We start from the raw sequence: 144179 nt of genomic DNA, 5'->3' as shown, positions 1-144179 counted from the left end.
GATGCGTCGTTTCGAGCTAAACGAACCTTATAGAATAATCTATATGGTGATGATTGATTGGTTTTTAGAATGATGAAAATACATGTATGCTATTCTTATTGAGTATGATGATTGATGCAAATACGTGTATGTTTTGTATATGATGATGATTGATTGTATTGAATGATGTAATGTATATATGAACATGCTTAGTAATGATGATGATGAAATGAGTATAGATGATGCTACTCATAGAGTGGAGGTGATGAAAGTATGTTATGTATATGTTTGCATGCATTCATAAGCATTGAAGAGGACTGAATCCTAGATGATGAGAGGATTCAGTGAATGGCAGAATTCCCATTGTGTGGAATTTGTGCTGGCAGGGCCGTATCTGGATGATGATAGATCGGTCGGTGGGTGATTCCTATTGATGATGATTGGTACCACATGCATAGAGTCAGTTGCATTCATTTGCATGGATTGATAACATGACTATATGTATACTCTTATATTGTTGTGATGACATGTGTATGTATGTTGATGGACGATCTTGATATAGATGAGTTGGGTGAATAATATAACTGTTAATGTACTGTTATTTATAATGCAATAATATTTTTTAATTGCGAATGAGACTCACCCTTACACTATATTTTTCAAATTGAGGATAGCGGCTTCGACTCGGTGAGGATTAGCTCATGAGTCAATGTGTCGGTTAGCGTCGGGTCATGCTCTAATAGGTGTAACACTGGGGAACGCTGTTTTTTTTTTAGTTTATGACATTAACTCTAGTTTATTGATCTTATTTGAGGATTAAGGCATGGATGAATGTAATGCTAGTTTGATAACATATTCCGCTGTGTAAACATGAGATAGTTGATTTATGAGTTATGTTAGTATGTTTCTTCTGTGAATGCATGACTTGTGACCGATGTGGTTTATTTTCATTTATTAATTGTGACGCCCTTGTGCATGTTACTCTGATTTAATTTGATTAATTGCCGCGGGTTTTAGAAGGGTGTTACAATAGTGGTATCAGAGCATAGTCGGTCGTTGTGACCAGAGTCTTAGCGTCAGTCTTTCTGTGTATGCGACTAATACGAGTTATTTGTCGATACTTTTGTTTCTGACTGGATTGTTTGTGATTAAGCAGAGCAATGGCTGGAAGAGGTGGAAGAAATGATGATGCTATTGCTGAAGCTCTGGGCATGATTGCTGGTGTGCTTGGAGGGGGAGCTGTAGGAGCAGGGATTGATGTTGATAGGCAGTTGGGGAATTTTTAGAGGAACAATCCTCCATTGTTCAAGGGCACGCATGATCCTGAGGGTGCTCAGAAATGGCTCAAAGAGATCAAGAGGATTTTCAGAGTCATTGATTGTGTTGAGAACCTCAAGGTGAGGTATGGCACTCACATGTTATCTGAAGAGGCTGATGACTGGTGGTTAGCAACCAGAGCTGAACTAGATGCTGATGGTGTAGAAGTTACTTGGGCTATATTCAAGAGGGAATTTCTGAGGAGGTATTTTCCTGAGGATGTCAGGGGCAGAAAAGAGATTGAATTTCTGGAGCTGGTCCAAGGTAACATGACGGTACCAGAGTATGCTGCAAAGTTTGTGGAGCTGGCAAAGTATTATGTACACTACAACAATGATGAAGCCAGTGAGTTCTCAAAATGTGTCAAGTTTGAGAATGGTCTTCGTGATGAGATCAAGCAGGGTATTAGGTACCAGAGGATTCGGAGGTTTGTTAACTTAGTGGATTGTAGCAGGATTTTTGAGGAGGATAATATCAAGCTGAAGTCATCTCACTCTCGCGAGTTAGTTGACAGAAAAGGGAAGAAGCCTATGGATAGAGGTAAACCATATGGTAGAGGTAAGTCTGCTGATTGGAAGAAACCCAGTGGGGGAGATTCTAGTGCTCGTATCAGATGTTACAATTGTGGCGAGGTGGGACATCGTCGGAACGAGTGTAAGAATGATCAGAAGAAATGTTACAAGTGTGACCAGGTGGGTCATATTGCTGCTGATTGTAAGAGGAAGAGTGTGACTTGTTACAACTGTGGGGAAGAGGGTCACATTAGTCCGAATTGTACCAAGCCAGAGAAGAACCAATCGGGAGGAAAGGTTTTTGCTTTGACCTGGTCAGAGACTACTCCAGAAGACAGACTGATTAAAGGTACGTGTTTCATTCATGGCACACCTTTAGTTGCAATTATTGATACTGGAGCAACTCATTCTTTTATTTCTTTGGATTGTGCTATGAGGTTGAATCTTGAGATATCTGATATAAATGGAAGTATGGTTATTGACACTCCTGCGTCGGGATCAGTAACTACTTCGTCTGCATGCTTGAATTGTCCGGTTGACATTTTTGGCAGAGAATTCGGGATGGACTTAGTGTGCCTTCCGTTGAAACAACTCGATGTAATCATGGGAATGAACTGGTTGGAGTTCAACCGTGTTCATATCAACTGTTTTGCAAAGACGGTAATTTTTCCCGAAGAGGTTAGTACTGATAATCTGGAAATGACAGCTAGACAGGTGAATGAGGCTATCGAGGATGGTGCAACAGTGTTTATGTTGTTCGCATTGATGAATGTGAAAGAAAAAGTGGCGAGTAGCGAATTACCTGTGGTGTGTGAATTTCCAGAAGTTTTTCCAGAAGATGTGAATGAATTACCACCGGAAAGAGAAGTGGAGTTTTCTATTGATTTAATTCCGGGAACTAGTCCAGTGTCGATGGCACCGTATCGTATGTCGCCGTCTGAGTTGGCCGAACTAAAGAAGCAGTTAGAAGAATTGCTGGAGAAGAAATTCATTCGTCCTAGTGTTTCTCCGTGGGGTGCGCCTGTGTTACTAGTGAAGAAGAAAGAGGGTTCGATGAGGCTGTGTGTAGATTACAGACAATTGAACAAGGTTACTATCAAGAATCGGTATCCTTTGCCGAGGATTGATGATTTGATGGATCAGTTGGTTGGAGCGCGTGTGTTTAGCAAAATTGATCTGAGGTCTGGGTATCATCAGATACGTGTGAAAGATGACGATATTCAGAAGACTGCTTTTAGAACAAGGTATGGACATTATGAGTATTCTGTAATGCCGTTTGGAGTTACTAATGCACCTGGTGTTTTTATGGAGTATATGAACAGGATCTTTCATCCTTATCACGATAAGTTCGTGGTAGTGTTTATAGATGACATCCTAATATACTCTAAGGATGAGGAAGAACATGCTGAACATCTCAGAACGGTATTGGAACTGTTAAAAGAGAAGCAACTTTTTGCCAAACTGTCGAAGTGTGAATTCTGGTTAGGGGAAGTCAGTTTTCTTGGGCATGTGATTTCTAAGAATGGTATTGCTGTTGATCCTACAAAGATAGAAGCTGTATCTCAGTGGGAAGCTCCGAAGTCAGTGTCAGAGATTCGTAGCTTTCTTGGTCTTGCAGGTTACTACAGAAAGTTTATTGAAGGATTTTCAAAGTTAGCTTTGCCGTTAACTAAACTAACCAGGAAGGGACAAGCTTTTATTTGGGATGCAAAGTGTGAAGAAGGATTCCAAGAGCTGAAGAGGAGGTTGACTAGTGCTCCTATCTTGATTTTGCCGAATCCGACAGAATCATTTGTAGTTTATTGTGATGCATCACTGATGGGTTTAGGTGGCGTATTGATGCAAAATCAACAAGTAGTCGCTTATGCGTCGAGACAACTCAAGGTACATGAAAGGAATTATCCGACTCATGATTTGGAGTTGGCAGCTGTAGTTTTTGTTTTGAAGTTGTGGCGGCACTATTTGTATGGTTCGAGATTTGAAGTATTCAGTGATCATAAGAGCCTAAAGTATCTCTTTGATCAGAAAGAGTTCAATATGAGGCAGAGAAGGTGGTTAGAATTTCTGAAAGATTATGATTTTGGTTTGAATTACCATCCGGGTAAGGCAAACGTTGTTGCTGATGCATTGAGTAGGAAGACCTTGCATATGTCTATGCTAATGGTGAAGGAATTGGATTTGATTGAACAATTCAGAGACTTGAGTTTGGTGTGTGAAGGTACTCCTACTAGTGTCAAATTGGGTATGCTGAAGCTGACTAGCGGTATTCTTGAAGAGATCAGAGAGGGTCAGAAAGCTGATGTTGAATTGATCGATAAGTTGACTTTGATTAATTAAGGCAAGAGTGGTGAATTCAGAATTGACGAGAATGGTATACTGAGGTTTGGTGACCGAGTTTGTGTTCCTGATGTTGCTGAACTACAAAAACGTATTTTGGAAGAAGGACACCGTAGTGGGTTGAGTATTCATCCTGGTGCTACCAAGATGTATCATGATTTGAAAAAGTTGTTTTGGTGGCCTGGAATGAAGAAAGAAATTGCTGAGTTTGTGTACTCTTGTTTGACGTGCCAGAAGTCAAAAATTGAGCATCAGAAGCCATCTGGGTTTATGCAACCGATGTTTATTCCTGAGTGGAAGTGGGATAGCGTATCGATGGATTTTGTTTCGGGTTTGCCGAGAACTGTCAGAAATTGTGAAGCTATCTAGGTCGTGGTGGACAGGTTGAAGAAGTCTGCACATTTTATACCAGTGAGAATGGATTATCCGATGGAGAAGCTAGCTCAGTTGTATATTGAGAGGATAGTTAGTCTACATGGTATTCCTTCAAGTATCGTGTCAGACAGAGATCCGAGGTTTACGTCTAAGTTCTAGGAAGGTTTGCAGAAAGCTTTGGGTACTAAGCTGAGACTAAGTTCTGCTTATCATCCGCAGACTGATGGACAGACTGAGAGGACGATTCAGTCGTTAGAGGATTTGTTGCGTGCTTGCGTGTTAGAAAAAGGAGGTACTTGGGATAGTTATATGCCTTTGATTGAGTTTACCTACAACAACAGTTATCATTCGAGTATCGGTATGGCTCCGTTTGAGGCTTTGTATGGTAGGAGGTGTAGGACGCTGTTGTGTTGGTACGAATCTGGTGAGAGTGCTGTGATTGGTCCGGAAATTGTACAAGAGACCACAGAGAAGATTAAGATGATTCAAGAGAAGATGAAAGCTTCTCAGAGTCGTCAGAAGAGTTATCATGACAAGAGGAGGAAAACACTTAAGTTTCAAGAGGGAGACCATGTGTTTATGAGAGTTACTCCTATGACAGGTATTGGTCGGGCATTGAAGTCAAAGAAGTTGACTCCATGTTTTATTGGACCATTCCAAATTTCTGAAAGAGTGGGAGAAGTGGCATATCGTGTCGCTTTACTGCCGATGCTTGCAAACTTGCATGATGTGTTTCATGTGTCTCAGTTGAGGAAATACATTTCGGATCCGTCCCATGTGATCCAAGTAGACGATGTACAGGTAAAAGACAACTTAACGGTTGAGGCATTGCCTGTGAGGATTGAGGATCGAAGGCTGAAGCAATTGCGTGGTAAGGAAATAGCTTTAGTCAGAGTAGCTTGGGGAGGACCGGCTGAGGGAAATGTTACCTGGGAGCTAGAGAGTCAGATGAAGGATTCTTATCCGGAGCTCTTTACCTGAGGTATGTTTTCGAGGACGAAAACTCTTTTAGTGGGGGAGGGTTGTAACACCCGTATAATTTTAATTTTAATTTAATTTGAATATTAGATTAATAATTATTATTATTATGGATTTTATGAAAATAATGGAAAAATTATGGTTGATGGCATTTGGGCCATGTGTGAGATTAGTAAGAAGAGGGGGTGTGGTGTAGTAAAGCCCTTACTAATTTAATATTATTTTTCATAAAATAATTAGAATTGGGAAAGAAAGAACAGAACGTGAAAAGAGAAAAGTTGGAACACGAAGAACGTAGAAGAGGAACAAAGAGGAAGAGACCAAAGAGCAAGAATTTGGCTAAGGTAAGGGGGGACTCTTCCAATTACCATCTCTTATTGTGATTATAGACGATTGGTGCATGATAGTTGTGTTGTTGATTCAATTTGATTTGTATGTCAGAGTTAGGTTTTTGAGTCCTAAGAATTGGTTTAGATCTTGGAGTTTTGATGTATGAATTGATGTAGGATGATAGATTAATCCGTATGAATGAATTCTATGAATAATAGAGTGAAAATTGGACTGTTTTAGCCTCAAAATCGTGGACTGGTATGAATTGGATGAGTTTGGAATGTATGGAATGTTGTTTCTGCAGGTTGGGGTTCCTAAAATCGCCGGTTCGCGCCGCGTGCATAGGGTTGGCGCCGCGAACAGGTGGGCAGAATGCCAGGAAGTTGTGATACGCTCAAGTCGCGCCACGTACCTGTGTTCGCGCCGCGAAGGCATAACTTTTTCTCGTTTCGTGCCGCGTGCAGATGTTTGCGCCGCGGACAGCTTGGAAGAGAGCCAAGGAATTCTTGGAACGCTCAGTTCGCGCCGCGAACTGATGATGGCGCCGCGTGCTGTTGGTGTTTGAGATATTTTTTTAAAAGTTCAAAGATGCATAACTTTTTAACTGTTGGTCCGTTTGATGCACCGTTTCGAGCTAAACGAACCTTATAGAATAATCTATATGGTGATGATTGATTGGTTTTTAGAATGATGAAAATACATGTATGCTATTCTTATTGAGTATGATGATTGATGCAAATACGTGTATGTTTTGTATATGATGATGATTGATTGATTGTATTGAATGATGTAATGTATATATGAACATGCTTAGTAATGATGATGATGATGATGAAATGAGTATAGATGATGCTACTCATAGAGTGGAGGTGATGAAAGTATGTTATGTATATGTTTGCATGCATTCATAAGCATTGAAAAGGACTGAATCCTAGATGATGAGAGGATTCAGTGAATGGCAGAATTCCCATTGTGTGGAATTTGTGCTGGCAGGGCCGTATCTGGATGATGATAGATCGGTCGATGGGTGATTCCCATTGATGATGATTGGTACCACATGCATAGAGTCAGTTGCATTCATTTGCATGGATTGATAACATGACTATATGTATACTCTTATATTATTGTGATGACATGTGTATGTATGTTGATGGACGATCTTGATATAGATGAGTTGGGTGAATAATATAACTGTTAATGTACTGTTATTTATAATGCAATAATATTTGTTAATTGCGAATGAGACTCACCCTTACACTATACTTTTCAGATTGAGGATAGCGGCTTCGACTCGGTGAGGATTAGCTCATGAGTCAATGTGTCGGTTAGCGTCGGGTCATGCTCTGATAGGTGTAACACTAGGGAACGCTGTTTTTTTTTAGTTTATGACATTAACTCTAGTTTATTGATCTTATTTGAGGATTAAAGCATGGATGAATGTAATGCTAGTTTGATAACATATTCCGCTGTGTAAACATGAGATAGTTGATTTATGAGTTATGTTAGTATGTTTCTTCAGTGAATGCATGACTTGTGACCGATGTGGTTTATTTTCATTTATTAATTATGACGCCCTTGTGCATGTTACTCTGATTTAATTTGATTAATCGCCGCAGGGTTTAGAAGGGTGTTACATCTACTATTGGTTCTTCCATCAGAATAGCACTAAAACCCAAGTACTCGGCTATTTGAGTGATCATGCCATCCTACCGAGATTTCACCTGTGCTTGCGTAACCGACTTGTTTCAAATGATTAGCGGCAAAGGCTGTTGCGTTCACCGGCTCACTATGGACCATTCAGTACAAGAAAAAGAGTTCGTGCTTTGCTGCGACTCTGGTGCTATCTCCTCGTCCGAACAAGGTATATGCAAGGCCCTTCTGAGCATACCTGAAACAAGGGTTATGAATGCCAGAAGCTTTGCCCGAACTTGGGCTATAACCTGGTTTACCTGTGATGGCCAACCAAAAATCTGCAGCTGTAAAGGTGGGAGGGGGAGCTCCCGGACCAGATGTCGGAAGTTTCATAATTTCCCCAATTTCTTCCACAGACAAGGTGTAGTCTGTATCAAATAACCGGAAGGATAAATCACCAGAAAATACCGTCTCAGTGCCATCCCACCTGCGCCTTTTATCAAACTCAACAGTGCTCAAAAACTCAAGTGTTATTCGTTCATAAGTAGGTGATTCAATTTGCATAAATTCTAACATTCCTAAATTATTGAACATGCGATGAATTTCTTCCTTTAAGCCTAACTTGTCTAAGGTTTCATCACACATGTATCTAGTAGGGAGAAGTTTTCGCTTTACCATGACTGCATACCTTTTGTTGTGCTCTGGTTTTTCGAACAGAATTCCATGAGCATTAGGCATTCGTCGTGCTCGTTGTCGTGGCCTGGAAGATTCAGCCGGTGCTTTGCCTTTGTCCACCCTTTTTGGTCCCATGTTGAGTACCTAGCAAAAAAAAAAATTGATGAAAATAAAACGGAACAAAAACGAAATTCGTTACCGTCAATGTGTAGGGAATAGGAAGTAGAGCACTTTTTGTGAAAGGAGAGTGGTTTTTTGATGGATGGATAGTGGTGGGGGAGAAGGTTTTGTGGGGTGGAGGCTATGGGGTTTTAGGTTTTTGGAGAGGGAGAGAGGTTAGAGATGAAGAGAAATGCAGAAAAGTGGTGTTTTAGTGGTGGGTGGGGTTTATAATGCATGTGGAGTCCACTCTACTAAAGAGAGAAATTTGAAAAAAATTATGCGCATGCATCTACACGGTCCGTGTAGATCAACACGGGTGACCGTGTGCCTGCTCTGCCTGCGTAAATCTTCCATTCCCTTCGCACAAATCAACACGGGCCGTGTTGATCAATACGGGCGGCTGTGTTGATGTTCTGATTTGCTTTCAACATTTTTTTTTCAAAGTCCTGTCTGGCCATCAACACGGGCCGTGTTAATTTACACGGGTGCCCGTGTTGTTCTCCTGTTTTCATTCTTAGAACTTCCCGTTTCTGCTGTGATGATGATACCGCCTCTATAAATCCTCCTTCGCTGCCTGAAAAAAAACTTAACAAAACAAAGAAACGGAAATTAAATACAATACATGGGTTGCCTCCCACAAAGCGCTTCGTTTAACATCGCCTGGCTCGATGGTCCTCTTTCTCAATTGGTGAGGTGAACCTGATCGATCAACCCCGGTTCTTGGCCTGTATAGTAGGGTTTCAGTCTTTGTCCATTAACTTTGAAAATGTCCCCATTGGTCGGATTGATAATGTCTATCCCCCCGTGCGGAAAGACCTTATGCACAACAAATGGACCTGACAAACTTGACTTTAATTTTCCAGGAAACAGCTTCAACCTGGAATTGAACAATAGCACTTGTTGACCTTCCCAAAAGTCTTTTTTTTGTATCCTTTGATCATGCCATCTTCAAGTTTGTTCTTTGTATACCTTGGCATTCTCGTAAGCTTGGTTACAGAATTCTTCTAACTCGTGAAGTTGAAGTATTCGAGATTCGCCAGCCTTAATCAGATCATAGTTTAGAAATTTGGTTGGCCAAAAGGCTTTGTGTTCGAGCTCAAGAGGCAGATGGCAAGCTTTACCATAGACTAACTGGTAGGGGGACATGCCAATTGGAGTTTTGAACGCAGTTCGGTATGCCCACATTGCATCATCCAATTTAACTGACCAATCTTTTCTTGAAGCATTCACTGTCTTCTCCAGAATCTGTTTTATCTGTCTATTCAACACTTCAACCTGTCCACTCGTTTGAGGATGGTATGGAGTGGCAATCTTGTGCTTCACATTGTATTTCTTCAACAGATTCTCCATTAACTTGTTCAAGAAGTGGGTGCCTTCATCGCTGATGAGTGCTATGGGTACCCCAAATCTTGAGAAAATGTTGTTCTTAAGAAAATTTACTACTACCCTAGCATCATTTGTAGGTAGTGCTACTGCTTCCACCCACTTTGAGACGTAGTCAACAGCTACAAGGATGTAGTTCTTCCCAAATGATGGTGGGAATGGTCCCATGAAATCAATGCCCCACACATCAAACAATTCAACCTCAAGTATACCCTTCTGAGGCATCTGATTTCTTTTGGAGATATTGCCCGTTCTTTGACACATGTCGCATTCTTTCACCATTCCTTGAGCATCCTTGAACAAAGTAGGCCAATATAATCCCGATTATAAGACTTTCGCAGCAGTTCTATCACCACTGAAATGTCCTCCATAATCAGAGTCATAACATGCTTTTAGTACATCCCTTTGTTCTTCCTCTGGTACACATCTTCTAACCAATCCATCTACTCCCTTTTTGTACAAGAATGGATCATCCCACAAGTAAAACCTGCAATCATGTAAAAACTTTTTCTTTCGGTTATAATCAAAATCGTCAGGGATGATACCACCTACCAGATAGTTCGCATAGTCGGCGAACCAAGGTACACCAATAACAGCGAGGATTTGTTCATCGGCGAACTCATCCTCTATTGGGCGTGTTTCTTCAGTTTCCTCGATCGATGACATCCGAGAAAGGTGGTCTGCTACAGTGTTTTCACACCCTTTCTTGTCACAAATTTCAACATCGAACTCCTGGAGAAGTAGGATCCATCTCAGAAGTCTTGTCTTAGAGTCCTGTTTAGCAAAAAGATACTTCAAAGCAGCATGGTTAGTATAAACAATGACTCTAGAACCCAACAAATATTGCCTGAATTTGTCAAATGCATAGACAACGGCTAACAACTCCTTCTCTGTCGTTGCATAGTTTATCTGTGCAGGGTTCAAAACGTGACTAGCGTAGTAAATAACGTGCAATAATTTTTCTTTACGCTTTCCTAGAACTGCCCCGATTGCGATATCACTCGCATCACACATGATCTCAAAGGGTAGAGACCAATATGGGGCCATAACAATCGGTGCCGACACTAATTTTTTCTTTATGGTTTCAAATGCTACGGCACATTCATTATCAAAGACAAAAGTCTTATCCTTAACCAGGAGAGTAGTTAAAGGTTTCGCTATCTTAGAAAAGTCTCTTATGAACCTGCTGTAGAAACCCGCATGTCCTAAGAAACTTCGAATACCTTTTTCGTTCATCGGTGGAGGTAGCTTTGCTATGACTTCAATCTTTGCTTGGTCCACTTCAATTCCTTTGTGAGAAATTTTGTGGCCCAGCACTATACCTTCACGCACCATGAAGTGACATTTCTCAAAATTGAGGATCAAGTTGTTATGCTGGCATCTTTCTAACACAAGAGCAAGGTTAGTTAAACAATTATCAAAAGACTTACCAAAAACCGAGAAATCATCCATGAACACCTCCATATGCTTTTCAAGCATGTCATCAAAGATAGCTTGCATACATCTTTGAAAAGGAGCTGGTGCATTACATAGTCCGAATGGCATCCTTCTGTAGGCAAAAATACCAAACGGGCAGGTAAAAGCTGTCTTCTCTTTATCTTCTGGTGCAACTGCTATCTGATTATACCCCGAATACCTATCGAGGAAACAATAGTAATCATGACCAGCTAACATCTCCAGCATTTGATCAATGAAAGGTAGTGGAAAATGATCCTTCCTTGTTGCCAGATTCAATCGCATGTAATCTAGGCAAACTCTCCATCCGGTAACCGTCCTTGTAGGGATTAACTCGTTTTTTTCATTCTTTATCACCGTAGTTCCCCCCTTCTTTGGTACAACATGAAAAGGACTCACCCAAGCACTATCTGATATAGGATAGGTCATCCCTGCATCTAATAGTTTTACCACTTCCTTTTTGACCACTTCTTTCATCGCAGGATTCAACCGCCTTTGAGGTTGTACTACTGGTTTTTGATCATCTTCCATGAGAATTTTGTGCATGCAAAGTGTAGGACTAATCCCTTTCAAATCTTCAATTGACCACCCCATGGCACTTTTATGCTTTTTCAAAACTTCAACCAACTTGTTTTCTTGGACAATTTCGAGGTGAGAACTTATGATTGTCGGACATCTACTTTCGGTGTCTAGAAAGACATATTTGAGATTATCCGGTAGTTGTTTCAATTCAGCCCCCCTCTTTGGTTCATCTTTATTTCCCTCCACTAATGGTTGCCTTAGCTCTTCCCATCGATTTTGGCGAGAATTTTTGACAAATGATGTTATTTCCATCATGGCTAAAACTTCACTATCTTTTTCATCAACTCTCTCCTCTTCTCCAAAGATTTATAAACTCAAAACTCTTTCCAAAGGTAACTTTTGTGTTGTCAAGGAGTTTTCTTCATCACAAATTTGATCAATTACCTCAATGTGTTGACTTGTGGCAATGACATCTTTGTACTTCATAGTGTTTCGCACATCAATCTTTAGCTCTTCCTCATAAACTTTCAAAGTCATCGTACCTTCTTCTATATCGATCAAGCATCTTCCCGTCTCTAAAATGGTCTTCCTAAAATGATTGGTATCTCTTCATCTTCAGGCATTTCTAGAATGACAAAATCTACCGGGAATACGAACTTGTCAATCTTTACCAGCACATCTTCTACCACCCCATAAGGTCTTTTCACCGATTAGTCAGCAAATTGAAGTGTCATTCTTGTATCTTGCACTTTACCTATTCCCAATCTTTTGTAGATGGATAATGGCATAAGACTCACACTTGCTCCCAAATCGATGAGAGCTTTCTTGAAAGACCTGTCTCCGATGGTACATGGAATAGTCACTGAACCTCGATCTTTCTTTTTAACCGGGATCTTCATACCCTGCAAAATAGCACTACAAGTTTCAGTTAGAATAATCGAATCATTCTCGATGGTTCGCTTCTTTGAAATGATGTCTTTCATGAACTTCGCATAGGTAGGCATTTGCTCAAGTGCCTCCAAGAAAGGAATGTTAAGCTCAAGTTTCTTGAACATCTCCAAAAACTTCTCAAAGTTTTTCTCATGTTGTCCCTTCTTCTTATTTCTTATGGGGAAAGGGAGTTTAACTGCCAGTTTTGGTGTAATTACTTTTTCTTTTACTACCCTTTCGTCACCAGTAACCTCTTGACTTGCAACATCATTTTCTTTGATCTCTAGATCAACTTCAATTAATAAATCTTCTTCTTCAGAATTCTTCTCATGTGTTTCTTTCGACTTATTGCTCCTTGTTGTCACAGCACTCACATGATTATTGTCTCTGGGATTAGTAACCGTAGCACTTGGTAGAGCGCCCTGTGGTTGAGTGTTGGTTATTTGTTGCGCAATCTGACTCATTTGAATTTCTAGATTTTTTATTGAAGCTCTTGTGTTCCTCAGATTGCTCCTTGTTTCTTCTTGGAATTGAGAGTTTTGAGCTGCCATTCTTTCAATAGCGATCTCCCAATCTGCTTTCTTCGGTACCTGTTGTTGGAATTGTTGTTGACCTTGCGTTTGGAACTGTTGTGGATGGTGTTGAAATTGTTGATGGTATGATGGTTGTTGTGGAGGTCTGTATTGTTGTGGTTGAGCTTGAGATTGATATTGGTTGAGTCCCTGCTTTTGAATATTTCCTTGTTGGTCTTTCCATGCAAAATTAGGATGATTTTTCCATCCTGGATTATATGTGTTGGCGTATGGATTATTCTGCCTCAACATATGAATTTGTTCCACCTGTTCCTGTGTTGCTACACAGTGCATAGCAAAATGTGGCCCACCACATATTTCACACACAACTGAGGTGACTGGTTCAACCTGTGCTACTTTCTGTTCACCAATATTCATCTTCTTTAATCTTCTTTCTACTTCAGCCGCAATCTGTTCTTCCATTTTAACCACCTGATCTGCAAGCTTTAAATCAATTTTTCCTTCTGATTGGCTCATTGCGCGATCATATAACTCAATATGCTCGTTAGCGGCAATTGCTTTTATGATCCTCTTAATACCGGTGGCTGTTGAAAAATTAGTTGAGCCACCGGCAGCAGTGTCTATAAGTTGTTTTGTCTTGACTCGTAGACCATTAATAAAAGTATGCATTTGCTTGGTTGGATCCATGTTATGAGTAGGACATGCAACCAAACACCTCTTAAACCTTTTGTATGCATCACCAAGCGATTCCCCTTCTTTCTGTTTGAAATTGACAATGTCATATCTTTTTCGAATGAAAACTGAAGCAGGGAAATACTCATTAAGGAAAGCAGTTTCCATCTGTTGCCATGTCGTGATACTTCCAGCTGGAAATGAGTAAAACCACTCTTCCGCATCCTCGGATAAAGTGAATGGGAACATCACAAGTCTCTTGGCTTCTTCAGAATGGCCTTCTATCTTCAATGATGTTGTTGTGGTTAGGAATCTCTGTAGATGCTTATTCGCATCTTCATTGATTCTTCCAGCAAAGGGCTTGCTTTCTGACTGGAGGATAGTGGAAGGATGTAATTGGAAGTGTTCCACGTTAACCGGTTGATTTACTATTGTCATTCGGCCAAGTGGTGCATTAGCCCTTCCATAATCACCTAAAAGTCTCTCCGCGGGAGGCGGATCAGCAGCCATAGTTTCAGGTTTTGAATCAGAATGCTCGGATGGGATGGATAGTATTTCTTCTTTTTCCGATTCTGAAACTATGGTTGAGTCTTCTTTTGATGCCAGTCTTTTTTGCTTAACTTCTCGAAGTCTTGCTCGCAATGATCTTTCTGGTTCTGCGTCAAAAAGAAATTCTGCTGAGGCCTTACCTCGCATACAAAATTAGACAATAATTAGTTGAGAGTAAGAATAAAACAAAATAAAAATTGCAGAAAAATAAAATTTTAGTTGCAGAGCAACAAAATTTCAATTGAATTATTATTTAACTTATATTTGGCAGTCCCCGGCAACGGCGCCAAAAACTTGATCGGAAAAATAGCAAGTGTACTATTTTTACGAAGTAGTAATAAAAGGGTAAAAACCAAGTATCGATCTCGAGGACTGCGTTGGAATATAAGTTTTATAATTATTCAATTAAATAAAAAAGACAACTGGGGTTTTTGATTGAGTTATAATTTCTAAACGTAGAATAAAAATAGCAGAAGGTAAATTTAAGTTTTTTCACTAATATGAGTACATGCCAAGGCAAGGTGTGTGATTTGCTCTGTAACAACCCTGAATCCTTATTTGAGATCTCTTCAACAAGTTCATGATATTCAATTACTAAATCTTTAGAGTGTTTGCCCTTAAATCCTTAATGGGCAAACCTTTGGTTTTTCATCTATAAATCCTAAGTCCTTAGAGAAATTAGATAAAACCAAGCTTTTTCTATCAAGAGTTCTTAGTGACCATAGGGTATCCCTAGTACTAGGTGATATCTACTATGGTTCAATTGAATACAAACCTTAACAATTGCGATCCGGCAAACTGTTAATCATATAACAATCTTTATTGGTCCGATAAAGAAAGCATTAAAAACGGTATAAAATTGAATTGAATAACATAAACATGAAAGCGATCAAATTAAAGTATCAAAGTCATTACAAACCAAATCAGGGACACCCCCCTAGCATTGGGGGGTTTAGCTACTCATATTTTTTGAAAGAAATTCGAAAGTATCAAAGTTAAACATTACAGATAATTGAGGAATTTGTGATCTTCAATTGCTCTTGCTCATGAATGATCTCCGTTCTTCAATAATCTCATACGTTGCTCTTCCTCAGATTCAATTTCTTCCTTGTGTAAAAGATGCCCTATTCCCCTCTCACAACTCTGCTTAAGTAGTTTCAGACTTAGTCTCAGCACAAAGTCCAAATTGCCCTTAATGACCGGACACTTAGCAAAATATCACAAAATAACATGTTTCTGCGTAACCATCTACACGGGCCGTGTAGATGCACACGGGCACCCGTGTAGGTCTTCTGACTTCACTCTTCTAGCTCTTACGCTCCAGACACATCAACACGGACCGTGTTGATTTACACGACCGACCGTGTAGATTCACTGACTTAGCTCTTTTTCCTTTCCTCCTTAGCATTCAACACGGGCCGTGTTGATTTACACGGGTTCCCGTGTTGACCTTCTGATTCTACACAAACTACCATATTTTGGTCTTCCAGCAGCTCCAAGTCGGACTATAATTTCTTTTGCTCCACGACATCGATCTGAAACATTAACAATACCACAAGCAAGCATAAAGAGGAACTTTTGACAACATTACTAACAAAATGCAATGAAACACTATGACTTAATGATTAAAGTAAACTTAACTTAAAAGCATGAAAAACAACCACTATGTTACCAAATTGATGAATTTTCGCCGGATGAAAGATCAAAACTTGCATAGAAATGGTGACAGATCACCTATAAATATGGAAGTTTTGATCAGAAGCAGCTAACCAACTCTTGCAAAAATACTGAAACGCTGTCAAATTCAAAGCTCACGAACTTCATCTTCAACCTCACAAACTCTTGTAATATTTTAGTGAGTGTTAAGCTTAGAACTTAAGAGAAATATCACTGTTGTGATTATAGCTTTATAAGACGCAATTCAAACTCTTGTAATCTTTATTTTACATTGATTGTAAAAGGTTCCTAGAGTGATCAGTTAGATCAGTAGACTCTAGAAGACTTAGAGGTTATCTAAGTGGTGATTTCCTAGAGTGATCAAGTTGTGATCAGAATACTCTAGAAGACTTAGAGGTTATCTAAGTGGAAAACCATTGTAATCAGATTGATTAGTGGATTAAATCCTCAGTTGAGGTAAATCACTCTAAGGGGGTGGACTGGAGTAGTTTCGTTAACAACGAACCAGAATAAAAATAATTGTGTTCATTGTTTTTATCTTAAGAGTTTTTAAAGTCACACTTATTCAAACCCCCCTTTCTAAGTGTTTTTCTATCCTTCACTTCTGTCTTCTGACTTTGAAGAGCTTTGAGCATGATACCATCAGAACTTTAGAGCTTGTACTTCTGACTTCAATTCTTCTGATGCTTCCCAGTTCATGTTCTGATTCTGCATGACCATCTTCTGATGTCTTGCTAGAGCATGTTCTAATGAAGCCATCCAGAACCTTCTGAGTCAGTGCTTCTGAATGTTGATTTGTGCATACTCTTTATATATTTCCTGAAACGGAAAATGTAAAGGATTAGAGTACCACATTGTCTTATACAAAATTCATACATAATGTTATCATCAAAACTAAGAATATTGATCAGAACATTTCTAAATTTTGGAAGCTTAATGAACTTCGTGACTTTTATGTAGTATAGTACACAAAAAAATTCAAAAGGACCAAATTTTGAAATTTTAACGAACTTCGTGACTTTTATGTAGTATAACACATGAAAATATTAAAAAGGACCAAATTTTGCAAGTTTAACGAACTTCGTGACTTTTATGTAGTATATCACACAGAGATATTCAAAAGGACAAAATTTTGCAAGTTTAACGAACTTCGTGACTTTTATGAAGTATAGCCCACGAAAATATTCAAAAGGACTAAATTTTGCAAGTTTAACGAACTTCGTGACTTTTATGTAGTATAGTATGCGAAAATCTTCAAAAGTACTAAATTTTGAAAGTTTAACGAAGTTCCTGACTTTTATGTAGTATAGCTCATGGAAATATTCAAAAGTACTAAATTTTGGAAGCTTGACGAACTTCGTGACTTTTATGTAGTATAGTACACGAAAATCTTTAAAAGGACCAAATTTCGAAAGTTTAACGAACTTTGTGACTTTTATGTAGTGTAGCACAAGAAAATATTCAAAAGGACCAAATTTTGCAAGTTTAACGAACTTCGTTACTACTACCTCCGTTCCTTTTTATAAGAGAAAATTCACTTTTTAGATTCATTGAATAATCAATGTATCTAGTCTATAAAGAGACCAAATACATTAATTATTCAATGAACCTAAAAAATGACTTGTCTCTTAGAAAAAGGAACAGAGGTAGTATTATGTAATATAGCAAATGAAAATCTTCCAAAATATCAATGTATGCAAGTTTAACAAATACCATGACTTTTATTTAGTATAGCACACGAAAATCTACCAAAATAACAAATTTTGCAAGTTTAACGAACTCCGTGACTTTTACGTAGTATAGCACGCAAAAAACTTCCAATGTATGCAAGTTTAACGAACTTTATGAACGTTTTGTAGTATAGCACACGAAAACCTTCCAAAATACCAAATTTTGCAAGTTTAATGAACTTCGTGACTTTTAAATAGTATAGCACACGAAGATATTCAAAAGGACCAAATTTTACAAGTTTAACGAACTTCGTGACTTTTATGTTGTATAGCCCACGAAAATATTCAGAAGGACTAAATTTTGTAAGTTTAACAAACTTCGTGAATTTTATGTAGTTTAGTATACGAAAATCTTCAAAAGTACCAAATTTTGAAAGTTTAACGAACTTCGTGACTTATATGTAGAATAGCACACAAAAATATTCAAAAGGTCCAAATATTTTCAAGTTTAACGAACTTCATGACTTTTATGTAGTATAGCACACAAAAATATTCAAAAGGACCAAATTTTGCAAGTTTAACGAACTTCGTGACTTTTAGGTAGTATAGCCCATGAAAATATTCAGAAGGACTAAATTTTGTAAGTTTAACAAACTTCGTGACTTTTATGTAGTATAGTACACGAAAATCTTTAAAAGGACCAAATTTTGAAAGTTTAACGAACTTCGTGACTTTTTTGTAGAATAGCACACGAAAATATTCAAAAGGACAAAATTATGAAAGTTTAACGAACTTCGTGACTTTTATGTAGTAAAGCCCACTAAAATCTTCACACTGACCAAATTTTGCAAGTTTAACGAACTTCGTGACTTTTATGTAGTATAGTACGTAAAAATCTTCAAAAGGACCAAAATTTGAATATTTAAGGAACTTCGTGGCTTTTATGTACTATAACCCACGAAAAGATTTAAAAAGACCAAATTTTCTAAATTTATATAACTTTGTAATTTTTATGTAGTATAAGACAAAAAAAACTTCCAATGTATGTAAGTTTAACGAGCTTATGTATGTTTTCTAGTATATAGCACACGAAAATCTTCCAAAATATCAAAGTTTGCAAGTTTAACGAATTTCGTGACTTTTATGTAGTAAAGGCCACTAAAATCTTCAAAAGGACCAAATTTTGCAAGTTTAACGAACTTCGTGACTTTTATGTAGTATAGTACGCGAAAATCTTCAAAAGGACCAAATTTTGAAAGTTTAACGAAGTTCGTGACTTTTTTGTAGTATAGCCCAAGAAAATATTCAAAACGAGTAAATCTTGCAAGTTTAACGAACTTCGTGACTTTTATGTAGTATAGGAATCAAAAATCTGTAAATGGACCAAATTTTGTAAGTTTAACGAACTTCGTGACTTTCATGTAGTATAGTACACGAAAATCTTCATAGATACCAAAGTTTGCAAGTTTAATGAACTTCGTGACTTTTATGTATAATAGCACACGAAAATTTTCGTAAATACTAAACTTCGCCAGTTTAACGAACTCCTTGCATTTTTATGTAGTATGGTACGCGAAAATCTTTAAAAAAATTGTAAGTTTAACGAACTTCGTTACTATTATGTAGTATAGCAAACGAAAATCTTCCAAAATACCAATGTATGCAAGTTTAACGAATATCATGACTTTTATGTATTATAGCAGACGAAAATCTTCCAAAATACCAAATTTTGCAAGTTTAACGAATTTTGTGACTTTTACGTAGTATAGCACGCGAAAAACTTCTAATGTATGCAAGTTTAACGAACTTTGTGAACATTTTGTAGTATAGCACACGAAAATCTTCCAAAATATCAAAATTTGCAAGTTTAACGAACTTCGTGCCTTTTATGTAGTATAGCACACGAAGATATTTAGAAGGACCAAATTTTGCAAGTTTAACGAACTTCGTGACTTTTATGTATAGCCCACAAAAATATTCAAAAGGACTAAATTTTGCAAGTTTGACGAACTTCGTGACTTTTATGTATAGCCCACAAAAATATTCAAAAGGACCAAATTTTGCAAGTTTAACGAACTTCGTGACTTTAATGTAGTATAGCACACAAAAATCTTCTTAAATACCAAAGTTTGCAAGTTTAATGAACTTCGTGACATGCAGTATAGCACATGAAATCTTCTTAAATACGAAACTTTTCCAATTTAACGAACTCCTTGACTTTTTATGTAGCATAGCACGCGAAAATCTTTAAAAATACCAAATTTTACAAGTTTAACAAACTTCGTTGCTATTATATTAAATAGCAAACGAAAATCTTCCAAAATATCAATTTATGCAAGTTTAACGAATATCATGACTTTTATGTATTATAGGAGACGAAAATCTTCCAAAATTCCATATATGGCAAGTTTAACGAACTTCGTGACTTTTACGTAGTATAGCACACGAAGATATTCAAGAGGACCAAATTTTGCAAGTTTAACGAACTTCGTGACTTTTATGTTGTATAGCCCACGAAAATATTCAAAAGGACTAGATTTTCCAAGTTTAACGAACTTCGTGACTTTTATGTAGTATAGTACGCGAAAATCTTCAAAAGGACCAAATTTTGAAAGTTTAACAAACTTCGTGACTTTTATGTAATATAGCCCACAAAAATATTCAAAAGGATCAAATTTTGCAAGTTTAACGAACTTCATGACCTTTATGTAGTAAAGTCCACTAAAATCTTCAAAAGGACCAAATTTTGCAAGTTTAATGAACTTCGTAGTATAGTACGCGAAAATCTTCAAAAGGACCAAATTTTGAAAGTTTAACGAACTTCATGACTTTTATGTACTATAGCCCATGAAAATATTCAAAAAGACCAAATTTCCTAAATTTAAATAACTTTGTGACTTTTACGTAGTATAAGACACGAAAGCTTCCAATGTATGCAAGTTTAACGAACTTTATGTATGTTTTCTAGTATAGCACACGAAAATTCTCCAAAATACCAAAGTTTGCATGTTTAACGAACTTCGTGACTTTTTTGCAGTAAAGCCCACTAAAATCTTCAAAAGGACCAAATTTTGCAAGTTTAACGAACTTCGTGACTTTTATGTAGTATAGCCCACGAAAATATTCAAAAGGACTAAATTTTGCAAGTTTAACGAACTTCGTTCCTTTTATGTAGTATAGCAGATGATAATCTTCAAAAGGTCTAAATTTTGCAAGTTTAACGAACTTCGTAACTTTCATGTAGTATAGCACACGAAAATCTATTTAAATACCAAAGTTTGAAAGTTTAACAAACTTCGTGACTTTTATGAAGTATAGCACGCGAAAATCTTCATAAATACTAAACTTTGCCAATTTCACGAACTTGATGACTTTTTATGTAGTACATCACACAAAAATCTTTTAAAAAAAAAATCAAATTTTGCAAGTTTAATGAACTTCGTTACTATTATGTAGTATAGCAATCGAAAATCTTCCAAAACACCAATGTATGCAAGTTTAACGAAAATCATGACTTTTATGTAATATAGCACACGAAAATCTACCAAAATACCAATTTTTTCAAGTTTAACGAACTCCGTGACTTTTATATAGTATAGCACGCAAAAAACTTCCAATGTATGCAAGTTTAACGAACTTTATGAATGTTTTGTAGTATAGCACACGAAAACCTTCCAAAATACCAAATTTTGCAAGTTTAATGAACTTCGTGACTTTTAAATAGTATAGCACACGAAGATATTCAAAAGGACAAAATTTTACAAGTTTAACGAACTTCGTGACATTTATGTTGTATAGCCCACGAAAATATTCAGAAGGACTAAATTTTGTAAGTTTAACAAACTTTGTGAATTTTATGTAGTATAGTATACGAAAATCTTCAAAAGGACCAAATTTTGAAAGTTTAACGAACTTCGTGACTTTTATGTAGAGTAGCGCACAAAAATATTCAAAAGGTCCAAATATTTTCAAGTTTAACGAACTTCGTGACTTTTATGTAGTATAGCACACAAAAATATTCAAAAGGACCAAATTTTGCAAGCTTAACGAACTTCGTGACTTTTAGGTAGTATAGCCCATGAAAATATTCAGAAGGACTAAATTTTGTAAGTTTAACAAACTTCGTGACTTTTATGTAGTATAGTACACGAAAATCTTTAAAAGGACCAAATTTTGAAAGTTTAACGAACTTTGTGACTTTTTTGTAGAATAGCACACGAAAATATTTAAAAGGACAAAATTATGAAAGTTTAACGAACTTCGTGACTTTTATGTAGTAAAGCCCACTAAAATCTTCACACTGACCTAATTTTGCAAGTTTAACGAACTTCGTGACTTTTATGTAGTATAGTACGTAAAAATCTTCAAAAGGACCAAAATTTGAATATTTAAGGAACTTCGTGGCTTTTATGTACTATAGCCCACGAAAAGATTTAAAAAGACCAAATTTTCTAAATTTATATAACTTTGTAATTTTTATGTAGTATAAGACACAAAAAACTTCCAATGTATGTAAGTTTAACGAGCTTATGTATGTTTTCTAGTATATAACACACGAAAATCTTCCAAAATATCAAAGTTTGCAAGTTTAACGAATTTCGTGACTTTTATGTAGTAAAGGCCACTAAAATCTTCAAAAGGACCAAATTTTGCAAGTTTAACGAACTTCGTGACTTTTATGTAGTATAGTACGCGAAAATCTTCAAAAGGACCAAATTTTGAAAGTTTAACGAATTTCGTGACTTTTTTGTAGTATAGCCCAAGAAAATATTCAAAACGAGTAAATTTTGCAAGTTTAACGAACTTCGTGACTTTTATGTAGTATAGGAATCAAAAATCTTTAAATGGACCAAATTTTGTAAGTTTAACGAACTTCGTGACTTTCATGTAGTATAGTACACGGAAATCTTCATAGATACCAAAGTTTGCAAGTTTAATGAACTTCGTGACTTTTATGTATAATAGCACACGAAAATTTTCGTAAATACTAAACTTCGCCAGTTTAAAGAACTCCTTGCATTTTTATGTAGTATGGTACGCGAAAATCTTTAAAAAAAATTGTAAGTTTAACGAACTTCGTTACTATTATGTAGTATAGCAAACGAAAATCTTCCAAAATACCAATGTATGCAAGTTTAACGAATATCATGACTTTTATGTATTATAGCAGACGAAAATCTTCCAAAATACCAAATTTTGCAAGTTTAACGAATTTCGTGACTTTTACGTAGTATAGCACGCGAAAAACTTCTAATGTATGCAAGTTTAACGAACTTTGTGAACATTTTGTAGTATAGCACACGAAAATCTTCCAAAATATCAAAATTTGCAAGTTTAACGAAACTTCGTGCCTTTTATGTAGTATAGCACACGAAGATATTTAGAAGGACCAAATTTTGCAAGTTTAACGAACTTCGTGACTTTTATGTATAGCCCACAAAAATATTCAAAAGGACTAAATTTTGCAAGTTTGACGAACTTCGTGACTTTTATGTATAGCCCACAAAAATATTCAAAAGGACCAAATTTTGCAAGTTTAACGAACTTCGTGACTTTAATGTAGTATAGCACACAAAAATCTTCTTAAGTACCAAAGTTTGCAAGTTTAATGAACTTCGTGACATGCAGTATAGCACATGAAATCTTCTTAAATACGAAACTTTTCCAATTTAACGAACTCCTTGACTTTTTATGTAGCATAGCACGCGAACATCTTTAAAAAAACCAAATTTTACAAGTTTAACAAACTTCGTTACTATTATGTTGTATAGCAAACGAAAATCTTCCAAAATATTAATTTATGCAAGTTTAACGAATATCATGACTTTTATGTATTATAGGAGACGAAAATCTTCCAAAATTCCATATATGGCAAGTTTAACGAACTTCGTGACTTTTACGTAGTATAGCACACGAAGATATTCAAAAGGACCAAATTTTGCAAGTTTAACGAACTTCGTGACTTTTATGTAGTATAGCCCACGAAAATATTCAAAAGGACTAGATTTTCCAAGTTTAACGAACTTCGTGACTTTTATGTAGTATAGTACGCCAAAATCTTCAAAAGGACCAAATTTTGAAAGTTTAACAAACTTCGTGACTTTTATGTAATATAGCCCACAAAAATATTCAAAAGGATCAAATTTTGCAAGTTTAACGAACTTCATGACCTTTATGTAGTAAAGTCCACTAAAATCTTCAAAAGGACCAAATTTTGCAAGTTTAACGAACTTCGTAGTATAGTACGCAAAAATCTTCAAAAGGACCAAATTTTGAAAGTTTAACGAACTTCATGACTTTTATGTACTATAGCCCATGAAAATATTCAAAAAGACCAAATTTTCTAAATTTAAATAACTTTGTGACTTTTACGTAGTATAAGACACGAAAAACTTCCAATGTATGCAAGTTTAACGAACTTTATGTATGTTTTCTAGTATAGCACACGAAAATCCTCCAAAATACCAAAGTTTGCATGTTTAACGAACTTCGTGACTTTTTTGCAGTAAAGCCCACTAAAATCTTCAAAAGGACCAAATTTTTCAAGTTTAACGAACTTCGTGACTTGTATGTAGTATAGCCCACGAAAATATTCAAAAGGACTAAATTTTGCAAGTTTAACGAACTTCGTTCCTTTCATGTAGTATAGCAGATGAGAATCTTCAAAAGGTCTAAATTTTGCAAGTTTAACGAACTTCGTAACTTTCATGTAGTATAGCACACGAAAATCTATCTAAATACCAAAGTTTGAAAGTTTAACGAACTTCGTGACTTTTAAGAAGTATAGCACGCGAAAATCTTCATAAATACTAAACTTTGCCAATTTCACGAACTTGATGACTTTTTATGTAGTACATCACACAAAAATCTTTTAAAAAAAATCAAATTTTGCAAGTTTAACGAACTTCGTTACTATTATGTAGTATAGCAATCGAAAATCTTCCAAAACACCAATGTATGCAAGTTTAACGAAAATCATGACTTTTATGTAATATAGCACACGAAAATCTACCAAAATACCAATTTTTTCAAGTTTAACGAACTTCGTGACTTTTAAGTAATATAGCACGCGAAAAACTTCCAATGAATGCAAGTTTAACGAACTTTATGAATGTTTTGTAGTATAGCACACGAAAATCTTCCAAAATACCAAATTTTGCAATTTTAACGAACTTCGTGACTTTTATGTAGTATAGCCCACGAAAATATTCAAAAGGACCAAATTTTGTAAGTTTAACGAACTTCGTGACTTTTATGTGAAGGATAGAAAAACACTTAGAAAGGGGGGGTTTGAATAAGTGTAGTATCAAAACTTGTAAAATAAAAACAACTTGCACAATTATTTTTATCCTGGTTGGTTGTTAACTAAACTACTCCAATCCACCCTTATCAGGTGATTTACCTCAACTGAGGATTTAATCCACTAATCACACGAGATTACAATGGTTTTCCACTTAGACACTGCTAAGTCTTTTAGAGTCTTCTGATCACAACCTGATCACTCTAGGAACAATCTGCTTAGATACCCTCTAAGACTTTTCTAGAGTATTTTGATCTAACTGATCACTCTAGTCCTTTACAACTTAATGTAAACAAATTCTAAGAGTATTACAATGCTTCTTAAAAGCGATAATCACAACTGTGATATTTCTCTTACAGTTTAAAGCTTACTCTCACTATATTATTACAACAGCAATAAGTGAGGTTGAAGATGAAGTTTGAGAGCTTTCAAAATGAACAGCGTTTTAGCAAAGTTTTTGTTAAGAGTTGTATGCAGTTTCCTTAACCTTTGCTTCTCTTCAGAACTTCATTTTATAGGCGCATGAGAAGATGACCGTTGGGAGCATTTAATGCTTTGCGTATTCCGTACAGCATTGCATTTAATGTTTCACACTTTTGTCAACTACCTCGAGCCTTGCTTTTGCTGTGACTACTGACGTTGCCGTTAATAGCTTCTAACGTTCCTTTTGTCAGTCAGCGTAGCCTGCCATCTTGTACTTGATTCTGATTGATCTTTTGTAGATACAACGTTTGAATATCATCAGAGTACAAACAGCTTGGTGCATAAGCATCTTCTGATCTTCTGACCTTGAAGTGCTTCTGAGCGTGATACCATTACTTCAGTGCTTCTGCTTCTGAACTCCAGTCCTTCTGATGCTTCCATAGACCATGTTCTGATTCTGCTTGACCATCTTCTGATGTCTTGCTAGACCATGTTCTGATGTTGCATGTTGAACCTTCAGAGTCAAAGCTTCTGAGCGCTGATTTGTGCATACTCTTTATATATTTCCTGAAAAGGAAATTGCATAGGATTAGAGTACCACATTATCTTAAGCAAAATTCATATACATTGTTATCATCAAAACTAAGATAATTTGATCAGAACAATTCTTGTTCTAACAATCTCCCTCTTTTTGATGATGACAAAAACATATATAAATGATATGAATTTGCAATCAGAATAACAGATGGCAAAAGACAATTACACATTTATAGCAACAGCATATAAACATAATGTGTGAATGTGTCTCCCCCTGAGATTAACAATCTCCCCCTGAGATAAATAATCTCCCCCTGAAATAAATACTGGAAGAAATTTTGCATAAAGAACTTCCCTGAGTATCTTCTATTTCAGTTGAGACGATCACATATGCTTAGATCTTCAGAATATTCACAGCTTCTGCTTCTTGCTTCCAGAGGACAGCTTCAGAGCTTGAATTTCTTCTTGAATCATTTCATGCTAGATTGTATCAGAACATTGTTGAATGTACCAGAGCATCATCAGAGCATCTTCTACATTCTGAAATGTTACAAAACAAACTATACAACAAAAGTTAGAGCATGAATGAATCAGAGCATAACACATATATATATATCAGAGCATAAAATATGTATCAGAACTTACAGAATGCATCAGATCATATATATATAGTAAAGCTTAAACAAATATATCAAAGCATATAAGGACAGAGAACAAATTAGTGCATATTCCATCATTAGAATATCATAACATCCTTCCTTCTTGCTTCTGATTCTGAAGCTTCATAGCACTCAGCTTGCTTCAGTTTCCATGAGCTTATTCCCTTTTATAGAATTGCGTTTCCCCATGGTTTTGCTTCTAGTGTTGAGCTTTGAAAGATGTCTTCAATCCTACAAAACACTTAAACAACACAGAACTTACAAGTTCTTGTTAGAAATGTGGGGACTTTCACCCAGTAACTGATAAAATAAATCAGATCATTTATCACATTTTCTCCCCCTTTTTGTCATAACATCAAAAAGAATATAAAAGATTCAGATGTAGAAAACGACAAACAGAAGAACTTTTCATTGATCAAACAAACAGAGTTACAAAAAGAGGTATGCAGATAAAATATGCTGCAAGTAAAGAAAACTACAAGGACTCAAGGACTACAACCCTAGCTTAGACATAATCTTAGCTAACATATCATGAATCCCATTGTTGTTCTCAATTTGCCTAGCCATGAAAGCTTGAGACTCTGCATGCCTGTTCAGACAAGAAGCTCTACGGGAAGAGAATACATGAATACAAGGAGGAACTGAAAACAGTTCACAGGAAGAGAGCTAATGTCTCAAACGGGGTTTTCCCTTAACATAGAAGTCAAGTACATGATGCTTAACTTCATCCAATATCTCAAGAAAGTCTTCTTCCTTTGGATAAATGTTGATAACAGCATCACAGAAGAGATCTGACTTGAGACTTCTTGGAATCTTGAGTCTCTTGTGAGATCCGTCTTGAAATCAATGTCGGCGATCCCCGAGATTTTTTTCTCAACCTGGAACCAATCAACCCTTCCAACCGTTCTATTCAAATAGATCGACCACCCTTGAGCCTTCGTCTTCGCATCTGGTTTGAAACCATAAGCACCCAAGTCATCAGCGTCCATAGGAGATTTACACAAAACTTCCATTTCTGATGGAGGAATGGAGCAAGTTTTCAGTGGAGTAACCTCTTGTCTGTTGAATGCTTGTTGAGAGGAACTTAAAGACGGATTCATGGTGAGTGCTAGGTTGAAGATGAATAAACTAGGGTTTATGCGAAATGCAGATAATGAGAGAGAGAGCAAACAAAGATGACAATGAATGCAAAGAGAGAGAGAGAGAAATAAAAAGAGGGAAATGAAACGTTTGAAGAATATAAAATGAAAAAGAAATAAACTGAAATGATTAATGGCATTTAATGTTACGTGATATGAGGAGAGAGACTTATGACAAATGAAGTGATTAGCACAGTTACCTAGGACGGCATCACCTCAACTGCACGCATGCTTGTCCAAAAATAGTGAACACGTGTTTACCATCTGGAAAGCCAGTTACAGCTGTTTTACTTTTAAAGAGACTCTGAATCAACTTAGACAATGAAACGTTAGTAATAACAGGATCATTACTTCTAATTGATTAAAATCAGAACTTCTTGTAAAAGACTAATCCAATCATATTTCAGAATATAACCATACGTAAGATCTTCTCATCTTCTCATTCTGGACATAAATCCATACTAATATTTTTCAGAATGAATTTAAATCTATCTTCAGCCAGGGGTTTTGTAAAGATATCAGCCCATTGATGGTCTGTATCCACAGAGTTTAAAGATAGAACACCCTTCTGAACATAGTCCCTTATGAAATGATGTTTGATCTCAATATGTTTAGCTTTTGAATGTAATATAGGATTTTTAGATAAACATATAGCAGAAGTATTATCACAGAAGATAGGAATGTTACTCTCATATATCTGATAATCTTCTAGCTGACTCTTCATCCAGAGCATTTGTGTGCTACAACCAGCAGCAGCAACATATTCTGCTTCTGTTGTTGAGAGAGCAATGGTAGCTTGCTTCTTGCTGTACCAGGAGATCAGATGACTTCCAAGAAATTGACAACTTCCAGAAGTACTCTTTCTTTCAATTCTATCCCCAACATAGTCAGCATCACAGAATCCTACTAAGTTGTATTCTTTAGATTTTCTGTAGACTAAACCAACATTAGTAGTACCTTTCAGATACCTCAGAATTCTCTTAACAGCAGTTAAGTGAGATTCTCTATGGTCTGATTGGAATCTAGCACACAAACAAACACTGAATAATATGTCAGGTCTAGAAGCAGTCAAATATAACAGAGATCCAATCATACCTCTGTATAACTTCTGATCTACCTTCTTACTTACCTCATCCTTACCTAGAATGCACGTTGGATGCATGGGAGTTTTTGCTTCTTTGCAGTCAGAAAGATTAAACTTCTTCAGAAGTTCTTTCACATACTTGGTTTGATGAACATATGTTCCTTCTGATGTTTGCTTGATTTGTATCCCAAGGAAGTACTTGAGTTCTCCCATCATGCTCATCTCAAACTCAGCCTGCATAGACTCAGCAAACTCCTTTCCAAGTGTAGCATTAGATGTTCCAAAGATAATATCATCTACATATATTTGACATATTAAAATATCCTTTTTAAAGGTTTTACAAAAGAGAGTAGTGTCCACTTTTCCTCTAGTGAAACCATTTTCCAAAAGGAAAGAACTTAAACGTTCATACCAAGCTCTAGGAGCTTGTTTCAATCCGTACAATGATTTCTTTAATTTAAAAACATGATTTGGAGACATGGAGTCTTCAAAACCAGGAGGTTGGTGGACATAGACTTCTTCATCTATATAACCATTTAAGAAGGCACTCTTAACATCCATCTGATAAAGAGTGATGTTATGTTGAGTGGCAAAAGAAATTAACAGACGAATAGATTCTAACCTGGCCACTGATGCAAAGGTTTCTGTATAGTCAATCCCTTCTTGCTGACTGTAACCCTGAGCAACCAGTCTGGCTTTGTTTCTTACCACTTCTCCTTTCTCACTCAGCTTGTTTCTGAAGACCCATTTTGTACCAATGATATTGAATCCTTTTGGTCTAGAAACAAGATCCCATACATCATTCCTTGTAAACTGATTAAGTTCTTCTTGCATAACAATTATCCAGTCTAGATCTTCTAGAGCTTGATCAACAGAAGTTGGCTCGATCAAAGACACAAGACCTAATTGACATTCTGCATTGTTCTTAAGGAATGCTCTTCTTCTGATAGGATCATTCTTCTTTCCAAGAATGACATCTTCTGAATGAGCAGAAGTGAGTCTGGAAGATCTTCTGACAGTTGGTTCTTCAGAAATGCTTAGATTCTCCAAAGAAGCTGCAACTTGATCTTCAGATTCTTTACTTCTGAGAAGTTCTGCTTCTGATGCTTTGCTTCTTGGTTCTACTGCTTCTGATATATCAATATCAAAATCTGCAAAATTCTCAAACTGCTTTGGCTTTTCAAGACCAAGCTTATCATCGAACCTGATATTGATTGATTCTTCTACAACCAATGTTTCAGTATTGTATACTCTGTAGCCTTTTGAGCGTTCAGAATATCCAAGAAGGAAACACTTTTGTGCTTTAGAATCAAACTTACCAAGATGATCTTTAGTATTCAGAATAAAACATACACATCCAAAAGGATGGAAATATGAAATGTCGGGCTTTCTGTTCTTCCACAATTCATAAGGAGTCTTATTTAGAATAGGTCTGATAGAGATTCTATTCTGAATGTAACATGCAGTGTTTATTGCCTCTGCCCAGAAATGCTTAGCCATATTGGTTTCATTGATCATGGTTCTGGCCATTTCTTGTAGAGTCCTATTCTTTCGCTCTACAACTCCATTTTGCAGTGGAGTTCTAGGACAAGAGAAATCATGGGCAATGCCATTTTCTTTGAAGAACTCCTCAAAGAATTTGTTCTCAAATTCACCACCATGATCACTTCTAACCTTTATGATTTTGCACTCTTTCTCAGATTGGATCTGAGTGCAGAAATCAAAGAACACTGAATGAGACTCATCCTTGTGTTTTAAGAACTTTACCCATGTCCAGCGGCTATAATCATCAACGATGACTAATCCATATTTCTTCCCTCTGACAGATGCTGTTTTGACTGGGCCAAACAGATCAATGTGCAAGAGTTCTAACGGCCTTGAGGTAGACACAACATTCTTAGACTTGAATGCAGGTTTGGAGAACTTGCCCTTCTGACATGCTTCACAAAGAGCATCTGATTTATATTTCAGATTAGGGAGTCCTCTGACAAGATTTAGTTTGTTAATCTGAGAAATCTTTCTCAAACTAGCATGTCCTAATCTTCTATGCCAGACCCACTGCTCTTCAGAAACAGACATAAGACAAGTTATCTTCTGATTCTTGAGATCTTGAAGATCTGTCTTATAAATGTTGTTCTTCCTCTTGCCTGTAAATAGGATTGAGCCATCCTTCTTACTTACAGCCTTGCAAGACTTTTGGTTGAAGATTATATCATAACCGTTGTCACCTAATTGACTTATGGACAATAAGTTATGTGTTAATCCTTCTACAAGAAGTACATTAGTTATGGAAGGAGAGTTACCAGACTTTATAGTTCCAGAGCCAATTATCTTGCCCTTCTGATCTCCTCCAAACTTGACTTCTCCACCAGATTTAAGCACCAGGTCTTGGAACATAGACCTTCTTCCTGTCATGTGTCGCGAGCATCCAGAGTCCAGGTACCATGACATGTTGTGCTTTGTCTTCTTTGCAGCCAAGGATATCTGCAATAGGAATAATCTTTTCCTTAGGTACCCACATTTTCTTGGGTCCTTTCTTGTTAGTTTTCCTCAAGTTCTAATTGAACTTGGGTTTAGCATTATAAGCAATAGGAGGAACAACATGATAAGACTTATTCTGAGTTCCATGATATTTCTTAGGTTGTGTCACATGCTTCTTGGTGTGTGTTATGTGAAAGCTTTGAGCATGTGATGTGTGCCTAATATCATGTGAGTGGCCATACTTGAACTGATCATACAATGGCTTGTATGTGATTTTCATATCATCTATAGGTTCAAGTTTGTATGGGGTTTCACCCTCAAAACCAATGCCAACTCTCTTGTTTCCAGAAACAGCATATATCATAGAAGCTAGCTGACTTCTGCCAATACTTCTAGATAGGAACTTCCTGAAGCTTAAATCATATTCTTTCAGAATATGGTTTAGACTAGGAGTGGACTTTTCTGAATCAGAAGAAGATCCAATGTTATTGGATAATTTTAAAACTTTTTCTTTTAATTCAGAATTTTCCAACTCAAGCTTCTTAGTTTCAAATTCAAATTGCTTTTTCAGCTTTTTGTATTTGATACTAAGATGAGCTTTTAGTTCAAGAAGCTCTGTTAAACTGGAAACTAACTCATCTCTAGTTAGTTCAGAAAATACCTCTTCAGAATCTCATTCTGACGTAGATTCTGATCCATCATTGACAATGGCCATCAATGCAATGTTTGCCTGCTCATCTTCAGAGTCTGATTCATCTTCTGACTCATCCCATGTTGCCATAAGACCTTTCTTCTTATGAAACTTCTTCTTGGGATTTTCCTTCTGAAGTTTTGGGCACTCATTCTTGTAGTGTCCAGGCTCATTGCATTCGTAGCACATGACCTTCTTCTTGTCAAATCTTCTGCCTCCAGAAGATTCTCCTCTTTCAGGCTTCTTTGAGCTTCTGAAGCTCTTGAACTTCCTCTGCTTGCTTTTCCAGAGTTGGTTAACTCTTCTGGAAATCATGGACAATTCATCTTCTTCTTCTTCTTCTAATTCTGATTCTTCAGAATCTACTTCTTCAGCCTGAAAAGCGTTAGTGCATTTTTTATAATTAGATTTTAATGCAACAGACTTACCTTTCTTCTGAGGTTCATTTGCGTCAAGCTCAATCTCATGACTCCTCAGGGCGCTGATCAGCTCTTCCAAAGAGACTTCATTCAGATTCTTTGCTATCTTGAATGTAGTCACCATTGGGCCCCATCTTCTGGGCAAGCTTCTGATGATCTTCTTCACATGATCAGCCTTGGTGTAGCCTTTGTCCAGAACTCTTAATCCAGCAGTTAGAGTTTGAAATCTTGAAAACATCTTTTCAATGTCTTCATCATCCTCCATCTTGAAGGCTTCATACTTCTGGATTAGCGCAAGAGCTTTGGTTTCCTTGACTTGAGCATTTCCCTCATGAGTCATTTTCAAAGACTCATATATGTCATGGGCAGTTTCCCTGTTAGATATCTTCTCATACTCAGCATGAGAGATAGCATTCAGCAAAATAGTCCTGCACTTGTGATGATTTTTGAATTCCTTCTTTTGCTCATCAGTCATTTCTTTTCTTGTGAGCCTCACACCACTGGCTTTAACTGGATGTGTATAACCATCCAACAGAAGATCCCATAGATCAGCATCTAGACCAAGAAAGTAACTTTCAAGTTTATCTTTCCAGTATTCAAAGTTTTCACCATCAAACACTGGTGGTCTAGTATAACCATTGTTACCATTTCCATTGTATTGCTCAGCAGAGCCAGATGTAGATGTAGATGTGTTTGTTGGAATTTCACCAGCCATCTTTTACTGAAGCGTTTTTCTCTTCCTGAATCTTTTCTAAACACGGTTAAGTGCTTGCACCTTAGAACCGGCGCTCTGATGCCAATTGAAGGATAGAAAAACACTTAGAAAGGGGGGTTTGAATAAGTGTAGTATCAAAACTTGTAAAATAAAAACAACTTGCACAATTATTTTTATCCTGGTTCGTTGTTAACTAAACTACTCCAGTCCACCCTTATCAGGTGATTTACCTCAACTGAGGATTTAATCCACTAATCACACGAGATTACAATGGTTTTCCACTTAGACATTGCTAAGTCTTCTAGAGTCTTCTGATCACAACCTGATCACTCTAGGAACAATCTGCTTAGATACCCTCTAAGACTTTTCTAGAGTATTCTGATCTAACTGATCACTCTAGTCCTTTACAACTTAATGTAAACAAATTCTAAGAGTATTACAATGCTTCTTAAAAGCGATAATCACAACTGTGATATTTCTCTTACAGTTTAAAGCTTACTCTCACTATATTATTACAACAGCAATAAGTGAGGTTGAAGATGAAGTTTGAGAGCTTTCAAAATGAACAGCGTTTCAGCAAAGTTTTTGTTAAGAGTTGTATGCAGTTTCGTTAACCTTTGCTTCTTTTCAGAACTTCATTTTATAGGCGCATGAGAAGATGACCGTTGGGAGCATTTAATGCTTTGCGTATTCCGTACAGCATTGCATTTAATGTTTCACACTTTTGTCAACTACCTCGAGCCTTACTTTTGTTGTGACTACTGACGCTGCCGTTAATAGCTTCTAACGTTCCTTTTGTCAGTCAGCGTAGCCTGCCATCTTGTACTTGATTCTGATTGATCTTTTGTAGATACAACGTTTGAATATCATCAGAGTACAAACAGCTTGGTGCATAAGCATCTTCTGATCTTCTGACCTTGAAGTGCTTCTGAGCGTGATACCATTACTTCAGTGCTTCTGCTTCTGAACTCCAGTCCTTCTGATGCTTCCATAGACCATGTTCTGATTCTGCTTGACCATCTTCTGATGTCTTGCCAGACCATGTTTTGATGTTGCATGTTGAACCTTCAGAGTCAAAGCTTCTGAGCGCTGATTTGTGCATACTCTTTATATATTTCCTGAAAAGGAAATTGCATAGGATTAGAGTACCACATTATCTTAAGCAAAATTCATATACATTGTTATCATCAAAACTAAGATAATTTGATCAGAACAATTCTTGTTCTAACATTATGTAGTATAGTACACGAAAATCTTCAAAAGGACCAAATTTTGCAAGTTTAACGAACTTCGTGACTTTTATGTAGTATAGCACACGAAAATATTCAAAAGGACCAAATTTTGCAAGTTTAACAAATTTCGTGACTTTTATGTAGTATAGCACACGAAGATATTCAAAAGGACCAAATTTTACATGTTTAACGAACTTCGTGACTTTTATGTAGTATAGTATGCGAAAATCTTCAAAAGGACCAAATTTTGAAAGTTTAACGAACTTCGTGACTTTTATGTAGCATAGCCCACGAAAATATTCAAAAGGACTAAATTTTGCAAGTTTAACGAACTTCGTGACTTTTATGTGGTAAAGCTCACTAAAATCTTCAAAATGACCAAATTTTGCAAGTTTAACGAATTTCGTGACTTTTATGTAGTATAATACGCGAAAATCTTCAAAAGGACCATACATTGAATATTTAACGAACTTTGTGGTCTTTTTGAATATTTTCGTGGGATATATATATATATATATATATATATATATGGATCATGAATAACCTAATTTTGGTCTAGGTCCTAGGATCATGAGTAACCTAATTTTGGTCTAGATGATGTGTATTTTGTGATACACTTTGTAATACACGTTATTTTGTTATTTGGTGTTGAAATTGTGTTGTAACTTGTACTCATTTATATTGTTATTTATTATTTATTGACGTATGAATAGTTAAATACAAAGTTATTTAGTCCTATATACGTGTACGTATAACTCAATAAAAATTTTCTAAAAATAAAACCAACCGAACCCGCATTGGTTTGGTTTGGTTTTATTTTTAAACGCCGACTAAACCAAACCAAACCACATGTTTTTTTCCCCTTGCTGTTCGAATGATTTTTATCGTCAAAACCGCATTGTGACCACCCTAATATACATTAAAGGATAGAAATATATTGAAAGGTAAAAATAATTTTTTTGTTATAATCATAATGATAGTATGATATAAATAAAAGAAAAAAATAATAAATTAAAAACTACTTCAAATAACTTTTAACCAAAAAATCATAAATACCCATCGGTAGTTGGTCTAGTAGTGATTGGTGCTGAATTTGATAGGGAAAACTACGGTTCGATAAAAAAAACTTAAATTAATAAGAAAAACTACAAGTTAAATATCATTTGTCAAACAATTTTTTTAATTAATAAAAATTAAAAACTAAAACAGATCTCTATTTTTGGTCTTATAAAACAAATGAATTAACTATCGACATAGTTATTTTATTAAGCAACTATCAGTCATAGCTACTACAAACCAACTAGTATTAGCTATGAATTATAACTTACAAACCAACTAGTATTTTTACAATACTCTCTTTTTTATTGAATGTATATCAATTTATTAAAGAAATAAGATTATTAAATTTTATAAATTTAAACATAAAAATCCAGTACAGAAATGTCAAATTTGGTCTCCACATATGTGTACATATCTAGTACATTTGATTTGACCAATCACCATAGTCAAATAAAACTTATCCATGTCCACATTTTTTAAATAAAATAAACATAAATTATTTACGAGAATTCAATATTAAATTTTAAATAAAATAAATATTTAAATAAAAAATAAAATATTCCAACCCTTTATTACCTTATTTAATTGGATCACAACAAGTTTACCTAATTTGAACGAGTCCATAAACTTTGAAAAACCAAATTATTGGATCACACTTTTTCCTTTCCGCCAGCCATAAAAGATTATAGAATTAGATTGCACATTTCTGTCAACAGTGAGACTTTGAACTAGAATTCAAAATACACACACACCACCTTCCACGAATGGTTGTACTCACATCGTTGTTATTATTTTATCTAAAAAAATAATAATACTATTTCAAAAGCAACTACAAAATTATAATACTAACTAAAAATATACTAGTGGCTTATAAAAAATATTATAGAAACATCACAAGTGAAACACATAATTTATTAGCTCTAATTAATTTATTAGTTAAGTAAAAATACTATTATGAATGTTCTCAAAATATAAATTACTTTATTGAAAAATATTTAATATTATAAATTGTATTTTAGAATTTAATTAAATCTTAATTTTTTTTGTATAAAAAATTATTCGTATTTTTTATCAAATACAATTAGTTATATATATTTTTACAATAATTAAAAAAATATAAGTAAATGACAATCGCCAAATCTAACTACAACAAACCATGACAATATTTAATAAAAACAACTTACCAACAAGATGAACAAACAATCACATATATTTCATCGAATTTGAGGATAACAAAGAAGTTAGGTAAATTTTTAATACAGTGAAAAATCAACAACAAAGTATTATACGTTTAGATCTTAATTTAAAGGATGAGGTTGTCCTCACATATTAAAATCTAAGAAATATGAGACTTCAATCAAACTCCAACGACCGCACCCCCAAAAGATAGCCCAAAGGATGAAGTTGACTCCACATATTTATACAATCAAAAATCCAAGAATTTAAATAATGTGAAATATCAAACAAACTCCAATGTCATAAATACTAACTTCAACAAACGCGAATCGACAAATAATTTGACATTCTTAATAACAATAACAATACCATAGATCTCGTAACAAAGATTTGGACAACCCATAACAACAAATATACTAATGCAACCATTATAATACCACATACTTGATGCCATAAGGACAGTCAAAGTTGTTATGCGAGCAACACCCAACATCAATGACGTTGATGAAATACAATCTAGAAATTTCGACAACCTCGTAGAGATTAAAAAGTGGCGCGCTTTCAAAAAATCGCACAGACTCTTGATGCAAATACTTTTGTTCGAAATTATTATTTTTAGATTTAAAAATTGAATCAATAAATTACTATTTTTAAGAATAACAAATCACATTTTTTTGAGGTTAAAAATTTCGATTAAAATCAGCAAACATAATTAAAAATAAATAAAAATCAAATTTCAAATAAGGAAAAATCATGATCACAAACCTAATAAAGCATTTGAATACAAAAATGGAATGAAAATATTTTATTATTAAATTAAAAAGCAAGAGTAATAAATAAACAAAAAAAATAAGGATCTAAATTATTCTTATGAGCGTGTAAGTTGCGTTGTCTTTCTCGTCCTTTTTTGCTTCCATTTCCATTTAACAACTCCGAAATTTTAGAGAGAGAAAAAAAAAGGAGAGAGAGAATTTTTTGCTGTGTGTTTTTTTCTCACAACGTAATAATAATTTTATTCTATTAATCTTTCCATACATAACAACAATTCAGAAGAGAGGTCATTGCAATTTTTCGATCTCTCTCTCTCTACTTTCTCTCTCTCTCTACTTTCTCTCTCTACATCTCTGATTCTTCCATTTCTACCGACGAACGAGTTTCTTCCGTTTGGATCTGATCAGGTTCGATCCATTTTCCAGATCTGGCATTTCGGTTATCGATCTTGTCAGCTTTTTCTTTGATTTTCTTGTGATTATGATAATCGTTTTATGATTTGCTTTGTTTATGATTTTGATTTTGATTAACAATGTTATTGTGATTTTGATTTGTTTTAGAATTTCTCAGAATTTATCAGAATTTCTCAGAATTTATCGGAATTTATTAGAATTTGAATTTGTTTGAGTTAGGATTGGAATATTTAGCTGTGAGGATTTGATTTAGGATTTATTTTGTTGTTTTCTTGTTACGATTTCGTTTTCTGATTCTTTCTGATTGATTTCAATGCTCACCGACCTTGAATTTTCATGTTGAGCTTTTTTTTTTCTGTTTAATTTTGAATTTTAGTTTTGAATTTTAATTTCTGAGATGTGATATGGTGTTTTGATGTTCATTTGATGTTTATTTGATATTAAGAAATTAGTGTGGATTGTTTTTGTTTTTATTTTTGATTCAATCTATTATGTTGATTAGAGTTTTTTGTATATGATTTTATGTAATTGAATTGGAATACGGATTGGATTTTGAATTGTTTACATGTTTGATGCAAGTTTCTATTGCTGATTCTGAATTTCTTAGTTGATAAATGTGATAATAATCTGTGATTGATAATCAGAGAATGATGGTTTGAAATATATTTTCTGGAATTCGAGTTACCGTTTTGTTGTTGTGAAACTCTGAGCTTTTATTTGGATCCGTGGCGAAATTTGAAGTGGATTTTATTTTGTAGATAGCAGTGTGAGCCTTTTGGTGCTGGCTTGTAGCTTGTACTGAACACCAGCTGCCACGATGAAGAAGGTTATTGGTCAAACTGTTAGGGACCTGTAAGTGTTTACCATTAATTAATTATTTACTATCGTATGTTTTATTGGCCGCGTATAATATATAGTTGCTACTTTGGGTGTTTATTACTATTTTAGACCTCAATCCTATTTCGTAATGTCTTACTATTTGTCTGTGTTTTTGCAGTAAAAGAGAAATGAACAAGAAAGTGCTCAAAGTTCCTGGCATTGAACAGAAGGTAAAGTTTTTCTTATTTGGAAAGTTTGGTGTGAAACTATCTATATGATTGTACCAATCATATCGTGATAGTGGATGTTAGGATTTATGTGAAGTATGATGATTTTTTTATGTGATGCTTTTTTCATGATATAGATGTTGTCTGTCTGTTAATTTTGTGTATTATAACCTTAAACTAAATTAGTTTTGTTGATTTCGATCCCCTCTACCAGATTCTTGATGCTACTAGCAATGAACCATGGGGTCCTCATGGAACACTTCTTGCAGACATTGCTCAGGCAACCAGGAACCCGTAAGCTTTGGCCTCTCAATTTTTTGCTAGATATTTTGTGTTTCACTGCATAGATTCTCATTTTTTGGTGGACCTGCAGTCATGAATATGTGATGATCATGTCAGTAATCTGGAAACGAGTTAACGACACTGGCAAGAATTGGCGGCATGTCTACAAGGTATTAGTTAGAATATTTTATCTTCTAGTTGTAAGTACTCCCAGGTGTTGCTAGTAATCTTCACATTTTATTGTCCTAGTGCCATGTTCTATTTCATCAACATTTCAATGTTCCCCCACCTTTGTACCCCATTTATTAAATTTGTCTTCATGGTTGTAGATTAAGAACTCATTTGTTTTTTTTCTTCTGCATCATTTACTGATTGATATTGCTATATTAAATAATAGCTATTTTCTTATGCTTCTATATTAACTGCTCACTGTTCATGAACAGGCATTGACAGTACTGGAGTATTTGGTGGCTCATGGTTCTGAGAGAGTCATAGATGACATCAGAGAGCATGCTTATCAAATATCGGTAATTTTTGTTCACTAAACTTTTACCTAATATTTATATGCCATGTTAGTTCATTGCCATGCAGGAAAATATTATAATGCAACCTGATAAGAATGTAATCTTCATATAAGCAGACTTTGTCCGATTTTCAATATATTGACTCCAGTGGAAGAGATCAAGGAAACAATGTCAGAAAAAAATCTCAGAGTCTCGTTATCCTTGTGAATGATAAAGAAAGAATCGTTGAGGTTAGGCAAAAGGCTTCTGTTAATAGGGAAAAGTAAGTCTGTCTCAACAATTCTACTGATATCTTGTACATTGTTATTCTCTAGTTATTATATAACTTTCACATCAATCCCCTTTTTTAGAAAGCATCATATAGTATATTTTTATGTACTTTCTTTCCAATTTCCCTTAGTTTTGTAAGATTCATAATCTTGCTTCATTATTTCTGGTGTATAAATTTAAAAAGATTTAAAGGATATGCACTGTCACTATAAAACACTGTAATTCAGTTTTACACTGACATCCAATGAAAATCCTTTATTTTGCCACATGCCCCACTTCTTGTAAGATCATTTTTAAACTGGTGGTATGGCATGGAAAACTGTGGTCTCTCATTGGATGTCTGTTCAAAACTGAAACTGTATATCCATTAAACTCAATCTAACATCACAATGAGATATTAATTTTCTTAAACAATTTACCAGGTTTCGTAACAATACACCAGGTGGGATGTATAGACCTGGTTCACACCCAAGCAGTGGAGGCTATGGTGATCGGTATGATGATGATCGTTATGCGAGCAGGGAGGAAGATAGAAATGGCTATGGTTATGGAAGAGAAAGAGAAATGGGCTCTAGAGATGATGATCGGTACAGTCGCGATGGAGATCGTTATGGTGAGGAACGTTATGGCAGGGACGGTTCCAGAGATGATGACAGGGGAAGAAGTCGAAGTGTTGACTACCAATATGATACAAGAAGTAGAAGTTCTGATAGAGAGCGTGATTTCGATGAGGATGGTCAACAGTCGTCTCGGTAAAGCCTATACAATAGCTCTGATAAATTAATCTAATAAGTTTAATCCATGAAATCTGTAAGATAATTTCTTTTAAAAGCTGCACTAGGAAGATCTCAAGGTCTGTTTAACTCTCCCGAGTCTGCACTGCACCGCACTGAGTCTTTAGTCTTTTTATCAATTTTGTTTCCTTTTCTGAATTGGCAACTTAAAATACGCACTACCCTAATAATCTTCATCGATGTGGAATATATTAACTTCAGGCTTTTCTATGTTAAGCGTTTAGGAGCACCAAACATGACTCTTTGTTTAATAGTTGGAGTTCTAGAAGTTCGCTTGTATCTGGTTCCTAGCCTCATCATCTTTACTTTATAGCTTAAGGCTGATGAATTATATGTTGTTCGTTACGCAATTCTGATAGCTTTCATTTTTTACCAAAATAAAGTTTATATCATGAAGCTTTATCAGTGTGAAATTTTGATATATGGTGGACAACCCAAACCATTCATTTAGTATATGGTTTTGATCTTTATTCTAAATTGGATTAAAATGGAATATAAGTAGAGCAATTTATTCTTATTTTTAGTCAGTACTTCCTCACTCCTGCTTAAATTGGTTGCTTTGAATTTAAAGAAAAAAAGATTGTACTGATTAGTTGCTAACTCTAATCATCAATAAACACAGAACTTAATAAGTTTCTGTTTGAATAAATTTGAAATCTTTTAGTTGATGGTTAATTTGTGTAACTAAGTTGTTCACTGCAAATCTCATTTCCAACAATTATCAATGAAAACAAGTAAACTACAAAAGTAATGGTTTAGTAGAAGTACAACATTTCCAATAGTGTTATTAGAATTGCATATGCTTGTTTTAAACTTTTAGCATGATAAACAAAATGAGGACTTATGCTGAAGAATAATAAGGTTTACATCTGTGCCCATTTAGAGTGTGGGTTGTGTGATTTTTATTTAAAAAAGAAAATGTGCTGTGAACTAAACCTTATTTGTTCAGTATCACTGATGAAGTTTACTTGAACATGGGGCCTGAAGCGATTTCAGTTGCTCTCTGATATAAATCATTGATGCTTCTAACTTGACCTTTTTATGCAATGTTTTCTCAGAGGCAGCAATGCTAAAGTTGAAGACCAATCACTGGAAGCAAGGTAAATTTGTCGGGGACACCCTCTCATTCTCTCGTGTACACATTGTTTCTAGGCACTTTTATATTGATAATGTGCAATACCATTTCAGACTTCAGCGGAAGCTTTCTGAGCAAAATGTAGGTGCTCCTCCTACATATGAAGAGGCTGTTGGTGAAGCTCAGAGCCCTGTGCAGGGTGAAAGGTATGAACTTCTAAGCCATGGACTGGCAACATTTGTTCAAAGTGAACCTTTTATGAATAATATTTTGATTGCAGGGATGTTGAACCTTCCGCAGAATCTGCTCCAAGAGGCTCGTCCCCTCATGCAAGTGATAATCCTACCGTTACCTCTGCTCCCACTGGATCTTCTCCTGTAAGCAATAATCCAGCTGAAGTAACTGCTGCTACCAGTACTGCTGCTTCTGGAACCCAGGAAACTGAGCCCACTGATGATTTCTTTGACCCGCGCGGCCCTACCTCAGGTGCGTGAAGTTGCTTGTTTTCATGTTATGTTGGTCACTCGTGTAAAGTACTCTTGTAGCTCTTTTCTTGTTTAAGAAACTCTTACGTGTTTGTAATGTTGACTTTTTATTGACTTTTATTTACATTACATTCACAATATTATTCTGTATATTATGTCGCCTTTCCTTTGGGGAGTGGGATCTTGTAGGTTCCTTGTTTCAGTTGTGGGATGCATATTTTATAATTTTCTGTCTCTTCATTGCAAACACTTTTCTTTAAACTACCCTCAAGTGTTCTTGAGTATGTATCTTTGTACTCCCAGTCATAACAACACACTTTTCTGGTCCTAAACACTATTATGGGCTTGCGGTAAAACCACTTGACAGCATGATGTATTTTACCGGTTTAATTTTTTTGCCATCTAGGGGTTCAGATTTCTAGGACATGGAAATAAGTGCTGGCATCCCTTTATTGATTCTTTTGTATTTAGATTTCTATTATCAGACAATTTAGTGCTATATGTACCGATACAGGCTCGAGGGGTGTGCAGGCACCATTTTATGCATTAACTTGGTGATCTTTTGAAATTCAACTGTAGGATCCATTAATAGTGTAGCTCATAGTCACTATCTTTTTCATTTATTTCATATGTATGTATTTTGAGTAGCATATAACTGAGTAGTACAGCATGATTTGTGGTAAAGAGTATAGATTCGTATGTAACTTGGTCAGTATACTTGTAATATCAATGGCATGACCTTAATTGACATATTATCATACACAGTCATTTGTGGCATCAGGTTAATATTAATGGTTTTGAAAAAAGTCTGCATCAATGCTTTAAGGCCTTTTTTCTTTGCAAGCAACATTTTAGTAGGCTTTGTTTGTACTCATAACATCTTTATGTTTCTTATCAGCTGCCCCAACCACCTCTAATTATGGCGAAATAGACTTGCTTGGTTCTCTATCAGACTCATTCTCTTCCAATGCATTGCCTCCTGTGCCAGATACATCAGCAAATGCAACCCCTGAAGCAAACACTGGCTCAACAGCTTTTGCAGCACCATCATTTGGGTCCAATAATTTCAATCAGGTAGGCATTTCTATGATTATTTCTACATTTTAGTTAAAGAATTCTTTTCTTTCTATGGTTTGAGACAGTACCAAAAAAGAGAGTTGATTTTTTTGTGCCTTGGAATTCTTCTGATTGCCACATGTATGCCTTGTGTGAATCCTTTTTGATTTAGCTTGCATAACTGTTACTAATGTGTGGGCAGTAGAGTTTCTGTTAAGATGTGTACCATATTAATAATAAACTTGTTCGTTTACAAAACTGAATAGTTAGAATTCTAAAAATTATTTTTCTAATTCTAGAAAGGGGAGATATATCTATTTCAGAACTTAGCTTTGAATGGTTTCTAAAATATATTCATATCTCTGTTAAATTATTAATTTTCATTCAAAATAATCTAGCTGTTGGTTCAACTTTTGGCAGTCTTTTGAAGATCCATTTGGTGATTCACCATTCAAGGCCGATACTTCTGCTGAAACTGCTCAATCTCAACACTATGCACATCAGAGTATTGAACCATCCCAATCAGATGGTTTTAATGCCGATGCAATGTCTAATTTTGGGTTTGGGGACTCATTTTCTATTGTACCATACTCTGCATCTGCTACCAGTGATGCCCAACCTTTCTCTGCTAACTCCAACTTTTTATCCCAAGAGTCATCATCTCAACAAGTGGAAACTGATATTCTTGCAGACATTCTACCTCCTGCACCATTACCTGAGATGACATCACAGCAGAATAGTTCATCTCCTTTTGGTCAACCTTCACCTTCCTTTTCAACTTCATCTGGACCATTTTCTGAACCAGCGGGTCAACTTACTCTGCCAGGTTTCTCAGCTGCAAACAGTCAACCTACGCAAACCCTTCCCAGTGGTCAATTTACCCAGCAACAACCCTTTTCAACTCCTAATTCATCTTTTCCAGCTACCACTAGTCCATATGCACAAGGACAGCCACCCTTTCCTTCTCATTCTGGTCAACCTGGCATGCATGGATTTTCAGCATCTACCGGCCATTCTATGCAGGCACCTTATGCTTCTCAAGGTGGTCAATCTGCACAATCAAGTGGTCATACCTATGGTGGATTGTACTCTCTGGATACATCTCTTGCTCCAGGAGCTCCAAACATGTATTCTCAATCACAAAATGGATATAATGGGTCTATGAACAGTGGAAACTACTTGCCACAGGGATCCTCTACAGGTTTTCCTTCACACATGACTCCCCAAGCTCCAACACCACAACCGGCACCACAGCCGGCACAAATCACAAACTTTCCCCATCATGGAGGATCTACTGGTTCTCCTTCCAACAGCCAGGGCTTCTTTGGGCAACAAGGGAATCCAGCTCCCTTAAGTTCATCATATACCCATCAAGCTCCTGCTCACAATGCTTCACCATATGCTGTTTCAACGACATCAAATTCTTTAGTTTCTCAACCATCCAAGGATAAGTTTGAGACAAAATCAACAGTCTGGGCAGATACCCTGAGCAGGGGGCTTGTTAATTTAAATATATCCGGACGTGAGTGCTTATACTTTGTCAATATGTTTCTGATATTTCATTTTCTATATCAGTTAGAATATTGATCTTATATGGACAAACTATTAACTATTATGCTTTTTTTACATGCAGCTAAAACTAATCCATTATCAGATATTGGGATTGACTTTGAGTCCATTAATAGGAAGGAAAAGAGACTGGAAAAGCCCACTAATGCACCTGTAACATCAACCATAAATATGGGTAAAGCTATGGGATCAGGTTCAGGCATAGGCCGTGCTGGGGCAGGTGCTCTCAGACCTAATCCAAACTCCATGATGGGTCCTGGTATGGGTATGGGCAATGCTCCCGGAGGTATGGGTATGGGTATGGGTAATGCTCCCGGTGGTATGGGTATGGGTATGGGCAATGCTCCCGGTGGTATGGGTATGGGAGGTTATGGAGGAGGCATGAATCCATCCATGGGTATGGGTGGTATGGGGGGAATGGGTATGGGTCAACAAGGTTACCCGATGCAACCCCCTAATGGAATGCAACCCCCTAATGGAATGCCCCCCGGTTCCAACATGCCAGGTAACTATAATAACATGATGGGTCCGGGTGGTTATGGTCAACAACCTTATGGTGGATACAGATGAGATTCAACATTATTCCTATAGATGAGAAGGTGAAGTATTGTTAATTGTTTTGCTAAAGCCGAGAGAAGCCATTTCGATACAGGTGCCTACCAGTAGTAGTCCACGTCGATATTCGGATTTATAGTAGTGGATCATTAAAGTTGGAATTTTCTGTAAAGTAAGTGACCCAGTGTGGTGTATGTTTATTCTTGTTATAAATGTGCTATTACCATTTTTTTCTGTTTTGGGGTCACCCTTCTGTAGGGTGCTTTGAGCATCAGTGTTGTGTACTAGTGACAGGATATAATAACCTTACTTGGGTTATTGCTTCCTTTGACTGTTCCTCATTTTTTTGAACACACCAACAGGTGGTTTGATATATTAATATATTCTTTTTCTAATTTTTGCTTTCTACAATTGTCTCAAATTTAAGGAATACCAACTAGATGGTTTATCTTTTTTAATATGTTGGAGCTTGTTGATTTCATACAAAGAGTTCATTAATGTTTCATAAGAGAACCTGTATAGGCTATGAACAATCTAATCCCCACTTGCATGTTATCAGTTAGTTCGCATGTATCATAATTGAAACTAGAAATACAAAATCAAGTAAAGAAACATTGTCTGATAAGTGAGGATAATACATGCTTTTAATGATTCATTCTAGTCGTTTGATTATTCTTGCTTTCGGTGGGTGGTGTTGGTAACATGCTTTTGCTTTAGGTCGATGATGTTGGTAAACATGCTTTTGGTGGTTGAGTGATTTTACATAAATTTATTATGCAATAGCCTTCAATAATACCAATTGTAAAATACATAAATTGATAAATTAGTTTATCACATCAGTGACAAATATACTGAGCTTTTCATGCTGACACCATAATCTTGTGTCTAACACTTCCTTTTTATTATATTCTTTGAAACTACTTTAACCCCAAATTCGTGAGTGTATTTTAAAAGTCACTTATTTTAATAGGTAGAAAGTTGTTTAAAAGTAATGCAGGTCGCAGCGTTCCGCATGATTGCATGTAGCCAAATCTCTATTTGATCAAAAGAAAAGTTGCTCTTAAAAATATGCATGCAGCTTTTTACTCTCTCCATCACTAAATACGTGATCTAATTTAATGGTATAAAAACAATTTCTTTCTATTTTTGTACCATATAAATTAACTTAAGTAGGACATCTAATATGTAGTATTAACAAATTCTAATTTCAACAAGTTATTTATAATACATTATAGAAAATATCAGGGTGACACATGCAAAGTTTCAATGTACATAACATGTGTGCGCTACTAAGTTGAAATTTTAGTGGGGCTTCTTGCCCAAATAGCCACGAAAGTGATCCGTTCCTGTATAAGACCACAACATATTTTATACTTATTAAAAAAAATACTATAGTTAATATGTAAAATATTGAATACAATTATGAGTAAATTGTCCTTTTATGTACAAATGTATTCAATATTATTACATTTAAAGATAAACTAGCAATATTAACTACAATTGGAATTGAGATCTAAAAAATTTCTAAAAAACTATAATTAAAGATGATTGAGAGTGAATGGTTTGATAACATTCCTATTGAAGTAAGGCAGGTGGACCAGACAACAAACCTATTAAAGTTTTAAAAAATCTTAGAGATATAAATATCGAGTGCCTCACCAATTTTTTTAATGAAATTATGAGGTAAAAACGCATCCCAGATAAATGTAGAAAAAACACTTTAGTTCCAATCTATAAGAACAAGAGATATACACAAAATTGTGCAAATTATAGGAGGATTAAGCTTATGAGTCATACCATAAAGTTATGGGAAAGAGTAATCGAACGAAGATTAACAAAAGAAAGTCAAGTCACCGAGAATCAATTTGATTTTATGTCGGGAAGGTCGACCATGAAAGCAATTTATGTATTACAGCTTCGGATGGACCAATAAGACTTTGACTCGGAGAAGATGTATGATATAGTGCTTAGAGATATTTTATGGAAAGTCTTAGAGAAGAAAGAGGCTAAGATTGCATATATTCGAGTAATCTAAGATATGTATGAAGAGATATCGACTAGTATTCTAACACAGATGATTTTCCTATTACAATTGGTTTACATCAAGGGCCAATCCTAAGTTTCTACCTTTTTATCTTAATTTTGAGTATACTTACGGACCGGGGCGGATGCATGTAGAAGGGTAAGGGGGCTCAAGCCCCCACAAAGAAAAATTAATTATATAATTTATATAATATATTGTTTGAATAAATAATTATATTTGATAAAAAGTTCTACCTTGCCCCCAAGCCCAAAAAAAAAATAATTATATAATTATATATAATACATTGTTTGAATACATCATTATATCTAATATTAATATCTAATACTAAGTTCTACCTTGCCCATTCTCATAATAATAATTGTTATTTAGTTTAAACAATTCTTTTAAGAAAATAAATTCAAAAATTAGAAGAGGTAACTTATTTATTATTACTACTTATCTTTTATAACATAAGCTCTCATCTTGTATATTTCACGTTTTAAAAGAAAAATGACAATGTAGTTTATTTGTCTATTTTATGTATTAATATATCTAAAATTTGTTTTATATGTATATAGTTAATTTTAATTTTTCATATTTTAAACATTTCATAATATTCATTTAGATTTATTTGAAAATGTGTTTATGAAAAAAAATTTTAATTTATAAATATCCACTACTTATTTACAATTGTATATTTTTATAAAATACAAAAAAACACTAATATTAGCGGTTGAACTTTGGACCAACATCTCGCATCTAATCCAACAAGTGAATACGAGTTGACCTACTCTATCCACTCCTTAAAAACACTTTTTTAAAGTGTATGTTTATGTTTTGCGACAAAGAAAATTATTTTAATAATTTGTTTTAATAACTTTTATTACATATTTAAGAATAAATATACACCTTGATATAAAATATATCATGTTTAAAAAAAAAACATTATTTTACATATTATATTATAAGATTATTTTACTTGCCCCCATTATGAAAAATTTCTGGATCCGCCACTGTTTACGGAACACATCAAGAGCTATCACTGAGATGCATGTTTTTTGCATATGATATAGTCTTTCTTAGAGAGTTGAAGGAGGAGTTAAATGAGAGATTTGAGACTTGAAGACGAGCTTTAGAACATATGACATTCGCCTACGCAGAAGTAAGGAGGAGTATATAAAATGTAAGTTCAACAAAAGAAGAAGTATTTTTAACTTAGAGGTGAAAGTTGGAGACCATATTATCCCTTAAGTCACACAGTTTAAATATATTGGGCCAGTAATACAGAATGATGGAGAAATAGAAAGGGATGAAAGCCGTCGAATTCGAGCTGAATGGTTGAAATGAAGAAAGACATCAAATATTTTATGTGATGCAAATGTACCGCTCAAGTTGAAGGGAAAGTTTTATCGGAGATAGAATGTTGAGTAGTTAAGAATCAACACGAGAATAAAATATGTGCAGCAGAGATGAGGATGTTGTGGTAGATGTGTGGTAAAACTTGACAAGACAAAATTAAAAATAAAATTACTACAGAGGATGTCGGGGTAGTGCCTATAGTAAAGAAGATGGTGGAAAATAGACTTAATTAGTTTGAGCATTTAGAAAGAAGACTTGTATATTCTGTAGTAAGGAGAGTAGACCAAATAGAAAGAAGACAAATAATTCGAGGAAGATCCAGAAAGACTATAAAAAAGTTATTAAGAGAGACCTCGAGATTAATGATTTAGAGATAGAAACATGATCTTTGATAGAACATTGTGACGAAAGTTGATCCATATAGTCTATCATACTTAATGGAATAATGGTTAGTTGTTATTATTGTTGTATAATAGGCGGATTATTAGTGGGGGCTATATATTTGATAGTGTCAAGAAATATATTAGGTTAAGTTTAACGGAATATATATTTAATAGTGTCAAAAAATATGTCGGGTTAAGTTTAACGGAATAGATTATATATGGTGGGTGATTCATAATGCAGACGTTTCTTTTAAAATTTAGACTTTTTTTTTACTCTCAGGATTGAGACTTTGTCCATTTTAAGTGCATTGAAGATTGAATATACTGTGATTGAATCAGATTCAATATTAAGAAACTTAGTGGTGAACAAGTGTGCTAGAGGTCATTCTTGACGAATAATTATTTTTTGAATTGGAGGTTTTTTAACTATAAAATTCATCGAGTTTATGTAAAGTCAACCAAATTGTGTTCATTGACTTTAACTACCCGTCATGGGATTTTTACGTTGTTTTTTTTTTTTCTTTAGCTTTTTTATTGTTAAGAGTTTTGCTCATGTTATTAGAGGCTTCCCCCGACCTTGCCCTTTTTTATTTGATAAATAAAAAAGTGAATTAGTTTTAAGTTTAGGCATGTTTGAATGAGTTTTTTTTTTTAAAATTTATTTTATAAACTAGTTTGAAGAAAAACATAAATAAAAAGTATATGCTTGAAGAACAAAGAAAAAATAAATTATTTGACAAAATGAAGCAAAATTTCCACAGATATCAAACATTGTTTGAAGAAATTTCCCATTTGTGACTTTAGTTTCGAACTTAACTGGTTTCTTAATTTGGTATTTGGATGACAATCCATGTGACATTTTAAACTATACACTACAACCACGCTGTTGTGCCACGATTACGCTTGAATCTTTAGCTTTCATCGATCACCTTCATCAATACGAGCTATCAATTTCCTGCAACAGCATCATCAACTAATATTAGAAACTGTTATTTCTAACAGAAACTGAAGCAAGGTGGAATTACTCCAGAAAATTACCATTGGAGTTGAGAAACTGAAGCAAGGTGGAATCACTCCAGAAATACTTGAATCCTGTCACCTATTCTGTCATTAAAATCCAGCAGTTTTCCCCCAGTTTCCTCTGTTGCATTATCCAATAGTTTTTTGAGGTTTACCCCACCCAAAGCTGCATAGTTGCGACAAAATTGACCAACATGAATTGTGAAAAGAAGTACTTCAACATGAAATTGAATAACAATTTTGAAATAGAAACAGTACCAGGAACTATGTTTGTGATTCCATCGAGAAATCCAGCCTGTATGCAAAGTATATGTATATAAGAAAAGGGAACATGAAATCATGTTTGGATAAAGTACAGATTTGCATGTAGAAATCATTATTTTCTCTTTTATTTTTGTTCAGTTGGAGAGTTCATCACTTACAGGAATCCGAAGATCAAGTTTCTCGGCTCCATCTCTGCCCGTTATTTTAATTCTCAGAGTCCGGGACCAGATTCCAGAAAAAGGGCTCCCTGAACTATCTGCACCATATTTATTGTACACATCAGGTGTTATAACTTCGACAATGGGATCGTTGATAGTTTGACTTGTCTGCTCTGAATCAGCTTGGTCTCTCTGTTCAATACTGTATAGGCTACTGCTCTCTGATAAATAACTAATTAGTAATTACTAGGAAAATGCAAGAATAGAATGCGCAATGACACGATAAGATAAAATATGCAGAGTGTGTTTGAATCTGAGAAGCCTACTGCCATTGTTTAGTTATTTACTTATTTTTTCTATTAAGATTTGTCTCTCCAACCTCTCTTTGAAAGAAGCTGATCGGTACTTGTAGCATAACGCTTTTCTTCTTCATAATATTTGTTGAAACCTAAGATATCCTTAATTTCTTCGAATGAAGGCATGCTTCCTGGAGGAGGAATACGACCTCCTTTAATAGCAGTGAGTGAATCCTACACGGCAGTCATAGATATTCTTTAAAATGATAAAATTAAAATAATACTTCAAACAAATACAGAAAAGGGCCTTTTTTAAAATAAATAAATAAACGAGCTCAACCTTAAAATACTATTACTTTGGCCTGTCATATAGGATTTAGGATGAGTAATTATTTTTAATACGTTCAATAACTGTTATGGTCCCTTGCCTGGGATCGTGTTGACACAGTCCTAGATGCGGTAGAAGCTTTCATGAACTTATCATCATCAGCACATATAATATTAATTAATGATTATCATAGTTAAAGAAAGGAGTACATGTCACCTGCATTGCTCGTATAGAAACTCCAATCAAGGAAAGGGGATAGGCAACAATTTTATAGCCAATGTCTTCAAGTTCGAGAGGAGTGAGTATTGGTGTTTTGCCTCCTCCTTCAAGCATATTGGCCTACAAAATTTATACACATTAGCATTGCTTATCATTTCCCTTTTTTTTCTTCTGCTATTACTTGAACTTAATAGAAACACACCATTTTTGGGACAAGGGGAGAAACTTGACAAAAAGCTTCCATCTCTTGTCTGGAGGCAAGTGCATCTATAAAAACAACATCAGCTCCAGCATCAGCAAATGCCCTTGACCTATAGAGTGCCTCATCAAGAGACAACGCTTGCCGTGAATCGGTGCGAGCCACAATCACAATATCAGATCCACTCTCATTTCTGGCATCAACCGCAGCTTTGATCCGCATAACTGCCTCTTCTCTCGACACCACTTTCCTCCCTTGTGTGTGGCCACACGCTTTCGGCGATACCTAGCAATGAACCAACAAATTGAAGCAATTTACAGAACATTGGATACAACATATCAGCATATCAAGTTCTAATAAGGTGCTGGAAGATCAAATAATAAGCTTCGAATGAGAAGTAAATACTCAAGTTGATCCCTAAAATTGTAGGATCATATTACTTATTTCAATTTCGTTCCCAACATTACCAACTTAATATCACTATTGTACATGCAAATACTATATATGAAGAAACGAAACCCGATTAATGTTTTACAATTTCATAGATGTTTTAGAATATTGATAATGTGGAAGACTAGATTGGTATTTTCCAACAATTTCAACAACCAAGTCAAGGATTCAATAAATAAATGCTAGTGGTTTAAAAAACCCTATCCTAACCTATTAATCTAAGTGCTTGTTTAATTTTGCACTCAGAAAAATTGATTTTGAATCAATTGATTGTGCCGAGAGGTATGGGCACTGGTCAAACATTGTTCCCACCTAGGAATCGAACCCGGTATTCCCGGAATTACGTCCTTAGCAGGAGCTCCTTTACCACTAGAGCCCAAATGCTTGGTTTGAATCAATTGATTTTACTTAAAATGAATTGAATGCAAAATGATTTATATTTAGATACATTTAAGTGAAAGCGAGTTCAAGATAAATTTCAGCGTATAAAATCACATTTATACTCGAAAGTTACAAATCCTAATTTCAAATTCTAATTAAGTCTGAAGGAAAAATCAATTCTACCTCAGAGCAATCAAATAACTCAAAATCAATTTTACATAATCAATTCTAATTAATTCTAATTAAGTCCAAAGGAAATATCAATTCTACCACACAACAAATAAACAAGTCAAAATCAATTTTACATAATGAATTCTAATTAAGTGTATGTTTGGTTTAGCTTTTGGAAGAGCCAAAAGCAATTTTAGATATATAGAACAGATTTTGGAATAATTTTGAGATGTTTGATTCTTCTAAAGTAGAATTAATTCTGCCTCTTGAATTGATTCTACTTGAAGCTAGAATTTGTAGCTTTTGAGTTTAAACGTGACTTTTACATTAAAATTTACCATTCCACTCACTTCTACAAACATAAATCACTTTACCTTCAACTCACTTTTAGCTAGTCAATTTTACGGGTATCAATTCATTCAAAATCAATTCTTTTCCCCTCAGAACCAAACATACGCTAAGTCTAAAGGAAAAATCAATTCTACCAAGTCAAAATCAATTCTACCAAGTCAAATTCAATTCTACTAATATAGCAATCAAATATGTCAAAATCAATTTTCCAGAATCAATTCTAACCATTGCAAATGTGAAACAATTCTAACCATTGCAACATTAACAAACTAACCTGATCTTCAAGAATGATTCCGGCAAAACCAGCATCAACAAAACCCTTAACCGTCCTCTTAACATTCATAGCATTCCCATAACCATTATCACCGTCACCAATAACAGGAATATCAACCGCTTGAGTAATCAATCTCCCTTGATCAATCATTTCACCGTAAGACAAATATCCAGTATCAGGCAATCCCAATCGCGAAGCAGAAATCGAAAAACCGCTAGTGAAACACAACGGAAAGCCAGCGGATTGAACGAGATTTGCGCTGAGTGCATCGAAGCATGCAGGACCTTGATGAACGCCTGGCGAATCGAGGATTCGACGAAGGAGCTTCGGTTTTTCGGTGTTTGATGAACATGAGATTGTGGTTGTTGTGGCGCGTGGTGGTTTGGAACGAGATTGGAGTTGGAAAAGGGGAGAAGAGGATGTGTGACGGGAGTGGCGGTGGTGAGGATGAGGAAGAGGAAAACAACCGCCGGCGCTGGTGGCGGCGATAGTGGTGGCGTAGTAGTCGGAACAGTTCATGATGGTCGCTAGCTTCTACAGTTACAGTTACTGGCAGTGCAATCTAATGTATATTCCTAAATCTCCGTTTTGATTAAATTACTTGTCTAATTTTAAAATAAAAAATATAGTAATAATTTTTTTTTCACCACAGTAAATAATTTTTAATATATTTTTTTCTAGTTAATGAAATATCATATATTAGTCTTAATATGCTGAACCAGATGCACAAAGTTGAGGAGATAAAAGCATGTTTACATTATATTACAATACGATGCAATACAATATAATACAGTGCAATACAGTGCAATACAATACAACAATACTACTCTTAGAAAAAAAAGACTAAAGCGCACCCTCTGCAAGGGTTTTTATTTGTAGTTGGAGTATAACGCTCCTCCTCTTTGTAATATTCGTTGAAACCGACAATATCCTTAATGGCAGTGAGTGCATCCTACAAATTCATTCATAGCAATCTTTTAATCATAAAATTAAAATCCGTGCAACACACGCAATTACAGAATATTACAAACATGCAGAAAAATAGTATTTCCTCCGTCTCATAATAAGTGTTTTATTTGATTTTTGGCCGGTTCTTAAGAAAATGATTGGATGTGTTAGTTTTAATGATAAAGTAAATATCATTTACTAAAGTACCCTTATTTCTTATAGGTAGTAGAGTAGTTGAAAAACGTGAAAGTTAATAAATAGGAATATAGTAGTGGAAAAAATTAATAAATGTTGCATTGGTTTTTTAAAGAGACAATTATTTCGAGACATGAAAAAAGTGCAAATGAGACACTTATTATGAGACAGAGGGAGTAGAAGTAATTGAATGTAACCAACCTCAACTCACAAGATCCTTTTTAGCCATCCAAGCAGCTGATGATAGTAAGTGTTCCCCAATGCAACTCCAGCAACAAGTCCACCAACATACCCAATCAGAACTATTTTCCAGTCTAATTCAAATAGAGATTCCGAGTTATTGTCGTCATCAGAGGCTGAAGTAGGTGGAGAAAACGGGTGCCCCGCTTGATCAGAACACTTGTTCAACAATTGATCCCCACATAGACCTTTGTTACCCTCGAATGAATCACCTTGGAATGTTGAAAACTGATTATTCTGAGGTATAGGACCTGAGAGATTATTGAAGGACACATTGAAAAACTCCAGAAATGTGAGTTCTGACAACTGTTGTGGAATCTTCCCTAAAAGATTGTTACGAGAAAGATCGAGTGTTTCAAGGTTTGAAAGTTTTCCTAGGGAATTTGGAATGTTTCCAGTAAGGATGTTATTCGATAAGTTTAGCAAAACAAGACCCTGTAAGTCTCCTATGACTTTTGGTATCTCTCCACTGATTTTGTTGCTTGATATATCAATGGCTATCATGCTATAAAACTCTTGAATACTCTCATAAACCATCACCACTCCTTTGTTTGTTAACGCGAATGAATAAGTGTTTGCTTCTATCCAATAGTCTCTCTTGTTCTTAGAAAATATATAAATAACCCATTGCTCGTACTGTAATTGACTTGTGTTAGAAACTTTCATTGAATTCCAACTTTGAATCATATCTGATGGAAAAACGCCAGAGAATTCATTGTGAGAAAGGTCAATGATGTGAAGCTTGGGAAATGTGCATGTCATGTTGCTAGAGCACTGAATGTCTCCATGAAATTTATTGTTCCTTAAAGCCAATACCTTCAACTCGGGTAAATCTCCCAGCCAGAATGGAAATGAATCGTTGATATTGTTATGGCTAATATCAAAGTACTCTAGCAAACCACAATTGACCAATGGTCTTGGCAATTGACCTTGAAGGTTGTTGTCGCTGAAATCAATCATCTGAATGTTGTTTTCCATCAGGTACGTTTGTGGAATGAGACCAGACAAATTGTTCCCTTTAAACATCAAAATTTGTAGATATCGACTAAAGTTACCAATACATGAGGGAACATTGCCGCTTAAATTATTGAACGATAAATCAAGATGGATGAGTGATTTGAGATTGCATATGGATGGGGATATTTCTCCTATCAATGAACTGTGGGAAATTTTTAAGCTTTGTAGACTTGATTTTCTCCACAACCAACTAGGTAATGAAGTTATATTGTTGTTTGACAAGGAAAGGTCTCCGAGATCACCAAGATCTCTTATAAATGTTGGAATCTCGACAATATTGCATGATGCCAAGCTTAAGATATAGATTAGAGAATTGGTGGCATTAGAAGAATTTTTCCCACTAAACAATGACAATTTGTTGAATGATAAATTAAGAACAGTTAGCTTTTTGAGATCCAAAAACATGTCGAGATCCAACTTTCCATGCAACAAATTATTGTCTAGGTAAAGTTTTTCAAGACTTGCAAGTCTAAAGAGAGATTTTGGGATTTCACTATGAAGGTTATTTTCATATAGGGATAAGTAGGCTAAGTTGGTTAAGTTCATTATAATAGATGGAATTTCACCCTTCATATTACTATTTTCAGCTACAAAATATTGTAGTTGGGTAAGATTTGCAAAAGATAATGGGATGTCACTGCCAATATTTATTGAGGATATATCAAGTTCAGTTATTGATGAGAGTTTACCTATCCATGACATGCTCTCAATGGTAAATTCATTGGCATTGACATACAAATATCTTAGTTTGGTAAGACTTGCCAGGGATGCAGAAGGGTCGCCCTTAAATTTGTTATACCCAAGGATTAGATACTTGAGTTGTGTGAGGTTGCCAAGTGAAGAAGGTATATACCCCGAAAAAAGGCAACCAAAAATTGATAGGGTACTTAAAGAACTAAGATTTCCAATGGATACTGGTAATGCACCATATAAACCGGTATTATCAAGTTCCAAGCTGTTGAGTGAACTAGACTGAAACTCAGGCAACCTACCAATGAGATTTGGATTATATCTCAAATCCAAATATTTCAAGTTTGGAAGATGAAAAAATCCAACTGGAAAATCACCATACAGTTCAGAATTGTAAAGAGATAGTGTTTGCAATGAAGTTAGATTTGTGAGTGTGTCGGGTAAAGTAGATGAAATTGTCACATAACTAAGTAGGAGCATTTCAAGTTTTGTTGAGTTTTGAATTATGCTTCTAAGACTAGACAATTTCAATTGCAACAGGTTAACTGCACTTCCTTTAGGGCTTGATATAGCATTTAAGCCTAGATCAAGAGTTGACAACTTGGACAACTGTGAAATTTGTGGTGGAATTTCTCCGGAAAATATGGCATGAGAAAGGTTCAGATGTCTTATTTGCGAAAGCTCACCTATCTTGGACGGGATTTGAGAGTAATTGAAATTATTATCAGAAAGATCAAGATTTTGAAGGTGCACAAGGCGAAAAAGGCTGCTATTTGTATCCATTGGACCAAAGACTTGGCTGCTACTAAGATCAACGCGAATCACATGATCTGTGTGCTCATCACATTGAATGCCATCCCATGAACAACAATCAACGGTTGCATTCCATGATGTTGTTTTAGGATAACTCAGAGGATTCCAAGAGGCAGACTTATCGATGACAAAGCCTTTCTTAAATTGCAACAAGGCATGACTTTCATCTTCATGACACTTTGGTTGAATTTCTGAAAAGCATATAGTATATGTGAAAGAGAAGAGCGAATAAAACAAGACAAGATACCGCGCAAACAACATTGTATCTTAATATTTTAAACTAAAAAGTTTTGATGAAATGATAAACACATACTAGATAGTTTTTATACTAAAAAAATGGACTAAAATATAATAAATGAAAATGTTTTCTAGTGAACTTGATTATCTTAGGACTACATCACAGGTCCATATCTTGTGTTAACGTAATGGTGAGGCAAACTTGATCAACTCAGTGTTTAAATTCAAGAAAGGTATTTGAATCTTGGCTCTTATTGTAGACTCTACAATTATTTGTTCTTTCTTGTATTAATTTCAAACACATGCATTTTATACTAGACTTTTATCTAACATAATATCATCTCTAATAAAATTTTGTGGCCAAAATGATACACATAATTTTCTGTCTTATTCCTTGTTTTTGTTTTCTATTTTATATGTAGTTGTCTCTAATATTTTAGTCAGTCTTTGGTTTTGATTCTTTGTTGCTAGTATTTCTGGATAACAATTACAATCTAACAATTGGAATATCCTAGACATTCACCCGTGTTATACACGGTATATTTTATCGAATAATTTATTTTTTAAAATTATTATTTAAATAAATAGATTTAAATATATAATATATGTATTTTTTAATAATAATTGTTATTTTAATTTAAAATATTGATTATATTGATATTAAATCAATAAATAAGTGAAATATATATATATATATATATATATATATATATATATATATATATATATATATATATATATATATATATATATATATATATATATATAAATATATATATATATATATAATGCAGTTTTAACTTCTTAAATTTTGTAATTGTTTGATTATAGTCCCTCAAGTTTTAATTGTTTAATTTTGATCCTTCAAATTTTTCAATTGTTTAATTTTGACCCTCTAGATTTCAATTGCTTCATTTTGACCTTGAAGTTTGTCAATTGCTAAATTTTGCCTCCTTAAATTTTTAATTAAAATAACAAAATGTTTGGCCAATATCATTTGTGAATCTTTTATCAAAGTTATTTTAGAATATAAGGACAAACCTATCATATCCCTTATAAAAAATTGAAATTTTATATAACCAATAAGATTGATAGACTTTGGAATTTTATGCTTAAATATGAAAGAATTATTGGCCAAAGAGTTTATTATTTTAATTAACTAGTGGTCTATCTTTTTTGTTGTCAAAACAATTTGTCATTAGACATATGTTGAATGAAATATTTAATATTTTCAAGATAGGGTTAAGTATGTTTTTGGTCCCTATAAATATCTCAAATTTCATTTTTAGTCCCTATTAAAAAATTGAAATATTTTAGTCCCGATAAAATTATTATGCACGTAGTTTTAGTAGTTTTAGTCCCTAGTAGTTTTAGTCTCTACTGTTAAACTGATGTGTATTTTTTAATGGTTATTTTATAGACATGTTTAGAATGTTAAAAATAATTCCTCGAAAAAAAATAAACTCAAAATTTAATTTCTAAGTCAAAAGTTAAATTACTTTTATCATTATCTTTTAAAATTTAAAAAATTCATATTTAATTCTTCTCATTATAAAAAATTCATTCAAAAATTTAAAATTGTAAAGGTAATTAAATAGTTTTCAAAATTTTAAAAAATAGCAAAGACTAAAATTGCATACATAAATATTTTATAGAGATTAAAATATATTATTTTTTTAATAGAAACTAAAAGTGAAATTTCAAATATTTATAGGGCAAAAACATACTTAACCCTTCAAGATATTACATTCAAAGCTTAACTATTAAAAATATTAGAAAAATAAAATTTTAGAGAAGAAAGCAACCAAGTATAACAACGTCATGAACCCATGATCATTTGATAACATAAATCTGACTTAATTTAAAACAAAAAAGCAAACCAAAAAGGGAAACATGATCAATTGAACATGTAGCCTAAATGTAACCCCATGAATAAAATACTTGGCAACAATGGATTAGTCATTGATTCTCCCTAGTGATGAAAATAGTAGTCTAAATGTCTCAAGAAGACTATGCATAATTTATTAGATTGATTTTATTTATTCAGATAAACACTGATGAGATATTTAGCTTAATATGCTGAACCAGATACACAAAGTTGACGAGATAAAAGCATGTCTAGATTACATTACAATACAATACAACAATACTACTCTTAGAAGAAAAGACTGAAACACCTCTCTGTAACTCAGTTTTGTTTCTTTTCTCTTTAAAGGCTTAAACCTAGTGATCTGTAGTTGTAGCATAACGCTCCTCCTCTTTGTAATAATCGTTGAAACCGACAATATCCTTAATTTCGTCAAAAGATGGCAAGCTTTCCGGTGGAGGAATACCACCTACCTTAATGGCAGTGAGCGCGCCCTACAAATAAGAAATAGCAATCTTTTAATCATAAAATCCGTATGACACAGACGCGAATACAGAATATGACATACATGCGAAAAATATTATAAGTAATCAGATGTAACCAATCACATATGCCGGTGTCTACCAGACACCAAACACGTCTTTAATACAAAGTGTCAGTGCTACATAGATTAGAATTAAGAGTTCAACATAACCTTGACGTTAGTTTTCAAAAGATGTCTCTGAGAAAAGGTAAAGATATAACTCGTGTAAAACAGAAATTCACACTGATAGTTAGATATCACAGGAAGAGATGTGAATTGTGACCTGCATTGCTCGTATAGAAACCCCCATCAAAGAAAGTGGATAAACAGCAAGTTTGTAACCAACTTGATCAAGTTCTTGAGCATTAAGTATCGGTGTTTTCCCTCCTCCTTCAAGCATATTTGCCTATACACATTCACGAAGATAACAAATCAACCAACATGAACATTTATTTACGAGTATTATTCAATTTGCTCCCTTTTTTCTCTCTTTTCTGGTATGAAGTGTTGAATAAGAACTTTATTACACGACATAAACACGTACCAGATGAGGAACATGAGGAGCAACTTGACAAAAAGCTTTCATCTCTTCAACGGAATTAAGTGCGTCAATAAAGATAACATCAGCTCCAGCTTCAGCATATGCGTTTGTCCTCCAAAGCGCTTCTTCAAGAGACACACCTTGGCGTGCATCGCTGCGGGCCACAATCACAATATCAGACCCGCTCTCATTTCTAGCATCAACTGCAGCTTTAATCTTCATAACTGCCTCCTCTCTAGAAACCACTTTCCTCCCACGCGTGTGCCCACATGCTTTCGGTGCCACCTAATTTCCATCACGTATATTGAAAACACATTATATAATAGTGATCAATCAATTTGGCTCCTCTAAAATGAGTACTTTGGAGGAACATTATTCTTAATGCAGATTAATGTCAAATGTTTGATTTAGAAAAAGAACAAGTGAATGGGCAAACTGATCCTTCCTAAGAATCAAATATAAAAATACATCATGAAACTGTAAAGCACCAATCAAAATAATCACTCTATAAACTTTTAACATTAAGTACTATGATGTAACACATTAATTCAAAATGTGACTCTTCAACATTGCGACACATCTAAAGAAAGGTATGTCAGTGTCGGTGTCCAAAATCGACCAGGCCAGACCGTCCGTTCAAGAGGCGGATAGAGTAGAAACCTTGGCCTACGTGTATCGTTTTGAACTGATTTTTTACACGGGCCTCGCTCTCAACAAATAGAGCACCGATGCCAAGTTTGGCCTCATTTGAGCGATTAACCAGTCTATTCTGATTTTTCGAGGATTGAGTGTCCAAGAGGCGGATACAACGGAAACTTTGGCCAACACATTATAAACTGATTTTTTGCATTGACCTCTCTCCCAACAAATAGAGCGCAAATGCCAAGTTTGGCTTCATTCCCTCAATTCCACGTCCCTGACAATTGTGATTATTTTTAATTTGTTCATTTTTCAACGGTGTCGTTGTCAGTCTAGTGTTGGTGTCGATGCTTAGATTTTTACCAATGCTTACAATTTTGAACCCCAATTTAATAAAATTTCACTCTCTCGCTCTCCAGATCCAACCGAACTACTATGTGCAATTATAGTAAATTTTTCATATTATTTTTGAACCATACAATTATAGTAGATAAGATGATAAATGCAAAAATTAGAAAGTGAAATCAAAACGAATGTAATTAACTAAGTAACTAACGCTACTAATTATTAATTAATCACTGTTAATTACCTGATCTTCGAGTATGATTCCAGCAAAACCAGCATCAATAAAACCCTTAACAGTTCTCTTAACATTCATGGCATTCCCATAACCATTATCACCATCACCAATAACAGGAATCTTAACAGCTTGAGTAACGAGACGACCTTGATCGACGATTTCGCCGTAAGAGATGAAACCGGCGTCTGGAAGACCTAATCTGGTGGCGGAAATTGAGAAACCGCTTGTGATGCAGTAAGAGAAGCCGGCGGACTCGATGAGTTTGGCACTGAGAGCGTCGAAGCAGGCGGGGCCTTGGTGGCAGCCGGGGGAAGAGAGAATGCGGCGGAGGACGGTGGCTGGTTGCTCTCGTGGTTTCGCCATTTTGCAGTTTTTGGATTTCAGGATATGATTGACTGAGAGTTAGTGTACTTAATAATGTGTTTCAGAAAAAGTAAAGGTTAAAAAACGGTTGAAAAGAGGATAATATTAAATGACATTTATATCGCTTTAGTTTTAAATGTATTAATGTTTAAATTTTTATTTTCTTTTAATCTAAATTTACAAAATAATTATTTGTGGATATATAAATTATTATTCGGGGAAGGTCGAGCGAACAACATTCTTACTTTTCGTGAGACTTTTTCTTTTGAGTAACACTTTTGTGGGAGACACACCATTTGTCTACCTAAAACTTGAAGATGATATTTAAAGATACAGACTTAAAATCTTGGTCAGCCTCACACTAAAAGTGAGGGTGGGACGGGTCTACATATACTACTCTTTTTAGATTTAAGAATATAAAAATTTCATATAAATGCATGTGTTTGCAAAAACCCACAAAAAATCGAAACGGGCAGACACATGTCGGCCTAAACCGTTGATCTGCACCGCACTATAGTGTAGACAAAACGGACATTCTTAACTAGTCGGACCCGTTTTGTTACATCTAGTTAAAATTGTACTATGTTTGTCGATTAATAAAATTAAATATAGTTGAATTGTATTTTGTTGAATTTGAGAAGAATACACTCTTAATATCAGTCTCCACCACTATACTGACTCTCTCTCTCGGGTTTATCCTCGTAGTAATAGATATAAGATATCACATAGTTCATGAGTAATATAGTTTATGGTTGAATAAATTTATGAGGTAGAATTATTGTAACTTTTTATTAATTAGACATAATTAAATTATTATCCATGTTTAAATTAATATCGTGAATCATTGTAATCTCTTATGGATATAATTTAAATTATTATTTTAAACTAATATAACTCGTTCTAACTAAAGTGAAATGTAATTTAAATTTATTATTCAAATTAAAATTAATATGATCATAACCTTTAGTAATAGTAAAAGGTATATCCCTCTCCACTTTTTCTTTAAAGTCTTGAGTCTTATGGAAACTCATATTTGAGAAAGAAAGATCATATTCTACATAATTAACATTAAAAATTGTCGAAGAGTATAAAACACACCTTGATATAAAATGTACATTAAGTTTCATAATGTTCGATAAATTTCTAACAATTACAAACTTCGACCTTAGGAAGGTTCGGGACAAGTGGGTTGTCATTACTATATGATTATATATGCAGCTAAAAGGTTTTATTAGAAAGTTTTGTATTAGTATGATTATAGTATATCAAACATTCTAATATCTATCACTCAATCATATCTTTTAGATTTTAAAATTATGAAGAAATTTATCAATTATTGGTACCCTTAGCTGTAGCAGAATCCATGATGATGATGGTACACGAATTCCCTCCCATCAGTACAGCTGTTTTTGACTTTTTGGAGAAGTAGTATTATAAGAAGCAAAATCACGTATTGTTCATTTAAATTGTACAAACAATTATTGAACTTATATTTCTTGCATCTGATGGCTCTACATAATTACTACCAATTAAGTTGTTTTTACATAGTTGTCTTAGGCTCGGTTAGAAACATATAACTTGACTAGCATAAGTTAAAAAGTTGATGGCGGTTGTAGATGGTAAAATGGCAGATGGTTAGTAATGGTACGAATAATGTTTGATTATGTACTTGATGTTTTTCAAATTTTAAAATGTAAAAGTCATTGTATAGAAACTATTACTCATATTAATGGCTCTGGACCTGCAAATTACCTTAAAAAATCTAACTTTAAGGCTCGATTCGAAATGCCGACGCAGAAGACCAAAGAATAGGTAAGACCTCGTCAAAAAGGCAGACACCCGATACAAATCACTAATACATTAGATCTGATCGAAAGACTCACCACATTATATGCTGAGTTAGAGGGTTCTAACACTTTATGCTCTTTATGCTAAAACACTAACTTAGAAATTGAGTAAGAATTTGCCTCTATTGTATCAGAATCTTTTGTTTCCATAATTATATGATGAAGTATAGTCCTAAGAGGCTAAGACTCCTTTTTTTAATGTATACATTTCGTATCGGATGGATCAGAGTTTTACTCAACAAAAACTAGTCTTCAATGAAACAAGTAACATGTTTTTTTTACATATACGAAAGTAGACATGAAAAGTATACGTGGCAGTTTTTGAACTCTCCGCCATGGACCGCCATGACAACACTGAAATTCATGTAAGTCTAACTAAATCATATGGATTCCATTTTCTATTAAATTAGACCTATTCCCACAATGACAAAACCAGCATAAATTTCAATTATAAATAGTGTGCTGAAAAAGAATATAAAAGCAAAATGAGTGCTTCTTGCATTGCACTCTTGGAAGATTTTTCCCTAATGGATCTCTAGGCCTATACTTTCTCTAAGCTACCCATGTTTTTGAGCTTCCAGCCACAGCTCCTTTGTTATGATTTGCTGAACTGGCTTCCTCGTCACGACTGATTGCAAGAGGTTCTTCAACAGCAGTAGGAGGGTGCTGATCCTCGTCTCCGTAACCTCTGCAATGCAATTAAACACCGTGAGAAAAAAAAATACCGACACGATTGACACTGCTAACTGCTAAGCCTATGCTTTAAGTTTAAAATGTATGGTTAATTCCGGAATGACGTGAAAGAATTAGCTAAATCAGTTTTTAAATAATTCGTTTCGGGAAATTCCTGAAACAACTTCGCGACAGAGACAAGTTTATGAAATGATAACAATACTTACATAGAGTAGATAACAATGCCGGCGACAACAGTACCAAACGCAAGATAGTACATCCAATCAACCTGCAAAGCATAATTAGCACCAGAGATGTTAGTAAATCAAAATTGAGACTCATAATTAGTAGGGATTTTTCAGTGAGTTTCCTGTCAGACCTTCTCATGGTAAGCGAAAATGCGAATTAAGACAGACCACATGTCTGATGTCAGAAGAGACAGATTTAGCATGGTAGAACCATTGATCTGTGACAAAAAAATAACATAGCACATTTTAAAATACTAGTTATACAACACATATTTTTTCTACACTAAACCAAGCTATATCGGTTGTTAGAATTGTTATAGTTCGAATCCGTACCTTAAGCAGAACAGGGACTAGAGAGTAAAACAAAAACATAGCCACGGAAAATCCAAAAAAGGGAAATGCCTGTAATCAACATCAGAAGGCATCTTAGTTAATGAGAAATTCTGTAAATTAGACAAATTTTAGTGAGAGTGATGAAGAGAACTTACTGCCCCAGCCGACCAATGAATAGATTTAAGCTCGTTACGCTCAAGTACAGTTCTGTAATAATCATTAAGGCTACAATATGAAAAAGAAAAGAAAAGTAACAAGAAATGGCGATAGTCGTCCTTATATAATCAACTTTCAAGGATACATTTGAATGGCACTGATGATGCCGCCAAAGAGACCTAACATTGCCATGAGCTCTTCTCTATCAGCATTTTTTACCAAAAATTCCTGCAATGGACAATAACAGGAGGGGAGATTATACACAATGAAATATAATAACGTTTTAACGTTAGAAGGCCAGAATCAAATTATATGAATGTATCGAGTTTTAGATTAATCGAACTTTCCAGTACTACTATCAGCTTACCTCACTGACATTACTGAATGCATACAAGGTAGCACCAGCGATAACAAGAATGTCCCCTTTACGAGGATTACTTCCACCTATAATATGTGAATACGACATTATCAGACAAAAGATAGTATCAAATTCTACTTGTTGCACGATTTCCAAGAATAAAGATATTGACAGTGCACTCGCACGCGTGAGTTTTTAAGTATAGACATAAGATATAAAGCCACCTACCTGCACGATCACCGGCGTGAACATCCGAAAACACAACAAGAACAAGTCCAGCGATGCAAACAATTACACCGGTTATCTTTTTGTATCTATATTTTGTTTTCAAGAAAATCCATGTAAGAAGCATGACACACGGAATGGACCAGCAGTCAAGTAGCATCACACTTGTAAGCGAGGTGTATTGATATGCCTTCACAACTGTTCACAAGGTGAAAATTGTTCTGTTAATTATTGAAAGTAAGACCAAAATTTGTCTGGAATAAAATCCAAACTCGGGAACAAATATACCAATTACACCAATACTTTCTACACATAATTCTATTCGCCTTCATAAAAAACACTTACCAAGAAAATTAGCTTCTACATCAACCAATCCAAGAAGTATATAATAGTACCATTTTGCCTGCATTAAAACAATACGAAGTTAATGAAATTGTCTTTAAATGGTAGACAGTGAAAAGAAAAACAGAACAGAAATAACATTAATAGTTGATCGTTTTCAAAGACAGAATAATAAAATTCAGTTGAGAACTAAGCCATGTATGGACTAACTTATTTGAAACATTCAAGAGACTATGACTTTGTTTGGTAAAAATAACGGGGTCAGCTAACTGATAGCTTATAACTTATGACTGATAACTGATGACTGATAGTTTATAGTTGATGACTTATAGCTGATAAACTGATTGAAGTGTTTGGTAAATTTAGTGATTTAGTTAGTTGATAAATTAAAATGACATAAAAGACATTTAATATATAATAATTCCATTTTAAATTAAAATAAATTATAAAGGACAGTAGTGGATTTTAGATAAAATAATAAGGATAAAAATGGAAGAGAAAATGATAAACTATAAGCTATAAGTTAAAACGCTATTTGAAACACCATCTGAAAAATAAGTTATAAGCTAGTAAAATAAGTTATTAGCTGGTGTTAAAAAAACTGTTACCAAACAGGTCTTTTATTGTCATATGAGCTTATAAGCTATAAGCTCAAAAAGTGTCATGTCAATCAGAGCCCGATCCTATTTGTGAGAGCTTATGACATGTTCATAAGTTGTTTTCAGCTTATTTTCATAATCTCTCCATGATATCATAATTCATAACATAGGAAAACAGTTTAACTTTTACTATAAAAATAACTATACATAATTAAACACTTATGTTATAACTTATAAGCACTTCTATTATAAGCAATTAATAATTAAGATGTATATCCAAACAGCTTCTCAAATATAATATAACCTTGAGAGGTTTTCTTCTGTAGAGTAGAATACTTCCATAGACAATCACCAAGAATACATAATTTAGAAACGACTGTGAAGTCGGAGCATTAATTCCTACCATAATCAAAATACATATTAGAAAAATTAATTAATCACAATTAGAAACATACAAATTTTAAATTTACATTCAAAACATAACAAAACTGAATTATAAGTCCTGTTTGGTAAAAAAAAAAATTATAAAATAAGTTAGCTTATAGCTTATAAATAGAAGAGAAAGTACCTTTTTTAGCTAATTCAGAAGAGGCGAAACCAGTTCCAGTAATGAGAAGAGAAAGAAACTGCCCTAATCCGAGACCTATTAGCGTGTTCTTCGTCCAGAATTTCTTAAAATCGACCATCGTTCTCGTTCAAATTTTGCAGAAACAAAAAAAAAAATTGAATAATGAATGAGTAAATTAAGAGTTGTTGTTGTTGTTGTTGGTGGTGTGATAGAGACAAGTGACGGAGACTGAGAGGTTTAGAACGAATGAATGAATTTGATGATTTGTGTAAAGTGTGTGTGAGAAGAGAGAAAGTGACAGAAAAAGAAAAAGAATTGAGGTGAATGAAAGAGCATAAGCATATTATGTGATTGTAATGTTAAGAGTTTGTTTCGGCCGTCAAATTTTTTATTTAATCGTAAGCATAATAATGACTCATAAACTCAGTGATTCGGTCAAACACTTTTTTTCCGCTTTGGTAGGTAAGCCTTTTTTATAAAGAAAACCAAAATGAAATACGATAAAAAAATAAATTTTTTTTTTTTGGTGTTATAAAAAAATAAATTATTAATCACACCCTAAATGGTATAAATATAACATCTCACTTGTACTTAGTCAAAACCTTAAAATTGAGTCATATTTTGAAGATGCATCTCTGATTTTTAAAAATAACACTATTTGTGATGATTGCCTCTTTTCCTTTTGAACCGATGTATATTGTGCAATCCTGAGGTATCTCAATCTGTCTTGCCTATAAGCTATAATGTATTTAAGTAAATCACATAAACGTTATACATATAAAACGCAAAGAGTTCAAGCGAATAAAGGTAAAAAATGACTTAGAGTCTGATTCAAGAATAGCTGAGTTAGGGTGCGTCCGGAGATGCATCTCCAGAATTAATGGACATTATTGTATTTTCACAAGGGAGTGGTATTATTCTACAGGGTGTGTTTTTACGAATCCTTTAGCTTTTTTCTCTAAGTACCCTCTGTTATACTTAATGTCATGGCCATATCTTTAGGATTTACGATCTGACTGATCCCTTGGTAAGGGTGTTTCTTCTTTTTGGAATAGTCCAAAATACGTCCAAATTCCTCTAGAGCATGAGCTAGCTAAAAGTGTTGGAAGGTAAAATACTTTAAAAGATGGTCATAGAAGTGGGCGAGGGCAATGATAGCCTCTATTTGCACCAGTACTTTCAAGAGATAAAGGTTCTTCCCATATCGGAGGACAAAGTTACTTTGAATGATACTAGGTAGTTTGCCACTAAAGAACCTCATACTTTTCATATTAGGTACTTGTGCCTTTATCTGCAAGGTTTTCCTCTTGTTTGAGTTCATCTTTCAAAAATGCTCACAACAATTTTTTTTAACTCTTTTTCCTTTTAAAATTCCCTAAAAATAAGGTTTACATGTTAAATAGCTCATTTAATTTATGCAGATGTAATGATATGCTATGCAAGTTATAAGGGATGAGATGTTAACAAAACAACCTACAAGAGAGCTCCCTACAAAAAGGGTAGTTCTAAGCTTTTTACCCAACCCCTCACAAAAATGGCTCTAAAGTTTTCATGGATATTTAAGAACAAACCCAAGGTCATGGACCACAGGTAAAATTTCTTTACGAGATTTGGCTAACCAATTCATGATGAAATCCTAAAGGTCTCCCTTAGGCAGAGCCTCCGTATAAACCTAGTAAATTTTTCATCTTGTGGGCCATAAAAATCTCAATGTTTTGATTCTAGAAGAGGTCCATAGAGTCACTGATCATGTCTGAAGTCTGGTTACCAAGATGGGTAGCCAACTTATGACGAAAGTTTTCAACTGATCTACTCTAGACAGAGTTATCATAAAAAAACTTATTGGGATGTGCATCCCATTGGCTAATACTACACAACATCCTTACTTAAGCTTATGTTTTTTCCCGAGCCCGAGTGTAAAGCCCCCTTCAAATAACAATCCCAAACTACAACATGAAATATATATAATAAATAAAATAAAATGAAATAAAATAAATCATAAATAATAAAATCAAGAATAAATAAATAAAACAAAAAATAGATCAAAGACCTACAAACAAAAATAAACGCAAACCTTAAAACTACGAGGATACGCTTGACTTTCTTTAGGGAGGTTCAAAGTAGAGTTGCCAACTGTAGCGACGTGAAAATATCTTAGCGTACTAATGCTCGAAATAACTACAGAGTTGCCACCGAAGTTTTAAGTTTAATGAGAAACGTCGATAAAACCCTTTTAAGAGAGAAATGGTCATCACAACCAAATCGGGTTCGAGAGTCGGTTACCGGGAACCTCCTAATAGGCTAGGGTTAAGTGTTTGCTAAGGAATATTTGCAGTTTTATTTATTTTTATTAGAATATTTACAAAAGAGAAAAAAGTTAATTTTTTATTAGTATGCTTGACAAGGTTTCAAAACTCTGTGCCTACGTATTCTCGAGTGCAATGGAAAATTCAGAGCCTTGTAGTTCATGGTGAAAAAAGTTTGTTGGTTGGTTGATTTTAGAGGATAGTGTTCGACTGCATTCGAGCGATTAAAAGTCTACATGTATGCTCGCACGATAGAGGCTTAGGCGTCTATTTGTATTTGCGTTAAAATGAATATAAAGCTATTCTTTTATGAAAAATAGTTTGCTTGAGTGTCCAAGGGAAAAAATTAATTTCATGAATAAAGGTTAATTTTAATTTAAAAAGAACTTTTTTATTTTTTTGATTATTAATTCAGTAACTCAATAAATTAATCATGTTTCTTTGGTATTTTCAGTAAAATAAACATACTTTTTATATTAAATAACCTAATAATCTAAAATACTTCATTAACCTAATCACCTAATTTAATTAAAAATAGATAAATGAACTAAACTAAGTAATCAAATAAAATAACTAAATAAAATTAAATTAATAAACAAAAACTATTTGGATAAAAATGACTCTAAAAATTTATGTATTTTTATTATTTCAAATTAAATGAGAAAAAAATCTGATAAAACTCAAGTTTTAAGATTTGTAAGAAAGATGGTTGATTGGTTTAAATAACTTGACAACATCAGAGTCTGAGGTTTGTAAGCTCCCTCCGAGTTTAACAGTCCATAGGTTGAGGTTTGTAAGCTCCCCCTAAATTCTATCTAAGTTTTTTAAACTAGTTTTAGTAACTTTACAACTTCAGAGCATGAGATTTGCAAGCTCTGTCCGAGTCGAATAGTTCATAGGTTAAGTTTTGTAAGCTCTCTCTAAATTCTATCCAGGTTATCAAACTTTTATGATGATAAAAAATAACTTGATAACTTTATAGTATGAGGTTTGTAAGCTCTCTCTGAGTCTGATAGTTCATGCGTCGAGTTTTGTAAGCTCCTTATAAGTTCTATCCAAGTTATTAAACTTTTATGATGATAAAAAATAACTTGATAACTTCAGAGCGTGATGTTTGTGAGCTCTCTCTGAGTCTAATAGTTCATAGGTTGAGCTTTGTAAGCTTCCCTTAAGTTCTATTTGAGTTATTGAACATAAAAAATCCATAAGCACTTAACTTAAGTTGATTATATTGGGTTCAAGATCTTAATAAAAACATTATAAATGTTTTAATCATTCTCTTTAAAATACTCTCATATTTCTCCTCCTTTTTTCATCAACAAAAAGTAAATAAAAAGAGTTTAAGAGAGAGAGAGAGAGAGAGAGAAAATTATTACTGAACTGTAATTAAATGAAGAAAAGAAATAACATAAGAAGAATATTCTGCTTAGAAAGGTCCGTAAAATAAGTAGAGAGTAAAAGAGGTAGTAGGTGAACAATTAGTTAAAACACATGTTGATAGATAAACATGCAAACTACAAATTCTAAGATGGTCATAATAAGATGCTAACAAAGTAGCATATGTAACAAGGTTCGAGAAGCATGACTATAAGGTTCTGAAGATCTTTTCCAATGAAAATTTCTCTTATAATAGTAGAGGCCATAGATCTTAACTAGATCACTTTTCTCTTTCATGTTTATAGAGTCCACAACCATGGGTAAGCAAAAACCATCAAAGGTAGAAAAGGATGCTAAGAAGACTATGAGTCAGAACAAGAAACTAGAAAGGAGAAGCAAAAGGCTGAGAAGGAATCACCAACTCAAGTTTATTTTGTTGTTGACTTAGCAAGTACTTCTATTGAAGTTACTACTCAAAACAGAAGCAGAACAACTGGAACAACATAGAGAAGGCCCAACAGGAGGGGAGATTCGCCTTCAACTGAAGTTAAGGTAAACCAAGACTATTTGGATTATCTGGATGAGTTGATGAATTAGCCAGAAATTTCCATTGATAGTTCTTAGGGTTTCCTTGTCTTCATTATGTAACAACCTTAAGATCAACCTTGTGCTAACTTCTTTTAATGAATGAAAGTCTATATGTTATTATGCTTGTCTTACTTTAACACATTCATCAAATCAGTAGAGTCTGCTTTAATTATCAATCAGTTTTAAAGATTAAAAAAAACAATTTTAACATGGTTAAATAGTAAATAAAATAGAAGAAGTTGCAGAGAAAATAAAACTTATTGGTTGAAGGAAAGGCAGGTACTATATTTACAAGTTACAAGATAGATAAGTTTAGATCTTAACAAACGTAGCTTTCCAAGACAATCTTTAATGGAGATTTGAATGATACCTCACATTTTCTTCTATAAACACAGACATTCCGTGTGAACTTTCTCATCTCAATCCTCTTCAAAGAAAAGAATGGGAAAAGCAAAGCAGTTCAAGGCACGGAAGAGAGATTTTCATAAGGAGATAACAAATATGATTAAGAAGAAGGCAAGAGAAGGAAACTTCAAAATCACTGGCCTTCTTAGCTGCTCGAATCCACATCACTTGAAGTTATTCATATGAAAAGGACTTCAGAGAGGTTGATGAAGAAGCTCGAGAAGAAGAAGGAACACTCATCAGAAGAATATGCCAAATAATGGGTGGCTTATGTAAATTAATTAAGCAAAACAAATGAGATAATCTAAGAAAAGTATTGTTAGGAACCATCTGTAACAGTCTTTATAATGCCTCCCTCCCCCTTTTTAATCTAAGAAAATAAAAGTTTCCTTTGTCTTAACTTATATTGCCAAGATCTTAATTTATCATATCCATAAATCATGATGAAACTTGTCAAATTTCCAAACCATAAGTAACAAAAAATGATAAAGCAAATAAGAATTAATTTTATTGATAGAAAACAAAACAGTAACAAGGTTAAAAAAAATTACAAACAAAAAGTTAAACATAAGAACATCCATTCAAAGAGACCATATTGATTTTAGCTTTCAACTTTTCACCCCAAGCTTTAGAAGAGTCATCCTCATAAGTTAATACTACTCCTTGTTGAATGAAAATTTTAGAAAGAACTCGTCCATAAGGAATGAAGAAAGACTTTCCCTCATGGAAGGACATGAGAGTCTTCTTCTAGTAGCCAAACATGAGTTGAGGAAGAATGATATGGATGTCAGAATTGAGAAGAAGCAGAAGAGCCTTTTGATCAATATCTAAAGAATCTAGATCCGCATTCCTTGGCAAAAAGTTGGTGTTCAGAAGTTGATGCTACACAGTTGCTTTGGAACGAAAATTAGAGGCATCAGAAGTGTTTGATGGATTAACAAAGATGTGGTCGAAAGGAACATAGTATTCCCACTACAGTATATCCAGAGGAACCCCTTTCATCTTCATAATTTATAGCATTAGCAATAGTGGTTGTGGTGACGATGATAGGAACACCATATACAATATAGTGAATGGAAGACTCCATATTTAACTGTTGGATAAAAGCATTTACCCTGAACTCTTTGATAAGATTTAAGTAAGTAAATCTAGAGAGCATACTGAAATAGGCATCACATCCTAGTTGAGAGTCTACTCTTTGAAAAACATAGCCAAGGGCTAAAAGTACTTCAAAAACAACCATCTTTTCATTCATGATAACTAAGTGATTTTTAATATCAAAAGCAGGTCTAGAAGCCATCTCAGGTGACGAATAGATGAAGAGTTTTAGAAAACAGAGAGAAGAGAATAAATTCTTAAAGACCTAGTTAAGAGTAAATGCAAGACAATTGTCTTTGCTAAAGGTTCACTCAAGGTCAGTCTTTAAGAAGTTCCAAAACAATTGAGAAGTACAAAAGACATAAAATTTTAAAAACACTTTTAAAACATTGGAAAAGTCGAGACAAAAAAACAATAGAAGAGAGAGAGTAAAACAGAGAATATTAAAGAGGCACACATCATTACCCAAAAGTTTTAAACCTTATAATAGCTAAGCAATAAAAATAATTTATCAGAAGTATGAAGTTACAGGTGTCATCACATTATTTTACACTTAAATGCATTTAGTATTAAATAATCCACTTTAAGTATTGGTGTCGAAAGTGATTCACAATTTTTTTCATTAGAGTTAGATTATCAGACTCTGACTAAAACTATTCCTTTCAACAACAGACAACAATACTTGATCCATAAATAATTTAATAAATTTTTCTACAAATCTTGATTGGATTATTACACATACAATAGCAATCATAACCAAATTTAAAATTATGTTATGGTGGTTACAACATTGTTTCAGTAACTTGTACATCAAGCCCATGTATTATTATCATCCATAGTGCATGTCATCCATAGTCTTTTACATGCAAGCCTTCAATCTTATGTTATGATGTCATTTAACAACAAATTTCCATTTACCATTTTCCTTTTCAAAACAACCAAGGATATAATTAGATGTACTAGTACACTCCTACATTAAAAAAATTCGGTTGACAAGCTAAACATTAATTGCTCATCAGAATTTTGGACTACTTGAGCATGTGGAAACTCATATCCATTTCATACTAACCCATTATTATAATTTTTTTTACAAATCACACTCTTCTTTGCAAAATATACTTGTTCTTTTTCTTACTTAATATATAAATGTTTAGTAATATCATTGTAGCAATTTAAACTATGAACCTTCAATTTTTTTAAGTCTTAACTCAACTATTAATTTAAAAAAAAATTAATTTATTTTTATAGGCAAATTGTTTCATAGAAAAAAATTATACTAAATTATATATTATTTTACAACACCAATAAGTTATATATTTTTAAAATAATTTGTAATAAAAACCAAATTATTAGAAGAAAATAATTACTTATATTTCCTCAAAGGCTACGCGGAATGAAAGCCCTCTATGTGAATTAGTCGATCTAACTGGTTGGATACCCCACATATATATATATATATATATATATATATATATATATATATATATATATATATATATATATATATATATATATATATATATATATATATATATATATATATATATATATATATATATATATATATATATATATATATATATAGGGAGCATATCAAGTGAGAGCATTTTTAAATGAGAGATGAGAGGAAGAAATGTCAATTATTGGATTCATCAAGAGAGAGAAAATAATTGCCTCATCAATGTAGTAACATTATCTCTCTTGATGAATTCAATGGTTGATATTTCTTCCTCTCATCTCTCATTTAAAAATGCTCTCACTTGATATGCTCCCTATATATATGGGAGCATATCAAGTGAGAGCATTTTTAAATGAGAGATGAGAGGAAGAAATGTCAATTATTGGATTCATCAAGAGAGAGAAAATAATTGCCTCATCAATGTAGTAACATTATCTCTCTTGATGAATTCAATGGTTGATATTTCTTCCTCTCATCTCTCATTTAAAAATGCTCTCACTTGATATGCTCCCTATATATATGGGAGCATATCAAGTGAGAGCATTTTTAAATGAGAGATGAGAGGAAGAAATGTCAATTATTGGATTCATCAAGAGAGAGAAAATAATTGCCTCATCAATGTAGTAACATTATCTCTCTTGATGAATTCAATGGTTGATATTTCTTCCTCTCATCTCTCATTTAAAAATGCTCTCACTTGATATGCTCCCTATATATATGGGAGCATATCAAGTGAGAGCATTTGACTTGAAACTCCCACTTTGAATTCTGTCCAACAAACTTCACAAACTATTGTCCATGTGAAGACCCCAAAAGACAGAAAAAATTTCCAAACAAACAATGGTTTAGAAAAGAACGTCACTGTCCAAAAACAAATGAGAGATTAAAGTGTCTTATCCCAAAACCAAAAGGGTATCAAAGGCCATTTCATTGGCCTAAGAGTAAGGACAATGCATGGTTTAGTAATGTTCCTTTTACTAAGCTTGTGGAATATAAAAAGTTGCAAAATTGGATTAGGTTGGAGGGTGATAGGTTTGTGTTTCCTGGTGGTGGTACTTCTTTTCCTGATGGTGTTGAGGGTTATGTTGATGATTTGAAGAGGATTCTTCCTGTGAGTTTGGATTCTGGATTGATTAGAACTGTTCTTGATGTTGGATGTGGGGTAAGCTTGTATGTTTTGTTTCCTTATATTATCGAGTTTTGAAATATGGTCGCGTCACGAGTCTTAGAACTATAGTCGCATCAGCCTATCGTTTTTCATGTGACTAACGTGACTGACGTGACTATAGTTCTAAACGGGAGCATGTTATTACAATTGCGGCTACGTTGCAAGTTTTAGTTAGAACTATAGTCGCATCAGTTTGTTTTTAATGTGACTGATGCGACTATAGTTCTAAATTGGAGTATGTGATTAAAATTGTGGTTGCGCCCGAAGTTTTAGAACTATAGTCACATCATGTGACTGATGCGACTATAGTTCTAAACGGGAGTATGCGATTACAATTGCTGCCGTATTAAAAAATATACCGAACAAACTTTTTCAACGGGTTGAACTGAAAACTGGTTAGTTGGTCGGTTGGTTTGATCTCAATTGTAGTTTTAGTAAAGTTGAACCGGATTGAACCTGATTTTTATGTTTTGTATTTTGAATTAGTATAATGAATTTGTGATTTGAAGGTTGCGAGTTTTGGAGCATCTTTAATGGAGTATGATATATTAACAATGTCAATAGCACCAAGTGATGAACATGAGGCTCAAGTGTTGTTTGCTCTTGAAAGAGGACTTCCTGCTATGCTTGGAGTGTTCAGCACTCATAGGCTGACATTCCCTTCAAATTCTTTTGATATGGCTCATTGCTCTAGATGCCTTGTCCAATGGATTGCTTATGGTAACTTTTCTATCTTTTTTGTTACTTAGATAACACTTTACTATCAAATCCAGACACATATACTAAACACGAAATTGACATATCGGTACAAATAATAATTTGAAAAAGTGACATAGTAATTGAATGTAATCACGTCTATCAGTATCATGTTAGTGCTACATATTTCAATATTGATGTTTTCTGCACTGACACCCAAACACAAATACCAGACACGATACTAACATGACACGTTCATTTTCTGATATTGTTTAATTGAATTTGTCAAAGATGGACTATACCTAAAAGAGATTGACAGAATTTTGAGACCTGGTGGATTTTGGGTACTTTCTGGTCCACCTATAAATTGGAGGGTAAACTATAAAGCATGGCAAACAGAGTCAACAGTGTTGGAAAAACAACAGAACAGTTTAGAGCAACTTGCAATTCAAATGTGTTGGGAAAAAGTTGCTGAGGGAGGACAATTTGCTATATGGCAAAAACCTATCAATCATATCAAATGCAAACAAAATTTGAATCCAACAAAGTTTTGCAATTCATCTAACCCAGATGATGGATGGTAAGTTTCTTTATTATTCAATTTAGTCCCTCAAATTTGCGAAATAACAATTTAGTACATTATACCGAAAAATCGTCTAGATAATTTTTAGTCTGATCTCAAATAAACGGTGAAAATTATTTAAAGAAGATTTCGAATATGCAGTGTGAGCCGCCGACTGATCTCAAATCAATGACTGAGATTAATTAAAGCATGAAAATGCGTGAACTTTTAAACGCACAGAATTTTGGTTTTGGTTTTTTAAAGAAATATCGTAAACTTAAAGGACTAGTTTGGTATTACATAAATTTAAGGGATAAAATCGATGATTTCCTACAATTTCGAGGACCGACAACTTTTCTATTAGTCTTGTTTATATATTTTCTAGATCATGATTTTCCAATGTTTCACATTCAAACATCTAAAGTTACTATGAACTATATTCAACAGGTATACAAAAATGACAGCATGCATTTTTCCTCTTCAAGAAGTGAAAAATCGCGACGAAATCTCCGGCGGCGTTCTTGAAAAATGGCCTATGAGATTGAATGCTTCACCACCAAGGTTAAGAAATGAGAATGAAGATGGTTTAACACTTGAAAGAATGTATAGTGAAGATAATAGGATATGGAAAAAGAGAGTATCTAATTATGAAGTGATGTTGAAATCATTCTCTTCTGGTAGATATAGAAATGTAATGGATATGAATGGTGGATTTGGTGGATTTGCAGCTGCAATGGTGAAGTATCCAGTTTGGGTTATGAATGTTGTTCCATTTGATGCAAAAAGTGATTATCTTGGAGTTATTTATCAAAGAGGACTTATTGGAACTTACATGGATTGGTATGTATTTACTATTTACAACTTTTGACTTTTATTTTCTCTTTTTTAAATTCTAAGGATTTGTATTTGGAAAAAAATTCAATTATAAGCAGCTTATATCATAAGCACTTATCAAATAAGTGCTTATGTATAAGCGATTTCTGTAACAAAAGATAAAATAATGTCAATTTTTTTGAAATCTGTGAATTGACTTATTTGAACTTTTTGTAATATTATTTTTAGGAATTTTAAAATTATTATGACAATTTTTATATAAAAAATTCAACTTATAAGAAGTTGTTCAGAATAGCTTAAGCATTAAATGTTTCTGTTAGAAGAAAATTATTTAACATTTTGGCAGAAAAATTGTATATTTGATTTCAAATCATCACTCTTCATGTGCTGCACTTATTATGTTGCAGTTAATTTTTTTGTTTAGTAACTTCAAACTTGGTAATAAAATACTCCTATGGTGCTTTTGTCATTAATTAAAACTTGCACATGAACTTATTCTAATAGTGCATTAAATCATGTCATTAAAATATATTTTACCACATTCACAAATTTTATAATAGCAAGATTCTATTTATTGGATTTAAATCAGAAACACTTCTGACATAAATTTAAGAGTCCATTTATTTAAAATCAATTAAATGACTTTTATATTTTATATAGCAAATAATTAATTTTTATCTTTATTTATATATTTATTTCATTCTAATATGATCCTTAATTTGAGGTAGAAATAATGAAGGAAATAATTTTATTTTATTTTTGCAGGTGTGAGCCTTTTTCAACTTACCCAAGAACTTATGACTTATTACATGCTTCTGGCATATTCAGTATGTATATGAACAAGTAAGTTTAGAACACATATGATTTTCTATCATTGAGCATTATTTATTTTATTATTTATTATTATTATAATTAATATTGAAAAATCTTTATCTGATTATAAGATCGACTAATTCGAGAGATCAATCCCAACGATAATTTGCGAAATCTCTCTTAAAGGAAATAAAAAACTCTGAATTAATCGTCTGAGATTTTAAGAGAAATACACTCTCAAACATATTTTCATATTTCAAGTTTTTATCATCGGATCGATTTATGAGAGTTTATTAACAAAATGAATGATATTTTTTTTCCAGGTGTGATATTACTGATATTGTTATTGAGATGCATAGGATTCTTAGACCAGAAGGAAGTGTTATTATTAGAGATGATAAAGATGTAATTTTAAAAGTAAAAGAAATAACAGATAGAATGAGATGGGAAGGAACAATACTAGAAGCTGATGGTAATGACAATGGATCTTCTTCTCACATTGAAATGATTATGGTTTTCAATAGTACAAAATATTAAATTGATTTTGATTTGGATAGTTAAATTTTGGTTAATCTTTGTACAACAACATTGGTTATATAGAACAATTCATTACAAAATAGATTTGAGAATAGGTGATGTCTTTATCCCATTTTCTTTTTTCTTTAGATACTAGTGTTAACATATTTGTATGTCTTACAAAATGTTCACTCATGAAAGTCCATCTCCAACTTAAACAAGAATGGCATGACATTGCATGTAGACAAGGAAGGAAAAAATGGTAACAATTTCGAGCTATCAAAATATAGAAAAATGATTTGATTTTTTTTTTTTTTTGCTTTCGCACCGGTTTCCGACCTACATAGTAGATCGACTAATCCGGCTCGTGCTACGGAGGCACGTGCACTGGCCAAGCGTTGTTTCAATTTATCGCGCGCCTAATAAATATCACAAAGTCTGAGTAATTTTTAATCGTATTTTGAGGAGTTGTCGTTAATTTGATAAGAGTAAGGAGAATGTATTGTTATCAAGGCGTGAAGGATGTAATTGTATAATAGAGGTGCGGAGAGTGTAATTAATTGAGTTGTGTTATAGTTATGAAAATCGTTGCAACGAGAGTCGTTAAGAACAAATTAAAACTATGAGAAAGTTTGAGTTTCCTCAACAAACACAAAAAACCCTCCAGTTTTATGATAGAGGGAGAAGAGGGAAGAAGAAGAAATTAAGATTGGTTATAACTGTTTTACTATTAACTTTCTCAATTAGAGTTAGAAGATTACAAGTGAATAACAACAATCAATGTTCTCTCAATAACCTGAGAGAACCAAAAGCATATACATTTTGTATATAAAGTCAAAAACCAAAGATAAAATTACTACTTTTGAGATCATCCACTACATTTTGTTACCACTTTACCCGTAACATATTTATTTGGCACAAAAGTTGGCTAGTTTGTTGAGATAGACTTACCAAAGGCATAGTTCAAATGATTTGCAAGCACTTAATAGACTAATTTATAAATCAAAATATAAATTGAACTATGATGACAATCTCTCAAAGTGTTGTTCATCCCCTTTAGGATTGGATGGAAAAGTACCAATTTCTAATTAGCTACCGTAATTTTGAAAAATCTATTATCCACAAGAAAGTAAAAAATGTTAACAAAAATAAGAAATTAAAACCTTTAGATTCGGACAATTCTCAAATTTCATAGAAAAAATAGCTATGCAAAATTCTTCAATGGATAAAGAAGATGTGAGTTTGCTTTTGTCTTAGAGACATTAAAATGGCTTAAAAAATTAGTCTTAGTGGCAAAAATACTATGCTGCTTCTGAGACAAAGTAGTGAAATAGCCAATGAAAACATTACGGGTTTGTTTGGTGCAGAGAAGAAGTTAAAAAAAAGAGAAAGAGATGAGAAAAAAGTTGATAAGAGAGAAATACATAAAAAAAGATAGATTTGTAGTATTGTTTGTAACAAGAAAAATAAAAGAGAAATAGAGAAGTAGAATGATTTGGATAATTGACAAAAACACTCTTATCTAAATAATTGAATATTTTTAAAAGAAAAAAAAAGAAAAAAATTGTTTAAAATGTTAGTTAATTAATTTAATTATTTTTATATTAACTATATCATTTAACTAATTAATATTTTAATTAAGTAATATTTAAATTGCTTTTTGTTTTTCAGTTTTTAAAATAATTTTTTAAATTTTGTTTTTAAAATTTTAGAGTTCATTGTAACTTTATTATTTAAACCTTTCAATTTATACTTTATCTAAAAAAAATACATATTTTATCATCTTATTATTAATAAACTATGGTATGTAATGTATAAAATGACAATTATATTATCCCGTGACGTTCTATTAGCATTTTTAGCGTGTGCGTGTGTGGTTTAGCGGTGAAACGCTTGAGACTCGAGAGTGTGTTCCTTTCAATGTTTAAGGTTCGAAACTCGTTAGATACAAATTTTGTATTAAAAAAATTAGCATTTTTAGCACATACATGAGAAAGTCGTCTTTATTTTAGTTCATAATTTGTAAAAAAAGAAGGGGACATTGATGGAGATAACTATAAAATATGAGTCTCTTTTCTATTTCTTCTCACATGAGAGATGATCACAAAATGTGGTAGGTCCTACATTATTTAACTCTTTCTTCTTTATTTCTTGGCAGACCAAACAAGAGAAGTTTATCATTTCTCTTGTAATTCTCTCTTTGCAATCTCTCTCTTCCCATCTTCTCTTAAAACAAACATAGCCTACATAAGTTAGATATGAAGGTCTACATTATTTCATTACCACCCACAAGGGAATGAATGCTAATAAATTTCTTTTGTTTTGGCTCGTTTATTTCATAAAGCTTATTTCTTAACTAGAAGATGAGTTCATGCATCTCTTAAGGCATGGAAATAATCAACATTATCTATGTCCAAATTCACTCTACCTTGACCCAACCACCTTTTGCATTTATCAATGTCCCATTTAAGATGGTGAAAATGATTATGATACCACACATATATGTTTTGTGCACATCTATCAAATTTAGTCATAACTTTCTCTTTCTCATAAGACGTCCATCGCTCATAAATAAATTATTTGAAATTAGAAATCTCAAGCTAAAAATTTATAAATTAGAAGTGAGATTAATTATGAGTACTAACTTTGTTTGGTTCACAACAAAGTAGAATATGATAGTAATCGGAGGTGGGAACCGATAGGTTCTCCGACTTGGAATTTGGAATTTCTCGAGCTACGTATGTAACACTAATGTTAAGTCTAATTTTTCCTCCATGTTTCCCTTTGTGCCCAAAGTCTTAAACTAAGTGAACGCTCAACCATCCATGCAACTATCAAATAATCTTACATGCCCGACATCTGATTTGAACTTATTTAGAAAAGTTCAATTGAAGATTACTTCATGGGGGCAAAAGAAGTTGCAAAAGATGTGTGAGATTTAGGCAAAGATTGGCCTAATCCATAAGGGGGAAGGGAAAATTATTCAAGAATTGGAGGGAGGAGTGAGTGGGGGAAATAGAGTAACTTAAATAGGCAGGGTCGTGTACTAGAAATGGGAGCCATAACAGGTACCATGTCCATGAAGATGATTAGTTACAATATAAAAGATCTAAGTGGGTTGGCTAAGAAAAAAGAAATACAAAATCTAATCCAAAAGGACAACCCTAATTTCATTAGTATCCAAGAAACAAAGATGAATCTAATTGATAGGTCCATGTTTTATTCAATGTGAGGGTCCAATGACTTGGATTTTACTTTCAAACCATTAAAATGTGGATCTGGAGGGATTATGCCAATTTTGGTATGGTTGGAATGAGAGTGAGAAGAGGATTGAAAAATAGTCAATTTAGCTATTGTCTATGCACCTTGTGACAGAAGAAGAAAAGCATCACTATGGTCAGAATTAATAACAAGAATAGAAGTAAAGGATGAAAGCTTATGCTTAATGGGGGACTTCAACGCAATTCGAGAAATATCTGAAATAAAAAAGGGCAGTGAAGTTGTTAGAATGGATGAGTTAGAAGAGTTTGATGATTTCATATCAAAGGCGGATTTGGTAGATCTTTTGCTAAATGGATTAAGGTTTACACGGTCTAGTCTGGGGGTTCAGTTATGGGCTAGGTTGATCGATTCCTCATCTAAGATAAATGGAACCTGACCAAAATGTATTCTATGGTGTTTAAATATGAATTTATTTGATCATTGCTCCATCATGTTATGCGAATTAGTTCAAGATTGGGGACCAAAACATTTTCACATGCTAAATTGTTAGAAGGATGTGCAAGGATATCATAATTTTGTCACCGAGAGTTGGCGTGACATAAAGATGGGGATGATGTATGTTCGTGTTGAAATAAAAGCTTAAAAGGATCAAGGAAAGACTCTAAGAATGACACAAGAAACATTCTCAAAATTTCAAAGGAAGAATTATCGAAACAAAGGAAAAGTTAAACCAAATAGAAATCCAAAATAAAAACACAATCCTATATGAGGTGGAGTTGGTAACCAAGAGAGAGATTTCAACAAAATTACACGACCTTTCAAGACTAAACTGTAATATCCATTGGCAAAATGTTAGATCAAGTTGAACGAAATCTTAAGTCTGGACATGAATGGAAGAAAGGTAACAGAGGTTGGAGAAATAAATTTGATGTTCAATTTTATCTTCTAATTTCAACTAAAAAATAAATTTGATAATCAATATTGAGGTGAGACTAATAATTTTTTAATGTAATTAAATAAATCTTTTAATAATTTTAAAATTTGAAAATTTAATAAATATATTTCCGCCTATTTTAAATGTAACCAATATTTTTAGAATGTATTTAGAAAAATCTTTTAATAGTTTAAAAATTATTTATTATTATATTTCTAAACCTAAACCCAAACCTAAAACCCAAATCCCTCAAACATAAACAAAACCAAATCAGCCGCTGCCTACAATATACCAAATCGGAAAACACAGCCGGAGCTAGTTTTCGCCGCCGCAAAACAGTTACAATCTCCGCCACAACGTCCACCGGCTTCTGCTTCTGCAACACGATAATAACTCTCTCTGCTACAGCTACTACGTTTGCATCCTAAAACACTAAAACGACGCCGTTAACCACAAAGCTTCAAATTCATACTCAATTTCTCATGTTATTGTGCTGTGAATTTTTCTGAGAAAACATAATCCAATTATTTATTTATTTATTTAATTAAATCGATAACAATGGGGTCTCTGAAGAGAAAATCACCGGAAGAACCAACCACAACGGCAACAACAACTTCAGAAGTGCAATACGATTGTCTTCACGACGTATCGTATCCGTATGGCTACGTTCACGCTTCAGCTTCTACTTCTTCGGATACATCTCAATCCAAAGAACCTGCTAAGAAGTTCCCGTTCACACTTGATCCCTTTCAGTCTCAAGCTATTACTTGTCTTGAAAACTCGGAGTCTGTTATGGTTAGTTAAACCCTAATTTTACATTGTTTAGTTTTGAGTACTTTGGTTATCATAAGCAATATTGTTAAGAGGTTGTTTGTTAGGTATTATAAATAATGTGATTTTAGTGTTCAGTAATTTATAAGTTATTTAAGAATAGTAGATAAGCTGGTTCTCTGCTATCTTGAACATCACTTTTTTTATGTTGTAAAAAATCAGCTTATGATTTTTTAGCTACTAAAATAGTGTCTATAGCATAGTGAAATTTGAAAAACAATCTTGTAATGTTAATTAAGCAGTAGGCTGTAAAGCTCTCGTAATGTGTGTCGGTGAGTGTCTGTGTCTGAAACTAACACCAACTTGTGATTACGTTTAATTTATTCATTACAAAATTATTTTTTTTTATCGGTGACAGTGTCTGAGTCCGTCCTTCATAGTTGTTAAGTGCAAAGTATTGTCAAGTGACGGCTATAGCACTCTTTCATAAGAGAATTTGAACAAACAGCTATTAACTGCAATCTGCATTTGACTACACTGATCATAAGTAACTAAATTTGATTTTCAAACTCAAGCTATTACTTGTTTTGAAAACTCTAGATCTGTTATGGTTAGTAAAACCCTATTTTCTAATTTTTTTGGTCAATTATGATTATCATAAGCAATATTTATAAGAGCTTTTTGCTACAGATTATAGATAATGTGGTTTAATATTCAATAGTTTAGAGATTTTTTAAGAAAAGTAGATAAAAGATCCAATTTGTTTCGACTTGTTAGGTTTTTTAAGCCGGTTTAAATCAGTTATGAATAATCATTCTATTAGAGAAGCTACTAAAAACAAATTTATGATTTTATAGCAACTAAAATAGTGGCTGTAGTAGTGGAATTTGAACAAACAACTTCTTTTTTTATGTGATATGCGATTGAGAATATTAATCATAGGTAACTAAATTTGATTTTGGAAGTTTTTTTTGTTTACAGGTATCTGCACATACATCTGCTGGGAAAACTGTTGTGGCTTTATATGCAATTGCTATGTCGCTTCGAGATGGTCAACGTGTTATCTACACTTCTCCTATCAAGGCACTTAGTAACCAAAAGTATAGAGAATTTAAAGAAGAGTTTTCTGATGTTGGTTTGATGACTGGTGATGTTACCATTGATCCCAATGCTTCTTGCTTGGTACTATCTATAATGCCAACCCAAAGCTTCTTACTATTTACTCCCTTTTATTAATGTCAACTTTTTAGAAGAGTTCTGTTCCTATTTAGGGTATGTTTGGATTGACTTATGTGAGTTTATCTACTGGTCTAAGACTCTAAGTAGTTGTGAAACAGTTTCGGAGAACTTATAAAAACAGCTTTTAATATGTTCACAGGTTGTTTCAGCTTATTTCGATATAAGCTAGTAAAGATAGCTTATGAAAACATCTTATAGAGTATATAAAAACAACTTATAGCTTATGAAAACTTCCTTAATACCAACTAGTATATACTGCTCTGTCTTCCAGTTGAGGTTTAAAATTAAATCATATGAATGTTTATTTATTTTAGGTCATGACTACAGAAATCTGGCGAAGTATGCAATACAAAGGGTCTGAGGTCACTAGGGAGGTGGCTTGGATCATTTTTGATGAGGTGCATTACATGCGCGATCGAGAAAGAGGTGTGGTTTGGGAAGAGAGCATTGTTATGTCGCCAAAGAATGCTCGTTTTGTCTTCCTGTCTGCTACTGTCCCTAATGCCAAGGAATTTGCTGATTGGGTGGCAAAGGTTAATTAGTCTCAACTTTATTTGATTGAATATCTATTTAATGACATTTGTTTTTTTTTTTGTGTGTGAATGAGGGGATGGATTTATTGCTGTTGGTCTTATGATTTGGGTTAATTGCAGGTGCACCAACAGCCTTGTCATATTGTTTATACAGATTACCGGCCAACTCCCCTTCAACATTATATTTTTCCTTCCGGAAGCGAGGGTTTGTACTTAGTTGTGGATGAAAAGGGAAAATTCCGCGAAGACAGCTTCCATAAAGCTTTGAATGCTCTTGTTCCTGCTGCTGATGGTGATAGGAAAAAAGAAAATGCCAAGTGGCAAAAAGGTCTGGTGCTAGGCAAGGCAGCTGAAGAAACCGACATATTCAAGATGGTGAAAATGATTATCCAACGTCAATACGATCCCGTGATACTGTTCAGTTTTAGCAAGAGGGAGTGTGAATTTCTTGCAATGCAGGTAAGTTCTAACTGATGCTCATTGCAAAAAGTATATTTTTTCATTCTTCCATGTGGTGATACTATGTCTCTTATGTTGTCTATGGGTTCTGCAGATGGCAAAAATGGATCTTAACGGGGATACAGAGAAGGACAACATAGAAAAAATATTTTGGTGTGCTATGGATATGCTTTCAGATGATGATAAGAAGCTGCCTCAGGCAAGTTAATTAACTTTGGTGTTTTGTCCTTCTGGGTACATTTACCATACATCGAGCAGATCTCTGATTTTTAGCGTACATCAAATTGTTCAACAAACTGTGTATAGTTCTTATTGTTTTTAATAAACACTGATCTCTTAAACCGGGTTCAATTTTCTCTTGTTAGTTCTATCACACCCTACAATTTAAGAAAACAGGGATTCCTTAGGACTAGTAGTTTTCAGATTTATTAAGTTTGCCTTATTTGGAGCTTTACTTGGTCTTTGCCGGATAAGCTTTGTTCAATTTGTGCATTTAAGTTATGCATTTGCTTCTCTATGTCAAAATCGGATAATATTCTGAACTCATGAATTTTAATTTTAGTTCTCGTTGGTTCTTTGATCTTGATTGGTTACATTCCAATTTTCATATATTCCATAAGATTGAGGTGGGAATCTTTGATGCATTCTTGAATATTCTCATGTTTCCTTTTTTATCAATCTTTTTCTGCTTTGGAATTGGAGAATATATTATCCCCCTGTAATTGTGCATTCCTCTAAAACTAATTTAAATGGGTTCTTTTTTATAAAATATAGCTCACCATGAAGAGTCTGTTTAATTTTTTTCAGGTTTCGAACATGCTGCCCTTGCTGAAACGTGGAATCGGAGTGCATCACTCTGGATTACTCCCAATTCTAAAGGAAGTGATTGAGATCTTATTTCAAGAAGGACTAATCAAGGTTAGTGAAGAAAGTATGTGATAAGATACCGTTTATACAAGTTTAGAAGATGTGCATAAACTGGACACCCATATTAACTGCATAAATTATTTTTTGTCAAAGTGATTGTAAGATTGTGTTAAATATTAAATTATCAGCATAACTATATGCCGGTAAAGGAGTTCAATAAGTAATAGTAGGCTAGTTCAATAAGAAATTATCACTATTGTATTTAACAAACATATTTTTATATCTACTTCTATTTGTTGATATAATAAACACTCATTGTTTTACAAAATTATTAAATCTTTCAACTACTGAAATATTTTCCTTCAGTGTTTGTTTGCCACAGAGACCTTCAGTATTGGTTTGAACATGCCCGCAAAAACTGTAGTTTTCACAAATGTCCGAAAATTTGATGGGGACAAGTTTAGGTGGTTAACCAGTGGAGAATATATACAAATGAGTGGTCGTGCTGGTCGACGAGGTATTGATGATCGGGGAGTATGTATCCTCATGATTGATGAGAAAATGGAGCCTTCTACCGCTAAATCGATGGTTAAAGGGGCAGCGGATAGTCTAAACAGGTAAATTGTCTTTTTAATTCCAATAATTATATATCACTCAAGATGTATTTGTCCATTTTTTAAATATCCATTTTTGGCGAAACCCTTTAGATTGTGATGCATTAGAACTGGAATTATTCTTGGTGTTCATAAATATCTAATACTTCACATTTGAGGATGCCTGGATTTATATTTCTCTTACATATATGCTTCTTTGCATTTCAGTGCCTTCCATTTAAGCTACAACATGATTTTGAACCAAATGCGATGTGAAGACGGTGATCCTGAAAATTTACTCCGTAATTCTTTTTTTCAGTTCCAAGCTGATCGTGCCATTCCCGATCTTGAGGTTTGTTTTAATTTATGAAGGCTTTTTGTGTAATATATAGCTTGATGAGATTTAAATTTATGAAGGCTCTGATGCCATCTCTAAGGTTTTAAAGCTACTAATTCATTTGTAATTTTTTCTTTTCAATCACGGGTTTAAAATCATTGATGTGCTTCTCTCTCTGTTGGTTCTTGAGAAAAAAATTATTTAATAAATGATTTTTCTTCTATTGTTGGTTTGGAAATTACATCAAGAAAAGATTAGTTTTTTAACTTAGTCTTAATAATTGTGTATCCAGAAACAAATAAAAGCTTTTGAAGAAGAGAGAGAATCAATTGTTATTGAAGAAGAAGAGAGTTTGAAAAATTATTACGATCTGCTAGAGCAGCTTAGAAGTTTGAATAAAGACGTTCGTGACATTGTGTTATCTCCAAGGCACTGTTTACCTTTTTTACAGCCTGGGAGACTTGTTTCTATCCAATGCACTTCAAGTGATGAAGAGCTTTCTCCCATTTTTATTGAGGATCAGTTGACTTGGGGGTTGATCATTAGTTTTGAAAGGATTAAGGGTGATTCCGAAGGTGATAGTTTTCAACGACTTCTTGTGATTTATATACATTAAAATTTAAGTTCCTTGTAGTAAAGTAGTCAAAACATTTCAGATGATGCAAACATAAGGCCGGAAGATGCATCTTACAGAGTTGATGTTCTTACAAGATGTGTGGTGAGGAAAGATAAACTTGGAAAAAAATCTTTTGAGATTGTTCCTCTGAAAGAACACGGAGAACCTATAGTGGTTTCCATTCCTATCTCTCAGGTAAAGTAATTTAAGCTGTTAAGTGATGTAATCTATATGCAGGCTTGAACTCTAAATTGTAATTTTTCCAGTTTTAATTATAACCGCCATCCAATTGATTGTTGAAATTTTGGTTTTGTTGGAATTGTATATTTACGGCTTTATTCACAAGATTAATAAATTAACCGATGATCGGTATATAATTTTCTCTATTTTGTTTACAGATCAATTCAATTAGCGGCCTGCGTCTATACATGCCAAAGGATCTTTTGCCATTGGAAGCTCGAGAAAACACACTGAAAAAAATTAACGAAACTCTTTCTAGATTCAAGGAAAAGGGATTGCCACGTCTAGATCCTGAAGAAGACATGAAGGTGTAGTTCTTGTCCATTTATTTTCCTCATTTTGATTATTTCCCAATTATATATCATTACATAGAATCCTTTATTTTCAGATTCAAAGCAGCTCGTATAAGAAAGCATCACGGAGGATCGAGGCTGTGGAGAGGCTATTTGAAAAGCACGAATTTGCAAAGTCACCGCATATAAAGGAGAAGTTAAAAGTTTTTCAGAGAAAGCAAGAACTGACTGCAAAAATTAAGTCAATTAAGAGAACATTAAGAACGACTACTACTTTAGCTTTCAAGGATGAACTCAAGGCAAGAAAGAGGGTTCTTCGGAGGCTAGGGTAATGAAAATTGTGAAGTATTTCTGCAAAAATAAAGAGCTAACTTATTAACGTCCAAATCTAATTTATGGATGTGATTATTTTTTTAATAATGTTTTTATACAATCATTTTTCAATCTTAGTGACAATGTGAGATCTTCGGATGCAGATATGCTACAAGTGACAATGTCGTGGACTTGAAAGGGAAGGTTGCTTGTGAAATAAGTAGTGCAGATGAATTGACCCTAACAGAACTCATGTTCAACGGTGTCTTCAAGGACATAAAAGTAGAAGAGATGATTTCTCTCCTGTCTTGTTTTGTCTGGCGAGAAAAAATCAATGATGCTGCCAAACCTCGGGAAGAACTTGATATGCTCTATTCACAATTACAAGACACTGCCCGGAGAGTTGCCCAACTTCAGCTTGAATGCAAGGTAATCTCTGAATACCAATCATCACATTACTAGCGTTTAACTGCAATTGGTTGAATACTATAGATTTGGTATCTCATTTTTTCGTTATAATAAACAGGTGCAAATTGACGTTGACACTTTTGTAAAGTCATTTAGACCTGATATTATGGAGGTGGTGTATGCTTGGGCGAAAGGTTCAAAGTTCTATGAGATCATGGAGATTACGAAAGTTTTCGAAGGTAGTTTGATTAGATCAATTAGAAGACTTGAGGAAGTTCTTCAGCAGTTAATAGAAGCAGCTAAGTCAATTGGAGAAACTGAACTTGAGGCAAAGTTTGAGGAGGCTGTGTCCAAAATCAAGAGGGACATTGTCTTTGCAGCATCATTGTATTTGTAGTTCCTTCAAGAGAAAATGTGCAATTATACATTTATTTCATGGTTGGAAGCATAGTGTACCAATTGATATCAACCTTGCTTTTCTCCCTTTAGTTTTGAACTTAGCTTAGAAAAATACAAAGTCATTGTATTAGATAAACTTTTCTACTTATTGATTAAATTATGATTGTTAGTAGCCATCTTTGTTTTTGAACTTACACTCATAATTTTTGTTCTGCATAATTCATCGATATTAATATATGTATAAATATTTTTCTGCACAATTCAACCACAAGCTCACTTCTTTTTATACCTAAGATCGGTTGAATGAAATATGGATAGCATGAAGATTACGAGTTTTTGAGATATGATCATATTAATCTATAAGGAAATCGATCTCGGAATCCATCTCAACAAGTAAGGAAGGTTAATCCAAACTACTCATCATTCTCAAATTATAGAATAAGCCTAAAAGCTTAGCTGAAACTGAGGTTGATCGACCAAAGCTGAAAGCCTAATATTTTTAATAAAGGATTTGTCTATATTAAGCTTGAAAAATTAGTAGGAGGAGGTTTCTACTTCACAATGATTTCTTGCTTCTTTTGCTCGACATAAGTAAGAGGGTGGATCTAGGAAAAATGACGATTAACAAAATGTTGGTACCTTTGAAAATTAGTAATAAAATTGCTCTGGATCAAGGGATACCTCTAAGAAAACTAGTTGGTTTATATCCATAACAATTTGCAATTTCTCATTCAATCCTTATTAAACGGGGAGCACATTTGAAATTTAAAAAATGCTCTCGGGTGAATTCGGAGATGCATCTCCGAATGCACCAAATATTAATTTTTGGCAAATTTTAATTTGGAGATGTATCTCTGAATAAATTCAAGGATAAATTTAGAGATGCCTATCCGTAGTCACATTTGTTAAACTTAATTTTTTTTATCTCAGGAAACATTTCGAAGACGTGTTTCCAAAAATGTCCAGTAGGAATTTGGGTATATGACCACCTTACGTGATCATCTTTCTCACTTTTCATACACTACCTAACACCTATATAACCAAAAAACTGTTAAAAAAATCTCATTATCAACCAACTTTTCAAATTAAAATGAGATTTTGCACATTCTAACACATCAAAAGGAGCATCATAAGCTGCAATTTAAGGTAAAATTTACTTATTTTTTCCTTAGTTTGAGCTGAAAGAAAGGACACGTTAATTTGAAAATGTATTTTCGAATTGTACTCAACTATATTCTTTTTTTGGAAATGTATTTCCAAACTTGTTTGTTACTGGTTTTCAAATTTTTTGTTGTTTTGCTTCTTATTAGATATGGTTCATCCAAATATATTTCCCAAAGTATATGTACTTGACGATGTAAAACAGAATGTAGCGAAGGATAATGTTAAACTAGTTGAAGTTAAGGAGGATATTAAACCGAAAAAAGTGAAAGTTGATGTTAAAGTGATACAAACAGGCGTTGGTCAATGTTTCATAAATGAACAATTGTATGTGCATAGACCGATCAGAGTAGACACCTCGGTACTAGAACAACTAACAAAGTTGAATCAGCGCACTCGGCCTTGAAGAAATGGTTGGGTGATTGTAAGGGTGATTTCTGTAGAGATTGGGACGGTGTGAACAAAATGCTCCAAAAACAACATTAAGAAATACAAACCACTTTTGGTCTAAGCATAAAAGTGCAAGAACATAGATTCAAAGACAACATTCTTTATTTACAATTGGTTGAATCAGCTCGGTCGGCATTGAATTTCATCTTTCACGAAGCAAAGCGAGCTAAACAGACAAATACATATTCAGAAAGTGTGGATGCACAATTAGGAAGACTTATGGTATTCCATGTGCTTGTCTCATTGCAAAAAAAATTAAAGATTAACTCTCCTATACGTATTGATGAAGTGTATAGTCACTGAAAAATACTCCGGTTTGATGATGATGGTCTGATGAAGAATGGTAAATCCGATATAAGCATCCAGACCGAATGAGAAATAATCCAAGATAAATTTGCGAAGGCAGATGAAACCATGAAGTTACACATCAAAGAGCAGTTGTGGAAGATTGCATATCCGAAAACTACTGATTTGAAACCTCATTCAACACCCGTTAAAACCAAAGGTTCCACAAAAAGGTAAAAACGACTGAAGATGACAATTCAACAAAGCGGTCTCCATCGTAATTGGAACATGTTGATTTATATTTCCCGGATTCTCCTACTCCCAAATCTTAAAAAAATGTTCAAAAGGTAGCTCGCATTAGCGAACCACCTCCACCACCTCCGATATCCGGGATTGAATTCATTGATGAAATGTCACTTTTTTTGCACAAACACATTTAAAGGATTGTGAATATTGGGGATGATGGTAATTGTGGTTATCGGGCTGTATCTGGATAGTTGGTAAATCATAGGAGGATCACCCACTTGTCCGCGTCGCACTTTTGAAAGAGTTGACGACGGATAGGAAATTTTACACGAGGTTATATGCTTCCAATTTTTTTGATTCAATTCAAAGTGCACTTGTTCCTTGTAGTAGTGGTTAGGCAGCATTTTCATAATGGACGCGTTTCCCTGAAATGGGCCACCTAATAGCAAGTATGTATGACAAACTATGTATCGAACCGACAAGACATTGGTCATCAAAGACAATTTTTTCATTACGCAGTGGTCCACCTAAAAACGGGGACGGACGCATCATATGTATAGGGTTTCTTTCAAAGGGTCTATATTTTGTTCGGGTTTATTTGAAACTTGGGTGTCCATTTCCAGCTGCATCAATTGAGTGGATGACACATTCAACAATTGAGGCAGAAACTTGGCCGGATCAATTTACAAAGAGGGTGATAGAGTTCACCAAGTTGATGAAACTTGAAAGAGAATCAAATAAGGAAGCGTCGAAGGCGGAACCATCTATAGATTTATGTTGTACTGGATCTTTTGTTGCATTTTTTATTGTAATTGACACACTTTTGGTATGTATTAATTTTGATATGATTTAATACATATTAATTTTATGGTTTGCTTTTGGTTTATAATGCATGTGCATGTTTATAAAGAGTCTGTTTTTTTTTTTTCTGGTTCAGTGAAGTTTTCGGAAATGTGACTCTGAAGTCACCTTTTTTTAAATAAACGTGTGGTTTATTTGGATATGCGACTCTGAAATGATCCTTTTTGTAATAAAACGTCTTGCTTATTCGGATATGCATTTCCGAATTGTTACCTGATACATGATAAGAATGTTGTGGTCCAAAGTTACCCAATACTTATATAAAGAGGGTGTGTCTCAATCTTTATTTGCTACACCAAAACACTAAAATCAGAGAGAATGAATTCATATCCCCACCTTGCATTTGTGTATTTCAATGGTCATAAACCACCACTTCCGTTTAGGGACACCAAGAAAACTTCCATTGCAGATCTAATATCTAAATTGAATAGACCATTGCGCTTTCTAGAAAATTGCAGAGTTATGAAGCTCGAGTTTTGCTCAAGTTCATTTGACAACGAAGGGAATGTCCATTTCACCAATCTTGAACTAAAGACGGATGAAGATATAAAAGTTATGTGGATTATTTTTCTTTGTTATGAATCAAATGGTTCGATTGAAGTGGATGCAACGATTCAAAGATCCGTCGAGGATATAATCATTATGTTGCAACGTTCCAATGAAATGGTTATTTAATGTTGAATTTTATTTTGTGACTATCTATGTAATGAATGTTTTTACTTAATGAAATGTTGATGTTAGTGTTGGTATGTTTTTTATTTTAGTGTCATTTATGCTGGTTTGGTTGGGTTATGGAAGCAGGTATTGTTCGAAGATGCATATCCGAACATACCCTTAACATGACTTCGGTTGTGCATCTCCGAATTTTTTAAGAAAAAAAATAGTTTTTGGTGCGTCTGAATTGGGAATTTCGCGCAGGATTTGGAAGAATGTATAAGGATGGGATGAGAAATTATCGAACAAAATTTTCATGTTACCAAAAATAGCGGATAACAGTTTTGTCATGATACCAAAAAGAGTAGGTTAGTTCCATTGAGTAGTATCGAGACCGAAAACAATTGAAGATTAAAATTCACCCACTATAGTAATACAAGAGTAAACAAAATACTCCAATTATCATCATTCTTAATAAACTTATCCCATAATTCTTTAAGTGTGTCATAATCTCTAAGGACTTGTATAATGATCTTAGGGGCTTGCATATAACCCAAGAATGGCAACATTTGATTGGGTTATATCATTATACAAGTCCTTCCATTCTAATTTACTCCTCCATGTAGAACTGTATTCTTTAAGATTTACGGCTGACTTGTTGTTGATATGTAGTACCAGAGTTTTATTTACTTCGACCTCCATCTTTTCCAGCACTAAATCTGATCCAAATTGCTTGACACACAACATATGATCCTACTATATATTCATCCTCACACAATGACAATGCCACCACATGTTGCTTTCTCGAGCATCATGAGATTGAGGAACCAAATACTTGAGAGAAATAACCAGTTGTGCTTCTTCGATCTTCCTTATCTCCACAACAATTAACATCTGAATAAAAATTAAGCACAACTTCTTTGCCTTCTGAACTTCGTGGAAACAAAACTCTATAGTTTATCAATCCTTTTAAGTATCTAAAGATTCTTCTTGCAGCCTTCATGTGTGACACCCTTGGTCACTCATGTATCTGCTTACTAATCCGAATGAGAAACCTATATCAGGTCGACTATTGCACACATACCTCAGAGATCCAACAATTTGGTTGAACAAACTGACAACGACTTTGTCTTCCTCTCCATGCTTCTCTAGCTTCAAATTTGGTTCGACAGGTGGAGATGTAGGATTCAAATCATCCATTATGAATTTCTTGAGTATCTTTTAGACATAATTTCTTTGATGCAGCACCATACCTTGCTTAGTTATTTGAAATTCCATGCCTAGGAATACAACAAGTTTCCCAGAATCGACATTTTAAATTCCCTCTTCATCAGCTCTTTGAACTCCGACAGTTTCTCCAAGCTATTTCTAGTTACTAGTAAATCATCGAAATATAAGTAGATGATTCTTATATCTTGTGCCACAAATTGAACATAGACACCATAATCAGACTTACATTTGATGAATCCCAATTCAACTAAGTATGAGTCGATCTTCTTGTTCCATGCCCTAGGTGCCTACTTGAGACCATAAGGCGTTTTGTGCAACTTTACTCTTTCCTTGCTTCATCTAAAGGACCATTAAAAATGATGATTTCACATCTAAGTGAAATGAAGACCAGCCTTGCTTGCATGCCAAAGCTACCACTAATCTGACAGTCTCCAATCTTACAACTAGTGCATATACTTCAGAGTAGTCGAGTCCAGCTCTTTGAAGAATTCCCTGAGCTACTAATCTTGCCTTATGTGTCATTATTGACCCATCAACATTGTGCTTCAACTTGAACACCCACTTCTGATCAATAGCTTTTGTGTGTTTTGGCAATTTGAATAACTCCCATGTGTTGTTTTGGTCAATTGCTTCTTACTTTTCGACTATACCTGACTTCCACTGTTTATTCTTTAAAGTTTCACTATAGTTGATTGGTTAAACACTTGCAAGTAAATCGAAATCTCCATTTGTTATGACTTCATCATCACCAACCACTTCATAGTATTGAAGTCTTGCTGGAGGAACTATAGTTCTTTGAGGTCATTGGCTTGTGCTAGTCACACCCTCTTCGACTATGACTGTGTCAGGAGTGTCAGCAACTGCTTCACTTTGATAGGAGTGTCATTGACTAGAATTTATTTGTCGATGCCATAATTCATCAAAGGCTTGTTAACTACATCACCAGAATTCCAATCTCAGACAAAATTTTCATCAATCACAATATCTCGACTCATCAAGATCTTCTCAATGATTGGATTGAATAGTCTATATGCTCCAGTTTTATAATATCCAACCAAATTAATAGGTTCACTCTTGTCATCAAGCTTCCTTCTTCTCGCATCAGGAACATGCTTGTAACAAATAGAGCCAAACACCTTAATATGATTCACTAATGTTCGTTTGCCACTCCAAACTTCTTCAGGAAACCTATTCTTCAGCTTCTTGGTAGGGCACCTATTCAAAGGCAAAGCGATTTAGTTTCTTGGTTGTTTTGAGTTTTGTGCATAGTTGACGCATGCTAGCTTTCATGACTGCAATGAAGTGTTTGTGAAATTTGTCCCATACTTCATACTCCTCCAAGTTCGTTTGCATGTGAGAAGACATGGAAGCACCATTTTTTAGTTGTCGAGAACAACCACGTAAATAGAGCCATACCTTGGACGATCCATGTCTCATACTCCTCTAGAATGATGTTTCTAAGACGATCCATTTCTCATACTCTTCTCGAATGGTGTTGCTAAGACGATCTTCATTTGTTTTGAACATATGAGAGATCTTTAGATTGACAACATAACCATGGAGTTTATGTGTTAAGGTCATACCTCCAATTTCCCGGTTCTAGAGCAAGTAGTTGTTATCCTACAACTTTATATATAACTTTCGACCAAAAGAGGTTGAAGACAATGAGCTATCAACTGGCGAACTTATAACTAATGATGAAGGCCGATTCTTCAACGGATTAGACGATTCATCGTTGTCTCTAATTGATAGAAACTTTGAATAAACACATAGCAAAAAACAATGCATAAGAGGACAATAAAGATTTGCCAGTATAAAATATGATCTACGACGATTGATACCATATTACAACTAAACTATCACGAATCCATGATTCATCTTTGTTCTATTGATTCAAAGCTTGAAAATTTACATACTCCTTCCGTCCCACAATGAGTGACTCAGCCCACCATTTCACACAGATTAAGAAAAGTGGTTAAAAGTAAGAGAGATAACAGTATTTTTACTATACTACCTTTATTATGTATTGGAAATGATGAAACTTTTATTAATGAGAGGGTAAAACTGAAAAAAGTGTATTGAATATTGAAATGAATCATTTATTTTATCACTCATTATGGGACGAAGAGAATATAATATAGTGTACAATATACATGAGAAATAGAAGTTAGTTGAGTTGTAACAAACTCCTAACTAATTCCAACAAACTTGTAACCGCCAAAACTAACTTCTAACCATCAATTGAGTTTATATTGAAGTATATAACTCAAATGATAGTGAAAACTCAAAAAGTAAAGAGCTTTTGATTTTGGAGCCATTTTTTGAATCAAAATTCAAAATGGAAATTGAAAAACAAAACTCATTCTGCAAACAAATCCCCAATATCTTTTCTTCATTCGTTGACACTTTCGTTGACTTTTCAGTCAGCGGCCTCTTCCTCCTCCCACCGCCGTCATCTCCGCCGCCTCCGCCTCCCACTCGTCTCCCCTCCCCGCACCGTCTCATCGCCATCGGAGACCTCCATGGCGACCTCAAGAAGTCCAAAGATGCTCTCCGCATCGCCGGCGTCATCGACGCCTCCGGCCGCTACACCGGCGGCTCATCCACCGTCGTTCAAATCGGCGACATCATGGATCGAGGCAACGACGAGATCAAGATCCTCTACCTGATGGAAAAACTGAAACGCGAAGCCGCGCGTTGTGGCGGGAGATTCGTCACCATGAACGGTAACCACGAGATCTTGAACGTGGAAGGAGATTTCCGGTACGCGACGAGAAGTGGCCTCAAGGAGTTTAAGAATTGGTTGTATTGGTTCCGTCAAGGTAACAAGATGAAGAGACTCTGCAAGCGTTTGGAACCGGTGAAAGATCCGTTGGACGGCGTTCGCGTCGAGTTTCGTGGCGTGAGGAAGAAGTATCACGATGGTTTTAGGGCTAGGGTTGCGGCATTGAGGCGGAACGGTCCGATTTCGGGAAGATTCTTTTCGCAGAACGCTACCGTTTTGGTAGTTGGAGATTCGGTTTTTGTTCATGGTGGTTTGTTGAAACAACATGTTGATTATGGTTTGGAGAAGATTAACAGAGAAGTTAGTGACTGGTTTAAGGGTTTGTATGGTCAACGATTGTCGCCGTGGTATTGCCGTGCGGATGAAGGGGTTGTTTGGCTGAGGAAATTCTCTGAAGGGAAATGTGATTGTTCGAGTCTCGATCGTGTTTTGTCTACAATTCCTGGCGCTAAGAGGATGATTATGGGGCATACGATTCAGACCGGAGGGATTAACAGTGTTTGCGGAAAGAAGGCTATTCGGATCGATGTTGGTATGTCGAAAGGGTGTGGTGGTGGTTTGCCTGAGGTTTTGGAGATTGATAGGAATGCAGGGATGAGGATATTGACATCAGATATGTTGTATAAGGCTGTTCGGATCGATGTTGGTGATGTTATGATGGAGGAAAAAGGGTTTCGGATGTTGCTTGATAATCAACATGATGGACCTAAGCAAATTGAAGGTAAGGCTTAGAGTCTTTGTTTAGTTGTAGGAATCGAATTCGATATTCTAGGGTTTACGACATTTGCAGAAACGGTGACAATGCGCGCCAACCATTTGTACTAGATATAGGGCTTCAAGGCTTTTAACTAATGTGTTAGTTTCAAGTTTGAAATTGTATAGATTCTTAAGGCAAATGATGCAATAATGGTTTCATATTCTTGTGCAATAAAGGTTTCTCATTTTTGTGCATGGAGTTGGAGGTATCTTTTTTCCTTTATGTTATTGTTTAGGGTTTAGTGATCATGATTTAGAGCTGCTTATTTCCAGTCTAACTTATATGATTGTTTGTTTAGTTGATAGTTAACAACATCATCATTGATCTTGGTACATGATTAATTCCCAACAAAATCGAGATGCAATTCAAATTTTGATGAGTAATCCTTGTTGAGAAGTATGAAAAATGGTGGTATGTTATGTAGGCTCCCATATAAGAATTTCTCTGTTTGATAACATAGATTGACATTTTCTAGCTGCAGTATGCAGAACCTACAATTGAATGCTTCAATTTTGTTTGCTTTAATATTTTGGTTGATTTTTAAGGGGAAAATAGTGTTTTGCCAAAGTGGATCTACGAAATCTGCGTCGTCTCTTTTCCGTCAAATTCATTGCTTGCTCGATATATTGGCAGCAACTGAGTCACTTTTGTTGATGGCAGAGGATATGCTCTCCTCTCCAAATTTTTGATAGTGTGAGTTTGTCGATAGCGGCCAGAAGTTGCCTAGTCGATATGTTGGCCGAATTTGGCTCTGTGGTAGTGAGGTTAAAATCTTGGGAGCTCATTAAAAGCAAGAACTAAGGCTTTGGATCGATACGTGACTGTAATTTTTATGCACCATTCTCTATAGGTATATTCATAGTGCAATTGCAGCATTTTTAGTTTACATTTGGATCGATTCAGGTGTGTTCTCATTGATGTTCATTGCTAAGAGCCTAAGAGTATACTTTTTCCATTCTTCCATCTGTGATACTATCTATTTTTTATCTGATTTCGTGTATGGTTTCTGTCATCTGCCGTCGACAACACTGGTTGCATCATGATTTTGAACCAAATGCATTGTTAAGATGGTGATCTGGAAAATTTACTCTGTAATTTCTTTTTTTAGTTCCAAGCTAATTGTGTCATTCCTGATTTTGAGGTTTGTTTAAATTTATGAAGACTTTTTGTGTAGAGTATAGCTTGATGAGATTCAAATTCTTAGATTGGATGTTTCTTTGCAAAATAGAGTTTTTAAAACTTAACAACTATGAGATCTCGAATCTTCCATGAGAACCATAGTGGTTGTAAAGTTGTGTCATATTAGTGTCACATTATTAATGTTAATAATGAGACTAAAATACCATATTTATCACACAATAACCTAATTCAAAGGATTGCATAGTATATTCAGCTTTATTTGCTTCAGCAAAACAACACTTTGACCTACATAAGAGCAAAAAAGTAAAACTCTACCCATCATGAGATCAAAATGAACCACAAAACATCAAACTGGAACAAAAGATCTTGTAAAAGAGGATTCAGAATGCCACCAAAGAGCACTAAACATAAGAAACAAAATCATCTTGAGTTTTTTCCTTCAAAAGAAACTGCAAACTACAAATGTAGCCTTTAAAATTAGGAAACAAAATCATGTATGATACAATAATCATTTTACGAAGGTGGGTCATTTTGCGAAGAAGGGTCTTAATAGGTTTTGGTATCAGATCCCAAACATTATTTTTGAAAAGTTGATTTAGCTCTTCTTACATAGCGAGAATCCATTAATTATCTTGAAGTGTTTCTTCACGAGAAATTAGTTCTATTAGAGACACCAAACCTAGATGAGTTTCTTCAGATTGCTTGAACGTGGATCTAGTTCTGACTGGTTCAGTTTTATCTCCTAGAATTAGATCTTCAGACATTGTTTGCCTTTGTCTTTTCCTTCTCTAAACTGATGGAACTTCAGAGGGTTCTAATAAATCATCTTTGTCAGGAACATCTTCTTCAGAATCCTTGATCTTTTGTTCAGACCCTTCAAGTGTAATCTCTAGATTTGCAAAAAATTTAAGCAGTTTTGACTTTTCTAGGTCAAGCTTATCATCAAATCTAACATGAATTGATTCTTCAACAGTACGTGTTTCTGTATTGTATACTCTGTAGCCCTTAGAGCGATATGAATATCCTAACATAATACACTTTTGCGCCTCAGAACAAACTTGTTTAGATAATCTTTAGTGTTCAGAATAAAACAAGTACATCCAAAAGGATGAAAATATCAAATGTTTGGCTTTCTTCCATTACATAATTCATAGGGAGTCTTTTCAAGAGTATGTCTTATGGAGATTATATTATGAATATAACATGATGTATTCACAACTTCTGCCCAGAAATGCTTAGCCACGTTTGTTTCATTTATCATAGTTTTGGCCATTTCTTGGAAAGTCATATTCTTTCTTTCTACAGCTCCATTTTTCTAAATAGTTCTAGGACAGAAAAAATCATGAGATATGCCATTAGAATGAAATAGCTCTTTAAACTGTTGGTTTTCAAATTCACCATCATGATCACTTCTGACTCCAACAATCTTAGCATCAAATTTATTTTGCACTTTAAAACAGAAGCTGGTGAATGCAGAATGTGACTCGTCCTTATGCTTTAGAAATATCACCCATGTTCAACGACTGTAGGTAGTCAATAACTATAACAAGTTCATACTTCTTACTATTGACAGAAGTAGTTTTCACTAGATCAAACAAGTCAATGTGTAGAAGCTCCAAAGGTCTGGAGGTAGAAACAACATTTTTAAATTTAAAAGATGTTTTAGAAAACTTGCCTTTCTGACATGCTTCACAAAGAGCATTTGAAGAGAACTTCAGCTTAGGTAAACCTCTGACTAACTCAAGTTTATTTAGCTGAGATATTGTCTCATGCTAATATGACACAAGCGTCTATGCCACACTCATTGCTCTTCATTTAATGACATTGAGCATTTTACATTTTGAACTATAAGATCAAAAAGCTTAATTTTATAAATGTTGTTTTCCTCTTTCAAGTGAAGAGCACGGTGCCATTTTTTTTACTGACAACTTTGCACAATTTGTGATTAAATATAATGTCATAACCATTATCACTTAATTGACTTATGAATAATAAATTATGCATTAGTCCTTCAACATAAAGTACATTAAAAATAGAAGGAAGAGATCCATTAACAAACTGTTCTATATCCTCTAATTCTTCCTTTCTGATTTCTTCCAAAACCTACGTAGCTAGCATCTTTAAGTTCCAGATTTTGGAACATATGATTGTTTCCCGTCATGTGACGCGAGCATCTAGAGTCTGGATACTATGACTGATGTCTTGACTCTGCTACACAGGATATCCGCAACATAAACTATTTTATTTCTTGGTACCTAGAAACTGTTGGGTCCTTTTAAATTAGTTTTCCCAGAGTTTCTAACCTCTTTAAATTTTTGAGCATCAATGATATTTTGTGTTTGTGCTTCAGGATATAGATAAGAGAAAAGAGAAAAGTTCTCTTTAGGTGATTTTTGAACATCATCATAAGAATCATAATCAAATCCCCTTTTTCCATTTCGACTAACACCATAGATCATTAAAGTCATCCTGCCTCTATCTATGTTTTTGTTCAAGAATTTCTAAAATTCCTTATCATATTTATATATGATAGTATCATGCCTCTATCTATGTTTTTGTTCAAGAATTTCTAAAATTCCTTATCATATTTATATATGATAGTATCAGACGATGGAGGAGCTTTAGAAAGGGTGAAACCACATTTGGATGTCTTTATAAAATAAATGGTGTGAACCAGAAATGTATTTCCGATTTTTGAAGGACAATTTTGAAATTGCAAAGGATTTTATTTTATTTTTTTGGATAGGGTGGAATAAGGAAATCCAAAAAAATAATAATCTCCTTACTTCTAGGGACGACAATGTAAGGAGTATTTGTTGTTCAATTTGAAATCAATGTCGTGATTAAAAAAAAATCAATCGATCCAAATGTTAAAATAACATTGAATTTGGTCTTGTTAAGAGATTTTTCTATATAAAAAATATTGATATAGAAAGCAAACCAAGTATAATTAACATTTACACAATAGAGTAAAAGTTATGTTTTGAAGATATAAAATAGTAAACAAAAACTAATTCTATTATATTATATTCAATTAATAAATATAAATATACTATAAAAAATATTTAACCAAAAATCCAAAAACATTTTAAGGTTTCAAATCCCATCATGCAAGAAAATCATATCCAATTACACCATCATAGAACATGCATGCAAGGCAAAGTGCAATAAAATGTATACACAAATAAATAATCTATTTTATTTCTTATTACAAGTATAGAGAAAACAATTGAAAAATTAGACCTACATTTAGGCAAATATAATACAATAACTAACTGCTACATCCATCACCCAAAGAAGGGGTGCGAAGAGCAACACTATGTATAACATACACAACAAGAAACAATTCTCTGCTTACAAAACTAGCCTTACACACAAACTTTGATATATAAAGTAAATAATTTTGTAGTCTACAAAATACCCTTCCTCATTTGTAAAGGGGATGGATCAGCATACTGTACGTCCATAGCACAAACAAGCAAGGTAAAGGTTTTTAGACCATTTTTCCTGAAACATAAACAGAATCGAAATGAGAAAAATCGGTTTTTAGTAGGTAGTTAAGAACATCAAGTGTTGATTTATCAATCCTAACCTTAACGTGTGTACTTGGAAATTGAGATGTCCGGAGAGTTTCCTGAGTTTCATCTGCAGGTCTGCGCCTCGGTTTGCTTAATATAAGAGCAGATTGATCCCATGTAGCAGCAGTAGCTGTTATTCTGTAGCCATTATCCCATCTTCTATGGACTCCTTCGCTAGGGTAGAGAAAATCGAGTTCAACGACCTGCATATAAAGTTTTTTACAAGAACCAGAATGAGTTCAATAAAGTTTTTGACAGGAAAACAAATAATCGAAGCAGAAAAGCTTTTATGCCATCATATCATATCAAAGATTAGAAAACAAAAATAAACAGCGAACCTGATCACTGAATCCAGCATTTCGCGACATGACAACACCCCAACGACTTCCAGCAGTGGCCATTGAAGTCACGTGAAAACCTTCTCTCCATTTCTTGTTTATCCATTTGAAAGGGAAAGAGTCGCTTACTTTGTATGACTGTTGTGTATACTGTGTGCCTGTGGAAAGAAAGAAACAATCATGCATGTGGACAAACAACATCAAGATAGATCTGAAAAATGGGATACCGCACTATGTTCCCATTACTGTGAAACCTACAGACAGCTTAACAGTTCAAAAGAGAGACCCAAAATATGACCAAATGACCTTAAGAATTTGACCAACTAACATAAATAAGACCCTAAAAATTTGGACCTAATGCATCATCATTTCGCAGAGCGAATATCATTCATCATTTTTAAGAAGTACAGGTACTGTAAGCAAACAAACCTTTTGACATCACGACAAGAGAGCTCCCATTTGTAACCCCAGCAATAGAAGTAATGTAATAATTCTTCTCCCACTGTTCCATGATCCATTCCTATTAAGAAACAGAATTGTATTGGTAAGTTTCATCAATTGGAAACAGGTTATAATGCGTTAGAAACGACTGATATAGATTATATAATTTAACCTTATGTAAGAATAAAGGTGACAACTTGTAAACTTGATTTGTAAAACCAGTTCCAGCATCCATAATAAGTGCCCAGAGATTGGAACAAGAAGCCACACAACTAATAAGAAGGCCGTCTGCGATTCCCCGCTCTACATGCTGTTCTAATCTTGCATCCGCTACATTGTAATGATACCTAATAGTACAGCCATGATCAGTAAAACCACAACATCATGACGGTAACAAAACACACAAGCAGAAGATATATTTCCCTTCAAAGTATAACTCATTTATTTGTGAAAATCCTAAGTCAAATAAACAAACAGAGGAATATAAAAATTCGCAAAGAATGACGAGCTACGTATTCCCTTATTAAAATTTTTCCATATATTAACCAATAATCATCTAAGGCGGTTTAAACATGTGTTTGATTATCATTATGATAGATTCAGAGGTAAACAATTTATCTTTGAACTTAATACAGAATAGGGAATTTTGGCATCTTGAGATCCATGTAACCAAATCCACCTAATGGGATGAGGCCCATATATAGGAAACAACAGCAAAGAAAGAATGCAGTTCTACCTTTGCTTCATTGGCATTCTTGCATTGTAAATTGATATCCATTGTGTAGCAGGAACCCCCAAACGAACCTTCTTCTTGGGCTGTGAATCATCTTCTTCCTCAATATTCAATCTTCCCCTCTTTTGCCCAACCTGGTAAATTTCGATTTGGAAAACGAAGGACCATAATGAATACAATGACACCATCCAAAAATTTAAAAGCATGATAATAAAACAAATCCAACATAAGATATATATAAAAAATAACACCATCAATGTTACCTTTTGAGCACCTTCAGTATTAATTGGCCGCAATGCAGGATTTGGTCCAAGCATACCATCAAACAGGGATATTAGCTTGGAATAGTTAGGTTCTTCATCGAATTTCATGCCCACTACAAACTCAAGAAAATGTCTGAAAGGAGCAGGGCAGAAGCAGCATAACATCTCAGGAGAAGTTCCCATCTTCTTTTTGCAAACAAGATAGGACTTATTATCTCCCTAACAAAGAAAATAAGAACGGATTAAACCAAAATACGTAAAGGAACACAATTGCCACAGCAAATATTTGATGAGAATAAAAAATAAATGTAAATACCTGATAACCTTGCCATGGTAACCGGCCCTTATGAAGGAAAATGAGTGTATATGCAAGGGATTCAAGATCATCCCGTCTACTAGCAGTTCTTCCCAAATGAGCATGAACACTTGCATATCGAACAGTTCCTCTACAGGAATTAAGAATATAAGCCTCAGAAGTTTCATAACCATCCAAGAATAAATACACCAATAAAAAGGAGTGAAAATGAAAAATGATGCCAGTACAATTTAAGAGAAAGGGTTTTAAAGAAAGGAGAAGAAGGGGGTAAAAGAAACCTGAACATATCAGGGCGTTGATCGTATTCAACATGCTGCCCATTGGACGTGTCCCTCCACTTTGTGGCTGGAAAAAAAATCCTCATAAGATTAAAAAGAAATGGGATAAGAACAAAACATCTCATCCTTCACATTCAAACGACTCACCTAATCCGAGGTCAACAAGAAACAATTTCTTCTCTTGTGCTGTACCTGGCTGACCTAGTAAAAAGTTTTCTGGCTTTACATCTCCATGCACATATCTAATAATGAACAATAACAATATTTAGAAACCAGGAAACTCCAAACTCAATCAATATAACAAACTACAGGTTGAATATAAACATGTTTGACCTATAACATACCCCTTTGAGTGCATCTTGTCCAGGATAGACAATGACTCAACAGCAATGCATGCGGTCATTTCTGCAGACATCCTACACATTCAACAGACAAGCAATAAATTCCAATAAAAAGACAGACAACACAAAATGATAAGGGAAAAACAAGACATAGATTGATCATAGGTTCACTATTGAAGAAGAAAACAGAAAAAAATAAGAAAAAGGATAAAGCCACAAGTAGAAAGCACAGATATTATATAACACTCATGAAGGAAATTAAATAATTAATGCACAAAGCAGGTCAAAGTTAAAATATTAGAAGTAATAAATTCAGTAGAGATAGATTTACATTAAAAAAAATAGAATTCAAGATCCCTAAGAAGCTCAAGACCAAATTGTCTTCATAAAAAAAAAACGGAAGACTGACATCAGAAAGAGTTTAGTATAAAGCATTTACACACAACAAGAGCAACCAAGTGTTATCCCACTAAGTGAAATCGGCTACATGGACCAAACGGCGCCATATCGTTCTACATAAATCATGTCAATAGCCAAACCAAAAACCAAATGTACCAAATACAAGTAATCTTGTTTTAGTTACCTACGCATATGGAAGAAATTGAAACTACAAACTTAGTCTTACCTCACTCCAATATAAATCTTAGCAAAGAAAGCTTTAAAAACATAAAATCAATATATAATGGTCATTATTGTACAACACAAGACCAATAAAGCAGCAGATAAAATGATAAAGGACTAGTATACTCACGCCTGGCCTGTGGTATTCCATACGTCCCACAAACTTGGACCAAGCATGTCCATAACCTGCATACAATATAACAACAATAATTAAAAACTACTTAATTGGCTAAGCTAGCAATGAAATAATACAACGTTTATTGTGTAAATCATACCATCACATAATATTCTCCTTGTCTTCCTTTATAATGTACTTTAGGTATTCCGTGACTTCCACCAAGGGTACTTCAAAACAAATTATAAAAATCAAATCTCAGGCAAAGTTTCTTTTCAACAAAACTTCTATGCATAAAATGCAAACAAATTTACAATACACTCCAATTAATATACCTACTTGTACACTTGCCACTCATAAGGAGGGCCATAGTTACATCCTTTACTATTTCTATGTTCAAATTTCAAAGCCACCTGAAATATGAAATACACCAATCAACTTAAAGCCAACGAAAACTCTTTAACCACTTAATAGCAACAACCCTTAGCCTTAGCATACCTCAGTGGCACCAGGGCCATTAAGACGATCATTACCACCGGTAACTCGACGACCAACGAAAACCTGTCCAAACCCACCTTTGCCAAGCTTCCTCTCCACTTTGTACACAGGCGAACCTCCTACTTGAACCTTTGGGTCAAAACAAATTAAAGAAAAGAAAAAAATACAGAAATGAATAAGCACAAATGTATTAACCATTATTACACCATTCAATAATAATAATGAAACAATCAATGAAGAGACACACTATGGCCACATTTAACCAAACAGCTTAATTTCTTTATTTCCCAAAAGCTCTCTTTTTTAACTTCTACATAGTTACCATAGATTCATACAATCATTTATGCAATCAAGATACCATAAATAATAAATTTCATTCAATCAAAAAAGTGAAAAAGTTCATAAATTCATATACCCTTTCAGGAAAAGGAGTAGTATTTCCCTCATCCTCTTGAGGAACCCCTTTATTAGCACTCAAACCCCCACTTTCATCTCCCATCTCTTCTTCCTCCGACTCAGATATCACGATAACCGACCTCTTCTGCTCGTTTCTCTTCGCCGCCGCAACAGCGGCGCGTGTCTTCACGTATCTCTCCGCTGGTTCGGTTTTTTCACGGCTTACCGGAGCAAGACGGCGTCGAGGCACCCGCATTCTTTAAACCCATGCAATCGGTCGGAAACGGTGGTGATTGTCCCGATCATTGTATGCGTTGATTCATCGGTGAAATTGATGATTGAATTTGCGAAATAATTTGTATAGAAAAGGGTTAATTTGGATAGTTAGGGTTAGGGTTGATGAACGAATTTTGAATTGGGGGAAGGGTGATGATAATGAGAGATAAGATACAAAATAATGAAAATCTAAGAAAAATCTTTTATCTTAGATTATGTTTGGTAGGACAAAACATTACCTAAATTTTATTTTGGGTCTCAAAAATAAACAATAGATTTTTGGTATTGGCCACATTTTTTTTATGAGAAAGATTCTTCTAGAAAATAATTTTTTTTAGTTGGATGATTTTTATTTAGCTACATGAGATTCGACTAAACCTGAATTGATTGTCGAGTTCGGCTTTTAGTTTAGAATTTTTATGAATGTAAATAATTCTTTGTGTGTCGAATTAGTTGAATGATTCTTATTAATTTGTGTATCGGTATATTTTAGTGAAGGTTAGAGGAGGAGGTGACGTGGGATTCTCAGCCACCCTTTTAGCTGATCAATCGTTTATTTATTAGATATGACGCTCTTCTATTAGATATCTCACATTCCTCAAGAATAAGTTGCTCGACGTAGGAATTAGGGAGTAAAGTGTTTTCATCCCGTAACGACTTGGAAGAAGCCACGAGGAAAGTGGGTCACGCTACTTTAAATATCAGAAGATAAACTGTCCACTTGCTTGGTGGTTGATGTTTATAAGGAAGACTTGGATTTAAGCCTTTGGTGGCTATAAATACCTCAAAATCGTGACAGATAAGGAATAGAGAATTTGTGTCGTGTGAATAGAGAATATCATAGTTACAATACCCTACTAGAATTTAATTTGTGTCATGTGAATAGAGAACACCATAGTCATAAGTCTCATTGATATACTTTCATATTCTCTTTACTTGAGTAAGATGATTAGTCTTAGGTTTAGCTTGATATCTAGCGCAAACACTTATAGAGAATGTGATGTTAGGTATACTTTCTCTGAGGTGTATAGCAAACTCCTAATCATTCTTATGTATAAACTTTGATCTACATCAACTCCATTTTCATCTTTAGTTACTTTCACATGTGTTGTAGTAGGAGTTATCTTGTGACTTACATTAACAAGCTCAAACTTCTTTATTAAATTCTTAGCATACTTGCTTTGAAATACAAAAATGTTATCTTAAATTTGCTTTATTTGAAAACCAAGAAAGTAAGTGAATTCTCCTACAAGACTCATCTCAAATTCATACTTCATTTGTTGGACAAAATGTTCCACCATCTGGCCTGATATCCCACCAAAGACTATGTCATCAACCTAAATCTAGGCCATCACGAGCGCTCCTCTACCATTCTTCACAAATAGAGTATTATCTATTCCACCTTTTTTTGTAATTGTTAAGTACTAGAAACTCTATTAATCTTTCATACCAAGCTCTTGGATCTTGCTTTAAACCATAAAGAGCTTTCCTTAACTTGTACACGTCATCTGAAAAACTAGGATCAAAGAACCCATTTGGTTGTTCTACATAGACTTCTTCATTAAGATAACCATTCAGAAAGACACTTTTAACATCCATTTGATACAAACTAAATTTCATTATGTGTAAATTTCCTAGTAACAATATAATTAACTCAAGTCTAGCAATTGGAGTAAATGTCTCATCAAAATCAACTCCTTTTTATTTTAGTGTACCCTTTGGCAACAAGCTTGCCCTTGTTCCTTATTACATTACCGCAATCATCATACTTGTTCTTGAATATCCACTTGGTACCAATGACATTTACTTTTTCAGGTCTTGGAACTAATTCTCATACATTATTCCTTCTGAATTGACACGGTTCCTCTTCCATAACATTCATATAGAATTCATCAGTCAGTGCTTCTTTGACATTATTAGGTTCAACCTTTGAGATGAAGCAAGAGTTGGAAATCATATCTCTGAATTTGGTTATGACTCCTTCAATCAAATTTCCTATGACATTTTCAATAGGATGGTCCTTTTCAACTCTGATAGATGGTCCCTTGTTGGTTTGAGGATTTTCACAATTTAAATTTTCAGTAAAAATGTCTAACTTCTTGGATGGGACATATGTCTGTAGAAAAGTAGGACATTCATCTTTGATGTGACAAAACCCTCCACATTCATGACATTGAACTTCTTTGCCTTTGTTAAGTTTGTCTTCATTTTTGCTCATGCTCTAGGAACTGATGTATGGCCCTTTGTCTTAAACATTTATCCTTCATTGTCTATCCAGTCTTCTTAAGGATTTGTTAAATTTTCTCCCAACATGAGTTATAGCATCAGAAAGGCTTCATGTATCCTTGTCACTTTGATCTTCATTCTCTTCACTGTTGGATACAAAAGCTATACTCTTGTTCTTCTTTTCAGATCTCTAACTTATATCCACCTCAAAGGTTTGTAAAGAACTGATGAGTTCATCAACTTTGGTATTGCTTAAGTTTTATGCTTCTTCAATAGCTGTTACCTTAATGTCAAACTTCTAAGGTAAAGTTCTGAGAATTTATCTAACATGTTTTTCTTGTGACATATTCTCTCCCAAAGCAAATGAATTGTTGGCTATCTCACAAACCCAAATGTTGAAATTGAATATGGATTCATCTTCCATCATTCTCATATTCTAAAACCTAGTTGTGAGGAGCTGCAACCTTGACATACGCACTTTAGATATGCCTTAACGAGCAGTCTTGAGAATCTCCCAAGCCTCTTTAGCCTTACTACATGTGTTGATTAATTTGAACATGTTCTTGTCAACATCATTGAATATGGCATTCAAAGTTTTGTCGTTTCCAAGAGCTTCATCATCTTTATCCATAGACCAATCAACTTTAGGCTTTAAGCTTTTTGTACCATCTCGAGAAGTAATCACACGGTGTTTCCAAAATTTAATCACAACCTTCCATGTTTTGTTGTCTATGGATTTAAGAAAGGTAACCATCTTAACTTTCCAATAATCATAGTTTAGGCCATCCCAAACAAGTTGTTTATTGACTGGCCCTCCATCCTTAATGTTGTCCATTTGAACATAAAATATCTTTCATGGAGCTCACCCAAACAGAACAAGGTACATGCTCAGATGCCAATTGAAATTTTATTCCTTTGAGAAAGATGTTGGACACGATGTTTGGGTCAACTTGCCCAACTTGTTAAGCCGGTTTTAACACAATATGACAACAAAAATGATTCAAAGTAAAAATAGTAAAAAAAACACAAGAGAATTGGTAACCAAGTTTGGTGCAACATCACCTACGTTTGGGGGACTTCCAACCTAACAAAGTATATTCACTCTCAATAGAATTAGTACAAAGTGTTTTAGATGAACAAGCCCCTTGTTCAATACCCATGTTCTTAATTCTTCCATGTGTATTTCTATTTAGGACTCCCTTTAAATACGAGACCCCTCCCACTTTCTCTCAACCACTAACCCCAGTGATCAATAACAATAATCAGAATGACAACTGTTGAAATACAGCTCAATCAAACAAACCAACAATTATGCCTTGTGATTTGAATGTATGCGTTATCATGGTGTACAAGTAACAACAAAAACAAAGGGCCTAAATAAAACCCTAACACAATTGATCTTCAATCCTTACGCACACCCTCTCAAGAGAGGTTTGAGTCTCCTTAAATAACAATGATGTGAAGAGATGCTTCTCCATGCATCTTAGTTTTGATGAAGACGGTGCGTATCAAATAAGAAGAAAATGTTCCTTATAATGCTTCAAAAGTAGTTTTAACTTTCATGATTAAGAACTTCGTTGATAATCAAAACTAAAGGTATAAAGTTTCAATTTAATGTGTAACATCTCTTAGAATGCTTAGAAAACATGTTTCAAAATCATATTAACCCTGTCTCATGCATATTTATTGAGAAGAATTGAAAAATAAACCTTTTCATTTGAAAGTGCATTCTTTTTAAAACTTGCCAATAACAGATTACCAATTTTCAATTTTTGACCATGGTTATATGGTAACAGATTACCAGATATTGGTAATCGATTACCAACAGACAGTATTCAAAAATAGAGGGGGGGGGGGGTTGAATAGATCCCCAATTAATTCTTTTGGTGAAAATATTGCTTTAAAACATTTTTAACTATGGACAGCGGAACTCGTCCGGATCAAATAGTCTAATCTGAATCGTTATCAGAAAACTCGAATATGCGTTAAAAACCTCTATAACGTGTAATGATAATGACAAGTTATTGAATCAATATATTTCAACGATAACCATAGTTAGTTCGAATTAAAACACGTAAATAATCAATTTCTAATTAAATTATTTAAACAAAACTAAGTGAAGCAATTTATCAAACACTTATTGTGCAGTTAATTTTGACCAAAATTTTCATAAGATTTTGTTGATATGAAATCCAACTACACTCACAAAGATTGTAATCAACACAATAAGACAATTTTGAAACAACAACGAATCAATCTAATCTTATTGATTGCACAATTTTAAAATTTGATAATTTGTTATTTAAAGTAAATGACTGAGATATATATATATATATATGAGGAGGGATCAAATTACACCCGAAGAGTTACACCACGAGTTACACTCGTTCAATAACTACATCTCGAAATAATATTTTTTAAATTCAACCGTTGGATTGAAACATAATATCATATAGATCATTCCTATAAAGTTTGAGCTTAATCTATAATGATTTACTATGTCATTGAATAACATCAAAATTAACGTTATATGAAAGCTCATTTTGACGTTAATCTTTAGATATCTTGATGATATAGTAAATCATTATAGATTAAGCTCAAATTTTATAGGTATGATCTATATGATATTATGTTTCAATCCAACGGTTGAATTTAAAAAATATTATTTCGAGATGTAGTTATTGAACGAGTGTAACTCGTGGTGTAACTCTTCGGGTGTAATTTGATCCCTCCTCTATATATATATATATATATATATATATATATATATATATATATATAGAGAGAGAGAGAGAGAGAGAGAGGACACAAGGATTTGTTTAGGAAGTTCACCAATCTTCCTCGATATGGCTATGTCTACCCACAACTCCAAAGGAATTGAGATAATCATCTTACTTTGCAAAATATGTTTACAAGAGAAATGTAGCAATCCAACCCTATAAACCATATGTTTGATGTTGACCCTAACACTCTCTCTTCCCTTGATCTGAGTTTGATAAAGTCACCCAATAATACCAAAATGATCCACCGTCTCGCACTATTTCTTTGTAAGAAACCACTGTTCTTCACAGCTTTCACTCGGTCGAACGCAAATTGCGAATTATTGTCACCCAAGATTTCCAATCGATTCATTGTTTCACGCTACTCCTTTGCAAAAAACCCTCATTATTCAAAGCTTTCACTCGATCGAATATGAATTGTAAAACCTTTTCAAAACCCCGAAATCAACACCATGATATTGGAGGATAAACCCTCACAGTTTTTATAATGAAACCCCCAAAGATTCTCAACCCAAATTATCTAATACACAAACCTAAATTGGATGTTATCAAACCGAATCTAGATGGCACCAAAATAAAAAAATGATCATGTGTAGTTTGTTTGTGTGTACGCATAGATTGTGAGATTGAAGATGAAGATCAATCTTTGTATGAATTTATAATTTCATTAACTTTGAAATGATGTATGTATGAGGTATTTATATGTGCGCAAGTTTGAGGCAAAAAGAAAACTAGAGGTTTAGAAAAGAATTCAAAATTTCAAAAAATTTCACACATGTGTTGACACATGTAAGTCATGTGCTGACTCATGTTGACACATGTGTCGACTTATAATAGTAAATTTGCTGCTATGTGTTAACCTGAAGAGTCTCATGAGTCGACACATGCAAACAGAAGTTGCATGCTTTAAAAAGTAAGCACATGTATCGACACATAAGTCGTATGTGTCGACTCATAGAAGAAAAATTTCTTCTATGTGTCAACACATGCAAGAAAAAGTTACAGTATGTATCAAATCATGAAAACAGAGCCTACATGCTTTAATAATGATCTACATGTGCCAACTCGTAACATGTATGTGTTGACACATAAGCCTGTTTTTCACGTAAAACATGATTTTTGATGCATAATACCTTTTATAAATGCATTCTAAGTTCCCTAGTACTTAGATGCACATTAAGACTCAGATGGTACCGTCCAATATACTAAAACACTAAAATATCCTAGTTTCGACATCGTGTAAAATATCTAATAGGAAGGTGCACTCACATAAGGCAATATGAAATGAAAGAAAATATTTTCTACATAGAGGAAGAGAGATAAATTCCAAAGAAATATGAAAATATTGGAAACTAGCGTGATTTGAATTGAGGTTGGGTCCCCTTTATATAGTAGTGGGAAAAAACAAGAATGGAAATAATCCATGGGTCGAATTAATGATCTAATTGATTGGGAAAAAACTCAAATTAAGTAGAAAACTCATTCATAATAAACTGGCGCCTAAATAGGAAGATTTTAATATATAGCTGTTGCAAGTCATTAATGTGTTGTCCTTATTGTAACACCCTTCTAAATACCCCAAAAACATAGTACAAAATCAGAGTTAAACATGAATTCAAGAGTGTCACAATTTAAACAATTATACATTCCAGGTGTAATCATACTCTACTGAGAAAACAACATGTAATTAATTCAAACTCATGTTTTATCACAGCGGAAAATCAAAAATATTTGGATACTCCATGAAAACATCATTCATAAGGTTATAAGCCTTTTCTTCCAACAAAGGGAATTATCCAAACCAAATAATAAAGGAATAAAAGAGTATGATAACTCTAAAAACATGCGTTCCCCAGTGTTACAAGTCTCAGAGCATGACACCGACACCTATTTATTAAGACTAAAGACATGACTTTACAAGCCATCTTCACCGATCACTGAAGCCGCTACTTCAATCTGAAATCATCAAAGTAAGGGTGAGACTACATCATAAATTAAATAGCATTATAAATCATCAGATGTAGAATTCATAAGCAATTATCCACCCTACTTAGCATATTCAGATTAATCAATGCATACCAATCACAAGCACAAGTCAATAGTATGCATCAATAACACAACACAATCATAACACCGGATTTCATCCTGACATGTCACAATTTATACAAAGACGATGCAAACTCTTATGCATGTGGTACCATACATGGGCTAAACCCATCCAACTGATCTACTCATCATCGAGATACAGTCCACCGACACAAATTCCACACAATGGGAATTATGTCCTACAAAATCCACTCATCATCGGGATATATCATCAATACAAGTGATTCATGCATGAATGCACACATATCACATACTTACAACATCACCGATCCAATGAATAACATCGTCTCACATAACTCAACATATTTATCACCAACAAGTATGTACATGTATCATGCATCATTCAAAACAAATCAAATTATCATTATACGATCACAACAATCACCACATGATCAAAATGAACAGTGTCATTACCAATAACTCACCAAAAGCAACAGCGAATGATATATTCGGTTTCAGCACCATCCACAATTATATCATATATAATTCACACCACATATAACGTTAAATCACAGTTATATCATTACAACATCACCACATTGTCACATTAACCAAATCATGCACACAATGTACAAAACACGCCATAAAACGAAATAAATCAATATTTTCAAAATAAAATCAAGTTATTGTTGTTTTCTTTACTTTATATCTTAGAGTATTTAATTTAAGAAACAACGTCCAAAACGGCGTCTAAAACGGACTTACGGTTCGAAAATTAGAAGCTTTTAAAGTTAGAATAGTTTTCAAAACGTGCTGCTGGAATTTGTACTGGAACCCGGTTCCTCCCCATGTGGGAACCGGTTCCTGGACCCAAAAATGCTATTTTTAACGTTCTAAAACAGTGAAACCCGGTTCCTCCCACATGGGAACCGGTTCCCACAAACCCAGTAGCTGAAAACATGATTTTTAAGGCTTTTATGCATCCCAAACACACACCAACTCATACCATTACGAAATTGATCACCAATAATATCAAAATACTCCAAATACATGATTCTAATACATAAACTACATACCATAACACCATGTAACAATACTACATCATCAATTGCAGTCAATTCATCAAATCATGCATGTCAGTGTTGGTATTTCACAAAACCTAACATCCCAAATAGAGATTCTAATCCCTTAATTCAATCCTATCATCATCAAAATCATAATACCATATAATTAGAGTAATCACCCCTTACCTTAGGTTTGATCTTCGGTCTTCCCCTTTCCAAAGCTCTTCATTTATTTTCACGTTCTTTTTCTTCTCCCAATTGCTGTAACCCTCCTATTCCACAATTTCCTTCTATTTTATGAGAAATAGAATAAATTTGGTTAATGGGTCTAACAAGTTAACACCTCCCTTTCTCACTAACCACAACACAGCCCAATAACTATTTTCCAATATTTCTCAATGTTCCTCATAAAATCAATTATTCCAATTAAATAATTTTCCTGCTTACATTAAATAATTAGAAATAATTTTTGGGGTGTTACAACTCTCCCCCACTAAAAGAGTTTTCGTCCTCGAAAACATACCTCAAGTGAAAAGTTCCGGATAAGAGTCCTTCATCTGACTCTCTCGTTCCCAGTTAACACTTTCTTAGTCGAACCTCAAAATTCATCTGACATAACCAACATAAGCATGTCTCATGCATTCAATCTCAGCTCTTACATCGCATTTGACCATCCCAAGGCATAGCACTCGCTATATCCCCAAAGGTTAACGACAATGAAACATCGAGGTGCGGTCCTTATAATACGCTCAATAACTGAATAATACAATTACACAATCCATGGTATGATCACAACTGATCAACACTGCAGTAATGGATTCCATCTACCCACGTACCAACCTTAGACACACTCTTCCATCTGAGCGATAAAGTAATACTTACACTTACTCAAAACAAATTCCTGAGTTACTACATCTATTAAAACATTCCCACCATCGGAACAAGTACACGCAAGTAGTTATAATTACACAGCTCATCAGCCTCAATATACCATTGCTTACAAAAAAGCTCAACTGAGTCCCGCTCTCCACTAGGAATCAAATCAACTTCGTCCTTCGTAGAGTATAATTCCTCATTATATTTAGAAATCTACATAACACCTTACAATAACACAAGATTATTATAGCATCATATAGTATCAACTCGTCGTCTTAACTTCTCCGAATACATACTCGTTAACTACGTACAACCATAATAACGTATCCATCATCTCGGCAATTATTCAAAGGATCCTCGTTCTCTTGTACAACACCCTTACAGCCACTAGATCCTAAATCCAACACATAGATTAATACATGTTCTCTACGTTGGCTCCTGACATTTTAATTCCTCACTGCCCACGAGTAGTACTCATAACACCATCTTCATCACACTTTCGCTGTGCGACTTCGATTACCCGTCTTAAGTCGTCGTCCTATATGTCGCACCCTTTCATATTCACTTCTTCATATGCTCACACAACATGGTGAGTGATTATTCTCACGGCTTAGCATTCACCGCATCTCATACCATTAAGGTAACAAACAATTTCATCCCATCCATATGATTCCGTCTACTATCAACAAGAGATTAAGGGTGATCAAGTCCTCAATTTGTTAATAGATAGCCGACAACCATATTTAAGCATAAACTGTCGTTACTACATAATAGTGTCCTTTCTGAGTTTGCACTCAAACTCATTAACATCGTCATAGTCTAATAATTCTCTACGGTGTCCTTCTTCTAGAATATTCTTTCTCAACTCGGTAATATCAGGAACATAAACGCGATTCCCAAACCTCATTACACCATTCTCGTCAATTCTGAATTCACCGTCTTTACCTTGGTAATTTAAAGTCAACTTATCGATCAACTCAACATCAGCTTTCTGACCTTCTTTAATCTCGTCAAGAATACCATTAGTCTGTTTCAGCATACCCAATCCAACATTATTAGGAGCACCTTCACATACCAAACTTAATTCTCTAAATTGTTCAATTAAATCCAACTCTTTCACCATCAACATCGACATTTTTAGAGGCTCCCTACTCAACACATTGGCATAACATTTTCCTCACCAAGATGATAATTCAAACCAAAATGATAATCTAAAAAAAACTCTAACCATCTCTATTGCTTCATATTAAACCCTTTCTGATCAAAGAGGTACTCCAGACTCTTATGATCACTAAACACTTCGAATCTCGAACCATACAAATAATGTCGCCACAAACAAAACCATAGTCGTCAACTCTAAATCATGAGTCGGATAATTCCCTTCATGCACCTTGAGTTGTCTCGACGCATAAGCTACTACTTACTGATTTTACATCAATACACCACCCAAACCCATCAGTGTCGCATCACAATATACCACAAACGGTTCCAAAGTCTATTTCACATTTTCTACTAATTCACTCATCACTCAAATCCATCGGTACTTAAATCATCTTTATCAACTTATTCATCAACAACATATTCTACTCAACTTCATTTCAAACAATCGCGGTAGTAGGCATTCCTATTCAACACTTTTTCATGCTTCTTTAACCGACATCATAATATCTCCTCATAGGACCACTCTACTGTATTTATAACTCTTCCATAAGGTAGAACATATTCTCTCCTCTTCGTGGGTTCAAACGACACATTAATCCGACACTCAGAGCTTAAGATATGAATGTTTCCGATCGTTATCCAAAAATGCAATATCGACGCCATGCAGCGACACTCTATACGACATCTCCAAAACTCCTCAATTGGCACATTTAATTCCTAAAATTTCTTCTCAAAAAACCTTTTAATTATTTCTTCAATCCGTTCAACTCCGACACAGACATCCCGTGCAGTACCAACAAACAAGTCTAGTTCTAAGAACAAGCATAACCGTAACTTCACCTCTTTCCAACATCATCCTGTCACAATTAAATATGTTACAACTGCTGCAACCTTCTTTATAACAAGTTTCATCTCGTTAGCTTTCCGAAACTTCAAACGAAACTCAAATCGGATGTCCAGAACTCCAGTTATGAATTTTTGAAGTCTCATAACGATTCAGCAATTTTCCTGCGTTTTGCTTACGGAAATTCCGCTCCAAAACTCATCCTCTTCAAATCAATCACATTATTAACATCCCCTTATCAAATCTCTTTGCTTCCAAACTTCTTATAACTTGAACAACACATTTCATCGCCGAAGTTTGATTTCTGCAACATCACGAAACCAAATTCATGTACGCCATCATCAACCTTCTTATCCTTGAGATCATACTCGTCTCTTTGCATTACTCGCGCTTCAAAACGTTCTCAACAACATCGATAACCTCTACCATCGTCTCAATTACTTACTAGTAATCCTACGGCAAGGTCTACGATAATACTTCCTTTAATCACTGCTTCAACATCGACCTTTCACATAGGGCTACTCACACGACAACATCACAGTCCATCAGTAGCACTTGAAGCATCACAACTTCAAAATTCCATTTTCCAGAAATAACCATCATCTACTCCGAGACACTCCAACTGTAATAACAACCAGAGTCTATAACCCATGTCACTGAAGGATAGAAAAACACTTAGAAAGGGGGGGATTGAATAAGTGTGACTTTAAATCTTGGACGATAAAAATAAAATGCACAATTATTTTTATCCTGGTTCGCTGTTAACGAAGCTACTCCAGTCCACCCCCGCAGAGATGATTTACCTCAACTGAGGATTTAATCCACTAATCGCACGGATTACAATGGTTTTCCACTTAGTCCACGACTAAGTCTTCTAGAGTATTCTGATCACACACTGATCACTCCAGGAACAACTGCTTAGTTCACTCCTAAGACTTTTCTAGAGTCTACTGATCAACACGATCACTCTAGGCTTAGTTCACTCCTAAGACTTCTCTAGAGTATTCTGATCAACCTGATCACTCTAGTTACAAACTGCTCAGCCAACTGCCAAGACTTCCTAGAGTATACTGATCACACGATCACTCTAGTTCCTTACAACTTAATGTAATCTATTCAAGAGTTTACAAATGCTTCTTAAAAGCTATAATCACAAACTGTGATATTTCTCTTACAGTTTAAGCTTAATCTCACTAAGATATTACAAAAGCAATGTAGTGAGCTTTGATGAAGATGAAGATTCTGAGTTTAGATTTGAACAGCGTTTCAGCAAGTTTGATATAAGTTGTTTTGGTGCAGAATCGTTAACCTTGCTTCTCATCAGAACTTCATATTTATAGGCGTTGAGAAGATGACCGTTGAATGCATTTAATGCTTTGCGTGTTCCGTACAGCATCGCATTTAATGTTATACGCTTTTGTCAACTACCTCGAGCCTTGTTCACGCTGTGTCTACTGACGTTGCCTTTAGTAGCTTTAACGTTCCTTTTGTCAGTCAGCGTAGTCTGCCACGTGTACTTTCTTCTGATCTGATGTTTGTGAATATAACGTTTGAATATCATCAGAGTCAAACAGCTTGGTGCATAGCATCTTCTGATCTTCTGACCTTGAAGTGCTTCTGAGCGTGATACCATCTTCTGATCTTCAGTGCTTCTGATCTCATGTTCTTCTGATGCTTCCATAGACCCATGTTCTGATTCTGCTTCGACCATCTTCTGATGTCTTGCCAGACCATGTTCTGATGTTGCATGCTGAACCATTTGAGACACATCTTCTGAGCGCTGAATTATGCGTACTCTTTATATATTTCCTGAAAGGGAAATTGCATTGGATTAGAGTACCATATTATCTAAAGCAAAATTCATATTATTGTTATCATCAAAACTAAGATAATTGATAAGAACAAATCTTGTTCTAACAATCTCCCCCTTTTTGATGATGACAAAAACATATATAAATGATATGAATTTGCGATCAGAAAGAGTAGACGGCAAAAGACAAATTACACAGCTATAGCATAAGCATATGAATATGTCTCCCTCTGAGATTAACAATCTCCCCCTGAGATAAATAATCTCCCCCTGAAATAAATACTCGAAGAACTTTAATAAAAGACTTCCCTGATTATTTCGGTAGAGACGATCATATAAGCTTCTGTCTTCAGAAAATTCATAGCTTCTGACTTCTGCTTCCATTGGACAGCTTCAGAACTTGAATTTCTTTAGATCCTTAGAACACTCACAGCTTCTGATTCCTGCTTCCATCTAGGACAGCTTCAGAACTTGAATTTCTTTGATCTTCAGAACATTCACAGCTTCTGACTTCTGCTTCCATTCAGGACAGCTTCAGAACTTGAGTTTTCTGGATCTTCTAGAACATTCACATCTTCTGATTTCTGCTTCCCTCGGATAGCTTCAGAACTTTGAATGTCTACCAATCATCACTTCATGCTAGATTTGTATCAGAACATTGTTGAATGTACCAGAGCATCATCAGAGCATCTCTACATCCTGAAATGTTACAGAACAAAAAACTAAACGACAAAAGTCAGCATGAACGAGTTAGAACATAAAATGTATATTCAAATACATGATATGTATCAGAGCCAAATGTATCAGAGCATTTAGGCTAAAAACGTGTATTAGAGCAAATAATGTATCAGAGCCATAACATTTATATGTATCAGAGCAAATAGAATTTTGTCAGAACAGGATAGACAATGATATTCAAATTCTATTATCAGTGCTTCTGATTCATTCTTCTTTCTTGCTTCTGATCTCTGAAGCTTGACAGCACTCAGCTTGCTTCAGTTTCCAAGAGCTTATTCCTTTTACAGAATAACGCTTCTTATGGTTTTGCTTCTGAAGATTCTCTTCACTTCTCTGTACCTGCAAAACACTTAAACCATGTAGAACTTGCAGTTCTTGTTAGTGAATGCAACTGATTAAATCAAATCATTTATCACAGTATTTCTCCCCCTTTTTGTCATATCATCAAAAAATAGAAAAGATTCAGATGAATAAAACAGAACACATGGAGGAAGAAGATGATTTCATTAAGGTTCAACCAATGGGTACAAAAGTACAGGATGAAAAGATCAGATGCACAGAAACAAAACATATGCAAAGAAAAGAAAGAAACAACACAGACTCAATCTAAGATGGCCCTAGTCTTGACAAGATCTTGGCCAGCATCTCTTTAACATCGTTGTTGTGTCCTTCTTGCCTTTCAATGAAAGCATCATACTTGTCATTGAGTGAGCTTTGCTCATCCTGTCTCCTCTGAATCGCTTCTAGAGTCCTTGCAAGACGAGAAGGTCCATCAGAAGAAGCTTCACCGCTTTCAACCACAGGAATGGCATGTTGATCTGCAGCTTCCATAGAAGTATCGTTTGCTGGGATATCCTCAACAGGGTCTGATTCAGCAACATGATCTTCAGCATCTGCTTCTTGCATAGAAGCATCTCCATACTCTGCAGCAGGAATTTCAGAGTCTCCATTCTCTAGAGCCTGAAGAATGGCAGCTAAATTCCTGGGAGCAGAGGGACCTTCAGCTTCTGGTGGGTCAACAACTTCTGGAATGACCAAGCTAGGGTCTTTCTTAGAAGGGTTTTCCCTTAGAAAGTCAAAGAGAGTCTTGAAGTCTCCAAGCAGAACAGGATACTTAGGAATCCAGATAACCATATCCCTGCATGGGTTTGCTTCCATTGCAGCAGCCAGTCTCAACTGTTCCATCTCATCCACAAAGGGCTTCTCTTCCAACAGATATCTACCTTTGAGACGAGCAAACCAGAAGTCTTCATAGTTTCTCAGAATTCCACGAGGACGTGGGGCAGCAGCTGCACAGACTTCCTGAAGTTCTAGAAGCAGAGCATCTGATTCTTTGCGAAAGATCCTCCAGAGGTTCCGCATAGCAACATCACTCAATCCAGAACTTTCAGCAATTCTGAGAGTATCAAATATGCTTCTGAGATTCCTCTTTGCTTTTTCAAAATATTCACCAATAGGGTACCTTGAAAAGATAGGGTTGGGAAAGAAATACGGTTGAGGATCTCTATTCAACTTAAAAGAGGATTCTGCTTCAGTATCAGAATCTAACACTACCACTTCAGTGTCAGGTCGAGACCTGGGAGTGTAGTTGCAATCACGGAGCAACCGCTCATGTGATGCAGAAGTTGGAAGAATAGAGTCACTAAGGTTATTTTGGGAGGTGGAAGGGACAGGATTATAGTTGGCATGTGGAGGTGGTTGAGAGATGGAGATATTTGTTTGTGGTGGAAAGAGAGTTTGAATGGGTGGTATGTTCAGAACAAGATTGTCAACAGCTTGGTCAGAGACAAGATTAGTGGAGGATGAAGGAGACGGAATGGATTGAGGAGATGGTGGAGTTTTTGTGAAGGGAAATGGTGAGGGAGGAAGAGAATTGGATTTGTTTGTATGTGAAGAAGGAATGGTTATAGGGGAAGATGGTGGTGTAAGAATATGGACAACAACGGGTGATTCTGATGAGGCTTTTTCTGGTTCAGGGGTAGGTACAACCTCTATTGGTGTAACTTCTGAACGAACAACAGGAACAGAAATAGGTTCAGAAATGCATATACCTTTGGAACCTTTCAGAAGCGCTTTGGTCACATCCTCCGTTTTCCTCAGCTTTTTACTCTTCGGCTCTTCAATAATCTTTGCTTTGCCTCTAGAGATTTCTTTCCTTCTGACATAAGCCTGAACTTCTTGTTGGTTTTCAGCTTCTTGAGGGATATTGTCTTCATCAGAGCTTTGAATAATCATCTTCCTCTTCTTGGTTATCTTCTTTTCAACAACCTCAACAGTCTCATCATTTTTGTTTGACTTCTTCTTCTTTTTTCTCTTTCTCAAAGTCATCAGATATGGCCTTAACAACATTAGCAATCATCTTTTTAGAAACCTCTTGTTTCTTAGAGACAGCAGAAGGATAATCATGCTTTCTTTTAGTCCTTTCTTCCCTCTTGCGATTTACTTTGAAAGGGGCACCTTTGTCTTGATCTTTAAAACTCTTATTCTCTTCAAGAGATTTCAGATAATCAGTTCTGACTTCAGGTACCTCACTATTGAAGAAGGTTTCAAAGTCAGCCAGAACTGGTTCTCTTATAGTTCTTGTTCCAGCTAGAGGTTCAGGAACTTTGAGAAAAGTGTCAATTATTTTCATCTTCTTTAGAGAGAAGGCATTCAGACAGGCTCCAGTGGTGACAGCAAGATCTTTGATGATACCTTCAGACTCCAGACTTTCAACAATCTTGGAATGTACCAGAAGGTTTGTAATAATCCTACCAAAAGGAATGGTTGTTCCAGCATTTTCCTTTCTGAAAGCATTCCTGGAATCCTTTACTGCTTTCCACATATGGTTGAAGATAATGTAAATCGCATCAACCTTCTTCTGAGTGGCAATGCAATAAAGAATATACCTTTGATCATTACTGATGAAATCCGAGGCATGAGTTGATTTCCTGTGGTAGAAGCACCCGAGAAGGATCTTTGTCCAGATTCTGTAGATATCTTTCAAATTCTTAACATGTGTAGTTTTCTTGACATTTGAATAGAGAGTGGATAGAATATCTTCCACATCTTCTCTTTGATCAGACTCAAAAACCCCTTCAGGATTTTTCAGATCAAACATCACTCTTAGGATGTTTTCAGTGACAACAACAGACTTTCCATGGACGAAAGAGAGTATAGCTTTTGGTGCAACCACAGCATATACCCAGAACTCTTTGACAAGATCCGGATAAACAGGGCCAACGAACTCAGCAAACAACGAGGTCCATCCTTGAAAGATGATGTCTTCTTTAAGATGAAATTGATTTTCTTCAAGGTTGTCAAAGTCGACCATGAGTTCACACAAAACTTCCAATTTATCTTTGGGGATGGAGCATGCAACAACAGGGGTGAGTTCCTGGTGTGTTTCATCGTGCATATGAAGAAGAGTAGATGAACCAGCAAAATGAGATGAAGAAGCAGCCATTGAACCAGAACGATCAAAAGAGAAGAACAAATATTGGGTTTTCGGTTAGGGTTTCAGAAAGACTAAGAGGCTCTCAGACAGAATGTATGCAGGAAGAAAGTGAGACAAGGGAGCGAAAAAAAATATATGAGATGATTTGAAATGAATATATAGGAACGGATTTGAAAAGAAAAATAATAAAAATTAAACTGAACAGTTTCAGAATCAAGAGAAATCAATTTTATTAAATGATGAGAGACGTAAAGAGAGAGAGAGAGTGGTAAATGAAATGATTTAAAACAGTTACCTAGGTCGGCGTCTTTTCAACTGCACGCTTTGTACAAACCGTACAGACACGTGTTCACCATCAGATAATAGATGACAGCTGTAAATATCAGAATAGACTTTACGCCTTCAGATTTAGATCACTGCTTCTGATCTGATCAACTTTCTCTTCTGGGAACATTCCTTCTGAAGTGTGCTGATATAAATCTGAATGATCTTCTGATTCATTACTTCTGATGTACACAGCTTCTGGAGGTTCACTTCTTTGTTCTGCAGCTTCTGATAAGACAAAACTGTATCTGCAGAAATTCTTAAGCTCTTTGTTTTATCAGAAACAAGTTTATCATCAAAACAGATGTTTATTGATTTGTCCACAATCAATGTTTCAATGTTGTATAATCTGTAGCATTTAGAGCATTCAGAATAATCAAGAAAGAAACATCAAAGCCTTAGAGGCAAACATCATAGATGGTTTCAAGACTAATAAGCTTCTTTTCTGAATTCCTACAAACAGAGATTCTTCAACAGATTTAAGAACCAGAACTTGGAAGACAATCTTTCTTCCCTTCAAGTGTTGAGAGCAACTTGAGTCCAGGTGTCATGTCATGTTGAATGTTGTCTTCTTTGTTATCAAGAGAATCTGCAAAAGAAATAATCTTTTTCTTTGGTACCCACATCTTCTTGGGTCCTTTCTTGTTAGATTTTCTCAAGTTCTGATTGAACTTGGGTTTGACATTATAAGCAATAGGAGAAACAGCATGATGATTTTTAATATAAGTTTCATGATATTTCCTAGGTTGTGTCACATGCTTCTTGGTGTGTGTTATGTGAAAACTTTGTGCATGTGAAGTGTGCCTAATATCATGAGAGTGGCCATACTTGAACTGATCATACAATGGCTTGTATGTGAGTTTCATTTTATCAACAGGTTCAAGTTTGTATGGGGTTTCACCCTCATAACCAATGCCAACTCTTTTGTTTCCGGATACGGCATATATCATAGAAGCTAGCTGACTTCTGCCAATACTTCTAGATAAGAACTTCCTGAAACTTAAATCATATTCTTTCAGAATATGGTTTAGACTAGGAGTGGATTTTTCTGAATTAGAAGGAGATCCAACATTATTGGATAATTTTAAAAGTTTTTCTTTTAATTCAGAATTTTCCAACTCAAGCTTCTTTGTTTCAAATTCAAATTGCTTTTTCAGCTTTTTGTATTTGAGACTAATCTGAGACTTGAGTTCCAGTAGTTCAGTTAGACCGGAAACTAACTCATCTCTAGTAAGTTCAGAAAATACCTCTTCAGAATCTGATTCTGATGTAGATTCTGATCCGTCATCTTCTGTCGCCATCAGCGCACAGTTAGCCTGCTCATCTTCTGAATCATCTTCTGACTCATCCCAGGTTGCCATAAGACCTTTCTTCTTATGAAACTTCTTCTTGGGATTCTCCTTCTGAAGATTTGGACATTCATTCCTGAAGTGTCCTGGCTCATTGCATTCATAGCACATGACCTTCTTCTTGTCAGATCTTCTATCATCAGAAGATTCTCCATGTTCAAATCTCTTTGAACTTCTGAAGCCTCTGAACTTCCTTTGCTTACTCTTCCAGAGTTGATTTACCCTTCTGGAAATCATGGACAGTTCATCTTCTTCTTCAGATTCTGATTCTTCAGGATCTTCTTCTCTAGCCTGAAAAGCGTTAGTGCATTTCTTGATATTTGATTTTAATGCAATAGACTTACCTTTCTTTTGAGGCTCATTTGCGTCCAGCTCAATCTCATGGCTTCTCAAGGCACTGATCAGCTCTTCCAGAGAAACTTCATTCAGATTCTTTGCAATCTTGAATGCAGTCACCATAGGACCCCATCTTCTGGGTAAGCTTCTGATGATCTTCTTTACATGATCAGCCTTGGTGTATCCTTTGTCAAGAACTCTCAATCCAGCAGTCAGAGTTTGAAATCTCGAAAACATCTTTTCAATGTCTTCATCATCCTCCATCTTGAAGGCTTCATACTTCTGGATTAAGGCAAGAGCTTTTGTCTCCTTGACTTGAGCATTTCCTTCATGAGTCATTTTCAAGGACTCATATATATCATAGGCTGTTTCCCTGTTTGATATTTTCTCATACTCAACATGAGAAATAGCATTCAGCAAAACAGTTCTGCATTTATGATGATTCCTGAAATGCTTCTTTTGATCATCATTCATTTCTTGCCTTGTTAGCTTTACGCCTCTGGCATTTACAGGATGTTTGTAACCATCCATCAGAAGATCCCATAGATCACCATCTAGACCAAGAAAGTAACTTTCCAGTTTATCTTTCCAGTATTCAAAGTTTTCACCCTCAAATACCGGCGGTCTTGTATAACCATTGTTACCGTTGTATTGCTCAGCAGAGCCAGATGTAGATGCAGGTGGATTTGTCGGAGTTTCACCAGCCATCTTTTAAATGAAGCGTTTTTCTCTTCCTGAATCTTTTCTAAACACGGTTAAGTGCTTGCACCTTAGAACCGGCGCTCTGATGCCAATTGAAGGATAGAAAAACACTTAGAAAGGGGGGGATTGAATAAGTGTGACTTTAAATCTTGGACGATAAAAATAAAATGCACAATTATTTTTATCCTGGTTCGCTGTTAACGAAGCTACTCCAGTCCACCCCCGCAGAGATGATTTACCTCAACTGAGGATTTAATCCACTAATCGCACGGATTACAATGGTTTTCCACTTAGTCCACGACTAAGTCTTCTAGAGTATTCTGATCACACACTGATCACTCCAGGAACAACTGCTTAGTTCACTCCTAAGACTTTTCTAGAGTCTACTGATCAACACGATCACTCTAGGCTTAGTTCACTCCTAAGACTTCTCTAGAGTATTCTGATCAACCTGATCACTCTAGGTACAAACTGCTCAGCCAACTGCCAAGACTTCCTAGAGTATACTGATCACACGATCACTCTAGTTCCTTACAACTTAATGTAATCTATTCAAGAGTTTACAAATGCTTCTTAAAAGCTATAATCACAAACTGTGATATTTCTCTTACAGTTTAAGCTTAATCTCACTAAGATATTACAAAAGCAATGTAGTGAGCTTTGATGAAGATGAAGATTATGAGTTTAGATTTGAACAGCGTTTCAGCAAGTTTGATATAAGTTGTTTTGGTGCAGAATCGTTAACCTTGCTTCTCATCAGAACTTCATATTTATAGGCGTTGAGAAGATGACCGTTGAATGCATTTAATGCTTTGCGTGTTCCGTACAGCATCGCATTTAATGTTATACGCTTTTGTCAACTACCTCGAGCCTTGTTCACGCTGTGTCTACTGACGTTGCCTTTAGTAGCTTTAACGTTCCTTTTGTCAGTCAGCGTAGTCTGCCACGTGTACTTTCTTCTGATCTGATGTTTGTGAATATAACGTTTGAATATCATCAGAGTCAAACAGCTTGGTGCATAGCATCTTCTGATCTTCTGACCTTGAAGTGCTTCTGAGCGTGATACCATCTTCTGATCTTCAGTGCTTCTGATCTCATGTTCTTCTGATGCTTCCATAGACCCATGTTCTGATTCTGCTTCGACCATCTTCTGATGTCTTGCCAGACCATGTTCTGATGTTGCATGCTGAACCATTTGAGACACATCTTCTGAGCGCTGAATTATGCGTACTCTTTATATATTTCCTGAAAGGGAAATTGCATTGGATTAGAGTACCATATTATCTAAAGCAAAATTCATATTATTGTTATCATCAAAACTAAGATAATTGATAAGAACAAATCTTGTTCTAACAGTCACCTTCACTTCAGAAAACAACAACTCCACACTCTTGTACTGTTGTCCTCCGCATCACTCTAACATCTTGCATCTGAGACATATCCGAGAAGCATAGCTTCTCGCCCACTAGTTTCAATCCCACTTCTGCAGGCAAACAATTAGAACACACTGAGTACCGACAGTGTTTCACACACGTGTCGCATACCGAAAGGAAAAATTAACAACAAGACTCTGGTCACAACGACCGACTATGCTCTGATACCACTATTGTAACACCCTTCTAAATACCCCGAAAACATAGTACAAAATCAGAGTTAAACATGAATTCAAGGGCGTCACAATTTAAACAATTATACATTCCAGGTGTAATCATACTCTATTGAGAAAATAACATGTAATTAATTCAAACTCATGTTTTATCACAACGGAAAATCAAAAATATTTGGATACTCCATGAAAACATCATTCATAAGGATCTAAGCCTTTTCTTCCAACAAAGGGAATTATCCAAACCAAATAATAAAAGGAATAAAAGAGTATGATAACTCTAAAAACATGCGTTCCCCAGTGTTACAAGTCTCAAAGCATGACACCGACACCTATTTTTTAAAATTAAAGACATGACTTTACAAGCCATCCTCACCGATCACTGAAGCCGCTACTTCAGTCTGAAATCATCAAAGTAAGGGTGAGACTACATCATAAATTAAATAGCATTATAAATCATCAGATGTAGAATTCATAAGCAATTATCCACCCTACTTAGCATATTCAGATTAATCAATTCATACCAATCACAAGCACAAGTCAATAGTATGCACCAATAACACATCACAATCATAACACCGGATTTCATCCTGACATGTCACAATTTATACAAAGACGATGCAGACTCTTATGCATGTGGTACCATACATGGGCTAAACCCATCCAACTGATCTACTCATCATTGAGATACAGTCCACCGACACAAATTTCACACAATGGGAATTATGTCCTACAAAATCCACTCATCATCGGGATATATCATCAATGCAAATGATTCATGAATGAATGCACACATATCACATACTTACAATATCACCGATCCGATGAATAACATCGTCTCACATAATCAACATAGTTATCACCAACAAGTATGTACATGTATCATGCATCATTCAAAACAAATCAAATTACCATTATACGATCACAACAATCAGCACATGATCAAAATGAACAGTGTCATTACCAATAACTCACCAAAAGCAACACCGAATGATATATTCGGTTTCAGCACCATCTACAATTATATCATATATAATTCACACCATACATAACGTCAAATCACAATTATATCATTACAACATCACCACATTGTCACATTAACCAAATCATGCACACAATGTACAAAACACGCCATAAAATGAAATAAATCAAGATTTTCTAAATAAAATCAAGTTATTGTTGTTTTCTTTACTTTATATCGTATAGTATTTAATTTAAGAAACAACGTCCAAAACGGCGTCTAAAACGGACTTACGGTTCGAAAATTAGAAGCTTTTAAAGTTAGAATAGTTTTCAAAACGTGCTGCTGGAATTTGTACTGGAACCCTGTTCCTCCCCATGTGGGATCCGGTTCCTGGACCCAAAAATGCTATTTTTAATGTTCTAAAACAGTGGAACCCGGTTCTTCCCACATGGGAACCGGTTCCCACAAACCCAGTAGCTGAAAAACATGATTTTTAAGGCTTTTATGCATCCCAAACACATACCAACTCATACCATTACGAAATTGATCACCAATAATATCAAAATACTCCAAATACATGATTCTAATGCACAAACAACATACCATAACACCATGTAACAATACTACATCATCAATTGCAGTCAATTCATCAAATCATGCATGTCAGTGTTGGTATTTCACAAAACCTAACATCCCAAATAGAGATTCTAATCCCTTAATTTAATCCTATCATCATCAAAATCATAATACCATATAATTAGAGTAATCACCCCTTACCTTAGGTTTGATCTTCGGTCTTCCCCTTTCCATAGCTCTTCAGTTATTTTCACGTTCTTTCTCTTCTCCCAATTTCTGTAACCCTCCTATTCCACAATTTCCTTCTATTTTATGAGAAATAGAATAACTTTGGTTAATGGGTCTAACAAGTTAACACCTCCCTTTCTCACTAACCACAACACAGCCCAATAACTATTTTCCAATATTTCTCAATGTTCCTCATAAAATCAATTATTCCAATAAAATAATTTTCTTACTTAAATTAAATAATTAGAAATAATTTTTGAGGTGTTACACTTATTGATTATGTAATTGATTGGCACTCTTCTAATTGATTAACATAGTGTTCCAATCAATTGGATTAGAAAATTTTTTCCAACCGATTGGCACATCTTTCTAATCGATTAGATAGTTAAAAAATATTTTGGACAGCTTTTTAATCACTTAGTTCTAGGTTAGAAAATTATTTTAAGGATAGAAACATTTTGAAAGATGTTTTAAGTGTGTATGTGTTATTTTTACTTAGTACCTTTAAGCTACTACCTTACTTTCACATTACACGATTCACTTAGACAGACTGACATACATGACTTGGCGAACTTTCACACTTACTCTCTTTAATTACTCTAAGACTCCCAAGCCTTTAGTTAGAAGTATAGATCATATAAGCACTTTAGTCATGTGTCTCTTTCTGTTGATGAGGCATGAGATATTTGCCTTGCTAGGTCACCATTATCAGAGGGTTGAAACCTATTTGCCGCTAACTTTATAACAACTATTGACGTTGTTGTCATAAAACAATTAGAAAGGATATTTTATGGGATTGTTAAATTTATACTTACAAGCACATAGATCTATATCTGCATCCTGAAGCTTGCCTTCAGGGTCTCATTCTCCTTCTACAAATCCTCAATTATGTAAGCATGATTTATGTAAGAAGAAGAAATAAGAAGAAATAATCATTATGAGTTATGTAAGCACCAATATATAGGACAACATAATTAAAACGTACTTATATATATTTGTCTAGGGATCCATCAACCCTTTAGTCCAAAATAATCATGGCGACTCCATGACTTTAAACTCATCTAAGGTTCAAGCCATTTCAACTTCATCAACATTAAGGTAGGTATAGTTGTACTTAATGATTGTCGTAGGACTATCGTCCATGCGATGGGAAATCTAGGGGCACCATTCACCCTAGTAATATTTGGTTAGAAGTTGCCTTGTCATTTAATCTTCACAAAATTTTCCTTCCAACCTTTGAAGTGGTTGGAATGGGGTTTGAATAAGGCTCTCCCAGGAAGACCAACAGTAGTTACCCAGTCTCAGCGAACAGATGCTTTGGTGCCATAAAATGAAAAAAAAACATCTCGATGATTAAGTAAGCCCCTAGCCGCTGGCATATAATCTCAAATGCCTTAATGATGCTCCAACTATTGAGTGTGATTTGGGAGGGGCCACATTAAGCACTGTAAGAACCCTCTCCATGAAGGATGAGAAAGGGAGGCAAACCCCAACCTCGTGAATGGTGGGTAAGTATAAGTAAAAGGAAAAAGAGGGTGAGGCATCATAAGAGGCCATGTTGGCGCAATTTTGACAAATGCGACAACTAGTCGATTTGCGTCAAAAAGGTTGCGATGACGCAATTTTGACAAATGCGATAACTAATCGACTTACTCCTTTTTATACTTCATCCAAGAACAACAATTCCATAAATGAAAGGGTCAGGGCACCTCATTAAAAACCCTTATAAGGAAAAGAGTACTCCTCACCAACCTTAATTTATTACTTAGTTCCTTATAAGGTTCTTCATCATAGAAAAACAACAAACTTAGTCAACATTCAAATCCTAGAAAATCCTATCCTGTCACAATCGCTTGTACCTGTTCGACGGTAAGACGTACCTATCCCTTTGTAGAAGATTGGTGGATCTTTCTTCCCTTGCCAAACCGCTTTGCCTTCACCGTCGAACTATCCCAATGTTCCTTGGGACGTGTCGAAGTACGAACCCCTCGAATATTCCTTCTGGACCTTTTGCCTTTCTCTATATGAGACCTTCTCCTCTCGAACCTTGACTGAGCTGAATCTCCTTTGCCTGCAGATGATGACAAAACATCATTTACATAGGATGAAAACTTACCGCGCTGAACCAAAGCCTCAATCTCCTTCTTAAACTACATGCACTATTCTGTGTGATGACCTTCCAACCGATGAAACGAACACCAAGGTTCATTTCCGTTGTATGTTGTTACCTTGCGAGCCCGTGGTGGCCTGACTACTAAAACTAAACGATCCACCTCCTGCAAGATATCCGACCTCTTCGAATTGAGGGGTGTGAAAGATTTTTTCCTGTTTCCACGAGGTTTTTGACTGCGTTCTGGCATACCATGACGCTGTGAATAATATCACTTTCTTTCTTTTCGAAGGGCACTTCTATCTGACTTGTTGTGAAGCTTCCTTAGAACGCCCAGATGATATTGTCCCTTGCTAGTTTCCTCATTTAGGACATCATAGTCCTCATTTATGAACAACTCTTTTATTGAAGAAAGCTCGGTAGACCTGGGAGTACCCTGAGCAGCCCCGAGCGATTGCTGGGAGGATTGAGAATAAATGTTTCCTTATGCTTGCTGACTGGGAAATACTGAATAATTTTCCATACCAGGTCAGGATATCCTAACACGGATGCTCTGGGTAGGCTCATGTACCAGTGTAACGCTTCGCCCTTCAAAGCTCCTATCATCAACACGCATTTGAGAGTATTTATAGCTCCCAGTATGGCTGTTTGATCATTGATTGCCATGACATGTTGCCCGGGGTCTCCTTTGCCATAAAAAGTAGGTAAAGGAGAAGGCTCAAAGTTTTCGGGAATCCCATCCGCCCATACAGTTTCTGACATAGGCTGAAAGTAAGGCGAATCGTGTGTGAACCCATTCCCCTTAGACATCTGAGTCTGTAAGAATTGGATAAAACGTTGAAGTGATTTGTTCTGCTGCTTCAAAGCTTCTGCTATGGTTAGCAAATGAACCATACCAGACAAGAAATTTTCATCGGTAGTGCTCATCTGATTTCCTTTTTTGAATGTATGAAAAGATATGCGGCCTGGAAAAGTTTTACCTAGGCCTTACGGTGAGCACCAAATGTTCCTGCAGAACACTTTTGATTACCTCCTGGAAGAAGATTCCGGCGAGGTCACACAGGAGTTTGTAGGTGTTTAGCTTTAGGGATTTGAGCAATGCAAGTGGTGCAAGCTCAAGATATAATGCGTCTTGCTTATCCCTCGGTTGGGAGCCCTATTTATAGTGAAATCCTTGGTCTTGATGACCATTAACTGTCTTCATAGCCGTTGTAACTGCTCGTGAATTTTGTAACGTTTATAACTGACTCCATTAATAGAGAACTATAACCTTCGTAACAGTAGCAGCCTTTGGTATACGCGTAACCGTCATCATAATAGCTGATATAACATCATCATAAGAGGGATCTATGTTCTTAAAAATATAGTCATTTCTAGACATCCAAATACACCAAATTGTCCTTAACCAAACCACAACAACTATTCTCCTTTTCATTACTCCCTTAACTTTCTCAATATGGAAGAAGAAGGACTTGAAATCTTCCAAGTTTATTTCCTCCAAAGAGTCTAACCAAATCAACACTCTTCGCCAAATAAGATCCGCCAAGGAACAAGATTCAAAAATATGGATAACGTATTCTACTTGCGACAAACAGAACACACCAGAAGGATTATTACTCACCAAATGAATATTTCGCTTGATGAGTTGGTCTTTTGTAGGTATTCTTTTAAGTAAAACTTTCCATCCAAAAAAGAGCAACTTTTGTGGAGCATTAACCTTCCACATCAATACCAGCGCCTTAGCAATGTTTTCAGGACAATCTGGAGTAGAAGCCTCCGCACCCGATAGAAGCGCATAGCAGGAGCTAACAGAAAAACAACCTTCACACGAAAATTTCTAAACATGCTTGTCTTTGTCTTCACTGCCCAAGGAAAACTGAGTTAACAGCTCCATAAACTCATCTTTAACCATCATGAAGTAAGGATTATGGATATCCAAACTATTCTCCAAATTCCAAGACATTTCCCTCCCATTCCAAACTATAACATCAGCCACACTACATAATTTATTAGAGGCAGCAGCAAACACTTCTAGATATGCCTCCATAAGAGATTGATTTCCCAGCCAGTTTGATTGCAAAAAAGCTACCCCGCTGCCGCTATTTACCGTAGTCGTAATCAAGCTTGTGAAAATATTACTACTGTCATGAGCAGAAGTGCCGGACATGATCATATCACGCCACCATATGGAATCCGTATGTTGCAAGACGGCAGCATCCCCAACTAACACTTTGATCACCGTATCACCGTATCACCGTATCACCGTATCTACTTCGAAGCAAGCTACTCCAGAGCGCATCCGACTCATTTACAATCCTCCATTTCCAATTTTGTAATAGAGACCGATTAACAATTTTAATATCCTTTACTTCCAAACCACCTTTATCCTTTGATTTACAAATAGATTTCTAGCTTACCCAATGAATTGAGCGTTCATCTTCCCTTTTATGCCATAGTGTCATACCCCAAAATTTGCCCATCATATTTCATTCCACCTGACTTTCAAATGCTCAAAAATCTCCAATTACTCAAAGCTCACTCTTCTCCTAAGCACAAGATCCAAAATTAGGGTTTCTGATTTAATCAAGGAATTTGAATTTATGATACCTCAAGTGGATTCCATGGTCTCTCATACGATTCAAAGTATCCTCATGCCAAGTTTCAAGTTCAATTCAAGGGATTGACCACTCAATTGCTCAGAAAGTCAACAGTCGACTGATGTGACCTAAAAGTCAACTGTGGTCAAAGTACAGTCCAAGCTCCTAATTTTTTGTCAACATCCTTGTATTAAAGTATCATTCACCATTTGATCAAATATTGATCATGGTTCATCAAAGAAAGCTCCAAAATCATCAAAAACCTAAGTTTCTAAATTAGGATTTTAAGGAGAAAGTCAACTAAACTTTGACCAGCCATAACTTCCACATGGAACATCAGAAATTTCCCATCTAAAGCTCATTTTGAAGGAAATTGAATTCTCTACAATTTTGTATCTCACAAGCCAAGGCCAGAAATGCACCATTTGGGAGATATGAGCCAAAACATTACAGGTCCTTCTAAAAGATCGCAAAAAGTCATTTTTCTCAAAGCTCGTAACTTGAACATGGTAGACTCAATTGAGATGAAACCAAAAGGAGATTTTAGAGGACTCTTTAAGCTTTCTAAAAAGTCCTAGAACATGTTCATACCACAAAAATTGAAGGAGATATGAGACTCAGAAGTTGGTCAAAATTCAAGAAGTGCATGAAACCCTAATTGAATATTTTTGTGTTTTTGAACTAACGGGCTTAGGTTTTAGACTTCAAACATATATATGACCCAAATAAGAACCTATAAAACCATCCTTGTATTTTTGGCATTTTTATTTCTATTTATTTGAATTTTATTCATTTTAAATTGCAAATAAATCAAGTAAAATACCAAAAATACAAATTAAATTGTGAGGCTTTGGTCTGGATCATATAAAGGCCCAAGAAATCCATGGAGGACCAAAGAATTTCGTTCAACATGATTTTTGGTTATTTTATTTTATTTGTTTTGATTATTATTCATTTAAAATCAAAATAAATTAAATAAATTCCAAATAAATGCATGGTTTGTGAATTACAATCAGAATATTCATCAAAACAATCTTTAAGGCCAAGGCATGTGATGGGAAAGATTGGAGGAGGGATTTTCCAAAAGAAGAAAGATTTCATGCAATATTTTCAATCAAATCTCAAATTTTCCAAATCACTTGATTCTTTCTCTTTTCATTAACCTAAATCCTTCACATATTTAAACACAAGGCATTCAGTGAGAGAAAGGACGAAAATTGGGAGCAAAAGAATAGGGTTCAAGGAAAGAAAAATCCTTCCAAACTAGGGCATAACCAAAAGATCCTTTTCAGCAAGTTTCAATCAATTGTAAGCACTCCATCATCATCCAGGAACTCCCAGGAACGCGTTCCAATCATCCTCAAGGATTGCAGCATCCCCTATCATCGTCTCCAAGCAACACCGGTTTGTTTAGTTTCTTTGAAATTAAATTTCCATGTACATGTCATTTAAATGAATTTTATGCACATACATATGCTCCTTATCATGCTTGGATTCGTTTAGCATCATTACTCTGAAGGTACGACGCTGGAACAACAACTTGCCATGGCTAGGGCTTCAAAGGTGTGGTTCCTCGAAACCCTAGTTACACTCGTTTTCAAGAGAAACTAAGGGTATATTTGAATTCAGGAGGAAATTTCGATCGGGATAGGCCCTTTTGTTTCTCGATTTGACTTGTTTTTGCAGGTGTTAGGGCGGATGGCCGCCGGAGAAGAAGATGCTTCCGCCGTCTCCGGTGAGCCTGTGTTTTTCTGGAAATTTTGACTATCTACGTGTCCCTTGCAAGCATTCTGGTTGGTCAGTCAAAACACAACTGGGGCCCGCGCGTAGAAAATACCATCTCATTTAATTTCTTAACCGTGTTTTATTATATAATAGTTATCCCAGGTTACATTAACAACTAACATAGCACAGCGCAATGGATTGGGAGGAGAACGCATGACCGAAGACACGCTGGTTCGATCCCCAGGTCCCTCAGTTTAATTTTATCATTTATTTTGAATTAACTTGCTACAAGATCCAGTGCTCCTCACTGGTCAATGCGCATGGTACTCCTTCACCTTTCCTCCACTAGATCAACCCAAACCCAGATCGGACAGTCCAGAAGATGAAGCTCCATGGTACACCCTCATAAGCGCATCACAGCTGATCAAAGCTAAATTTTCTCAAGTTAATTTTTTTTATTTCAATTACATAATTCCTCACTTATTTTCTTTTTCTTTCTTTTATTCTAAATTTTTTATTAAACCATTTTATTTAAACATTTTATTTTATCATATAATAATTTTATAATTCGTTTTCTTTATCGAAGACTCGATTTTTCTACAATTTTATCAATAATTGTTTTTAAACAATAAAAAATATTATTTTTGTATATACTTTTAATCAATTAATTAATTAGGTTGAAAACCAATAATTAATTAAATCCGATCTTTATTTAATTGCTTCCCGATTTAATATTTGCGGGAATTAGCCATACACTGAAAAAATATTTCTTTGTGCATTTTTTCAGGGTTAGCAACAGGGTTTCCTCCGACTACGCGCCTCGCCTATTACGAAGCTAAGTTCCGACTTTATCTTTATTTGGATATTTGTTTGCCTTATAGAATTATTATTAGGGTTAAACCTCAAAAGTCAATGAACTCTTTTGCACTCACTTCTTTTGCTGTCTATTTTGCTAACTTTTCAGGATTAACCCCGAGGCTACTGTAACACCCCGTTAATTCTGGTGTATTAATTTAATTATTTTATTAATTAAATTATTAGAAATAATAATCTGTGGGAATTATTTGGAAAATAATAAAAATATGGTGTTGGGCTGAGTGTGATAGTTAGTAGAAGGGGGGTGTTAACTAAGCAAGCCCATTAAGAATGTTTTATTTTATTTTTCATAAAATAAAGGAAATTGGGAAAAAGAGAAGCAGAAGCAGTAGAAGCAGATTTTGGAACTGAAGAACACATGAAAGTGAGAAGAGCCAAAGGGGGAGAAGAACTTCAAAGATCCGACTCTGAGGTAAGGGGGGATTCTTCGGGTTAGTAATCCTTATGCGATTGTAGGTAGTAGGATAGATTAGGATTATTGTTTAGTTCATTCGTACGTGTCGGGTTGGGAATTTGTTAGGTTTTGATAATCTTGTATGAATTGACATGATTCTGTTGATACTTGTGACATATGATGTTAATACATGTCAATAACCTATTTGAAATGTGTAATTGTGTGAAAAACAATGGTATTTGTGTGCTATGTTCATATGTACCTGAAATTGGGGTTATGGGATAGGGTAAAAGCTGTCAAAATGGTGATTTTTGCTGTGCAGGTACGTAGGAACCGGTTCCCATGTGGGACGAACCGGTTCCCCCTTGTAAAAACAGAGAAATATGGATTCTGGGTAGCTGGGAACCGGTTCCCATGTAGGGACAACCCGGTTCCCCATAGTAAAAACCAGAGACGAGACTTTTGAAGCTGCCAGGAACCGGTTCCCACGTAGGGACAACCCCGTTCCTGCAGCACTTTTCTAAAAATGTTTTATCTTTGAAAACTCATAACTTTTGATCCGAATACCCGATTTATGTGCCGTTTTGAGCAGTGTGAAGCTGAGTTAAAGGCCTATATGATGAATAGGTAGTATGGATGTAAAGTCCAAGTTGTTTATCTGTGATTATGTATTTATTGGGTGATGACTTTCGTGTATGCGTGTGTTATGTTTGTATGAATGCTAAGAATATATACATGCTTATCGGTGATGATTTGGTGATGATAATGAAACGGTGTGTTACATCGAATTGGTGATGTTGTAAGCATGTTATATGTTGCATTCATTGGCATACATTTTCGGTGATGGATCCCGGTGATGAAATGGATCAAAATGGTGGGCATAATTCCCATTGTGTGGAATTTGTGCTGGTTAAAACTGTATCTCGGTGATGAAAAAGATCAGTTGGATGGGTTTATCCCATGGATGGTACCACATGCATTAGTGTCAGTTCATTCATTGCATTATATTATGATATGACTGAATGATTGTGTGGTGTGATAGATGATGTTTATACACTGTTGCTTGCTTGTTATAATAATTCTGATTGTATGTATGATGAGTGGATGATAATTGCTATGATATTCTATTGCTTATGATTGTATAATGGTTATTAATTCGAATGAAACTCACCCTTACTTTGATGATTTCAGATTAAGGATGTAGCGGCGTGTGATTGGGTGAAGATAGCTTATAAGCTAGCCCGTAGTTCGTGTCGAGTCATGCTCTGATTGTAACACTGGGATCGATTAGTCTTAGCGTTACTTGAGATACTATGTTGTTATTTTGTTTATGGATTATGTATTGATGAGTTGTTTGGATATGCTCCTAACATTGTTGAAATAAGTTTCCGCTGTGATGAACACATGTTGAAGTTTGGTTAATTTTAATAAAAGCATGACAATCGACTTTGATGTTTTATTTATTTAATAATTGTAACATCCTTGACGTGTTATTACTCTGATTATATTATATTATTTTACCGGGGGGTTTTAGAAGGGTGTTACAATAGTGGTATCAGAGCATAGTCGGTCGTTAGAGTCAGAGTCTTAGTGTCAGTGTTCCCTTGTATGCGACTAGTGTAAGGTAAACACTGTCGATACTTTTGTTCTGATGAGATTGTTTTGTGATTTAGCAGAACAATGGCTGGAAGAGGTGGAAGGAACGATGACGCTATCGCAGAGGCTTTAGGCATGATTGCTGGTGTATTGGGAGGGAATGCTAATGGAGCTGCGATTGGTGCTGACAGGCAGTTGAACAGCTTTCAGAGGAACAATCCTCCACTGTTCAAAGGTACTCATGACCCTGATGGTGCTCAGAAATGGTTGAAAGAGATCGAGAGGATCTTCCGAGTGATCGATTGTGCAGAAAATCTGAAGGTGAGGTACGGTACTCACATGCTATCAGAAGAAGCTGATGACTGGTGGGTTACTACTAAGACTGAATTGGATTCAGATGGGATTGCGATTACTTGGGCCATATTCAAGAGAGAATTTCTGAGGAAGTACTATCCTGAAGATGTTCGGGGAAAGAAGGAGATTGAGTTCTTGGAACTGAAACAGGGTAGTATGACAGTGCCTGAATATGCTTCCAAATTTGTGGAATTGGCTAAGCACTACACACCCTACACCAACGATGCAGCTGGAGAATTCTCTAAGTGTATCAAGTTTGAGAATGGTCTTCGTGATGAGATCAAACAGGGCATCAGGTATCAAAGGATTCGCCGATTTGCTGATTTGGTGGACTGTAGCAGAATCTTTGAGGAAGACAGTCTTAAGCTGAAATCATCTCACTCTCGCGAGTTAGTTGATAAGAAGGGTAAGAAACCTATGGACAGAGGTACACCATATGGTAGGGGAAACCCAAGAGCTGGTAACTGGAGAAGACCTAGTGGGGGAGATTCTGGTGCTCCCTTTAGGTGCTTCAACTGTGGTGAAACTGGACATAAGAGGGATGAGTGCAAGAAAGAAGAGAAGAAGTGCTTTAAGTGTGGCAGAGTAGGCCATGTTGCTCCTGACTGTAAGATGAGAACTGTGACTTGCTATAACTGTGGAGAAGAAGGTCATATCAGTACACAGTGCACCAAGCCGAAGAAGAACCAGTCTGGAGGGAAAGTCTTTGCTTTGTCTGGATCAGAAACTACTCCGGAGGATAGACTGATTAAAGGTACGTGTTTCATACATAACACACCTTTAATTGCGATTATTGATACTGGTGCGACTCACTCGTTTATTTCATTGGATTGTGCTAAGAGGCTGAATTTAGAGATAACAAAGATTAATGGAAGTATGGTTATTGATACTCCTGCGTCGGGTTCAGTGACCACTTCATCTGCATGTTTGAACTGTCCTATTGATATATTTGGTAGGAAGTTTGGAATGGACTTAGTGTGCCTTCCACTTGAACAACTTGACATTATTCTGGGGATGAACTAGTTGCAATTTAACCGAGTTCATATCAATTGTTTTACGAAGACGGTCATCTTTCCTGAAGAGATGAGTATCGAAGAGTTGGCAATGACTGCAAGACAAGTAGGTGAAGCAATTCAAGACGGGGCAGCCGTGTTTATGCTTTTTGCGTCGATGGAAGTGAAAGGAAGAGTAGCGAGTAATGAATTACCAGTGGTCCGAGAATTTCCAGAAGTTTTTCCAGAAGATGTCAGAGAGCTACCACCTGAAAGGGAAGTAGAGTTTGCTATTGAGTTAGTTCCTGGAACCAGTCCTATATCGATGGCACCTTATAGGATGTCAGCATCTAAATTGACAGAGTTGAAGAGTCAATTAGAAGAATTGTTAGAGAAGGAGTTCATCCATCCAAGTGTGTCACCGTGGGGTGCACCGGTGTTATTGGTAAAGAAGAAAGAAGGATCTATGAGGTTGTGTGTAGACTACAGACAACTGAATAAAGTTACTATCAAGAATCGGTATCCATTGCCGAGGATTGATGATTTGATGGATCAGTTGGTCGGAGCTAGTATATTCAGTAAAATTGATTTGAGGTCTGGGTATCATCAGATTCGTGTGAAGGCGGACGATATTCAGAAGACTGCGTTCAGAACGAGGTATGGTCATTATGAATACACTGTGATGCCTTTTGGGGTTACTAACGCACCTGGTGTTTTCATGGAATACATGAATAGGATTTTTCATCCTTATCTCGATAAGTTCGTTGTGGTGTTCATTGACGACATTCTGATATATTCCAAAAGTGAAGAAGAACATGCAGAGCATCTCAAAATTGTGCTGGGGGTGTTGAAAGAGAAGAAGCTTTATGCCAAACTGTCGAAATGTGATTTCTGGTTAAGCGAAGTAAGTTTCCTGGGTCATGTAATTTCCAAGAACGGTATTGCCGTAGACCCAGCAAAGGTAGAAGCCGTGTCTCAGTGGGAAGCCCTGAAGTCCGTTACCGAAATTCGTAGCTTTCTGGGTCTTGCAGGTTATTATCGGAAGTTTATAGAAGGATTTTCAAAGTTAGCTCTACCGTTGACGAAGTTGACTAGGAAGGGTCAAGCATTCGTTTGGGACTCGGAATGCGAAGAAGGATTCCAAGAATTAAAGAAGAGGCTGACTAGTGCTCCTATTTTAATTTTGCCGAATCCGGCAGAATCTTTTGTCGTATATTGTGACGCTTCATTGATGGGACTTGGAGGTGTACTAATGCAGAATCAGCAGGTAGTTGCTTATGCGTCGAGACAACTTAAGGTGCATGAAAAGAATTACCCGACTCATGACTTAGAGTTAGCAGCAGTGGTGTTTGTGTTGAAATTATGGAGACATTATCTTTATGGTTCACGATTCGAGGTGTTTAGTGATCATAAGAGTCTGAAGTACCTATTTGATCAGAAAGAGCTTAATATGAGACAGAGGAGGTGGTTAGAGTTCCTTAAAGATTATGATTTTGAGCTGAATTACCATCCGGGTAAGGCGAATGTTGTTGCTGATGCTTTGAGTAGGAAGTCCTTGCATATGTCAATGTTGATGGTACGAGAACTAGATTTGATTGAACAATTCCGGGATTTAAGTTTGGTATGTGAAGGCACTTCGAATAGTATCAAGTTAGGTATGTTAAAGCTGACAAGTGGAATTCTTGATGAGATCAGAGAAAGGCAGAAGGAAGATGTGGGACTAGTTGACAGATTGACTCTGATTAACCAAGGAAAAGGAGATGAGTTCAGAATTGATGAGAATGGCATAATGAGGTTTGGCGACCGTGTTTGTGTTCCTGATGTTACCGAACTGAAGAAGAGTATCTTAGAAGAAGGACATCGTAGTGGGTTGAGTATTCACCCCGGTGCTACTAAGATGTACCATGATTTGAAGAAGTTATTCTGGTGGCCGGGAATGAAAAAGGACATAGCTGAATTTGTGTAATCTTGTTTGACTTGTCAAAAGTCAAAGATCGAACATCAGAAGCCGTATGGAACTATGCAGCCTTTATTTATTCCTGAATGGAAGTGGGATAGCATATCCATGGACTTTGTATCTGGATTGCCAAGAACAGCTAAGAACTATGAAGCCATTTGGGTTATTGTGGATAGACTGACGAAGTCTGCTCACTTCATACCGATGAGGATGGATTATTCGATGGAAAGGTTGGCACAGTTGTACATTGAGAAAATAGTAAGTTTGCATGGTATTCCTTCGAGCATAGTATCAGATAGAGATCCAAGATTTACATCCAGATTTTGGGAAGGGTTACAGGAGGCCTTGGGTACTAAATTGAGGTTAAGTTCTGCTTACCATCCG

At 35.0% G+C, this 144179-nt stretch overlaps 10 protein-coding genes across 13 annotated transcripts in view; 5 read left to right on the top strand and 5 right to left on the bottom strand.

Moving 5' to 3' along the window:
- The first annotated feature begins 37525 nt into the window (after nt 1-37525).
- LOC131608709 (clathrin interactor EPSIN 3-like) lies at nt 37526-45838 on the top strand. 2 transcript variants are annotated; one of them, XM_058880224.1, is made up of 14 exons: nt 37526-37781; nt 38550-38639; nt 38785-38836; nt 39048-39127; nt 39207-39285; nt 39559-39642; nt 39756-39901; nt 40332-40661; nt 41762-41803; nt 41892-41984; nt 42059-42264; nt 43162-43337; nt 43740-44841; nt 44953-45838. In XM_058880224.1, exons 2-14 carry the CDS (start codon nt 38605-38607, stop codon nt 45456-45458), a joined length of 2931 nt encoding a protein of 976 aa, XP_058736207.1. In that variant the 5' UTR covers nt 37526-37781; nt 38550-38604; the 3' UTR covers nt 45459-45838. The 2 variants fall into 2 exon arrangements, with proteins under 2 accessions (XP_058736207.1, XP_058736206.1); XM_058880223.1 differs by having other exon boundaries at nt 37527-37781; nt 38546-38639.
- A 4076-nt stretch (nt 45839-49914) lies between these two features.
- LOC131608707 (uncharacterized) lies at nt 49915-53912 on the bottom strand. 3 transcript variants are annotated; one of them, XM_058880221.1, is made up of 8 exons: nt 53320-53910; nt 51696-51977; nt 51491-51613; nt 51030-51180; nt 50651-50748; nt 50487-50523; nt 50247-50394; nt 49915-50163 (listed from the first exon to the last, which is right to left on the bottom strand). In XM_058880221.1, exons 1-7 carry the CDS (start codon nt 53836-53838, stop codon nt 50279-50281), a joined length of 1326 nt encoding a protein of 441 aa, XP_058736204.1. In that variant the 5' UTR covers nt 53839-53910; the 3' UTR covers nt 49915-50163; nt 50247-50278. The 3 variants fall into 3 exon arrangements, with proteins under 3 accessions (XP_058736204.1, XP_058736203.1, XP_058736205.1); XM_058880220.1 differs by having other exon boundaries at nt 50651-50871; nt 53320-53909; XM_058880222.1 differs by lacking the exons at nt 49915-50163; nt 50247-50394; nt 50487-50523 and having other exon boundaries at nt 50652-50864; nt 53320-53912.
- A 126-nt stretch (nt 53913-54038) lies between these two features.
- LOC131608706 (receptor-like protein 6) lies at nt 54039-57494 on the bottom strand. The gene is made up of 2 exons (XM_058880219.1): nt 54664-57494; nt 54039-54271 (listed from the first exon to the last, which is right to left on the bottom strand). Exon 1 carries the CDS (start codon nt 57481-57483, stop codon nt 54670-54672), a length of 2814 nt encoding a protein of 937 aa, XP_058736202.1. The 5' UTR covers nt 57484-57494; the 3' UTR covers nt 54039-54271; nt 54664-54669.
- Nucleotides 57495-59458: 1964 nt separating this feature from the next.
- LOC131611104 (uncharacterized) lies at nt 59459-62027 on the bottom strand. The gene is made up of 4 exons (XM_058883220.1): nt 61619-62027; nt 60394-60675; nt 60133-60255; nt 59459-59820 (listed from the first exon to the last, which is right to left on the bottom strand). Exons 1-4 carry the CDS (start codon nt 61970-61972, stop codon nt 59683-59685), a joined length of 897 nt encoding a protein of 298 aa, XP_058739203.1. The 5' UTR covers nt 61973-62027; the 3' UTR covers nt 59459-59682.
- Nucleotides 62028-64157: 2130 nt separating this feature from the next.
- On the bottom strand, nt 64158-67680 carry LOC131611103 (uncharacterized). Its single transcript, XM_058883219.1, has 11 exons — nt 67321-67680; nt 67057-67151; nt 66157-66214; nt 65815-66009; nt 65596-65672; nt 65374-65456; nt 65228-65279; nt 65073-65141; nt 64871-64957; nt 64719-64780; nt 64158-64507 (listed from the first exon to the last, which is right to left on the bottom strand). Exons 1-11 carry the CDS (start codon nt 67436-67438, stop codon nt 64372-64374), a joined length of 1032 nt encoding a protein of 343 aa, XP_058739202.1. The 5' UTR covers nt 67439-67680; the 3' UTR covers nt 64158-64371.
- A 7627-nt stretch (nt 67681-75307) lies between these two features.
- On the top strand, nt 75308-79355 carry LOC131611035 (probable methyltransferase PMT19; the record flags this gene model as incomplete). The annotated part of the gene is made up of 6 exons (XM_058883160.1): nt 75308-75715; nt 76231-76441; nt 76709-76997; nt 77427-77819; nt 78579-78656; nt 78950-79355. Coding segments are annotated over 6 exons (1593 nt in total), but the record flags the coding sequence as incomplete, so codon positions are not given.
- Nucleotides 79356-83532: 4177 nt separating this feature from the next.
- On the top strand, nt 83533-90537 carry LOC131608705 (DExH-box ATP-dependent RNA helicase DExH9). The gene is made up of 14 exons (XM_058880218.1): nt 83533-84093; nt 85051-85251; nt 85623-85841; nt 85962-86300; nt 86395-86499; nt 87108-87218; nt 87534-87784; nt 87989-88112; nt 88390-88672; nt 88754-88908; nt 89112-89261; nt 89342-89574; nt 89723-89987; nt 90085-90537. Exons 1-14 carry the CDS (start codon nt 83857-83859, stop codon nt 90361-90363), a joined length of 2952 nt encoding a protein of 983 aa, XP_058736201.1. The 5' UTR covers nt 83533-83856; the 3' UTR covers nt 90364-90537.
- A 6956-nt stretch (nt 90538-97493) lies between these two features.
- LOC131611102 (shewanella-like protein phosphatase 2) lies at nt 97494-98988 on the top strand. The gene has a single exon (XM_058883218.1). The coding sequence runs from the start codon at nt 97591-97593 to the stop codon at nt 98767-98769; it is 1179 nt and encodes a 392-aa protein (XP_058739201.1). The 5' UTR covers nt 97494-97590; the 3' UTR covers nt 98770-98988.
- A 4121-nt stretch (nt 98989-103109) lies between these two features.
- Nucleotides 103110-108344, bottom strand: LOC131608704 (casein kinase 1-like protein HD16). The gene is made up of 16 exons (XM_058880217.1): nt 107872-108344; nt 107457-107585; nt 107298-107371; nt 107119-107188; nt 106974-107029; nt 106226-106297; nt 106029-106123; nt 105882-105948; nt 105604-105733; nt 105288-105506; nt 105028-105158; nt 104464-104638; nt 104280-104370; nt 103851-104008; nt 103527-103715; nt 103110-103441 (listed from the first exon to the last, which is right to left on the bottom strand). Exons 1-16 carry the CDS (start codon nt 108106-108108, stop codon nt 103382-103384), a joined length of 1953 nt encoding a protein of 650 aa, XP_058736200.1. The 5' UTR covers nt 108109-108344; the 3' UTR covers nt 103110-103381.
- A 32919-nt stretch (nt 108345-141263) lies between these two features.
- Nucleotides 141264-144179, top strand: part of LOC131611034 (uncharacterized) — a 5490-nt gene continuing 2574 nt past the window's right edge. Inside the window, exon 1 of the mRNA XM_058883159.1 lies at nt 141264-141600. Within this exon, the coding sequence (XP_058739142.1) occupies nt 141264-141600 (337 nt within the window). The remainder of the gene's footprint in view (nt 141601-144179) is intronic.

Source organism: Vicia villosa, linkage group LG6, assembly GCF_029867415.1.
Source record: "Vicia villosa cultivar HV-30 ecotype Madison, WI linkage group LG6, Vvil1.0, whole genome shotgun sequence".
Taxonomy (NCBI): Eukaryota; Viridiplantae; Streptophyta; class Magnoliopsida; order Fabales; family Fabaceae; genus Vicia; species Vicia villosa.
Note: the sequence above shows the minus strand (reverse complement) of the source record. Positions and strands in the feature narration are given on the sequence as shown.

Bases quoted from the DNA above. Each gene is read 5' to 3' on its own strand.
- LOC131608704 (XM_058880217.1), bottom strand. From the start codon at position 108,108: ATGCGGGTGCCTCGACGCCGTCTTGCTCCGGTAAGCCGTGAAAAAACC. The intron at 104,009-104,279 runs GTTTGTTTGCTT...TTCTTTCCACAG, and splicing joins TCTTGTCGTGATGTCAAAAG to GCACACAGTATACACAACAG. The intron at 103,442-103,526 runs GTTAGGATTGAT...TTTATGTTTCAG, and splicing joins TTCCAAGTACACACGTTAAG to GAAAAATGGTCTAAAAACCT.
- LOC131611104 (XM_058883220.1), bottom strand. From the start codon at position 61,972: ATGGCGAAACCACGAGAGCAACCAGCCACCGTCCTCCGCCGCATTCTC. The intron at 60,256-60,393 runs GTACGTGTTTAT...GAATGTGTATAG, and splicing joins CTCCTCATGTTCCTCATCTG to GCAAATATGCTTGAAGGAGG. The intron at 59,821-60,132 runs GTCACAATTCAC...TCTTATTTGTAG, and splicing joins TTTCTATACGAGCAATGCAG to GGCGCGCTCACTGCCATTAA.
- LOC131611102 (XM_058883218.1), top strand. From the start codon at position 97,591: ATGGAAATTGAAAAACAAAACTCATTCTGCAAACAAATCCCCAATATC.
- LOC131611103 (XM_058883219.1), bottom strand. From the start codon at position 67,438: ATGGTCGATTTTAAGAAATTCTGGACGAAGAACACGCTAATAGGTCTC. The intron at 65,457-65,595 runs GTAAGCTGATAG...TGTCCATTGCAG, and splicing joins CATTCAGTAATGTCAGTGAG to GAATTTTTGGTAAAAAATGC. The intron at 64,958-65,072 runs GTACGGATTCGA...TTTTTGTCACAG, and splicing joins TAGTCCCTGTTCTGCTTAAG to ATCAATGGTTCTACCATGCT.
- LOC131608706 (XM_058880219.1), bottom strand. From the start codon at position 57,483: ATGTTGTTTGCGCGGTATCTTGTCTTGTTTTATTCGCTCTTCTCTTTC.
- LOC131608705 (XM_058880218.1), top strand. From the start codon at position 83,857: ATGGGGTCTCTGAAGAGAAAATCACCGGAAGAACCAACCACAACGGCA. The intron at 86,301-86,394 runs GTAAGTTCTAAC...TGGGTTCTGCAG, and splicing joins GTGAATTTCTTGCAATGCAG to ATGGCAAAAATGGATCTTAA. The intron at 87,219-87,533 runs GTTAGTGAAGAA...ATTTTCCTTCAG, and splicing joins TTCAAGAAGGACTAATCAAG to TGTTTGTTTGCCACAGAGAC.
- LOC131608707 (XM_058880220.1), bottom strand. From the start codon at position 53,838: ATGAACTGTTCCGACTACTACGCCACCACTATCGCCGCCACCAGCGCC. The intron at 51,978-53,319 runs GTTAGTTTGTTA...GTTCATTGCTAG, and splicing joins GAATCATTCTTGAAGATCAG to GTATCGCCGAAAGCGTGTGG. The intron at 51,181-51,490 runs GTGACATGTACT...ACTGCCGTGTAG, and splicing joins TTTCTATACGAGCAATGCAG to GATTCACTCACTGCTATTAA.
- LOC131608709 (XM_058880224.1), top strand. From the start codon at position 38,605: ATGAAGAAGGTTATTGGTCAAACTGTTAGGGACCT. The intron at 38,640-38,784 runs GTAAGTGTTTAC...GTGTTTTTGCAG, and splicing joins GGTCAAACTGTTAGGGACCT to TAAAAGAGAAATGAACAAGA. The intron at 41,985-42,058 runs GTATGAACTTCT...TTTTGATTGCAG, and splicing joins AGCCCTGTGCAGGGTGAAAG to GGATGTTGAACCTTCCGCAG.